We start from the raw sequence: 121,896 nt of genomic DNA, 5'->3' as shown, positions 1-121,896 counted from the left end.
GGCATGTACCGTACACGGGAATATGTTTCCTCATGAGACATATGGCCGCACCAGCTGGAGATCTTATATTGTCGCTGTGATAAGTGGCTTTATTCTCAGTTCACTTCCTTTTGTTTCTCACTTTTATTGGATTGCTCCCTCCCTTCCTCTTCAGCCCCGAACGTGTTTCTGCCATTTCTTTGTATTGACGCTGAATATTTATCTTGTCCCATCTCGTGTTTGTACTCGTGCCGACACACCCAATTATAAACTTAATCCCAAACAGGAGGAAATTTATCGCTCATCGGAATTATATTCATGTACACATACTTCTTTCTGTGTATTAAAGGTGACAACAGGGAGTTTAGAGCAATGCTGACATGTCATCCATTAGAGCATCCGTAGTGATCTTCATGTCTGAATATTTTAAGTCCTATTTTTGTTTTATAACATTAATGTCTTTTGTAAATGTGTGTTAAATGAGTGAGGAGGGGAAATAACAAAAATTAAAAAAAATTAAAAAAAATCGATTCAAACAACAAAAACCCAACTTCTTGAAGTAAGACCAACCCACATAATCTTGACCTAAACTAAAACTGTTGTAAAACTGATTTCATCCTCACTAAAGTGACAAGCAGACATTTGTATTTGTTTGAATGATACAGTAATGAAGTTTTATTTTAAACAGTAGTAAAGAGATGAGTTTTCTATCTAAAATATCCAAAATTGCTCCAACATTTCAAATAGTTTGGTGTCATAATGGTAATTGAAAACTACAGCAAACCAGCTTTATGAAGGTAACAGGAAATGTCATTGATACAGGTGACATTTACATCTACAAATGTGGTCAAACCATAAGGACCTGTGCCCACTAACGGCATTTTCTGCACTAGCAGCGCCTTATTTCTATACAAAACAATGCAGCGTTTTCAGTCGGCAACAGCTGTCATTGGTTGCTGCGCTCTCAACTGAAAATAGTTCAACTTTTGGAACACTGCCTCACCCACCAATCAAATTCAAGAAGGGGCGGGTATTCTGACATCGACTTTGTCAACAACAATGGCGGAGGAGAAGCGTATTGTTTCGTTTTTTCCAGGGTACAATTTCCTTGTGTAGAGCTGCTGCTAACGCCAGGACACGACTCCTTTCCATTGTTTTTATGTTTTCTTTGTAAAATGTATTTGAATTAAAGAAAATATTAATTGTACAGAGCGATTTAAAATGGCCTGAATGATCACTACCAAGAAGTGCTGCGATACAACTTTGTTACCTAGCAACAAGTGCCGGTGAGAAGCGCTCTGAAATTGAGGTTAGTGGCCCTAATGTAAATATTTAATATGCAGAGAGGAAGGCATGGTTGGTTCTTATCTCGGCATTGCCGAGTGCAGGAAACTTGACTTGAGACTTTATCTTCACATCATAATTAAAGTAATAAGATATATAAATCAAGCGGCATAACTTAATAAGCTACTGATTAGAACTTCAGAATTTGATGTATGAAACAAGGGGAATAAAAAACGTCAGAGAATCCACAGATCTTGCACTGATTTGAATTTCTTTAACAATAACTTTGGGCTGGTTTAAAGTAGTTGCAACCACAGAACATCCATGTAAAGCCTTTTATGTAAAAGGCCCTGACAGAGAGAGAGGAAATAAAAAGTCAACAAACACATCCACTGCAGATCCACAAAACCACTGTAAAAAGAAAAGCATGCTCCAAATGCAAATAAAAGTGGCTTTTGCGTGTCACTTTTTGTGACAACCTTGTTCTGTTCAGAAGAAATGTGTTTGTAAAAGTTCATTGATGAAATATTCAGAGTACAAATAGGGATACAAAGTTGCTGTCTTAGCCTTCTGAATGCACGACAGAAGTTTTCCACGAAACACGGTGTTCATCCTCCACAACAGCAGCGGCTGCATCGTTCATGTGTCAGAGATTCAGAGAAACACCGGCACACTCAGAACACCGCGTGAATGTGTAATAAGACAGAAAAGGAAAGCAGGAAATATGAAAAATAAAAGCTAATCCCGTGTTTGATTTTCACAGCCGTGTGTCTGAGTTTGTGTCAGGTTACTTCAGATTATGGTTTGTCGGCTGAAGAGGTCAAGGGTCACGGTGGAGAGGAACGCCGGGAGGCTCTTCTGGTGGTGCAGATGAAGGGCCACCATCTCTCCCAGAGTTTTGGAGAACTCAGTTTCCATGAGCTGCATGCTTCCATTAGAGCTCTGCAAACACACAAACACACACAACATAAACACCTACAGATGATACACAATATCAAACAATAAGAAATGGGTTTTCCCACTTCATCCATCTCCAGAGACAAACTTTCAAAGTGAAGCAAGATCACTTAAAGTTATTGTCCACAGGGGATTGAAGTGTGTACGGGAAAGTGTGTTTGTGTGTGTTTGTACGCATTCACAGCAGGGTGAAGGTGTCTAAATCTGTGTGGATTAATTAAAAGGAATGAGGAGCAGCTCGGGGCGATGGAGTGAAGGAGAAAGGGATGAGGAGAGAAACGAGGGATAAAGTAATTAAAGCGTCGCAGGGAGGGAGGAAGGTAGCGAGGAGCAGAGTCCCATGACACGCCGGGAAGATATGGAGACGTCTGAGAAACGTCCTGTGTCACCGTGTGGAGGAGAGGCAGATCTTCATTTGATAATTATCTCGAGGAGGCTTATGAAGCAGATGGCGGAGGGAAAATAGAGATTAGAAGACAAAGGAATGAATGGGAGAAGATTAACAGAGAGATTTAATGCTGAACTACATTGTTTCCTACATGGACATAATAATATTAATACTTCAACTCAGCATTTTTGTTTGAGAACTGGACAAACTTTAGCAGCACGACATCGGGAAGTCACGCAGCTGATGCAAGAAAAAAAAAAGTAAATCCTACTTGATAAACCAATTAGTGTGCTTCCTCACACACGGCCGGATGAGGTGAGCTCAGCTGTTCACTTTTGTGTGAACAGCCACAAATCTCTAATGGGTGACAGGAGAGGATAACTGAACTAATGACATTTGCTAGCTGAGTGCACAATGCTAAACCGAGGCTAAACGCAGTGCGGGGAGAGCTTGGCAGACACAGATAGAGTGACTTGCTGTTTCTATGTCGCTCTTGAGTAAAAAAAAAAACGCAGAGAAATGCAGCAAAATTACAGCTGAAAGTCGGAGCTGACGTCAAGCTAAGAAGCTGCTGGAAGTTTTGAGTCCATCTTCACTTCAAAAGAGGATTTTGATCTGGTTCATCTGGTAACATTTCTCTAAAATACAAGCTCAGATAATTCATGCTGCTTTAATGGAGTCTTTTTTTAGAGAAATTCAATACTAAATACATTTTTGAGTTAGAATATTAAATGAAGGGGCGCTGGTTTAGCTCAGCGGGTAGAGCTGGCGCCCCGTATACAGAGGCTACAGTCCTCAATGCAGGCTGGACTCCCGCCCTCGGCCCCTCTCTGCGTGTCATCCCCCACTCTCTTCCTCCAGTATTCCCTGTCTCGCTTCAGCCGTCCTACAAATGAAGGCAAAAATGGCCCAAATATAATAATAATAATAAAAAAAAACTTGAACATCAACTGATCATGTTTCCACTCAATAGTTTTAATCACAACAGCTGTTCTTAAAGTGCTCATCTTAAAGATCTCTGTTTCGTTGTCTTTGGCGGCACCTATGGTGATAAACAGTTATTGCGGGAGCACACTTCCCAGATATCCAGACAGTGCTGCATGTGTGACGTCCACGGTTGGCTCCGGTTGTAACTCTCGATTTTCCTGGCTGACGGTCACTTTCCTTTTAAGACTGTTTGCTTCATCTGAGCATCGAGTTTGTTTCTTTTTCTTTGGATTTTCACTTATTGTTGAAGTTGTATCTGTAGTCATCCATCTTTTCTTTGTTTGTTCAGCCATAGTAGATTACTGTTTACTCGTAGCACTTGCAGAGACCGGAAAAGCAGCCGCTTAGCTCCGCCTACCCTCTCTGGCAGACCAACCACTGCTGGGTGATGGCAAACGCATCACTAACTGGGCGGCGCTTGTGATTTTTCCTGCTAATGTCCCCACAGACACCCAGTCTGTAACACTGCAAATGCAAAGGCTTTCATCAGTGGGCCATCGGCTCAGTCACCATTGTGTTACCTCATTGGGCGATAGATAGTGACTTGTTCTAGGTTATCACTTTCACTGCTCTTTCTTTCTGCACCAAAAAACCTGATCTGAGACGCTGTCATTTCACACCCAGCCCCGACAGTACAAAGGACATCACATTCACTCTGATGTGGGCAATGCCACTGATATCCTGACATGTGCATCTAAAAAAAGACATCACAGAACTTTTAGAGACGTGGAGACTTTTTCTGGGGAGCTGTGGGAGTGAATGCCTGTCTGTACAAGTGGAGAGAGGGTGTTCAAGCTTACATGGGGACAATTTGCAGTTTGATAACATTCATTTTTTTTATACTTCCTAACAAAAATACATTCAAACTATCTTATGGCAATTGGGGTTTTTAATTTATTGTGTACAGTAAAGACTATGGAGGCAGGAAATGAGGGACAGAGGGAGGATGACACGCAGCAAAGGTCTTGAGCCGGATTGGTTGCGGTTACTTGGTGAGCGTCTGAGACTACCAGGCCACCAAACGCCCATGGTGATGTTTTTAAGATTAAAGGTGAATTCCTGACTTTAATTGGCTCACTATGAAAAGATATAAAACGAAAAGAAGAAGCTTCCTGTGTGTGATGTCAAAAAATCTTCTGGAAATTAACTGATTATTTGAAGTGAACTGACGCACATCCAAAGTCACATCATTAAAAGCATTTCCAATAACTTACTTCCTAAGTTTGAGTAGCACGTCTTAGTGGTGACCTTTTCAATACAGGCCGCAATGTAGCTCAATAACACAATCATATGACTTAAATGGAGCTGCTTTAAAGATATAATAAGTAGGATTTTCCTAGAAAAATACAAAACACACCCTCTGCATCTATTCTGTTGTTTTGCTTTGCACAGGATGTTGTGGTTCCCTGAGCCAATCACAGCGTACAGGTGAGTGTGGGAGTGCTTCAAATTAGCAACTCGGCCCCATTCAGACCGGCGAACATGGCGAAAGAGCGATGCAGAGCTGGCCTTCTTTCTGTTGGACAGGTAGGTGCCTCAAATCAGGTAGGACAAGCTAACCGGCAGTTAGCATGCTAGCGCAAAGGTAACCGTGATGCTGTCGGTGTTAGCATGTTCTTGCACGAGAGAGTGAGAGTGAGCTTCTGGAGAGCCCAGGAGGAGGGGCCCAGTTTGAATGTGTTGTTGACAAATCCTGCTTATTATACCTTTAACAATGCAAACAAAACAACCTCACAGACACATTCAGCTGATTTATACCACAGCCACAGAAAACTGACAGCTTTCTCTGAAACATTATATACAAGGACACCTCACAACAACACGTTTCCAGACACCTATTCAAGCAATACTCTGTACACGTGGTCCTGTATTCATCTTTATTACAGGCGTGGACGCAGTAGAGGCTCGTCTAATCACACCAGCTCTCTCTTGTCTCCTGTCCATCGCTCTGTCTAACTGCCTCACTCTGTGGCTCTATTTCCTGACGGTCCCTGGTGTCTTCTATCCCTGCGCGGCTGTCTGAAAGCCATGCCATATCCTCGGGCTGCTACGCTCATCACAGGCACACAGGCACAAACACGGGTGTGTGTGTGTGTGTGTGTGTGTGTGCACGCGGCTGTAGAAGTGGCTGAGGCTCTGGGAACATGGAACACATACATCAAAGAACAACACTGCGAGCGGTTACCATGGAGATCTCAGGGTCTGAAACACCTTCTGCCCAAGTTTGTCCAAGAACAGACTTTTTATATAAGTGTGTGTGTGTGTGTGTGTGTGTGTGTGTGTGTGTGTGTGTGTGTGTGAGACACAGCTGATGAAGGCCTGTCGGAGCCAAGGACAGCGAGACTCCCATGGTCAGCCGGAAAGGAAAACTAAGATAAGAGACACCAGTGCCCTCACGTAACATTTGGATTTCAAGTGGCCACATGAGGATAGACACACACACACACACACACACACACACACACACACACACACGCACACATACACACACACACACACACAGAAACATACACAAAAGTGGCTGAGCAAAGGTTACAGATTTACACAGATTATAAAAGGTTATAGACACATAACTGAAGCAGCAGTGCTCTGAGTGTCAGATAGAGAGCAGGTGAAGGCACAAGAGGGAGAATCTATTACTGCCAGCAGAGTCACCATTTTACCTGAACACTGTTCAAACAGCTGCGGCAACAAGACACTGCAGCTTTATATTTAATGCCACAGAAGGCTTTGAATCAGTGCTGCGAAAATGTATCTGAGCTTAATTAATAGTCGGTGCATCCATGTATGAAACTATAGCTGAAGGTGGCGAGCAAATGTGACCCTGACATTTGATTTTTCTTGTATAAATTAAAGTTTTAGTCTTGAATTCATATCGACTTTCAAATGTATAAATGTCTGTCCCTATCTTTTGCCAAATGAGTTAACATGATGGAGATTAAGCCGACGGCCCACTGATGATAGCTTTTATATTTGCTGTATTCTTTGGTATTACCAAACAGTGGTGTAATGTTATAATGTTATAGTACTTCGTTACAGTACTTCAGTATTTTCTGGGCGTATCTGTACTTTACCTGAGTTTTTATACTTCTGTCAACTTTCACTTTTACTCCGCTACATTTCCAAAATAAAATGTGTAATTTAACTTTGACACATTTCCCCTCAAAATGCTCAAAGTTTAATCTTCTAATGATTTTGGATTTACTGAGAATACGGCTTTAAATGAACGAGGGTGGCAGTAAAGCAACATAATGGATGCCAACTGCTCCGATGGAAGATGATGGTGGTGACGGTGGTAAATGGACTGTACTTATATCTTTTCTAGTCTTCTGACACTACATGTCACATTCACACACTGATGGCAAAGGCCAAAGTGCCAATCTCCAATCAGGACCTATGCACATTTATACCCGATGGATATTCGTTAGGGAGCAATTTGGGGTTCAGCAGGGATCGAACCACCAACACCTTCTGACTGAGAGACGACCACGGAGCTACAGCCAGTGGTGACAAAGACTATGGTTAAAAACATCACTTTCATCAAAAGGGATCTTTAGGTTGTAAAGACCTTGTTTGTCTTCAAGTGACTCCATTGTTTGAGGTGGTTTACAGTAAAGTTCATCATCATGTAGGCCTACTTGTACTTTTACTTTCAACACAGTACAATTAATATCAGAAAAATACTTTTGATAAGTAAGTACAGTAAATATCAGATACTTAAAGACTTTGACTTGAGTAATATTAGACTTTCACTTCTACCTCTGATATGTCATCTGCACTTTTACTTAAGTTTGGCTTTCAGGTACTTCATCCACCACTGATTACAGGTGGAACTAGTTGTCATGCCAACATCAACTGAAAAAATCTCAAGGGGCCGCCAGGGAGAGGGTGGAGGCATTGTACAATTTTCTATGGTCCAATCCAATCCACTTTATTTATATAGCACATTTTAAAAACAACAAGGTTACCAAAGTGCTGCACAACAGATAAAAACAGTAAGTAAGTAAAATTCAAATGTTAAAATAAATATAAAAAGTAAAAGATTAAAAACAAAGTAAAATAAAAGCATATAAAAGCACTAAGACAGTCACTGCTACTTTAAGAGAAAATGGGTACTATTGGCAAACAAACAAATTTCCAAAAAGAAAAAAACTTTCAGAAGAAGAAACTTAAAAACTGTTCAGATCACTTTTAGAGTGAAGTCGAAAAACAGACCTGCAATTACAGCTTATTGTCATCATAAGACCAACCATTTGGTAAGAGATCAAAAGTATGACCTATATGGTGCTAGAGGAAAAGTCAGGCTATCACCAAAATAAATTACAAACCATCCTCTGTGAACCAGAAGCATTTGTGCCACATTTCACGGCAATCAGTCAAACCGTTGTTAAGCCCTGTCAGTCTGAACGAAAACGCAGGGCCGAGCAAATAACACCTATTGAGTGTTAAACATAAAGTACAGGTAGCTGAGTGCACACACTCACAAGCTGGGTTACATTTTCCCCACGGCCAGTCGTCTTGTAAACATGAAGGGTAAACCAGAATGAACAAGTACAGCATAACAACTTAATCACTTGATGACACTTGATGTGCAAAGTCTTCACACAAACACCCCGCCCACACGGCGAACGTTTGACTCAGCCTTTTCAACCAGTGGCCTTCTTCACCCAAACCGGGCATCGAGTTCAAGACATTTTATTTCAGATGTGTTATTTTGTCTTGATTAAACTTTAATACATGAAGGTCTTTTTGAAATAGTACTACAGCGATGAATGCTACAGAGATTGTGTTTTTTATTTCTCTTAAAATGTTAAGATACATCAGTAAATAGTGTCAAGGTCAGCTTCTGAATGGCTTTCAAGTATTTGTAACTATGAAGAGACGGTCACAAACTTGTTGCTTTAAACAGAATCATTGGATATCGACACTTTGAAGGAACATTCCACCTCAACACTCAGAGTTAAAGTATGTAAATGATCTGATAAAGCATTCCAGGAGTTTCTCTCATGTATCTTTTCTCTCCCTCTTCGCTGATGACAGTTTTCTGTTCCAGGGTAACAGCCACAGCAGTGAATGCCACACTCGTGTAAGGTTGTTAAAAGAGTCTCCTGTCTAACTGTTACATATCAGCATAATCTAAGTATTATTCACAGATATCCATGGACAGGAAATGCAGTTAAAACAAGCTTCTCTTTTTTTAAACCAGTGCATCACAGGTTTATTAGCTGTGTTTGGTTAAAGGAGCAATCCACCCCTGGAAACAGCCGCTGTCAGTAAAAGCTGGTGTTCTCTGTAATCAATAGACGCAATTGTATTTAAAATTGGCAACATAGCTGTGGAGAAAGTTGTACAAACAGCTCGTGGTTTCACCCATTCTACATTCCTATAACACCCAGCATGCATTGCACCCCTCCCTCTGAAAGGAACGTCCAAAGCGAGAGACGCTGGAGTGAAATACCGTTTTCGCTGCAGTCTCCGCCCGTCTCCGTCAAGGCAGCGCTCGAACATCGTTCCCAATTTGTCCGCGCCGAGTTTGATACACAGACTGAATGAGAAATAGATACAATAAACACCTAACCGCTGTAACATCTTCACTGTTTACTAACCCTGTCTCCGGCTCGTTTGTGACGTCAGACGGTGACGCAGTGGAAAAGAGACCAACAGGAGTATACTTCACTGGCAATGGGAAAAGAGACAATCAGTATCATAAGCGGGTCTTCCCGGGTCTGAAAAACTGGCGTCAACGCGCTAATTTCGGTGGGAAAGTAATAAGGTAATAAGATCCCAAATAATAAAAAGTGCGATCAATAATAATATATGTATTAAAACACACTGCATTTATCTGGCATAATTTCCTGTATTTTTTATATCGCAAAAAATTATCACAATATAACTTTTTTCCACTATCGTGCAGCCCTAACGTGAAGCACAAGGTGGTTGTTTACACCCCGCGCACATTTTGCTTCCGCAGCGCCACAAAGCTGTAAAAACACACACTGGTGCGTTGGTCCAATATGTTACGGTCTCCCTAATTAAACAGAAATAAATGTAAAATGGCAAAGGCGGCTTTGGAGCTTCGTTGCGGCGCTGTGGCGGAACAACGATGTAAAAAGGGCTAATGACTCATTTCTGCTTGTTATCACCATTAAGTTCAGATTTACTGAGTCATTCACAGTTTTTGATTAAAATTAAAAATCTGATGAGGGTTTTTCTAAAGCCTGAGATCACAGAGAGTCTCTGATGGTGTACAGAGAATCAGATTTTAAACCAAAGCCACCTCGGGGGCGACACATTTGACAAGGCTTGTTAGACATTCTGTCACGTATCTCTTTGGTTATGCAGAAAATTCAAAAGAAGTTAATAAAAGGTCGAAGGAGGGCTTTTAAAATCAGCTTTATTCAAATTCTGACCTTATCAATGCTTATTTGCATATTCACACTTCTGTTAAAAGGTGTTTTAAACAATAGCTGACCTTTATGATAACAACACGGTTCTGTTAGTATTAGAAAACAACTGGATTTCTCTCATTCTGCGGAGGGAGAGAGATAAAGAAGAAAAACAAGGTGAGTTTAAGGTAAACAGCAGCAGGCTCCTCCGACAGGGAGCATAACAACAGACAGAAAAGTGCTGTTTGTTTCTCCAAAGATCAGGGGCAAGAATCTAACAAGACTAACTTTCACACAAAATCTAAGAAAGGACAGAGCTCAACAATGGAGAGGAGGAGTGCGATCCCATTCATCCCCTCTTTTCATTTGTCTATCCAATTAAAGGAAATCGATGCCTCCTGGCTTGAGATGCAGGGCGGGGCTTTATGGTGACCTCATCCAACCAAGGAGCTGCATGCTGCCTGAATGACAATCATGCTCCTCTCCCACAGCAGACAGGGTCAGAGGAAAGGTGCACACCCACGCCCTGAGACACTTCGACAGAAACACATGAAAGACAAGGAGGCTCAAAGCGAAGACAGAGGCCTGCTTCCCTGCCTACACAAAGATGAAACGCTACTTGTTGTGTTCCTGACCTTGAAATGAGCTTTGCTTCCACGTTATGTATTGTTATTTCTTGTTCTTTACTTTATGAAACTCCTTATTTCCCCCGCAGATCAGACGAGATCAGAGTACAACTATTATTTTCATCATCACTTAATCTGGTGATTTCCTCGACTATATTCACCATTAAATCTGTGAGATGTCAAAGAGAAACAGGAAAAATGGCCTTTTTATTTGCCTTAAACGCAACAAGACAAATGCCTTTTTTTCCAACCCAAAGTTAGAAATCTGAGCATTTTTTTATTATGTCCACATGGGACAAAGAAAGAGCAAATCCTCACATTACAGAAGATAGAACGAGCAAATATGAAACACCTTAAATTCTCAAACAACAGCCGGTAGTCAAAAAAGCCGGGGACGTGGTCGGCAAGAACAAATAAAGGCCGGCCCCAAACAAGGGGAAAAAGTCAAATCGTATCATTCTTTTTATTTACAATCATGTTACTTTTAACAGATCAACACTTGTTGTTGATTCCTCATCTAAGCGTTTGTGTTCTGTTTCAATCACTGCGGGCGCAATCTAACCGGAGCGCTCTTCCAGTCAAGACTTCCTGTTCCGTGTGCTGCATTGTTACAGAAAAGGAAACCGTTAATTTTTTCCTGTGATTGACTTTAATTAACGGGTTTTACCTTCGCCCAAATTTCAGCATCAAGATGCAGATTTGTAAAGAGTAAGGTCTGTCCTCAAGAGGAGAAGAACTACTTGCTCGTTTGTTGAACGGAGGTCGGATCGACCGGATGCATTCAAGGAAGTCGGGAAATCTGAACACTAAACTGCTTCCGTGACGCATCGTCAGGGAATTTGTCTCAAGCTGAATTTTAGATCTAGCTCAGAGCTTTAACACTGATCCCAAAAGAATCAGGTGGAAGAAACAGCGCAAACAGAGCGGATCATGGAACAAAATATGACCACATGTACAGACGGCCTGTCTCTAACATAAGCCTGCTTCTTATAAAAGCCTGGTACCCTCTGTTGCTAAGGTACATTCAGGCCCCGCCCACTATTTGAGAATTTAAAGTACTTTAGCTTAAAGAGACTGAAATGACTCCTTTATTATCATCGCAGCTGCTGATGGAATCGAATTTGACAAACTTTTGGATTAATGAAGCAGTCTTTCAGGTTCATTTGGTGTTTTGGAGTTTGTTTTTTGGAATGGCATTTAAAGTAAACATCAAACATGTGACCTTTTGATGATTCTGTTAACTAAAGACTCGGTGGAAATGTGCAGTAATTAAAGTTTGCTGAAGTTTGCACAGCTGTTTTGGATAATGATTAAGCCTTGCTTAACAAACTGAAGTATACATGTGAGACCCATTTTCTAAAGATTTATGTGTTAAGTAGAAACCAAAGGGGAGGGGGCTGATACACACTGAAAAGAAGGGAGGATGTGTTACACCTGTTGTGATTAATACAAAAAAGAGCTCCCGACTGTCACCGGGAACTCATCACATACTGAAACTCATCTGTTCAAACAATCCCCTGGCCCATGAAAAAGATTCAATAAGCACCTGAAGCACTTCAGAATGTTTAGTGAAGTTTATGTTCTTGGATAGTTCCTGCATTCTTTGGGTTGTAGCAGCTGGTTGAATACACTTTGTATAAATAGATGTAATGTGATGGAAATAAAGGTGCACTAAAGCACAGTTACATCCTGCACCTGGTCCAATAATCACACAGAAAACCTGCCTAAACACCGGGTAGCTGCTACACAACGCAAACAGACTGTCGCAGGGTAACCAGGTGCAACAGCCGTGTGTGTCAAGGCCTCTCTTGCTTATTTGTGCTGTTTAACTTTTAAACCTTAAAATACATTCTTAATTTAGATATGTTGTAATGCAGCTGAATCATTGAGGTAAATGTTGTTATATAATTCATGTGCAGTGAGTGCACAAACAGGTTTTCTTCTTATCTATGTCTTTAATCCACAACTCGCTCCGGATAGTCAAAGGTGAAATACTGCCATCATCTCTATGAGCTGTGGGTTTATTTACATTTACACAAATGTCTCCTATTTGATTACACTTATTACTATAATGACAATTTGTATCTAACATATTTTAGGTAATCTATAATGAAATCAAATGTTCCTATTTAGAATATTTTCAAGTTTCAAAATAAAATCATCTGATTTTGAGCTTTTTTTTAGACTCTTGTCAAACCACTCCGACATCCCCTCGGCAACAAGTGGGATCATTTTCCAAGCAGAAAAAAAAACCTATTTGATGAGCTGTTTCAATTATGTGCTACTGTGATTGCCAAGACACTTGAGGTTACTGAGAAGATAACAGCCCCTTTTACACTGCCACTTCACGCTGGGTTATTACGCCTCTGTTACGCCTCGTCTTCTAAAGCCTTTTTCACACTGCAGCTCCGCCTCAGCGCCGTAACGAAGCTCCATCGTCATGCCACCTTTGTCATTCTACATTGGTCCATGCAACGCCTACGTCAAGCAGCCCTAGTGTGTGTTTCTAAATAGCGTTCAATAGTTGCGGAAGCAAAACGTGCACGAGGTGTAAACAAATACACACACGCAAAACGCTGTTCCACCCTGCCGGCTCTGCTGTTTACACAGACACCGTTTCACCTCTGTAACGCCTGTTACGGAGGCGGAACGACTTCGCCCCACCTTTCGCCTCTGTGCGTTTTACATTGAAGAAGGAATGTAACAGAGGCGTAATAATCCCGCCCTGAACTGGCAGTGTAAAAAGCCCTCATGTAAAAGGCACGGAGGCAGAATGGTTGGACAGAGTTGTTCCGCCTCCGAGCCCGCATCAGAGGTAGTAACAGAGGCGTAATTGCGTCAGTGTAAGTGTGTATTTTAATCTCGCACTTTTTGTTCACATGGCGTGCTTCCTCAACGTAGGAATGCAATGTAAAAACACACACGGGCAGCTTTCCACCTGCGTAGCGTGGTTCAATCTTAAACGGCAATGGCGGTATGACGACGGAGCTTTGTTACGCCGCTGTGGTGGAAGCACAAAGTAAAAAGGGCTGATGATTAATCAGCACTCCCCTGCTATCTGTGTTACAGCTCCGCCCTTTCCACGCATATGGAATCCTTATAGACAGCTTCACTGACATGACATACTGCTTTCTGCTGCTTTATTGTTAAAACAGAGGCCTCAGACTGCGTGTGATGGATGGCTCCATATTGAGGTGGTGACACGCAGTTCACAGATCAGTTGACCTCTGTCTGCGCTCTCCGCCGCTAATGAGGGGACTTCTCCTCTCCGTGTCGTTCTCTCCTCCCACTGCTGCATGGACGTCTCTCTTTGACTCAATCGTATTCACTTCTCATTTACACTTCAGCCAGATTCATCCAGCTCCCCTGCACCGCTCCACGCACTTATAAAGTATTCATACACACACTCTCCACTGTCCCACCGACAGCAGCATCATCAACAATAAACAATCCCCCCGCATGGCGTGGCTGCTGATTGGTGGGGGTGAAAATAAAAAACAGGAGGCAAATTAATAGAATAATCAGAAATATGCAGATGAATAGCTTTCAATTTAAATGCAGATTTTGGCATTTTTCTGCAGTCAGGAGACGGATGTCAGAGGCAGACAGAGGAATAAGAGAGATAGCGTACAGCTCCCACAAAAATAATAATTAAATGAGCAGCAATTTGATCCATATTTATATTCTAATCATCTCTTTGTTTACTGTTTGTTTTTAAAGCCTTGTGCATGAGTCTGAGTAATGACTACATACATCTGACAGAACTATTCTGCGAGTGAACGATAAACAACTGAACGACTGATCAACCTGATTCTCACTAGCATAAATGCATAAAACATGGAAGCAGTTACAGTTGTCAATAAAACTAAACACGAGTCTGGATGTTCAAAGACTTTTGTTTATTTCTCTCATCTTTGCCGTCATTTTCTGAGCGTTTCAAAACTCGAGGAAACTTTTATAACGAAAGAGGCGATAAATGTTGTTGCATTAGCTCCCAGAAAACGCCATCAATAACCGCTTTTATGTTGGCTTTAAATGTGTAACTCTATTATATATTTGTTCTGGTTTAAATGATTGCTTTTGAAAAATTGTGAATCATTTTGTCAGGGGGAGAAAACAAACCCACAAATATGCTGCTCAGCCCTGGGAGCCACCTTTGATGTTTGATTGACAGGTCATTAATCAGCTAGTTAGCGCTGAGAGTGACACTGCGCTGACCTCTGTGTAGTATTAAACAAAGCTGAGGCTATTACAGAAGAAACTCGTCCATTACGCTGGATTTTCCACCATTTAAATTCCAAGCAACATACTGCAGCCGGAGAAGAAGAAAAGTGTATTTAGATGCAGTTTGACTTTCAGCCACAACTTATTGCTAAACATTAAATGCAGTGTGTGTTTAGATAAAAAAAACAAACCCAGGCTGGTAAACAAGATTTAGCTGCTGGAATTTTAAGAGGGCTCAGCAACGGGTCCGTTTTTCCGAACTAACTGTGAGGCAGCAGAATATTTTAACACATTAGCTGTTACAGTAAGGTCCGGGCAGACGTGTGATGCTTGATGGGACCTCTAAGCTAATGCGTCTCTCTCTTTGCATCACACACACGCACGGAAAAAAGTACCGTCCTTTTTCTCCCACTTATTCACTGATGTATGCGATACACGAATCTGCTTATATCTCAGGTGTACTGGTACTTTACTAACACTAAGTTAATTTGAACTTTTATATTTGAGGCAACTCTAGTGTTCTGGTTGATTATTCAAAGCTCCTCTGGCATAGGGAAACAGTGTTAACCAACCGCTTACATTTTTAAATGGTGAAAGAACTGTACTTACATAGCTTTTCTAGTCTTTGTGACCACTCAAAGCTGTTTTTACACCACATGTCACATTCACCCATTCACACACTGATGGCAGAGGCTGCTACGTAAAGTGCCCAACTGTCAATCAGTTAACAGTGCCCAAGGACACTTCGGGATCGAACCTCCGACCTTCTAATTGAAAGACGACCGACTCTACCACTGAGCCACAGACATTTTATTAATGTCTGAATGAGTAGTGGAAGCATGCTAACAAGACAACAGCCAATAGACTCGTTGTGTAGTAGGGCCATTCCCCTGAATTATGCGTGTTGATACGTTACAGCATTAACAGGGACAGTTTCATTGTCAGTAGCAAGGTGACACAGACAACTTTTGTCTTAAATGTTGCATAAACTATAATTGTTTTCCAGTAGAATTAAATATGGAAACTTTCTAAAGCTGACTAGCATGTATAAAAAAAAATGGAGGAGGCGTCGGTTTAGCTTAGTAGTTAAATCGCACGTCCCATATACAGAGGCTCAGTCCTTATTGAGGCGACCCCGGGTTCGACTCCCATCCTTGGCTCTCTGTCACATGTATTCCCCACTCTGTCGTCCCATGTTTCCAACACTATCCGCTCTCCTCTCACTTAATAAAAGGCATAAAATGCCAAACCCTAAAGAATATCAACAACCTGCAATTATAAAATGCATGACTTAATCTAATTTTATCCAGTAGAAATAAGTTTGAGATTACCCTTCATAAAATTAGATTTGCGATGTGCGTATGTGTAATATTTACATCGCAGGACGTCGATATTGAAGCAAGTGAAACACGTCAAGAAGCTACTTTTCTGTTGCTAGGTGCAAAACGAAAACTCGCCAGTTTCTGGTTTTACATCAATAATCCACAGGACAGGTCCGTCACATTGGTGCGGCTCTTCAACAGAGCACACAGAGAACTGATCGCTGTGCAGCAGAGACTGTTTGTCACCCGCCTGTAAACAAGCACGAAAACTCACGTCTCCTGCTTCCTGTGGGCACGTACACCCTCATGGCGCGTGTGCGCTGCGGGTGTAGCAGCTCATAGTAAACACATATTGTTATTGCGATATTGAACAACGTCATCGCATGTCACAGGATTTACTCATATCGTGCACGCCTAATGTGCACTAGCGCTTCTTAAAACCTGTAAACAGACTTTGACACGTAAAACTAAATAGGGTTCAAACTCTGAGGGCAGTAGGCCACAAACATTATAAGCTCATCTTGATTCATTAAAGGCGACTCATCAATATCGTATCGTCTATCTTCCGATCTCCAGGCTGCTCATAAACTCCTGCGGCTGACGAGTTAAGTGATTAAGTCACGGATGAAACATTAACGTGTGAGCTGCTGAGAGTCTGTGACAGAGCTGCAGAGGCTCAGGAGCGCTCGTGACCTCAGGTGGACCTGTGCGCGCTTCTGATGTATCACGTTACCATGGAGACAGCAGACATATGTTCCGCACATCGACCAGAGGAGAAAGTGACGCCAAGAAGCGCGCAAGCTACAAGCCTGCATGCACACACACACACACACACACACACACACACACACACACACCCTGAGGGCAAGCAGGACAGCAAACTGTCAGGAGAAATCAGAGTCAACATCCTCTTCTTTCTCCGGGATTTCAACTCCAAGATTCCTCTCTGAAGGTTTGAGTACATAAAGTCACATCCTCCCAAAAAAAAGCAGCTAATTTATTCACTCTTGTATTCCCATCAGCCTTTGTGTTTACTGTTTATTAGTGCTTTGCTCATGTTTATCTTCATAGCTATCAGCGATACATCACTGAGTGTTTTGTTTCAGTCAGTGAGCAAAGTGAGATTCGGTCCCAGCATGCCTTCTGTCTTTTCCCAAACACCCACACATCCATCTTTTTTCATTTCATATTCATTTCATCGCTCTCAACTCTTAGACCCATGAACAGGAGCTCACGCATGTGCACACGCGCAGAGATATTTTAGAAGACTAGAACCGATGCATGATACGAGTGCACGTTAATGGATCTTACTGTTATTTCAGCAGTAACACAGCTCGCACTGCAATATCATGACAGAATTCTCTTTATACCTTTGTTGGTCTCAAGTCTGCTCTGACCTTGTTTGATCACATTGAGCTAAAAATAGATCTACTACAGGGCTACAGCACGAGCTGAATTATCCTACCAGAATAAGTACAGTCAGCACAGCGTCCATGGATGAAGCCTGATAACCTAAATATGATAAATAAAGCCAGGGGGACATAAGTCATACGAGGTATCATGCAGAGTTTTAAACCTTTGAAATTAATTTCTGGTTCCTAATTTACTGTAATCCTATTTCTGTGAGGGTGTCTGAGTATAACTGGATAGGCATGGTGCAAATATAATGCATCATAAAACAGTGGCATCAGTTAAAAAGTCAGTTTTTAAATCAGTAAGTTGAAGCGATAAATCTCAAAGATTTTCATTCAAATAAATATCTGTTAAGTAACTATCTATCGCCAAATGAGGTAACACTGCTTTTCCGCTCTCTGCAAGTGTTGCGAGTAAACAGTAATCTACTATGGCTGAACAAACAAAGAAAAGATCGATGACTACAGATACAACTTCAAAAATAAGTGAAAATCCAAAGAAAAAGAAACAAACTCGACGCTCAGATGAAGCAAACAGTCTGAAAAGGAAAGCGACCGTCAGCGAGGAAAATCAAGAGTTACAACCGGAGCCAACCGTGGACGTCACACATGCGACACTGTCTGGATATCTGGGAAGTGTGCTCCTGCAATTACCGTTTATCACCATAGGTGGTGCCACAGAGAATAAAACTGAGATCTGCAAGATAACCGCTTTAAAACGTATCATGTCTATAGCATTATATGGATATCATCATGTTCATTGTGTAACCTTTTATTGTACCTGTTTTCTTCTTGTTTTAAACATTATTTTGGGGCCTTTTGCGCCTTTATTTATAGAGAGGACAGTGGATAGTGTCCGTGTCTGTACCCATCGTCTTCTGAATTAATAATTTGAGAGTTACATGATAACATCTAAGATCGTAGTTCGCACTACTGATAACAGTCTCACAACGCCAGAACGATCTTCAGGCTCAGTTTAAACGCTGCACCAGCGTTGGGAAAATGTCTGGCTGAAGCCATCATGAGTTTGCACATTGGGCAAAAAATAACGATAATCTTTGGAGGTGTTAAGTTCAGGAAGGAGCAAAGGTGCCTCTTAAGAAACGCCAGATCAAACAATAAAGGACGTACATGATGTATGAGGATAGAATTTGTAAAGCTTGTCTCATTACACAATCCAAATCTTCAGCATAACGTGCCATTATCAGCGAGTACGTTGCTTCCTCCGAGGTTGTTGCTGTTTCAAGCAGCCTGCAAAGATTGAAACCAGGAACATGCATGTAGCTGTAGGCAGGGAGAATTCGGTCTGAAATGTTCAGCCTTTAGAAAGCACAGTCTGCATCCCTTTAGTCTGACTGCTCTGATCATAAAAATGTGATTCTCTAAATATCCTCCCTTTTAAAATCAGCTGTATTGGTATATTTACACCCTACTGGCTGCTAATAGTGCTGTTGTTGGCAATGAATGTTCTGTAACTGCCAGTCGCTTTAAAAATGAATTTGCACACTCCACTTTACTCTCCAATCAATAAAAAAATGGTTAAAAAAGAAAATAAAACATCTTTATCGGCCCTTATCATTTTAAGCGGCTGCCACCCTGCCTGCTACAAATAACACCCGAACACTCCAGTGGCATTACATCTGATTGGTCCGAAGAGGAGAGAGGTAAAGATAACGGGCTTATCGCGGGGTGACAAAGAGTGACACCACAAACGTTTCTGGCCACTGACCCGGCCGTCCCACAATGGCTCCCGTGTGCTCCCGTGGCTCGGCTCTTATTGGCCCTGTAGCCGGCAGCGGCCCCCCGACAGTCGAGCTGTGCTTCAAAGTTATTTTAAAATTAAGCTATAACAGACAAATGACTAAAACCATTCATGCAGTGATGGCTTACACTCCGTCTTACACACACACATGCTCGCACAGGCAAACACACATTTGTGTGGCGTTAATCATCCCCAAGTGGCTGATAAAACAGAGACAGGTCATTAAGGCTCGACAGTGTTCATAAACTGTACTTTATTAACTGTCCTCTTTCTTCTGCCTCCCTCTCTCTCTCTCTCTGTCACACACACACACACACACACACACACACAGATACAAATGATGTTGCTTTTTCAAAAGGAGTTATTGCGTTGCTCCTGGAAACCATCGCCATTTTTTCTTACATTCTGCGCTGCCAATGCACACGCCACCTTGCACCATTCCTCCATACGTTCCATTCTCTCCCTCCGTCCCTCTCTCTCGTGAGAGGGTTGACAGTTAATTGGGAGTACGTTTTAATGAGCTGGCCCTGAGATTCTATCTTCTCCTTTCATTAGGAAGGGAAGACAGGGGAGAGAGTGTCAAGGAAGTGAAGGATGAGTGAGAGAGAGAGTAGGAAGAAGAGGGAAGGAACGAAAGAAAGAAAAAGAGAGGAAAGTCAGACGGTCGATAGAGTACATCTTAAAGTTTGTAGTCTCTGCCGCGGAGAGCTCGCCTCTGTGCGCGCGCGTTTGTTTATTTGTTAATGAGCTAATCAATAGCCGAGGTGTGTAGGCCCAGCAGTGGGTCTGCTTTGGGAGATTACTTACAGAGACGCACAACTTGTACGACTTGTTTGCCTACAATGTGCCTCTCTTGTTTTTTTAAACGGCTCTGACTCGACCAAAGTTCCTCCGCTAAAGTTTCTCAGGTACAAATTAGAACAACAAGAACATCACGGGACAATTTCAAGCCTTTATCTGACACATGCACAGCTTCATTTGAGCTCCTCTGGCCGGCATTATCACGCGCTGAAAAGTAATGTACTATTTTCTCGCAGCTTAGAGGAAATTAAACTAAACAAAACAAACAGCAATCTTGTTACTTCTTAGGACGGCGGCGACATAATCGCCGCTCGTCATAAACTCTTTCCTGTGCGTCAGGCTGACTTTTTGGACTTTGTGTTTATCTGAATCTTTAAATGGAAAAATGTTAATGCAGTGCGATGAGAGCAGTGCTGCCTGTGTGTGAAACTTCTGGAAGAAAAATGTTCAAATAACCCAGTCGCTCGCACAGCTAAGGTGTTTATCTCGCTGATTAGCAGGGCCTCATAAATACCTAATCACTGATGCTAATCAGCCCTCTCACCTAGGGGTGAGCTAAAAATACTAATTTCACACATGCTCAACTCGGGCTAATACACACAACAACATTTTCTGCTCAATTTCCCTATCAAAATACTTCTGGCAGCACAGCCCTTTTAACATAACACTGCTTTCATCCATTATTAAGTGACAAACAGCAGACTAAGTAGCTTCTGCACAACAATATAAAAGCACTGCACAGTCGACTTTGACACCCACAACTTTTGACTTCTCTCTTTAAAATTGATCAAACACAACAGCACGGGGGAGTCATCGTAATGAGGCTGCTTTTGACTTTAAAGCAGAGAAATGTGTGTTCAAAACATTGTTTTCATTCTGATCAACCAGAGGACGAAAAATAAGAACCTCTGATAAGGTCTAAACGTTTACCTTAACATTATGTGCAAAGAGTAACAAGCAAACTCAGTTAGCCGTGTTACAATGTTACAATTTCATTCAGCAGACGCTTTTGTCCAAAGCGACGAACATCTGAGAGTTAATAGAACAGACAGGAGGGAACGAAGTCAGGGAGAGCCAACAAACAGCTTCAAGCGCGACCGGACACTGGTGCTGATCATCAACATCAACATGGTCAATATCATCATCATAAATATCCTAGTCAACATCAACAACACGCTCAACATCCCATCATCAATAGCTTCAATATCATTAAGGTCAGAGGTGTTCATTAAAGAGCTGGGTCTCTGCAGACCGAATGGAGTTTGGTAGCTTGTTCCACCACCTGGGGAATACAGAGGAGGAGAGTCTAGTTAGAGACTTAGGGCCCTGTTGTGATGGGAGCACCAGGCGCCTTTCATTGGCAGAGTGTAGTGGGCGGGACGGAGAGTAGACCTGGATGAGGGCGTTCAGCGTCTTAAGATGAAAATGTGTATTGGTTTTAGTCACATTTGAGTCGTTTTTACCCTTTATAGTTTTAGCCGACGGAAAGTAATTTTAGTCAATATAAATTAATCACATTTTAGTCTTTACTTCAGTCAAAACATTTTTCTCCCTCTTCTCATTTTGACCTGTTTGCTATAATTGAAATTATCACTTTAATTTCAGCAGATCATCCACACAGTAATGAACGATGAAGACACAGCATCTAAAGACACGGGATAACCTTTTTATGCTTGGTCTGAACCTTTCATAACTTTTTTCTGTGAGCATGCACAGAGCCTGAAGCAGAGAGCCTGGGTTACCAGAGAAAGTTCACAACCACCTTGGATATACCTGTTACCTCTAACAGGTGCTTAAGGCTTTTAAATGCCATGGGACTTGAATGTCCAACAGCCCAACAATAACATTTTAGTCCCGTCTCGTCTCGTCTACGGAAAAAAAAACAACCGTCTTGTTTGAGTTTTTGTTCTCAAAGATATCTTTTCAGCTCGTCAAAGTCCCGTCTTCATCATGGAAAAATGGTCATTGACGAACATTAATCGCCATAATGTTCCTTAATGAAATGAACACTGGTCTGGTTTAAGAAAAAATGTTGGAGGTGATAGATGAAAAGTCAGTAGCTCATTAGGATTCATCCTCTTGGGATCATGAATGTTTCTGGTAATCCATCCAACAGTGTTTGAGACAAAGACTGACACATCAATCAACATTATTTCTCTGAGTCTAAAACAAAAGTTTTGATCACTAAAGTATTGTTTCAGTATCTTTTCTCCCCAAAAACCCTCCATTAGCGTTCCACTGTTCCGACACTTTTCACAGTGCAAAGTAGTTTCAATGACAACAACCGAGCAAAGTTTGTGGCAAAGAACGAACAAACAAAACACGTCCTGCGGTCATAATTATCACCATCTTTGTGTCTCTCTTCTTTTGTCCCCGCTGGGACTCGAGATTCAGAAAGACAGAAAGCATCTCATTTCACAATTTCACTTGAAACATTTCAATTATCTGATCACAGCGATGTCAAAGGGCGGAAGAAGAGTGATGAAGGAAGAGCGAGGAATTCATCTGAATAAGTGCCACATAATGAATGCATGAGGAAAGAGAGAGAGAGCGGGAGAGAGAGGGAACGTGACAGTTGCAGGTTAAACAGCTTACACTATAGGGGGGGATTTGGATGCCTCTGCTAGAGGGGGATATTAGCAGGATTATGTGGCAACCCTGTTGCTGAGGTGAATAACATTAGAATCCTATTTGTAAGGACTTCTATGCTTCCTGTCCAAAATCTCCTCATCCTACAATTAGTCCACTTTTTATTCTCATAATGCAGATTACACTCACACGGACTTGTAAAGAGCATGTTGTGCTTTTATATTCATGTGTGTGTGTGTGTGTGTGTGTGTGTGTTCAAAGTGTGCATGCGAGTGTTGTATTCCATTAGTAGTACAGGCCTCTGTGCTCCCATAGGCCACCAGGCGTGTGTGTCATACACACTCAGACAGCGGCAAACACCCTGAATACTAATACAGGAGGTGTTAGCATCTGTTTTGTGTGTACTTGTGTGTGTGTATGTGTGTGTGTGTGTGTATGTGTGTGTGCCTTTGTGCATCTGTATGCATGTGCACCAGACAGAGAGAGGTGAAGTGTGGTGTGACGGGGAGTGTGGAGATTGCAGCGAGTATGTGTGCATTTGAGTGTGACAGTGCGCGCTATGAGAGAATAACGACTCTGTGTGTGTGTGTTTGTGTGCGTGTGTGCATGTGTGTGTCTGTGTTCTATGGTAAGGTCTGAGGTTAATAAATATTGACAGCGAATTATCTCTTCTGGCAGGGTCGCAGGTGGGTTCGATGGAGCAGATTGGACACACCAGCGAGAAAAAAAACACACATGTACACGCACATGCACGATCACATCCTCCTTATTTCTTATTCTCATGTCACTCTCTCCTCAGCTAGCGCTCAAGTGAGTCCTTGAGCAAGGCAGGAATGACCAGCTGCAATCGTCTTGCACTCGACCACAATAATTACCCTGCCAGGATAATAAAGCTGCCTTCCACCTTGCCAGTATAGATTCTCCATGCTCTCTGTTCTAGCTCCGGGCCCCCCGTATCATAACAAAACACAGCAACAACACGGTGATTAGCTTCCGCTACACGCTCAGATCAGAGAGGGGGAGAGATAAACAACAAGAGAGATAAACAGAGAGAAAAAGTGCAGCGGGGCAGGATGGAGAGAGAGAAAGAGGAAGGAGGTGAGTGCGAGGGGAGCACAACAGGATGTTTTCACTGTAAAGATACTTAAGAATCGGATTTGCTCACCTGCTAAGGGACAGACACACGTACAGTTTTTTATTTAGCACACTCAATGAGCGTACGGGGAGTAGTGATCGATTAATGCAGCCCGTCCTGCGACATTGCCCAGTCATCACTCTCTACCTCTCACACACACACACACACAATCATTCCTCCACTCATGAGGTACACACACATTCATTACACACAGCAGAGGAGAGTGTGTGTCGGCACAGTGCTCCTCTCCCTGCATGGCCGCGTCGGGCACAAAGCTATAATGTGGCGTAATGGTGCATAAACGTGGATGTGGGGGAAACAGTAAAAAAAGAAAGGGAGGGGGGCGTTGCAAGGTCAAATTTGCACTTCCCGAAGCATCGTGAAAAAACTCACAGAGGCAGATATCAGCTCTCACGCAGATGCTACAGCCTGTAGGAATTCTGTTGTTGACAATGTTTCCTTTTAACTCTACACCTCTATGTTAATAACTGCAGTCAATATGCTGTATTTGAAATACACACTGCCAGTGACTGATAGATACCTGAAACTAGATCTGATCTAAGAAAGTGTTCAAGTATAAAAAAATGTGACTCTAAAAAACTAGATATTTTCCTCATGGTAATATTTTATTATAAAGTGTTAAAGTGTTTTTTTGTTCCTTAAGATATAATACAGTTTGAGACAAACTTTTTTTCATCACTTATATAAATACTTTAAATTTAAAGCCCCAAAAATATAAAGTTATATTGTATAGATATTAAAGCTGCTGTGAAGAACTTTCATTTTGTGGCCATTTTGTTGCCCTCTGTGGACAAAAGCGGAAGTGTTTCCCAGAATGAAGACCTGGGACCTGGCTGGGTTGGAAATGCCGTACTATACGCTACATGCTATATACTGCACACCGCGTTCGGCGGTAGTCTGTAGTGTGGAGGAGCTTTTCAAATTAATTTTGCAGTATGCTCGACAGGCGGAAGTAAACAATAGCTGCAGCTTGTTTTTAATCTAAAGCGCCCCCTTCTGCTGGAATGCTGCTGCTGTCCGTCATTTCAACCGCCGCTGTGATGTTCCAGCGCTTGCATTGCATTGTGGGATACAGTAGGCGAGGTAGACTGGTCTGATGCATACTGGAGATTTTTCCTGAATCAGTACGACATCCAGGTATTTTTGGCACACTGCACATTTTGCTTTTGTTTGCATACTGCAGACTACATTTTGGCCAATTCAGTACGTACTGCTAGTATAGTTTGGCATTTCGAACACAGCTCTAGTGTCATAAAGATCTTGATCCGATTGTGGCGCATCGAAGACTGTCCCAATTTGAAGGCTCAACAAATGCGTCCTCCGTTTCAAACAGGAAATCTCATCCTCTGTAGCCCACGTCCACCGAAGGATGTAGCCCCCGGATTGGGACGCAGCTCATGTTTCTGTCTGGGGCTTTGTAAGCTTAGAACTTTTCTATGACGACAGTGAAACTTGTTTTAATAAGCAACTTTTCACACACCGCTTTGAGCCTACAACTCACAGGTTCGGTGGCACAGTAATAGTGTTCTTTTGAAATCTTATGCCATTATCATATATAGCCACATCTCTGTATTTTCTTTTTGAAATGGACATATTTTATGGACCAGTCCAGAGGGAATAGGAACAATATCCTTTATCCCTAATCCCTTAGCTTGCTTCATGTTCATGCCCTGGATCTCTCGCTGTCCAATTTAGCTATTTTTCCTTCAGTCAATTCTCTACTTTATATCTCTTTGCTGATCCTGCCCTGAACATATGTGCACACTAGTTCCTAAAGGAAAGCTTTGAAGTCCATTTGGAGGAATCAGTATTAAATTAAAAGTGTTACCATTACTCTGTGTTCTGTTTAATTGTGTCGCTTAATGTGATGCATGTGTACCTTTTTGAAGAGCAGGGAGTCGTCCATGTGCTCTGCATAGACTGAGGTGAGCCTGTACTGGTTCTCAGTGGTGATGTCCATCTGATAGCCCGTGAGGAGGTAGCAGACTGTGCGGAACTCCTGAATCTTCCTCTGAAACACCTCCTTCAGCCTCTGGTTCCTTAGCTCCGAGCTCTCCATCTGCTTACGTAAATCTGAAACACACACACACACAAACGTGGGGAGAAAACATCAGTATGGTTGCTAGGTCTATTTTTATAACATCATTCTTTATGTACAACTGAGACACTCGGGTTCAAGACTCCTTCCCCATAGAGCTCTACAAGTACATGCTCATCTCACTTAGCTAACACAGCATAGATGGACGGCTCCATATCAAAAATACACTCCCCGAGGCTCTCCATCTGCTCACTTAGTGTCTACCAAACATGCACAGAGTGTAATGGTGACTAAAGCAGTCAGCTGCGTCTCCTCGCTGGGAGCAGAAAGGAGGAGCGGGGTGGGGGGTGACTTTAATTTGTTGAAAATCAATTTGAGATAATGACTTTAATTTGAAGACTTGATTTGAGAAGGACGAGAAATGAGTTTTCTCGAGCAGAAAAGGAGTTGTTATAGAGGGAATTATTTACAGCGTTATCATTGTGGAAAAAGCTCAAAGTCATCCGTGTGCATGTGGGCGTGAGTGTAACGTAACATCAGAAACAGTCAAAGGAATCAGGAGATAAGAGCAACAACAAAGAGGCTCCTATGTCTCCTAACGTTCCTACGTTTAGCCTCTTTAGCACTGGTCAAAAAACACGCTAACACCTGCTAACACCCGGCCTTTTTGGTGAGAAAGGTTACAATCGGCATTCAGACCCGGGTCAAATGACTCTGCAGTAGACCCGGGTAGTTATCGCCTCGGCTCCGATCAGCACTGATGGGAACACAAAACCCGGGTCGACGCGCTAATCTCCGCCCCCTTTCCGGCGCAAATTACGCCCGTCTCTGTCCATGCAGCGCTCGAACATCGTTCCAAATTTGTCGGCGCCAAGTTTGGTAAATAGACTGAATGAGTCATAGATACGATAATGACCTAACCACCGTAACATCTTCACTGGCCTCCATGCTGCTTACCAAAGAGTATAATAGGGCTGGGTTAAAATGGATTTTTTTTATTTGAATTGATTCTCATTTGAATGACCCAATATCTTCATTCTCGATCTTTTAAAATATGCCTTTCCCCATAACTCTTGTTATGCAGTAGTAGTATACAGTAGAATGTGTATTGTGTAATATAATATTGTGTTGTCTGCTGTGTGTTGGTCATGTTACATGATGTAACTACTTTGTTACATTAATTCTTAATGTAAACATTAAAAATGTTGATGATACACCAGGTTAGATGTGCATTGATACTGTAACTGAAATACGATTCAAATTGAGACCATGTGAATCAGATTTAAATCGAACTGAGAAATCCTTATTGAAACCCAGCCCTACAGTATAATGTAAGTTCTTTGTGCGTATTATTGTTTAGTAACCCGGCGCGTTTGTGACGTCAGACGCAGCAGAAAACAGGCCGAAAGGAGTATACTCCACTGGCAATGGGAAAAGAGACAATCAGCATTTATTAGCGTGTCTTCCCAGGTCTGAAAAACCTGCGTTAACGTGCTAATTCTGGTGAGAAAGGGGTATTCCTGTTCAAGCCTACTGAAAACAATGTCACAAGTTTTGTTGATGAACCTTCACACATCTGTGGCTTCATCAAAAAACTGAGCTTTGTTTGGAAGCTTTCATCCTATCGCAGACATCTTTAAAGGCCGTGCGTCCGCTACCCTTTTCAAAAAGGTCCAGACGTGACAAACAGGCAGAAAGAAAGCTCTCATTAAAGTGAGGTTGTTTTCTTCATTTAATCATAAACAATTATCCTCAATCTTGTTCCTGCTTTTCACCTCGCGCATTCCCATGTCGGCCGTTTCTCTTTATTGTCAAAGGAAAAATAAGAGAGAAAAGATAAGTGTTAAAAAACATGGGAAATAAACACAGAAAAGAGCACCGGAGAAAAAAGCATTAGAAACTTATTGACCATGGCAGATAAAATGTGCTTAAAAGTCTCGAAAAACTTCAAGGTCAAAAGCATTTCAGTCGCTCAAATGAAAATCTACTTCGATAAGAATTATACTGTACTTAACAACCAGAGCTTTTCACCTTCTGACAGTCATCTCTTGTGCTAACACACACACACACACACACTCATATATAAAGTATATTATATTCCTTCAAGAGCAGTTAATAGAAACAGAGGTGCATTTTCAAAGCGCGGGCCTCTAACCCTGCTATGACTAATAATTATTTCTTCCCATCATTCTCCTCTTCATACATCCTACCCTATTACATTTTTATCCATCAGAGTTACACAAGAAAAAGGCTGCAAAGTACAAACTTAAGAGTCTGGAAGTGTCTGTCTGTGTGCCTGTCTGTCTCCTGGGTGACTGGGCTCCTCTTGAGTGTCAGTCAGTGCTGATAAATACTGTTTCAAAACTTCAGCATTGTGACAAAACTGTCACTGTATGACAGCTATTCAAAGTGTCCCGAAAATGGCTGTTAATTCTCCAGTGACAGCGCGAAGGAGACGCTGCTTAAATGTTCTGCAACATGCAGACAAACGGGCACGCACGCGGGGACGTTTTACCGTCCGCGCACACACACAAATGTGCCGGCGTGTGTGTTTAGTTGATAAATTAAAGTGTTTGGGGTTAAAAGAGTTTTACAACAACTGTCAAGTTTGTGAGAAAGTTAGTGGCTTCTGACTCTTGGCCTTAATTGGTCTCCACGGCTCCGGGCAGGCTGTCTCTTAAAAGCTGTCAAGGAAATTCCACAGCTGAGGGAGCCTCTTATTTATATATTTCTGCCCACTCATGTTTCAACCTGAACTAAGACCCAAAATTATTAAAGAAAAAAAATGGGTAATGATGAAAAAAATGTTTCTTGTTTTGCTAAAGGAAAACATCAGAGGTTTAAAAATGTGACCGTAGAGCCAGGCAACCCAAAACAAGAAGACTTGACTTCTGGTGATTTCTAAAGACGGATCAGATTTAAAGAAAAAACGAAAGGACAAATATTCTACAGTTATAATGTATATAAAAAATAAATCTTAATGAATAATAAATTGTCACATTTAGAAAAAAAAGTAGCGAGGGGTCGTAGCTGTAAGAGAAGGTGGGAGGAGAGCAGCCTCAGCAGACTAATCTGTAAGTGGTACGGTCTATTTCCTGGCTACATCACGGATCACTGACAAACGTGTTATCTAAAAGGCCTTCAGCGGGAAGACTGTTGAATTGTGTTTCGAAACTCAATATGTTCAATATTTCCACTTTCCGCTACGTAGTAACCCTCAGGATGTTTCCGAGAAGGACTGAAAAGAAATCCTTCACTGGCAGAACGCAGCCATGTGTCGAGCTGTAAAATAAAGCTTAATGACAACAGCTCAATTCACGGCTTTCATTTCATTTTTTAGTAATGCTCCATGATTTTAATAGAAGGGTGTCCAAATTAAATTATAATTCTTGTCGCTTTAATCCTCGGCTTAATAACACATGTTTTTGTCATCATAATTGTTTAAAGTGTCATTAAAACGGAACTGTGAGAGCACTTAACTCAAAGGTCAGCGCTACCGAAGCACTGATCACCTTTACGAACACACGGCAGCAACAGAGGCTGAATATTGTTTATTTCCTTTTATTTAAAACATTGTTATGACCCACAGTTCAGCATTTCATAAAGTGCATTAAAGAGCAGCTCCGGTCGTGTTTTAAGACATAAGACTTAGCCAGCTTGAAATGTAGTAATTAGTGACGTAAGCGTTAGTAGTCGTAGTGAGATTGCAAAAATTACGATGACGGTTACAGCTGGCTCGCGCATTGCTGAAGTGGTTGCCATAGGTTACACGTAAAGATATGCATAGTGTCACCCCGTCCATTAACGGGATTGGCTCCTTAGGTTTGTGACGTCTCAAACCTGCCAATCTGAAAACGAGTTGTTCAGCCTGTCCTTGGTACACTGCAGTTTAAAAGCAGACAGGCCCAGCCATGGAGATGACTGCTGATGTTGTCCCTGATATGTCTTGTCCATGGAGATGTTTACAATGTTTATTTTCTACTTTAATATAGGTTTAATTGACTAAAATCATAAGACTATTGTCATAATAATGAAGGTTAAAAAAACCACATCACCTTGTGCACATGTAAGGACGTTTGCCGCACTATTAATTCCTGAATAAGGAACTTTTTTTAGCAAGAGATAACTTTCAAAAGATCAGTAAATCCTTATTTCAAGGTGAGATTCAACCCCATTTTAAAAGATCGATAACCTAAGTGAAGTCATATAGAGTATATGAAGGCGTAGTTTTCATATAAACCTGTGCCAACCTCAAAGACGTGGAAATTATTCCCCTCTTTGATCCTTTTTCAGACACCCCATTGCATTGACCCTGGTCTGAGGATAAGAACAGATACCACACATTAGGTCTGTATTATCTGCTGAGTTTAAAATGAGCACACCGGTAAGAGACTCAATTACCGCCTCACACGGAGAGGAAAAAAGGAACAGACAGGCAAAACTAAAGACGGAGAAAATGACAGTGAAAAGACAAAAGTGAAAGGAAGTGTGAAAAGGAAGGACAGAGGTTGAAAAAGAGATGAGAGAGGAGTTACAGAGGATGAGCGTGCACCGTGTGCTCCTCAGAAGACAAATTAGACTTCCGGCACTGAACTGCCCTGAACTCCAATTAAATATTTAACCCTGTCATAACTACACTTTCCTCCTCTAACTGTCTGTCATACACTCAGAGGAGGACAAAAGCCTCAGTGGCCTCGAATATAAATATCAATGAAGCAATTCCTGCCTTCCTTTGGTGTTCACTCGTTTCATTCTTTTCATTAGTCTCAAAGGAAACTCAACATCTGTCACAAATGAGCTGCGCACAAAGTAGGAAAAAATGCTGCTTACTGTTAACTATGACGGCCGTTGCGTGCAATTACCTTATTAGCCTTGGTAGCTAGAAGCTGAAGTAATCAGAGCTTAGGCTGAGCCCTTTATGTGCATGTACTAACTGTGTCCTACAGTAATGTACTCTGTGTTGGGGAAGATTTATTCTCCAATAACGTTTGCTCTGGCCCTAATCTCAGCTGAGGCACCTGTGTTCAGCTACATAAAAATTTATGGTGATGGAAATGTGATGGACATGAAAGAGTCAATGGAACGGCCCAACCTGGCTTCATTTATTACACGGCAAGCAGAAGCTAATGAGGCAATTTAGTACAAAGGGAGTCTGTAAAGAGAAGTCTGCGCTGTGAATCTTACCCAGCACCTCCTTGGAAGGCGGCAGACTGAGGCCGAGGCCGGAGATGTGCATGCTGGAGTCGTCCTGTGTATGCGCCCGAGCTCCTCCCTCCTGCAACGAGCGCACGAGTTCCCTGAGACATGTCACTTCCTCCCGGAGAGACTCCACTTCCTGATGGCGCTGCTGCTTTGCAACATTGGTGGGGTTCATTTTGAAGTGGAGAACTCGGGTTTTGACTGGATCATAGTCACCCTGTGACAAAAAGAGAGACAGAAGACAAAGATAAGGTGTGTTTAAAGTTTGATGTTTGGCTCTTGATGCACCTTTACCAGCGTTAATTTTGGCAGCTACTTTAGATTTAGTCTTTAGATGACAATACTTCTTACTTTTAGTCACATTTTTGTCATTTTTAGTCCAGTTATAGTCAATAAAAAGTCACATTTTGGTAAAAACTTTTTCTCAATTGAGAAAATATGACCTCCTCCAGTCTGCCCTCAGTCTCCCTCTTCTCGTTTTTACCTGTTCGCTTCAGGTAAAATTAACACTTCAAATTTCAGCAGATCAACCATACAGTAAAAGAACGATGAAGACACAGCATCTAAAGATTACTTTTCATCATCGCTTCTCATTGAAACAGTCTGACTGAAGCAGACAGCCGGTGGTCGCTCCTTTTTGTGAGGAAGAAGACGGAGCCTGAAGCAGACAGCCTGGGTTATCAGAAAAAGCACCTTCGTGGTACCCGTTATCTCCAACCAGGTTACGCAGTTACAGGAATGAATTGCTTGTATTTTGACAGATTAGACGCACAGTGAGCATTAAATATGGATTTTAAATGTCTGACAGCCGACCACCAACATTTAAGTCCCGTCTCGTCTCATTAACGTGTTGTCAGCGTTTTTATTATCAACGATCGATTTTTAGCTCGTCAACGTCTCGTCTTCATCATGAGAAAAAGCTCGTTGACATTTTCCGTCATTATTAGAACTAAATTAACACCGGTCTTAACATTTACATCTCATCCAGCTGTCTCCTTGCACATGTTGGTTTAAACTTGTTGCGTCTGTAAAATTTAGATTTTGTCATTTAGATTCTTAGATAATTTAGAATATTTGCTTTTTCCCCAAGAACTGCTTTGTAGACTCTCTCACTTTAAAGTTGACTTCAACAATTTCTGACTGAGGCTACTTACTAACAAGTGGATTAATTAGTGGTCCAAATTTTAAAAGATACTTGGGAACTTTTGCTCAGACTTATAATTAAACAAGTATGACATTTCTATCTGATTCATTTTCTTTTGTAAACAGTGTGAAAAATTCCTGCACTGGATTGAAAAATAACTTTTTTGTCAGTTTGCTTTGCAACAGCAGCAAACACAAGCAATACACATTATAAAAGACATACAAGAACAGGAGCCATAAATACATACATATAATGTAATACATACTCCACTGGATGTCATCATTATAGACACAAAGCCAACAGTCCTTTGTATATGTGTAATGGCAACAGTGCCTGCAGCTTGTTTAAGAGCCCAACTGCTGATGGAACAAATGACCTCAGATATCTGTTGGATTTGCCTCTCTGAGCGTAAGTGAGCCTCCTCCCTGTTGGCAGAAGTCGACACTCTGCATGAAGAGGGTGGTGAGGGTCTTCCAGGATGGCCTTTGCCTTCTGAGTGGCTGGTACTTGATAAACACGGCCAAGATCATTAACGTTAATGCCGACAATCTTTTGGCAAAGTTTAACGATGTTTCTCAGCCTGTTTTCGCGAACAATGCTGAGGTTGCCAAACCAACAGATCGTCGCAAAAGTTAAAATGGACCCAATAAAAGATTTTTCACTTAAGTTGTTGCAGGTGTGTGCACAGCTGGAAAAAATCTGTTGTTCCTCCGTCACCAGTGATGTCACTCCATATACTTGGCGTCCTGCAAGAATTACAGGTTTTTTCAGGTTGGATTTGTAGACTCCAGCTTTGCTTTCACTGCAACCTCGCTCTAAAACTACCAAATGACATCCCAAAATCTGAGTGCAGAGGACGTTAAGGGCCGAGATACTTTTATTGTTGACTTTGATATTCAGCCATATTTATTCTGAAACCCAGAGCGTACCGCTGAAGATATTCAGCAGAGTGAGCAATCTGCAAGCACTTGCGCACAAAGCATCCTGGTACATGTAGGAAACCAGAAGCAGGGCCTCGCTTCCACAGTCACTAATGCATGCACTTAGGAATTTATTGCTTCACTTGGTTACATTTAACCATATTAAAGCTGATTGGACCACATAAAGCATGGCTAAAACTCCCTTTAATGTGATTCAGGATGCATTTCAATCCCGCCCTCTGATCATGTCTTCAGATCAGGAAGTCGGTTTAAGTCTGTCTGCTCTTGGTTTAGATGGAAAAAAGACACAGGGCTAAAAGTATTGATATCCAGAAGAGAGTGTCTCTCTCTGTCCTTCCCCACGGACTTTTTCTCCCCATATTGATCAAGTAAACTACATTTGAAGTTTTCACACATAATACCTCACAAGCTTTTAAAAAATGTGCACTGCCCAAGGCTAAACCGCATGAAACACCAGATACATCTGTACAACAACTTGTGCTCAAGTATCTCTGTGATATGCTTTGTACGTGTTTTATACCGAACACATAAAAGCCTGAACAGACTTTGTTAATGACAAAGCCACGAACAGTTTGATGGGAACCATCAGAGAGTGCTGACTGTGATTCGGAAGAACAAATGAGGAGATGAAAGGTGAAGTGCATCACAAAAGTGCTTTCCAAGAAAACCCGTGCTTTCAGTCACAGTGACTCCAAGACAAACTGAACATTTAAATAATAACCATGCCTTCTGAACTGTTGTCTACAACTGTGCTGCACTACTTCAGACTATGGCTCTCTCCTTATTGGGCTGGCTGATGGAGGCAGTTGAAAAAGTCTGACCTTTTTTGGTTATGCAGCAAAGCAGCACTGAAAAGGTAAATGCACAAGAATATATACATCTCGCACAGTGAACAAAGGTCATCTTCTCATTCATTTTAGCTTCGAGTCACGCAACAGCGGTTCAGTTATTACTTGTGCAGAATTACAATGTAACTTTACTGCATTGTCGCACAGTAGGTTTGCAGAAATATATGTACATACATCAATTAAAAGTCTGTGGAGAAGGTGCACGGCACAAGTCAAGTGTCAAACCAAGTTTCTATATGATCAGCAGAAGAAGATGCAAATTAATGTGAATTTCCATCCCCGACTGTTCTGTGAATATTAGGAGTTGTGCTCATCGAATCTCATACACCCCTTTCCCACTGAAATTAGCGCGTTGACGCCGGTTTTTCAGACACGGGAAGACCCGCGTATAGTGCCAGTGGAGTATCCTCCTGTCGGTCTCTTTTCTGCTGCGTCACCGTCTGACGTCACAAACACGCCGGAGACAGGCTTAGTGAACAGTGAACATGTTACAGTGGTTAGGTCTTTATTGTATCTATTTCTCATTCAGTCTGTGTATCAAACTCGGCGCGACAAATTTGGAACGATGTTCGAGCGCTGCTTGGACGGAGATGGGCGGAATTTGTAGCTGAGATGACGAGGAGTCGTAGAAGTTACAGACGGAGCATAGCATCGCGCTGGAAAGGGGGCGGAGATTTGCGTGCTGACAGGTTTTGCCGATCGGAGCCGAGGCGATAAATACCCGGGTCTACTGCAGAGTCATTTGACCCGGGTCTGAATGCAGATTGTAGCCTTTCCCACTAAGCAAAATAGCCGGATGTTAGCAGGTGTTAGCTGTGTTTTGACCAGTGGGAAAACTGTTATAGAATCTCATGTAACACTTAAGTCAAGGCCCATAAAACAACTGCAGTGCTGCAACAAAATGCTGCAATTTAAGCAGCTCAAGTCAAATCTTCAACCATAAAGAAATATTGCATTCATGTTTGTATCAATATATGATATTTTGGCTCTTAAGCAAGGGTAGTGTGCTTTGTAAAATGTTTTGCTTGATCAATGTACAAACATTTACACCTCAGCCAAACCAATATTTCCCTTTTTTTTTAATTTCCACATTGCATCTGATTTGTCAGAAATTGAATATGTGCATAAAAACGGGTGGAGGAACCTGCACATGTATGAAATCATCCCGGCTCTCTCAGGATGTTGCAGGATCTAATGAGTCACTTAGTAGCTTGTGTTCACATTCATTCTGTTAAACAAACGGTGATGCCAGCATTGCATGGATCAAGCAACTCTGCTGCTAAACATTTGTGTGGGAAACAGGGAATTTTAAACCAGTAGCTTTGCTTCTAAAGATATTTATTTGTGTAACCTATGACTGCTCTGCTTCTTCCCGCCTGCCTGCCAAAATCTTCTCTACAGAGGCTGCAGGAGTGTTCAGTGAAGTTATGAGCATCAAACTGCCTACCTGCTTTATTTCCCAGTGTGCTAGTCTTTGCCCTCAGCACAGAGCAGCGCCGACCGCAGCAGCAGAAAACCTGCGCTGATACACAGTCTGCAGCGGATCAAGAACATCTGATATGTCTGTTAAAACAGCCTTCCTGCTCCAAAATGTGAACTGAACTGACGAGAAGGAAGCCAGTGAAGCCCAGAAGCCTTGAAATTTAAAGCTAGGCAACATTATGAACACATTTTGATCACTGCATTAGCATAACAATATTGTGAGTGACTGTGAGCGCCCGCCCCTTTGTATTTAGTTTGGTAAAAAGTGAATCCGGTCTGAATCAAACAACCAATCAGACTTAGCTTTCCACTTAACTAGCCAATCACAGCAACTCTGCACAAACTAGCATCATCCAGCTTTCACATGACTTGTGTCAGCAGCGCGCACGCAGAGGTCAGTCAGGAGCTGTGGCAACATGCGGTACATTTCCTGTACCTCCTTTGCTTACACTGGCATATACTGCTAAAGAAGCAAAAAGAAGGAAGAGCTTGGAGGAGAAAAAAGCTACAAAGAGAGCCCTAAAAAAAAAGAGGGATCAGACACGTGGGAGAGTAAGGGGCTGAAGAGGGAAGCGATGCAGAGGTCGCCCTGTTCCTTCTTGACAGCTAACGGTAGCTCTTACGGTAACAGCTAACGGTAGCACTAAGCTCCAAGAATCATAACTAGAATGATAACTTTAGTAGTGTTTAAACATGTTGCCAACAATAAAGTGTACTTTTGGGAATAAACAGCGTCTCCCCCGTCTCTCTCTTTTGGCCTCGGTGCTGCAGAGAGACGCACCGCACAACGGCTGTACCGCACAAAGGCTGCACGGCACAACGGCTGCACGGCACACACCAGTTGCAAAGTGGGCGTGCGTGTTTGGTGTAGCGGAGTGATACAGAGGGTCAGAAGGTTTCTTACATTGGAATGGTCGTGTCGCTTACTGCCACTTTAACTGTATTTGAAATTATTTCACATATTTAGATAAGAATCGTGTAGAATCAACCAATTCAATGTGTACCACAACATTAAATATGAAGCCGAACTGTTTTACTGAACGTATCAAACTCCAAAGATCCTGAATCTTAAACACAGACAAAGGAGAGTTTAAATAAATGTTTCATCATCTCTTTGTAGCCTTGTAATATTTTACTACATTTAACTGTAGCTATCAAGCTGTAAATACAGATGGATGTTAGCAGCATGAGCAAACACACAGAGTAAGAGGCTAATGCTAAAGCAAAAATGAGGAGAAAACATGATTTCCTTCTTTTCCTACGTTGGTTTTTTCGACTCTCGGAGGTCTGGGTAAACGGGAAGAGTCTATCTCAGCTTAATGCCAATATAAGGAAATACACACACACACAAGCACACACAAACACAACATACACACACACCAATCTCAGCTCTTGATTACTGGCTAAATTAGATTCCATCTGCCCCCTGGGCGACGGTTGCCGAATAAACCACAGGCGTGCAGGAGAGCAAGAGGCAGACGGGGAGAAAGGGGAGGTGGAAGATGGAAAACGGTGAAGGACATGGAAAAGAACATGGTGAAAACAAAGAGGGGTGGTGTATCATAGCCTTCAGCGGCGGGGAAAAGCAGAGTGGATGGAGGGGGGAAAGCCTCACACGCTTATAAATAGCGCTTTGTATAATTTAAAAGGAAGACGGGGATTGAGCTTTCCAAAATAAGGAACAGAGAATGTGCGTATTTATATCAAAGCCGGACTGCAAACACGTCACAGCCAAATAAAGTCCGGCCTTTTTTTGCTTCTTGCGTAGAGCTTTTAAAGTTCTACATCTGTATATGGAGGGTTTATTCAAGGATGCATCAGTGTGTGTGTGTGTGTTTGTGTTGTGATAAACAGTGAGGGAAGGGAGAGCCAGATAGTGTGAGACAGATATGTAGATTAGAGCTGTAAACTCAGCACAAAACACAGAGTAAAGTCCTCAAAATGCAGCCAAAAGCTAGATGCTGTCAAAAAAGTTCAAACTCTTCAAACATTCGTCCTTAAAATGAGGTCACGCTACAGAAACATTTGAATGATTTGGCCGCGGACGTCCTATTTTACGTTTGGAAGCCTGGACCCAGCTGAAGGGCAAAGTTTTAATTGACTCAGCAGCCAAAAAATAGGACATTTATTTTCCCTGAGAGTTGAGGAACATCACTTTCAGGGTAAGCCAAGACATAGCATAGTCATTATTTTAATTGGTTAAAGTTTCTCATCAAGCTTAAAGAAAATGGAAAAAGGCCATCTTCCTGTCTGTATACGTTTTACTTTGGTTGCAGAAAAACAGACACAAAAGTAAAGAAGTGATAAAGTCTGATCCACTGAAATGCAAACATGTAAATGAAGCATTTTAACAGGAAGGATCCATGTAAAATGGAGAATAGTGCAATAACCTTAAAGAGGTTATGACATTTTCACACCTTTAGAGACAACACTAGTCTTACCGATTACACAACACAAAGATATTTGTCCATGATGCCTACTATCTGTAGAGGAGTTACTTTCCCCCTCCATCCTTACTCTTCCTCTCATGAAGTGTAGCTCTATCTGTTTGAGTATTAAGTTACATTATCTCAGGATCTGCCCTCCTCTGGTTCATGTCCTACCTCTCAGGGAGATCTTTTACAGTATCTTGGAAAGGGGAAGTGTCCAAACCCCACAGCTTATCCACAGGGGTGCCTCAAGGGTCACTGCTCGGTCCCCTTCTCTTTTCACTATATGAGTGTTGAATATGAATGTCTGCATTTGACAAAAGAAAGGGAAAGTGATGCAAGTGACCTGTTTATAAATTATAATTTAGTTCACTCCTGCAACAACATAAAAAGCCAAATTGCCCGAGTTTCAAAGTGGATGTTCGCTAACTGTTTAATATTACAGTATTGCAGTTGGCCTATTTTGTGTGTGTCGGTGAGCGTGTGCGTGCGTGTTTACATGCATATATACAGCCTACTCTTCCACGCAGTATTTACAGTGCAGCAAGGTGGAGTGCCGTTCTAAGTGCCTGAGGCTACATATCTCTTATTCATAGAACAACAATAACAACACATCTAATACCAGAGCCTGTTCAGAGCAAGAGGCGGAGAGAGAGCAACCGAGCAGGAGATCAAGAGAGAGAGAGAGAGAGAGAGGGGGCACGGTGGGGAGGACAGTATAAGAGGGAGGGGGCACGGCAGTCGAGGGAACAGTGTCTGTTTTTAACACAGCTGAACAAATCGCTCTGGAACATCCACTTATGTACTAAGTACAGCAGCGACCACATGGGACACATGAGTCACTGATGGAACAGGTGACACACTGATGGCGATTGAGTGTGAGAGCAGAGGGGTGCTACCAAAAAAGTAATGACGAAGAAACGCACAAACACACGTCACACACGCTTCATCCCCATGAACTGATAAAGTTGGGTTGAATGCGGAGCCCGGAGAGACTTTTTCCCTCTGAGATGGATTTTCAAAAATAGGCTGGAGCATCTTTTTTTTTTTACCAACTCCTCTAGACAAGTTATTTATACCTGACCAGAGCAAACGAAACAACCTTAATCCTACTGGTACTGGAGGGTGCTTTCACACCTGAAGTCAGTTTGTTTGATCCCAATCAAAGAGCAAATTGTTACAATGTTGCATTTTGCCTCGAGGTTGGTTTGCGTTCACACGGCAGCTTTTACCGGCGGACCAAAGGTTTGGATGCGTGAGGAAACTGCTCTCTTATTGCTCAGAATTCCCACGTGGGAAAACTCCCTGAAGTAAACAAAGAGAGAGAGCACACTCCTCAATCACACTCAAGACTATCACAGACTTTAATGTATTGTTGTATTGTACCTGCATTGTTCCACAGTTTAGTTTTTCAATGAACAGTTTGAACACCTCCATGTTCTTGTGTGTTTCGACAAGCATTCGTCAAAGCCGGAATTTTAATTAGAGCCCTCACCTCGTCACTCCCCCACGTTTGTCCTTTACTCATCCTGCTGCCTGGCCGTGTGGCTGTCTCTGCAAGTGTCAACCTCCATTAACCCACAATGCACAGTGTTTTGGTTTGCTTCCTGTATTAGGTCCTACTTAAAGTCGGATTATGTTCTCACCTGAATCGAACCGGACTGTGGTTCATTTAGAACCGAGTCCTGTCTTTTCTGGCGGACCATGGCTCGGTGGTTTGGTCCACACCAGAGTTCAAATGCATGTTTTCACCTGTCCAAAAAGAGCCGGACTCTCGGACCAAAGCGGTCAGGTGTGAAAGCACCCTTAGATTTCCATTGCTGATATTTATAGTACCACCCCATTACAGTGGTAGTTGTGTCGTACCCCACCACCAGGACTGAGTGTCTATTCTGGATCATTTACAGTCCTCTCTGGCAACAGTTTATTGAAATTGCTTTAGGTCTGTTGATTACCGCTTGTGAAAGAAATGTAGCTTTTGGAAAAAAAAATCTTTCGCTATTATTTTTCTGTCGTTCTAAAGAAGAAATCAAAAAATAAACACAAACTAGTGTTAGATTCAAGCGTTGAGACCTGTGGGCTTACATCTCATATAAGTGCATTAAGCAGTGTACCCTACAGTATCAACAAGTGCGTGTTGTGTGTGAACTGTTTGCTGTCAATTAGGTAAAAAAAACTCAACATGCAAACATCGTCTGTGCCTTTTTTGGGCGATGGGCTGACAATGATCTTTGGCTGATGACCTTAAGGCTATAAAGGAACAATGGAAATATCTCGGTAGATATCAATGTTTTTTCCTGCATGGGTAAGACTTGTGGATGACCATGTAGCTGCAGCACAGCTGTCCTGATAAAGCGTCTCTTAAACGAGGCCTAGGGAGGTCACCAGGTCCCTGGTGGAAGATAGACATCAGCCAAATGGTGCTTGAAAGCTGAAGATGGAGTTAGGAGGAGGAGTAGTACAGGCGCAACGGACTGCACTCTGCACTGACAATGTTTGGTTTGGTAATGGGCTTATCCTTGAAAGGCTTAGTCCAGGACACAAGTATCTGGTATGCTTTGATAAAATCCTTCGTTAAAAAAGAAGCACTGTTGAGTTTTCCCTTAGATAAACAATAGGGCTGTTTGCATTCACTGTCAGCAAAACGCAACATTTCCTTGAGGCCCAACAAACATGTCGAGTGTTTCTCCTTTCCCATAAAACATTTGGAAAGCTATTTTTTTAAGGATTCAAAGCTTGCATTGTTTACAGCCATTGTTAAATAGCTTGCCAACTTCTTCTTCAGGGTCTTTGTTGGTAAACTGCAGCCTATCTTGGCCCGTCACTGCCACCTGTTGATCACTAAAAAGGGGTGTAACCAGTGACTTTGTATTGCTATGCGAGATAAGAACAGCGTTATAGAGCTACTAAAAGTCTAAAGGGAACATCTCTTCCAAAATACACAATGAAATACGTTGCTCTGAAAAACAGTAGGATTGCAGATAAAGAGCTCTGAGATCCAACGGTCCATCAGTATGCCGATTACGGTGGCAGGGTCACCTCTATGTTCCCTGGTGAAAACTGCATACAGGCATGGAGGGCACAGCAAACTTGCTTTTGCATTGCTCGAGGCAAAAGCAAAGACACCGGGTTGGTTTGGTGAGGGCCCAGAGAGGAATAGCTGAATCACAAAAAGATGATGATCAGGAGGCAGCTCAAAGTCTTTATCTTCTGTATAAAATGGCAGACATGTGACTGTTGCTTCACTAGAAAACCAAGATGAGTCAAAGGAATAGCAGCCGAGACATCATTTGTTTGAACTGCTTTGACAACGTGCATCTCTTTGCAAGCCAACTGAGGTAAAGGACCAGCTGCGTAGCCTTGGGTGGAGCTGTAGTTGAAGAGCATTTTACACCACGCAGTATTAGCATCAGATTCTGTGGAAGACTCTGCCACAGGGACCCGAGCCTTCGGGATTTCATATATAAGCATGCGTAGGTCGATGCGTTGCTTAGAAAGCATGAAGGCAAAGGTCTGCAGAGCTGCAGCATCTTGAACACAGACTGAGCTGCATTGGCTCTTCTTTTCCTTCTTGGTTAAACCTTATCAACACTGAGGCGAGTAAAGTGCAGGAGATTCCCTCAGGAAAAGCGGGAATGTGCAATATTTCTTCCTCATCAGACAGCTTGGTCACGTTGAACCCTCTCACCTGTGAGATCCAGGTGTTGGAGTGACCTTTCTTGTGTCTTCGGGCTGGTAATTGGACTCCCAGTTGTTTGTTGTAGTGTGCCAGAAGCTGGACAGATGGTTTTTCTCTGAAATGTGTCCGTTTAACAAGATTCAGCCGCAACTCATAAAAGGAAATTACTGATAATGACTGTAAAGGCTGTAAAGGGAGAGTTTCTTTAAGCACTTGGAAGCTCTTTCAGCTGTTTTTTCTCCCTTTTTAAAGTCGTGAAAAAGAAGCAGGAAAAATACTTACATGTTCAATCAAATGTGTTTCAGCATAGCTGTCATTACTGACATTTCTCTCTCAAATTGCATCTTACATTGAGTAGGCTGAAGGGGCATGAGGCAGTCTTTTCTGACGTCTTAAATCATTTCACTTATTTCCTGAATAAGAACGGAGCCGTACTGCCGTCATCCCTTCTCCTCAAAAGTCAAAAAAGCTGCCATCAATTTTACTCAGAAACTTCAGGATTTATTCCTCCCACCAATGCACACAACTCCCCACATGTCAGGCCGAGAGTGTGATCCAAAGATACAGCCTGGTGGGAACGAAGCTCAGTCAATGACATGCAGGAACAGTACTGGGACCCGTGCGTCACAGTAATAAAGGGAAATGATGACAAATTCAAAAGTAGGGTTGGCATGAGGGAAGCTGGTGCTCTGTTCCTTCTTTCCTTCATTTGTAGCGGCAATCCTGCAGCCACCGATATCCTCATTAATCTGTGTTAAACTGTTTAGTTTAAAACACCCAACTGTTTAGGGAAAACAGCCGTCCACAATAAGCAACAGCTTCATTAATTTTAGAGTTTGGGGGTGTTCCACATCAGATTCACACCATTTAAACCAATTAAATACATTTCAAAATGATGATGTGACTAGAAAGAGGTACTTTATAACACTTACTTAATAAAGTGTTTTTTAGTCGAATAAATACTGAAAAAATGTTTTCATTTAAAAAGATTTGTAATTGCTTTTGTGAGAAAAGCATTGTCTTTGACGCTGAGATAAAAATATGTCTTTTTTTCATTTGTCACAGTGAAGCAGAAGTGAGACGTAGCACTTTGTGGCTGCCAAAAGTGAAAAAGAAGATTTTGTGAAGCTTTAACACAGACCGACCGGTGCTTCAAAATGATACAATCACCATTGGCGCTACGTTTTCGTTCAGTCCCGACCTGACGACTGTTGGCTGAGCTCCATAGCAACACTGCCAAATGTTCCAAACACAGCAAAATTATAGAACTACAGATGAAGATCCTCTGCAGATACAGACACCACCTCATGCTTCTACTGGATTATGTGCGATGATCAGGAGGGAATATTGTAATATGGGTCTACACAATATTTGTGGGGAAAATCCTGCTCATTTAGCTTTACTATTAACAGTATGTCAAATGAGCTGGTATGAATTTGGTGACTTTTCTGAAGGTGCAAAAATAAGAACATTTTTTGTTTCCCAGGACTTCTGTTGTTGTTGCCGTGGTATCAAAACAGGTATCGAGTATGGTGTTTTTTACTAGTGCCATATCAAAGTTTGCAATTCTGGTATCGTGACAACCCTAACACGTAATAGAATAGATAAGACTTAAGAAGTTGATTAAATATTTAAAGCTGTAAAACTTCCATGAACACCTAAAGTGAAATGTTGTATGTTGTGTGTTGTACCAAGTGAATTGACTGAAAGGGAACAAAATGTTATGAATATAACTTCTGTTCCGTGAAGGAGCAGAACGAGGTACAGCACATATAGGATATCACCTTTAATTTATGTGTTGTACCGAGTGAATTGACTGAAAAGGAACCATAAACAACATCACAACAAGACGTCTCAATTTAAGACCTACATTAAGAGTGGAAAAAAAAACTCACCAGGCTACTACAATGCCAGAATAAAAACAAAATGTCAAGTCTTTTTCTATCTATAAATAATGTCTAAATATAATGTTACTGTGGCTGAGAATTATTGAATTGGGCATGTCCGCGTAAGCGTATGTACAACCGAGCGACTATGTTGATGCAACCTCTTGCAACGACAACAATTATCTCTGTCTAGACGCTGCCATGACAGCAAGAGCAAGAAGATGAAGTACAGCAGTGTTAGGTCGGCCATTATTGCCGCTCCGCTCTCGAGTGCGAGAAAAGAAAACTGAACAGAAACATAAATAAAAACAGAGAAATTGTAAAGGATTGGTTTATATTAGAGGTCATACATTCTCTTGTTGTTGTTATCAGCTGAATTCAAAACTGCTTTTATTCAGCTTCACTTCCCGAGGCCATGACGGGGATGTCAATCGCCTCTATGTGCTAATGAAGATGACGGGTTCCAAACCACAGAGCGGTTACTAAAGATAAAACAGAACAAACATGGAGGAGGAAAAAAACAGCCCATGACAGGTTCTGAAAACCTGCAGAAAACATTGTTTTTATCAATTAGACTCAATTTAATACTGAAGGTTCTTTGATGTAACCTGTCTAGATAAACTTAGCACAATATCTTTAACATTCAATCCATAAACCATTCAGCACACTCACTTCAAATCTACCCCGTAATGGGTTTAGCTAACGAAAGAATAAGTTGTGAAGTTAATGCTTTGCTCCTCTCCGTTGCTAAACGATAACTTGTAACACCAATAACCACTTTATAAAAAGCCTCTGCATTGAGTATTCTGAACAACGGAGGAGGTGATGGGGAAGAATCTGGTTCACAGGACGTAATGTGTTTACCTTTCTGTCATCATCAATAATGAATGTTTAGAATGAATAGAGAATCCATCAGTTGAGAAAATAAAAAGATAAAAGCTTTGCAGTTCTGCTCATTCCCATGGATGATCTGAGAGCTGACATTTTAGCCTGCTCTCTTCTCAGTGAGAGAACTCATTAGTAAGCATGGCCACAGCAGAATCCATGCATTAGAAGTAAACTTTAAAGAATCATTTAAACAAAGCTTAAGTCAAAAGCCTGACGTGCAGCAAATAAAAATATGATTACTTTCAAAGATTTAAGCGCAAATACACGACTCACATTAACCTGAAGAAATCAATCAGTTTTTTTCACAGAATGCAATGCAGCTTATCCAGGGCCGGGTCGCGGCAGCAGCAGGCTAAGCAAGGTGACCCAGGCGTCCCTCTCCCCAGTAACGTATCACACTATGTTAAAATGTAAATGCCCACTCTGATATCTTTTATATAAAACAGTGTGTTAAACAGGAAAACCAGTGTATTACAAGTGGCAGTTTTGCACATTATATAGTTGTTTTGAGGACAGAGACGATGCTTTGATTGCAAGAACATGTTGTAAGCTTCCATAATGAGAATGTAGCCCAAAATATTTACTCAAGTCAGAGAGGGAAATTGAAAAAAGTCAGAGGGATGAATGAAGGAAATTGGCATGAAACTGGCAAAAAAAAAAACATTATATAAAAATTAAGTTTCTGGCATCAAAATAATAATAATAGATTTGTTAATATTCTGGATGCAACCACCCTGCATCTCACCACCCGCGGGATTTAAAAGCGAGACTTCTGTTTCTGGTGACACAAATAGGATCTTACTCTTTAAAAAAAGGTTGATCCTTGTAGGGATCATTTCCGTAATGTTGTCGGACACCTGGAGCAACAATCTGAGCCTGTCAGCAGCAAAAACAAGCACTTTTAGTGGACGTGCTTTGATCGGGCGCAGTTGCCCCAGGGGATTATGTTGCAGCCATTGCGGCCGTATCACGGCAACGGCGGAGGACATCTACTGGAGTCCAAAAGTTTTTGTTCCTATGAGTCACTTCAACACACACATTTGTAAAAATAGGGCCCAGGTTTAAAAATAACGAACTTCTCCTTTAACACTACATGTCACGTTCACCCTTTTACACACACACATTCATACGCTATGCAAAGAGCTAATCTCCAATCAGGATGTAGCTAGCCATTCACACAGACACACGCCGAAAGCGATGCCATTTGGGGTTCAGTGTGTAGCCCCACTGACACAATGACAAGAAATGGTGGAAACTACAATATTTGATACCTGATTTGAGTCCAAAATATTCATAACAGTAAAACTAATTTCTTTTCAAATTGAACACTTAAGGTTTATGAGAGCAAACATTTTCTAAAACCAGCGTCTAATGCGATGGAGTCTGAACATCCAGCATATTCGGGGGAAGGACAGCGCCCTTTTAAGGTCGTAAGTGCTCATGCAAACTGTAATTTTTTCATTTAATTTTTGCTAATTAAAAAGTCGTCTCAGAGCAACCTTCTTATGGGAAGAGGTGTTACGTACAAAGCTGATTATGTGTTCTTTCTGTGAGGCTGCCCTTGACTTCCATACTCCTGATTACTGGCACCTGTGTGCTGGCTTATAAGGGACATTGCCAAGCTCCTCCCTCTCTCTCACACTGCAGCCGAGATCAGCCACCATTGTCTATTGTTTCATCTATTGTATGTATCATTGTCAATAAACCATGTTTTTGGTGATTGATGGTGTTTGACTCCTCTAGGTTCGTAACAGTCTTACAGGTTTAAAGGTCAACAGTCGGGGTGCCTGCTCCTGCTCTGTGTTTACAAGTACACTCTTTTCCTGCAGGTATTCTCAAATCACCTTAACTTGGTAGGCAGCATTTTATACCATCACAATCCCAGTAGGCACTTTTTAATTGCAGATTTAATCTGTAGCATTTGATGTATTAACCCAACAAAGTTAAATACTGATAATATAGCTGTATTACAGAAGACAGATTACTGGCGTGGACAATTGAGTTTATTGAAAGCAGTGGCTTCACACTGGTAATCTGAGTGGCTGCCTGTCACACTGGGCTAAATGGTCTAAATATAAAGGCAGGGCTGAAATGATAGGTTAGGCCACACGTATCTGACATGCGAGTTGATATAATGAAAAGTCCCATTGTCCGTTTATCCAAGCATTCAATTCTGCAAGTCATTCATGCCCGCTCATTCAGACGCCCATTTCTCCTTTCAAACACTTCTCCGTTCAGTCACTCATCTCTTCACTCGGCCTGATGTAGCGGTCTCTCAGTGTGCATTAGACCATGGAGGAGTCATAAGAATTAACTCTTAAGAACTGATCCATTGACCGTGCAACCTTGAAACCTGCGCGCGCACACACATACACACACACTCCCACGCATACTCTGCTGTCAATTGCCTTAAAAGTGGTGGTCATGCTTGAGAACACATGGATTTCATTCACCCCTCAGCTAAATGGAACCAACACGCTTGCCCACACACGTTTCATTAAAGTGCCCTGGTAGGCTTAGTTTGGCACAGTATGAGTCAGGCGAGTGAGAGGACCTGGCTGAGATGAAACACACACACACACACAGATAGGGCCAATTTAAAAAAGGAGAAAGGCTGAGGTATCAGGGAGGGAGTTAGTTAAGTAACTTTGCGAGATGAAAGTAGCCGGATTAGATGCACACAGTCATGCATGTGTGCGTTTGTGTGTGATCCGAGATTCGTTTCATTTCAGCCAGGTTCCCTCCCAGCAGACACTGGGGAGGGTCTAAATATATTTTGACGATATCGCTCCACCACCCCAGCGCTCTGTTCATCCTAATCCCTTCAACCAATAAAGGAGGAATTTAAAACCAGCCACAGGTTCTGCGACTTTTCCATTGGACGGCGCTGGAATCACACCTGGGTCCAATTGTGGTTGAAAAGCTGTCAGATGTGGGAAGCGTTTGTGTGAATCAATCTGCGATGTCATATGGACTCGGCTGCTGCCATTGGGGTTATTAAATTGGTTCCTTTGTGCCAGACGGGTAAATCCATCACGGAGAACAGTTGGAGGGAAGTGTGGGTGCCTTACCTGTAGGTTGTGTCTCTCCAGTCTCATCTCCAGAATGTTGTTCTGCTCCTCCAGACGCTGTCGCTCGGCCTCTAAATCCTCAATTTTCTGTCTGAAAAATGCACGCACACACACTCACTTACTTGATTATTAATATCTAGCCTGTAGAATAACAACTATGCTCATTGTTGATTCAATAGGTTAATCCTAGAGGAAGAGCTCTGCTCGCAGGCGAGGCATGCAGGGTCTAGCGGAGTTAATCCACCCTCGGTTTATGCATGAATCTTTAATGTCCCAGGTTTTGAATTGGTTGTACTTGCAACAGGTTGTGTGTATGTGTGTGTGTGTGCTAACTACCTGAGTATGCTGACCTCCTCTTTGGCCACTGAAGAGTTGCCGTCAGCAGCAGAGGCTTGCTGCTTCTTTACAGACTCCAGCTCCAGCTCCACCTGGGACACACACAGGAGAAAAATGGGCCTTGTGCACAAACATCCGACCACCTTTGGCCGTGTGCCTGGCACAAACCTTTTGGCTGCAGATAAATCTTGAGCTCTCTATTTTAGTGTGTTGCTATCTATTCAAGCAGACATAGAGACAAACAGATATATCCCTTATACAACATTAGGCCACACTTATTTCCTTGTACTTCGTCTATACTTGTTTAGTTGGTTTCTCTCTCCTCTTCCCTCCTCTCTCGGCAATCATCCCTCATTTACATTTGCACACCCGTTTCCCTCTCTTCCTGACAGCATCTGTCTGTCTCTCAGCTCATCCTAGCTCCCAGTCTTCCCAAGACGGATAAGTAATTACGGCTGAACCAGACAGGTGGATTTCACGCGTCAATACTCATTGCCATGGCTATGTTGATGTCTCCTCGGCAACAAGGAGCCATGAAAAGAAGGGAGATCAGAGAACAAGTGAAGACACAAAGACACAGTCATGGCGCGTGTAGGAGAGTTTAGGTCACACCTGCCAACTCTCTGCTTTATCCAAGTCGTGTACCATATTTTAAAGAAGTCTACCTTTTTGGAACTTTTCTGTAATTTCCAGATTCCTGTAATGTAACAGATGAACTAGGCCCAATTAATCTGTGAAAACTCACAGATTAGACTACTTAACGTCATTCACAGACCACGCTATCTGTTCAGTGCACCTGGCAAACACTCACTTAAGAAAACTGCTTTAAAAAGGATGTTCCATTATTACTACTTTTCTTCTTGTAGCCTGTCAATTAGTGCCACCTCAGTCAGGACGTAACAAGACAAGAGAGCGTCTGTTCTTGTACAAGAAATACCAATCCAGACTCTAAATAGGACTGTCCTTTGGAGGAAAAAAAAAAGGTATCCAGCTCAAGCTTCATTGTTCAGAAGAGCAGAAAAAAAGATGTTTCGTCAGCATGTTAGTCACAGGAGCATCGCAGCGTCTTTGAGTCACAGAAGGCGCTGTGCACCTGCAAGGATAACAGTCGTGACTAAACAGCTACCTGAGATAGCAGAGGCAACATCAGTCTGTGAACATCTGACTAATCAGTAGGCAGTAGTCAGGATTTCTACGGCTTTAATACATTATTTTGCATGTAACCTTTTTGTGTTAAGTAGTGGTAGGGTGCAAATGGAAGTTATTCTGGGGCCAATAAAGTCAACAATAAGCAGTAAGAAGAAATTTAAGTTTTATCTGTATATCAAAGAAAAGCAGAGTGTGTGTACATGTATACATACCGCTTGCAACTGCAGCTTCAGAGTGCCAGTCTCTTCCTGTGCTTTGGTCAGCTGAGCCTGAATCAGGAACAGAGAAAAGGAGGACGCGGACAATTTTAACGGAGAAAAGGAAAGAGCAGCCAATAATTATACAAAGCGTAATCTCTATTTACAGATTCAACATAGAGATGTAGAATCTGTAGGCAGGGACGTGGATTTTAGGGACGGCAAGTGTTCTGGTTTCCGTTTGTAGCACGCTTGTAGTCCGAGTAATGTTGACCAATCACATATCAGCAGGTTGCGGTGTATGCAGGAAACAGATTTCCCGACTTCTTCAAATGCATCAGAAATGATCGATACGACCTCTGTTCAACAAACAGCATTTTTGCATCTTTACTTTTTACAAATCTGCAGCATGATGTTCAAATTTTGGCAAAGGTAAGACGCGTTCATTAAAAGTAAATCACAAGAAAAATGGGTTCAGGAAGTTATTTTTTAATCGCTAACCGCTGGCTAAAAACAGACACGCCCGACATTTTCACCATTGTCCCCCAGAGGCTCCGTCGTCATCAGACTATAGCCGATGGGATCTGAGCTGTCAAAAGTGTGAAGTTGATTGCTGCATTTTGTTCCATGTGTTGCACAAAGTTTGTGCACCATACCAAAACTGTGTGTGTACAAAACAAAGTGCACTGGCCCAATAAGGATGAGTGTTTAGCATGTAGACAAGATGCAGCATGTGCTTGCAGCCATTTCAGCTGTTAGCCAAAACACTCAACAACATGCATACTATGGTAAACTGGCCTGCAGCTAAGAGGACTCTTCCTTATATTAACATTTTTGCAAACTGTAAGACGAGGATATGTGGAAGATTAACTAGGATGTAATGTATGTATGTATTTGTGTGTGTGCACAGGCACCTCCATCTCTGCACTGTGGTTCTGTGTCTTCTGCAGAACGTCTTCTGCCTCTCTGAGCCGCTTGCTGAGTTGAGGCGAGTACTCAGTCGGCGCCAGCTCGCTGTCGTAGGACTCCAGTATCGCACGCATTCCATCACGCTCCTGCAAGATAAAAAAAAACAGACACAAAATGTGAAAATCCCCCTGAACACTTTTCCAACAAATTTCCACGTTGCCAAGTAAGAAGTCATGACATAACCGGATTTGATCAGATATGTTGGGTTTGTGTGCATGAGTGACTAAACCGAGAGAATCAAAGCATCTTTATGTTTTTTCTGATCCGTCTGCGTTGCTTTTGTTTGACGGCATGTTGTGTTAATATGACAGGCAAATGCCTTTGTAAATGAGGAACAAAGCATGAGGCAGCTGTGCCTTTCTCCTCCAAGCTGTGACAAGAGAAGCTCAGGGTTATGGTCTTGCTCAAGCGCGTTTCTCCTCATGTAATAATCAAATCAGAGACAAATGTCTTTGTAGACAAAGGATAAAGAATAAATCAAGAAATTAAATCAGAGTGTCATGACAGAGAAAGGTCTTTGCGAATGAGGCATATAATATTATGCTGCCTCATCTCTCTTATCTGAAATGTGATGAGATAATTTAAAAATTTAAATGAATTGGCTCTCCTCTAGAATACTGGAATAAGAGACGTGTCCTCCACGCCGCAGTCTGTCCAGCAAATAGACGCACCGAGAAGAGAGGATAAAAACCTCCTCAAGTCTACGTCTCCTCAAGTGTCACTCAGACTGTCACGCTGTCTCAGAATAGCTCAAGAGTTTCTGTCAGTTTGTGTCTGTATGAGGTCTGAGTGTGTATGTTCATTAGCACACACAGCAACGTGATGTCTGAGTACGGTTCCCAAAAAACGCGAAGACAAATGTAAAGAAGGAAAAGTCAGCCCTCTACAGGATGTGTTAGAAAGTCAGACACAGATAAACGATAGTTGACAGACACACCAAAAAACAGCTGGGGCCTTGTTACTGCCTCTAAATCCTTACATTTTCCCAGCTAATGGTCCATTTTAGCCACTAAACTCTGAATAAGGAGTCTGCATTGACTCACCATGTGTGAAAAATGAACTCATGTCAGACAAAGTTATGTTCTGCTCTTAAATATATTCCCTGCTTTGTTTTCAGAGAAAAGAAAAGTGCTGTAGTCAGCGTAACTGCTACAAGTGGACAAAAAAAACTTGAATACATTGTTTATGTTTACTAGTTGACCTCTGGAACACTGCAATCATCTACTTCTGGGTTTTAAAATGTTACCAGTAACAGTAACAGAGTTAAATTTGGGGTTTAGCCTTTGTCAGTTTGACCCAAAAGCCTTAAAACATACAACCAAAAGATGTCAGGGGATGAAGACCATTAAAGACTTATTTAAAGCCGCCATTCAGTGAAAAAGTGTTTCACCTTGTAAACATCCCCATGTGGTGTTTTTCATGTGCTACAAGACATATCAGGGACAACATCAGCAGTCATCTCCATGGCTGGGCCTGTCTGCTTTTAAACTGCAGTGTACCAAGGACAGGCTGAACAACACGTTTTCAGATTGGCAGGTTTGAGACGTCACAAACCTAAGGAGCCAATCCCGTTAATGGACGAGGTGACGCAATGCATATCATTATGTGTAACCTATGGCAACCACTTTGGTGATGCGCGAGCCAGCTGTAACCGTCATTGTGATGTTTGCAAACTCACTACTGACTACTAACATTAACGTTACTATGACGAACTACTACATTTCAAGCTAGCTGAGTTCCAACAAGTTGACACTAAACAACGGCAGAGACGTGTTTTGTTTTCTGTTGTAATTTAACTAAAGGAGAAACGTAGCACAGAGTGGGCGGGGACTCTGCAGATTCAGGAATTTTCAATGAGGGAGAAGGACACAATTTATTATTTCAAGCAGAGCATTTTATACGTCTTAAACACGACTGGAGCTGCTCTTTAAAAGAAGTTAAAAATCTATCCCTCCACTTTAGCCTTGAACCAGCCATTGCTTTTTTTTTAAACAGGCCTTTTTGAACAGTTCATCACTGCTCAGATGAAAATCTATGAAAAATGCTGTATCAGCTGATTTTACAAATTCTTTATTTATTTATTATTATTATTTAGTGGGTTTTAATACTTTATGTTTGGCATTCTATGTAATCTATCGTCCTCACTTATCTTTATCAAGTTGGCTTTATTTTTAAATTTGATTTCTATCTTTGTATTTCTTCTCATTTTTACTATCACAGTGTAAATGGACTGTAACGCTTTTCTAGTCTTCTAACCACTCAAAGCTACTTGTACTACATGCCACATTCACACACTGATGGCAAAGGCTGCTATGTAAAGTGCACAACTGTCAACCTGTCATCACATTCACACACCGATGGCTCTGCCAGCGGGAGCAATCTGAGGTTCAGTGTCCTGCACAAGGACACTTTGACATGTAGACAGAGGGAGCTGGGGATCGAACCTCCGACCTTCTGTTTGAAAGACGGTGAGTCTTATTTCCACCTCATGATCAAGTGAAGCACTGGAGGCACATATTCCCTGACTGCACTTTGAGTTGCATCTCATGTACGGAAGGTGCCATTAACGTATTTTGATAAATCAGCATTGAAACAGCACAATATAAAGACATCTGAAAATGTTACCTGATACATCAATCTAGCTTGTTTCAGTAATAAATGATTACTACATTTAATCCCTGTGTTACATAGCTAATCTGTGCTAGTTGCCAAGCAACATGATGAGTGAGATCAATCTAATCTGTTTAAAAACTGGCAAACAGCCCGTTTATTAATGCAAATTCACCGTCAGTCAAGCCTGTTAAAATGATGCATCTCCTCCCCTCCGTCGCTGCGCTGGTCTGCTCTGCATTATGAAGCAAAGCAGGCCGCATTCTGTGGCAATCAGGCTTTTAATAACCAGCTCACAAACAGGCTGCTTACGACCATCCTTGAGTTTTTGAGGGTCATTGAAAGCTCAATAGACGATTATTAACGGGGCTGATTCAGGAAAGTGACTGCAATTTAGGTTGAAGTCGGGTAATGAATACCAGCAGCCTACACCAGCTCAGATAACAGCTTGCACTGTATGTTAAATGCTAAGTAGTGCTCTCTATGAAGACTTGCTCAAAAGCACCGTGTAATTCCTGCATGTAAAATTCTATGAATAATGTGCTGCAATTGTCCTGTCAGATTAGCTTGTAGGCTAGTATCTAAAAACAAACCATGATTAGCCTAATCAGATTCAGCCTGTGATCAGCCATTTCAAAAGCTACATAATCCATTTAAAGAAGACTGAGCCTGGTTCATTTCAAAACAGTACATGTGAAATCATCCTTAAATTCACTTTATTGGTTCTTGCACTGTCATTTGTCACGTAACGTTACGCAATTGCCTAAAACATCTTTGGAGAAACTTAGAGAGGAGGACCGACTGAGCAGAAGTAAATAGAAAAAGGTACGCACACATTTGGAGGTCAGTGTGTAAGTGTTTGCTGCCAGTCCTAACCAGCAGGCCCTGTGGCTATTTACTGTCTATTAACGGCCGATGAAATTCACTCAATCTTAATCAAAAATCTGTCGCTTCTTTTGCGATAAAAAAACTCTCATTTTGAAGCATAAACAAACAAACAGGCGGCGCGAGGACAGAGTGATAAAACTGTCATTACTGTTTTTTATCATCTATTCTTTAAAATTGCTTTTATGTCAACTGTTTTATCTGCTGCGTGGAGACGCCACTGCGCTCCTGATGGGTCAGCGGCTGTACGAGGAAGCAAACATCTGAGCAACAGAAGCATAAAGGAGAGGCAGAGAGGGAAAGGATGAAATTTGATATCCTCTCCACTTCTTTAACGCCTGCTGTCAGGGCACTTCATCATCATTGATTTATGAGCCGGTCTGCGGCTACAGTCGGTCCCACAGGTGGAAGACGGAACGGGAGATCTGCTGGAGCTCAAATGGTTGATCAATTTATTGAAAAGGCGATCAATACAAAATGAATTGAGGACAACTTTGATAACTGATTCCATATTTATGTCCTTTCTCAATCGAAGATGTCCCACACTTCCCTGCTTCCACTTTCTTTAATAAAAAGTTTTTCTGCTTTCTTCTCTTTTATTCCCTCAAAGGACTTGGCTTTATTGAATTTAGGGATGCACGATATTAACGGCACGTTATCGGTATCTGCAGATGATGGCTTAAAAATGACATATCGGTATCGACAGATATGTCATTTTTCTGCCAATATTTTCTGCCAATATTTTCCGCCAATAAAACAACACTTTAATTCTGCCTAAATGCTCGATGATTCCCTAAAAAAGCTTGACTTAATGCTACAACATTAGCTTGGCGCGAGTGTGCGCGCACTGCCTGCACCACCCCTCTTCCGTCAAGTGTGAAGAAGGATGCAAGATGTCTGCGGGATTTCAAAATTTCTGAAACAGACAGCAAGGTTGATTTCATTTTATGTATTCCCAACTGAATTTTTTTTGTGTTCTAAGAACGTTCTGAGAATGTTGCGTGCGATGTTCTGTTAATGTTTTGAACAGAACGTTTTTATTTGGTTCCCAGAATGTTCCTTTTAATAGCAGGAGAACGTTCTCTAAAAAAATCTACAGAAAGTTGCAGTGAGAATGTTCAAATCACATTTCAGGAACGTTTTATAAATCACGTTCTGATAGTTCAAACTAACATCCTTAAAAGATTCTCAGAATGTTGCAGTGAGCATGTTCCACCTTTGTTTTTATGTAACACTGAGCAAATGTTTTATAAAAGGCGTTCTGACATCCCAGGCATCAATAACATCCTGAAAATATCTCCAGAATGTTGCAGTTAAAACATTTTGTCTTAATTTAAGTTTTAATGTTAAGTGAACTTTATTTGAAATGATAAACATCCTTAAAACAATCTTTGAATATTAGATTAAAATGAAGAATAAAAATAAGAATAGATAGATAAATAAAAATATAATACGAGGTATATACAACTGTTGTACAAGCAGGAGTAAGTGACAAGAGAAAGTGACAGTTATGGCATAAAGTGACATGGTATGCAGGATGAGATAATACAGTACGGTATGAGGTCTAAGGTTTATGATATGGTACAATATAAGGCGCAGTATAAAAGTGCAAGTAATATAACAGTAAAAATGATATAGTATAATATACAAATAATACTAATAAATTAGGCATTTTGTACATAACCTAAGTTTAAGTACTTTCCTTATATTACCCAGTGAATGAGTACATTTTAAAAAGCACTGTATTATGTTATTTCTGCATCTGCCAGTGGGCCACTACAATAAGAGTATGATATCAACTACAGGGGAGACTTGATGTTCTCTGCAATCAGGTGAAAAAAACATTCGCCTAATGTATCGGTTTAAAAATCGTCAAAAAGGGTTGGAAAATATCACTGGCAAACAATCCAATAACAACAATATAATATGCCTCCATCTTGACTTTTATATAACAAGTACCAAAAGTAGATTATTTTCAAAGTATTGATAACATAAGTCGGCTACATCAGAAGTCTTCAATTATAATAATTAAGGAAAGCATACATTGGCTGCAGTTTGGTTGTCAGAAGCATCAGTAACTTGATACTTTAAATCGACACAAGCTGTTTGAGTAGATATCGGTTAACTTTTTTAGCCTAGGATTGCAGGTACCAAGCTATTAGAAAAAAACCGACAATAAGATGAAACACGAGAGAAAAGAAGAGCAGCGATAGCCGAACCATCTAGACAGTGAAGAAGAAAGAGAGCGGCGATGTGTAGAACAAAACTGGGAATGAGAATAAAACGTTCTGTTCTGATTGGCTCATGGTAGGTAAGTTCTAAAGCACAGATAAACACCTCCCCACAGTCCTGTGGGAGGATGCTGGACTGTCTTTGAATGCTTCTCGGCTGTATGTTGCCCCTTTGCTCCACAGTCGTGTTTTTAGCTCATCCCAGCCATCGGTCACAGACAGACAGACGCCTGCAGCTCTTTGTACATCCACCACGAAAAGAGCAGAGGAGAGATGTAACCTGGTCGCTAAGGTTTTTTTTTTTTACTCTTGCCCTCACACCTTGCAAGCTGTTTGCTCGGCGCTGCACACCCACTGCCCACTGCACCAGTATATAGGACGCAGCCCACTTTTTAGATGAAAACAAATGCATTAAAAGTGCGTCTTTTAGAAATTTCACGGTGTCCTATTTTGTGTCTGGGACTTCTTTTCTTTTTGCCGTTTTATCTAAAGAGAAATCAAGTATCCTTTTTTCTTTACAGTATCATATCGAAGTAAAACATGTTGGTAGCGTGATAGCTCGAGGTTACAGTCATATCGATAACATCAGTGTGTTCTAGTTTTCTTCAATATATAAAGAATAAGAGAAAAATGATGGATAAAGGACTAAATAAACTCGGGCAGTTGTGGATATGGTTAAGTGAGCTGCATTTATATAATCGGTTACAGTTGTTAACACAACTTTATGAATATTTGGCTGGTTGGAAACTAAATGTTCAGCAGACCATCCCTGAATAAATAACGTTGAATGGGCCGGTATCACACAATAACAGGAACAGATCGTTTTTAGAATACATTGTGACTGAATGAAAAACAACAATTAATCACAGCCTGAAAGCGTGTGTGCTTGAATGTGGTCTCTGCCAAACGAATCTTGGGCCAAGCCATATTTTCAGAGTGCCTGTAGCCCGGCTTAGTTATGATGCTGAGTGTGTGTGTGCGCGTGTGAGTGTGAGAGAGTGTGTGTGATTTGTGTACTAAGAGACTGAGCATGTTGACCTAGGGAATTACACACAGTGAAAAATCAATATCACAGGGAGGTCTAGTCAGGAACTGCAGAGCAGGGAGAAGCCAAGCGGACAGACTGGAGAGTCACATGACATTGATTGGCCAATCAGAGGGAGAGAGGGGTAAAGGAGGGATTAGGAATTCTGTGCTGGCCTTGAGATTTCAAGTGCTTCCTGTAAACCCTGAGCGTTTAGATTCTGGCGTTGGTTGATGGTGGAAAGGTTGTAATGAAAGGTATTTATGGGTTTGTTTGTGTGTGTGTGTGTGAGAGTGTCGGGCACCTTTGTTAATAACAGCACTCTCTTCTGAAGTCGACGGACAAGAGAGTCCTGCGTCTCCCTCTTCTTCTGCTCCTCCAGACTCTTGGTGCGCTGCTGGGACAGCTCTGCCCGGAGCTCAGACTGCGAACGCTCCACACTCCTCACTCTGACAGAGTGGGATAAATGAACAAAGCAGGAGCGTGTGGGTAGGTTAATAACAGGGGAGAGGAGAGGGCAGGGAAAGAGGGAAACGGGTTGATTAGTGCTGGTCAGACAGCAGTTCACAGTCAATTTAGAAGAATGCAGGCGACTCACCTGACTGACACTTAATAACTCGCGGACAACCATCCAGAAGCTGTTAGTAGGACTGATTTCAAGCCGGTTTTATCAATAGAATAATAATGAAACCTCAGGACAATAATTACACCGCAAGCTCCTTTCACGAGTCACCTCACCCAGCACTCTCCTACTCTGCAGTTTCAAATATTTCATAATGAGCCCAATACACCGAGGACAAGAGGGATGCTTGTTAGCTAATAAAAGCATTCTTAGCTGGACTGAGCTGCAGCGGGAGCATAGCAGAGCATGCGCGCAGCCCTCCCTACAGACATCACCTCTGCCTAAACAGGATAAGTTTAATTAGCGAATTCCCCCTCTCTCTCAATCACAATCTCTCCCTCTCTCTCTCACACACACACACACATACACACCAGTGGTTACTGTCAGGAGTGCTATCAGAATCAGGACCAGTTTAATTAACTTTGTGACAATTAAGGACTTCTCAGAGATACGCTCTAATAGATACATGAGGGGAGAGAGGCAGGAAGGCAGAATGGGAGAAAAGGTCTGAAGGCAGGGAGAGGGATTTGGTGCATGTGTGAAGAAGTGTGTGTGTGTGTGTTACCGGCTGTTGAGTGTGTAGTTCTGCTCTTTCAGAGCAATTTCTCTCTGCTGGATCTGAATCACCTCCCTGGACAGATCCTCTGGTTTCCTACAGGCAGACACAAACACAGAACAGTTAGCATGCACACATGTGTACACACATGCACACACAACCGCACAGACATACTCACAGACACACACAATGAAAAATCAATACGACTGAGAGAGCAGAGAGGACAGAGAATAGATGAAAACGACGGCTTTTCCATATTCTTTTGTTAGCCGGCCGGTGGGGAGCTGGGAAATAAAATGACATGAGCAGCAGAGGGAGAGATGAGAGGAGGATAGTGGGCTAAATACTGGTCACAGTTCTGCAAAACAAACTCGCTCCGTGGGAGAGATTGACAGATTACACACACACACACACACACACACACACACACACACACACACACACACACACACACACACAAGGGTAAGGCAACAATAGAGAAGGTCACATACTCAGACAGAGATGCACCACGTGACCTCCAGACTGTAAATCCTGTGTGTAACTAACTATGGATCTGTGCATAGAGAAATGAATTCCATTATCTCCTTAGCTCATGAGAGGGGCTAACATTAGAGGAGTTAAGCTATAAAACATTTGGTGCAACCAAGCAAGGAAAAAGGACACCTGAGAAGTGCTGCAGCTCTCTGCACAGTGCATCTCTCAGGTTTGGTCATAAGAGCAAAATACCTTTAATTTGTAGGAAGTAAATGTAACAACAACTTGATGTTTCATAAGCGATAGCCTGTGCATGAGACATCCACTGAGTCATATGACAAATTTAACACATGGGAGGAAAAGGCCGACAGGTCCGGGTGAGCATCGTGGGCTAGAAGGCCAGAGTTCACCATGTGAGAGTTGGATGGATTTATCATCACTTCCACATCCGCTAGGTGGAGCCTCTGTATGGAAATAATCTCATGACTAAAATATGAGTTCATGAATCATGATGGAATAACTGCGGTACCCAAAGAAGGTAATTCCACATCGCCCTGAGCACAGAGGGATAAGCCTGCGCCTCAGCTTATCGGAGAGGCTCTCTCTCTGTGTTCTGCTGTTCATCTGGGGGGTTTCGCAGGTCATGAACCAGCCACCTCTGTTGACGTTATAAATAACAGGTTGGTAGCAAATTATCGGCCGAGATGTTGTGAACTTCTACGTGTGAATGCACTGGCAGGGCAGTGAAAGTCAACTGTGAGTCTAGTTTTGAGCACACTGTGATATGAGTGAAAGGGAAGTGCTGCTAACACACAGATGTGGATGCGGCCACAGTGACGTCACCCTTCGGTTTGTGGACGGCTGTTTGAGTGCTTTGAGGCATTTTGGCTGTCAACTTCACGGCTTTAGGAGCCAGGAGTGACCATACTGGACAAGAAGCCGGAGCTGGAGAGAAGCAAGGATTTAGAAAACGCTAAGTTGTCAGCTAACACTAGCGCTATCGTGGTTAGCAAGGTATATTCGTTGTTCATTCAAGTTACAATCTCAAAGATCTCAGTTTCGTTCTCTTTGGCAGCACCTATGGCAATAAATGGTAGGGAGCACACTTCCCAGATATCCAGACAGTGCTGCATGTGTGACGTCCACGGTTGGCTCCGGTTGTAACTCTTGATTCTCCTCGCTGACGGTCGCTTTCCTTTTAAGACTGTTTGCTTCATCTGAGCGTCGAGTTTGTTTCTTTTTCTTTGGATTTTCACTTATTGTTGAAGTTGTATCTGTAGTCATCCATCTTTTCTTTGTTTGTTCAGCCATAGTAGATTACTGTTTACTCGCAACACTTGCAGAGACCGGAAAAGCAGCCACTTAGCTCCGCCTACCCTCTCTGGCAGACCAACCACTGCTGGCTGATGGAAAACGCGTCACTAACTGGGCGCCGCTTGGGATTTTTCCTGCTAATGTCACCACCGACACCCAGTCTGTAATACTGCAAATGCAAAGACTTTCATCAGTGGGCCATAGGCTCAATCACCATTGTGTTACCTCATTCAGCGACAGAGAGTGACTTAACAGACATTTATTTAAATGAAGATCTTCGAGATTATTACTTTAATTGGGATGCTAATTTTGGCTAGTGATAACAGGCTTCAGAGTGTCTTTAATTACGGCCAAACCCTGAACAAGGAATTTTTAAGGTTGCAGAGGTTACAACTTTTCAATCCAAAGTAGCCACGCCCCTAAAGCATACCCTGCCCCATAATTTACTAAATGAACATCGTGCGGAAGTAAAGAAGATTTTAAAAGGGACCATAAACTCATAAGTAGAGTCATGTTTTTAAAGACTACTATTCAATTACACCTTTTTCTGCAACCAGCAGAGGAGCATCCTGCTGGCCTTTAGGAGGAATGCAGGTTTAAGAGACCTTTGTTAATCTTCACCTTTCTGACCCGGAGGCTGCATCCAACATTTTGCTCAATAAATTACTTTTAATAGGTAATTAACCATCAATTTCATTCAGAACTGATGTTATTGCAGCATTACTCTGTGAGGAGCTCAGGCTAAACAAGCATTTTGTGATCATTTAGAAGCTCTTCAGGAGGTGCAGAACCTAAGACTGGGAAAATGTAAAGCTAAACTTTTTAAATAGGGAGAAAAGACAGAAACCGTTGATGTTGGAAAGAGAAGGAACACACACACACACACTCAAAGACACCTCAAACGGTCTCTAACTTCTTCCTTCCTCCTTTAAACACACATGCACCAAATGGTCTCCATTCTCCCTCTGGCTGCTTTAAACGTTTCTGAAAAGCAAACCAATCTCAGGAAAAAAAAAATACCTCCCTGAAGGTTTCCATCATCTGTCCCTTCAACGCTGTTCCACCAAACAGCCTGATTTGAAGAAAATATTTTCAGACAGTTTCTGTCAATCTCATGTTTAATTGTGAACCACATGGGTACACACATACGCAGGCACAATGTTCTCAGACTGGGTAACAGAAGGAAAGAAAATAAACAGCAGCAAGCAGCCAACTGCTGGCAGAGTGGAGCTGCGGCTGTGACGCTCGTCTCCACCAGGCAGCCTCATTGATTGTTGCTGGGGAGGGTTAACTTCTGTCCAAAAAAGTTATTTTGGTCTGGCAAAATAAGACAAAAGGCTGGGAAGAAACCAAATCCTGGGGTTGTAAGACATAGACCCCTCAACTACTGTGCCAATGTGTTTACTCCTCATTAACAACTGCTGCACAACATGTTCTTTTCACAGCACTAATGACCACCCTGAAATGGCTAGTGACAGAGAGAGAACAATATCTAAACTAAAGCTCAACGATGTAAAATGTATCAGTAGCTTGCAGTCATGAGAAATGACTAACAGGCCAGCAAAATGACCAAATCAATAATACAAATACACACTGGCACGCCAAAGCACTGCAGCCATTATGAGATATTTCACATTTAATGACAGAAGAAGCCGACAATACACAAGACACTAAGAGAGCTTTGTTTTGATGTCAACATTCATTCAGACGCTGTGGTGTTATCTTTCTGTCACTGCGGTTTCATCAAACCGGCTCATCATCTAATCTCAAACAGGGTAATGACACAAATCAAGATCAGTTTCTAATTCTTTGAAGTGATAATCTAGACGATTTTCATGTAAATAAATGTCTGTTAGTCACTTAAGTCTATCGCCGAATGAGGTAACACAATGGTGATTGAGCCTATGGCCCACTGATGAAAGCCTCAGTATTACAGACTGGGTGTCTGTGGTGACTTTCATGGAAAATAATCACAAGCGGCGCCCAGTTAGTGACGCGTTTTCCATCAGCCAGCAGTGGTTGGTCTGTCAGAGAGGGTAGGCGGAGCTAAGCGGCTGCTTTTCCACTCTCTGCAAGTGTTGCGAATAAACAGTAATCTACTATGGCTGAACAAACAAAGAAAAGATGGATGACTACAGATACAACTTCAACAATAAGTGAAAATCCAAAGAAAAAGAAACAAACTCGACGCTCAGATGAAGCAAACAGTCTGAAAAGGAAAGCGACCGTCAGCCAGGAAAATCAAGAGTTACAACCACTCGCAATTACCATATATATATAACCATAAGGGGGCGCTCAAGAGAACGAGACAGAAATCTTCGAGATTGTCAGTTTAACTTTCTTATGAAATATAAAAACAACACCTAAAGGCATTCATCATAATTCAAATTATGAAATAATGACTGCCTAACAGCATATAAGGCAATTTAAGTGTTCTGCCAAAGCACAAAGTCAATACTCATTTTCAAGTGAGGGGAATGAAGGTGAACAGATTGCTGAATGAAACGCTCCTGCTCTGCACTCGACTCTACATCACAGCTCTGCGTCAGGAAAACAACATCCTGACAATTAAGTCGGCCCATTTAGTAAACAGTAAAAACAGCTGGAAGGAGTTTCTAACTGTTGATTTGCAAGCTGCATTAACCTTTACTTTTGATCAGTATGAGCCTCACACATATGGCTGCCCTTTAGAAGCCGTATGTGCGGCGGAGTTTTTTTTTTTCCCAGCAACAGCGCTCAGGCAGCCAATCACATGGTAGTCTGAACACCTGAATTTTGAGGAGGGTTTTAAATTTTCAACTCAATTTAGGCAGGGTGGCAGCCTAGCCTGACGTAAATCTTCAGAAAAATGATGGACAGCCCAACCCAGTCATTGTATATATTAAACTGAGGCTGGTATTACATTCCAGCCATCCTCCCCGGGCTTTTAATAACTGTAAATTTAACAAATGCTATCAGGTGCCATAATGCATTACATAAGACCTGAAACCTCTCATGAGTCAAAATTTCATTTTATAATTTTGACAGCATGTCTACCTATTTCTTGTTGCCCTGCAGGAAGGTTTAACACACACACACACAAGCTCAAACACACACACACACACACACACACACAGTGGGAGACAAACTGGATATTCTGCGTGGATGTGTCCCATTTAACATTCAGTTAACATCACAGCCCAAGTTAATCAAAACGATGTGCGTGTGTGCGTGTCGCGTGTGTGCATGCATGTTTGCATTGGACGGACCAGGCTACAGTGTTTATAGGCTGTCAGATGTGCTCCACCGCTCACAAGGAAACATGCAATCATTCTCTCATTACCAGTTTAGACTGGATGCATTGAGACGCACTCAATGCACACACAAGCAGGTGTAAGACAAACACACACACACGCACGCACCTATACATGCTGGTGGAATCAATCCACAGTGATGAGGCACATTTATTTGGAATGACCACAGCTCCACCTAGTGGTACTTACTTATATTGCATAAATAAAACATAATAAAACAACCCTCTGTTTTTGTGTCTCACAATCACACACTCTGACACAGTGTCTGACCTGATGTTGAGTCCAGTAGATTGCCCCAGGTTTTCCCAGGCTTGGAGCTTCTCTGCCAGCCTCTACGGGATCAAGAAACAATAGGTCACATATCTGAGCATATATGGGGAGTACATGATGTTGTTATGAAAGCAGTCAAATGCATAGAAAATGTGTGTTTTTAAAAGGTATCTAAGGTCAAAAATACATAAACATGAATTATAAAACATAATCTGCTATAAGGACTCTGATAAGATTTACACTTCATGGTCAATCCTGCTCCTGTCCTCCAGAACCTCCACTGGCTCCCCGCTCCACAACACATCCAGTTCTAAGTCCTTCTTCTCACCCACAAAGCCCTCCATAAGCAGGCCCCTTCATGCCTCACAGACCTGCTCCACCGCCACACGCTCCTCTGATGCAAACGTCCTCTCTCTGCCACTCAGAACCGAAGCGCCGGACCTGGGGCGACAGAGCTTTCTCCATAGCTGCCCCCTCCCTCTGGAACTCTCTACCCAAACACATCCGAGACTGTACCGACCTGACCGCCTTCAAATCACGGATCAAGACCCAGCTTTTTAGAACTGCTTTTAACCTCTGATGCTGATTTTGTTTTAATTGTTTGTTTATTTGCTTCAGGTGCTTCCCCCACAAGCTTTTTGAACAGGTGCACACACCCGTGCAATCTCCATAGACAAACATTTAACTGCATATAAATCTCCCATCATCTGTTGCATCTCTCACTACAGTTCCTTGCAGCCTCTGGACGCAGCACATCAGCATACAGAATGTGTGTCTGGAGCTTCATGAAATGGGTTTTTCATGGCCAAGCAGCTGCACTAAAGACTCATAACAACATGTGCAGTGCCAAGTGTCAGCTGGAGCTGTGTAAGGCAGGCTGCAACTGGACTCTGGAGCAGTGGACGTGTTCTTTTGAGTGTTGAATTAAGCTTCACTATCTGGCAGACTGATGGACAAATCTGGGTTCAGGGGACGCCAGGAGAAAGCTATCTACCAGAATGCATTGTTCAACGCTTCGTACCTTTTTGGCACGAGTTTGGGAAAGACCGTTGTTTCAACATGACTGTGCCCCTGTGCACAAAGCAAGCTCCAAAAAGACATGGTCAGACCAGTTTTTTGTTGAGGAACTTGGTTGATCAGTGCAGAGCACTAACCTTGAACCCATTGATCACCTTAGACGGGCAGGTATTAAAGGGCCAGTTCGCCGATTTTCTACCTCAGTCCTATCATGCTATTATTGAGAGCTAATGCCATTATTGTAGGAAAAAAATGCAATTTGGCTCTGTGCCTTTGGAGGACGCCATCTGCTTCTCCAATGGGCCCTGTAAAACTTCAGCCAGACTACATGGAACGTGTCATCAGGCGGAGGCCAGGGAGCTCGCTAAACTACACTTCCTCAATCTAGGACGCCCGCCTCTGATGTCATGTCTCGTTCAAAATCGTCAAAGGTTTGAAATGTAGACTGCAGACCTGAAGATTTTTTAGACGATCCACCGGTATATTCTTGCCGAATTTCGGATTCTGTACCGCTTTGAGCCATTGCCTGCAGCGGTCAACAACCTTGACTGTAAAACGGAAGTATTTCACTCCAGCCTCTCTCGCCTTTCAGAGGGAGGGGCGCAATGCACGCTGGGTGTTGTAAGAATGTAGAATGGGCGAAACCACAAGCTGTTTGTACAACTTTCTCCACAGCTATGGCGGCGATTTCAAATTTTATTGCTTCTATCGATTACAGAGAACACCAGCTGTGAATGACAGCGGCTTTTTCCAGGGGAGAACTGCTCCTTTAAACACTCCAACACGCCAGGCCTTTTCTTCCAACATCACTGCTTGATCTCATAAATTCTCTTTTGGCTAAAATGGGCACAAATTCCCACAAACACCCTCCGACATCTTCAGGAGAGCCTTCCCAGAAGAGTGCCTGCTGTTATAGCAGCAAACTGGGGTCTTTATCTATTGTATTGCAGTGCTCTGGTATGTCGGTTTACATCCCTTCAGTTCATGTTCATGATAGGAGGATATGATAATAAAGTGAATATCTATGTGTAACATGTAAGGGATCCAGCTTACCTCCTTCTCCAGCTCCATATTGACCAGCTCTTCCTTCGTTTTCTCCGTCCTCTCCAGCTTCCTCCTCAGCCCCTCCACCTCCTCTTTCAACAGGCTGCAATTCTCTCTGCTCTCCCTGGACGGAGCAGAGCCAAGACATAAAACAAAAACAAAATACACAGAACATTAACTTCAAAGATTAGAAATGAGTGTCTGCTGTGGAAATGTACCAAACTCCATCTATGCACACAGAAACTGGATTACAGGGAATGAGCAAGATAACTCAGAAAACTGTGCGACACATTAACCTGTATTGCATTAATCTGATTATTCTAAAACCCCTGCTTACATGTGGTTATCTCTAAAAAGGGATCAAAGGGGCTACACTAACAAGAAATGTATCTAATCCCACCACTTATAACATTTCAGAGAACAGCCGGCGGATGATAAATGTCATCAGAGACATGACACTTGATGTGACGTAACAGGAAATCACTTTCCCAATCCCAATCTTTTCTGTGCACATTTGCCTCGTTAAAAAAAACATAAGCAAGCAGTGAGTTAAAGTTATTTCAGAAGAATTCTAGCTGTGTTAGAAATAAGAAAATTAGGTTTCAGGCTTTAATCGGTGACAATATACAGAGGCCACCCCCACTCTCTCTTCCCCATTTCCGCCACTGTCCACTGTCCTCTAAAATAAAGTAATAAAAAGCACAAAAAAAAAAGTGATATATCGTTGTGACTTGGTGAAACGTTAATAGTTTGAACTGTAATGATGTGATCGAATTCAAAACTGAAGCACAGCAGAAAACGCTTGCCATCGAACAAATTAGTAATCTGCTTTCCAGAGTCCCAGAGTGTTCTCACATTTAAAGTAGTGTGCCTTGTATTCCAACAGACGCCAAAAATACGCCACCTGCTACAAACCAATGGAGGAAACTAACGAGCCAAGCCGTTGTTAATCTTTCCTGCTTCAGCGTCCCGACCTCAGTCAGAAAGCACAGGAGAGACTTATTATTGTTGGGTCCCAGGACCTCAAGGCTGTAGCTAGCTACGGGGCTAACTCCCATCACTTAAATACGCCAGCAGAATACTTAAACTGTACATTAGTTCTGTTGTTTATACAGCTACCGATCACTCTTTTCTCTGGTCTTCTGCTGCTCTGGTCCCCGACGCTTCACCTGACTCGTGCACAAACACTTATGTTCTCTCTCACTTACTCTACCACCACACGCTCACGCACCAAGCTCTTCCCGAAACAAATTCAATTAAACGTTGAATTCCAACATTTGGGAAAAGTGACAGCCCTAATCTGCTCACATGAATTAATGCACAATAGGGCTTGATGGCCTTCAAACTATGTAAAGTACAAAATCCTGAACACGAAGTATCTGGTTTGGAGGATCTAAAACAATATAAACAAAATCACCTGTCCCCTAATTCTTCCTAGTGTGGTATGATAACCCACAGGCACAGTGAACTGTCAGTTTGAAGCAGTGTGGGGTCTCACCAGGCTATAGTCTGGCTGTTCCATAGAAAGGTGGAACCTTTTGGAAAGCAATAAAAACTTAAAAACTAGTATTTGACCTGAGGAAAGCATTATCGTCTCTGAGGCGCTTCAACTCCTTCTCCAGGTCCGGCACTTTGGCCACCTCGGACTTTACAGTCTTCACAATGGCGATGTCTTGTTCCTGGAGGGCCAGACGCCTCTCCAACTCCTGACAACACAGGAAGGAAGAAATCAGTCGAAAGAAACGGCAACAGTGTGTTTTTTATTCAGTGCACTGCAAAAGCATTCAGTGCCTTTGTAGCACACAGACATACGTTTAGAATTTAATTATTGAAATAGCTTATAAACATGAATATTTATTATATTCAGAAACTATTTCATGACCTGTAAACACATAATAAACAAACACAACGTATAAGAAAGTGATGTGAAAGAGATTTCAACCTACTTTGTGCCATTTTTGTAAAAACGATACATACATTCACGAGGATGGGGCGCCTGCTCCACCAACTGAGCTAAACCAGCGCCCCCTAAAGCTAGTTTTAATAATTACTAATTAGGGCTGGGTTAAAAAAAAACAAAAAAACAGACTTTTAATTAAAAATATGTGTAAAAAAATCGAATCCAATTGGGACCTTGTGAATCAGAATCGAATTGAATTGAGAAATCCTTATCGATACCCAGTCCTATTAATAACGCTGGGGATATATTTATTATCTTTAACACCTCATGGAGCCAATCACTGTTGCTTTTGTACAATCTCATTTAGCAGCTTTGCCTGGTCTCTTCTGCATGTATTTCTCTGCTGATAAAGTAATGGAGAAATAACAAAAAAAAGTCGGTCAATCATGCATAAGGCTGTCTCTATATTTGCAATGCAACAGTAGTGACAAGTCACAACCACATTCACTATGTTTGGTCTTTTATTTCTAGTGGTTAGGTCCTTTCTGTTTTACACTTTAATGTGTGTGTGGTGAATGTTAATCCATTTATAATTAAAACAGGAGTTAGAGTGTACTTGTCTCAGCCAACTGTTTGTTCTCTTCCAGAACTGACAATTTTTAGTCTTTGTTTTCTAAGAGGAATCAATGGCGGGCACTCCGGGCACAAAACCAAATGTAACTAGTAACTCGATTCGGGAACTTTGCACCTTTCAACCGGCAAATTAAGTTAGTCAATATGCAAAGTCTGCATCAGAAAGGTTCCTCTGAAAAAGAAAAACACCAAATTTGTGGGCGTATACAGCTCCCTATACTCCAGCTTTCAAGCACATTTGCCCCTCCCACCACCAAGTTGCAGTGCTGCAGGTACATAATGTTGCTGCAGAGAAAATTCTCTTACAGATTCTACATAGAAAAGTAGAAATTAGTAGTAAAAATTGCAGCACGCGGAAGGAAGATAGGAAGTCTTGGCAAGAAGTAGTTTATCGCTAACTGCCAGCTACACGCCCGGCATGTTCACTGTTGTCCCCAGAGGCCATATCGTCGTCAGACTATAGCCGATGGGATTCAAAATTGCAAACTCTGATTAAAAACGGACATAACAAAGTGGCCAAAAGTAATTTCAACTGTGTTTCACATACCTTAATCTTGACGATGTGGTCTGAGCAGGTGGACTGGGTAGCTTGGAGACTTTGGCAGAGCTGAGAGACTTCCTGATACTTTCTGAATATAATGCCAAGCAGACAGAAGAGTGTGGTCAGCATCAGCCAGTACTGCTTACTCTTCATTAGCATGAAACAGAGCTGGGTAAGCAGTGATATCAATGTGTGTGTGTGTGTGTGTGTGTGTGTGTGTACCTGCGTTGCAGATCTAACTGTTCCTGCAGCTCCTGGTTTTCCAGACTTTGAGAAGAAATGGTTAAGTCTTGGTTTTGAATCTTCTGCTTCAGCTCTCTGATTTCGTCCTTAAAAGAACTGCTTGTCTGGAAACAGATTACAGACAAGAGCCAACATTAGATAAAAGACACAACCAGTGTACAAACACACAGGTGTGTGTGGCTCACTGTGTACCTGGTTAGCAGTGGTCAGGCTAGCATCCCGCTCCTCCAGTTTCTTGTTCAGTCCCTCCAGGTTCTTGCGGAGAAAACGATTTGCATCCAGCTGATCTGACAGGTTTTTAGCTGCCTCAGTTTCTCTTTGCTCCAACTTTTTTATTCTCCCCAAGAGATCCTGGTTTCTGTCGACCTCATGCTGTAAAATAAAAATGGAGAAATATGCTTTACACAATGTTATAAGGTAATGTAAGATTTTCTAGGTAGGAATTATTATACGTTGGTGATAAATACCTGCTGATACCACAACAATCTTTAGCTGCGCATCTTACGGTATCTTACAGAATCAAGTATTCACCCAGACCATGGTATATGGTATGGTATGGGATGTGTAAGGACTTGTAACCTGTACCTCCAAGTCTCGCGCGCTGTCAGAAGCAGCCTTCTCCAGTTCAAATCGAGCTCGCTTGTGACTCAGCTCCATCTGCTTCTTCTCTTGGTCCAACTGAAGGTAGCGATTCTTAGAGTGGACCCTGTCTGCTGCTTCCAACAACTAAAAGCAAAGTCAAGTCAGTCAGAGCAGAGGTCGAATGTTAATATTGTCCTAACGCTGCTTTCTGTTAATGCTGTAGGTTTCTGTTTACCTCCATGCTGCGTTTGTACTGACTCGGCAGGTTTCCAGTCCCCGCTGAGTGCTCTGACAGCCGCCGTGGAGGTTCAGTTTGGCTGATGAAGGAGTTGAAGGACTTTAAGGTTGTTAACACAGTGGTGTCATCTTCTAAATCCATGTTGAGAGTCTCTGGTGTTGCAGAGCACTAATAAAGGGTTCAAAGTAAGAGCAAGTGTCAGGGAAGTATTAAAAACACACACACAAAAAGCTATTACAGGGGTAATATTTAATAAGAGGGGAGAACTAAAACATATAGATACCTGATAGCAGATAGATAAATAAAAGGAGATTATTTTTAAATGTTGCACACTACATTATGTTTACGCACGATATGGAAAAGGTTGAAAGGGTTCACAAGTTAAACGTCATAATATTCCAGAGGCTAACTGTTCACATTTAACTAAAGATAGCTATTTAACGGTTCGTAACACTGACGTTAGCTTCCTTGCTCGCGGACACAAACAATACGAAATAAGTTATCAAAGCTAACCTAGCAGCTAAAAACAAAAGCTTGTATTCAGTCGCAACATTATTTTAAGTTGTTCTGGTACTTTTTTCGTTCCTGTTTCTGTGTTTAACAGTTGTTCCTGTGTCACCACAAACTAGGCAGCTATTCAGAAGGTGCTAGCAAGCTAAAAATCCTGAATTAACTATGTACCATTCACGTTATTAGAGTCTCATTGGAAGTATAGGTCCTTACCTCGGACTTGACTTGATTATCAAGAGGAGCAAGTAAGTTGTAGATTAGTTATCTTGGCTCTGCTAGCTTGTTAACTGCATACACTGCATGTATTAGAAATCCCTCCAGTTTAGCTCGAATGAGATGCCCGTAGTATCGCGAGACTCTTTTGAGTCTCGCGAGAGTGTCTGTTGTAGATAGCAATACATCCAACTACAATTCTATTCTTAAATACTACAGCTTTTCAGACATAAAATCTCATGGGAGCGATTATCTTGGCACTTGTTATGACTTTTCTTGAGGAGGCACGTGATTTGTCTGTATATTAATCCACTTTCCGGCACAAGAAGTTGAAAAAAAACTACAGTTAGGCGTCACAACATCGTCATACCCGCGTCGGTGAGCTTTTCACTTCTAACATATTACCCTTTTTCACAGGGTTTGTCATCCGTCTGGCACCTGCATTGTAATTGCATAGTTTGTCCAACAGAGAGCAGTAGTGCTTTGGTCACAGCATGGTGAGGGAACTTGTCAAGAGTGAGCTTGTATTTTATTTCATTCTCTGAATGCACATATTATTCTTTAACATGAATAAGCTTATATGAATATTTTACCTACATAGCAGACTGACATGACATGAGGGCATTCATATGATACTCACATATGCAAGTAAAAAAAAAAAAGGTATGGGCTAGTTGTTGCTGGCATAAGTGTCATAGGTGACAGGAAAAAAGACCAATTTGGCCACAAATGTATCGCCTTTATTATTAAAAAACCCATGTTTATTCTAATCACAACTAATGACCTCGAATGGTGCTTCTCATCACACCTTGATTTAGCTACAAAAAGCAAATGTTACCAAACCTTGCAACCAATAGTGCTTTTTTTATTCTTATGCATCCCTGTGCACCTACATGAATACTTCACTGATTGACAAAACTTGTCCTCTGCATTTGAAAACCTCATTGTAGCACCCAAGGATCAACTACAATTCACTTAAGTCTGAGGCAGTGGCCAGAGTGTTCTTTATTCCTAACATGTATGTCCTTTGATGTTGGGAGAAAATTGAAGACTAAAAGCATTTATGTGAACACAGGGAGGGGGAGAGCTCATAAAGGCCCAAAGCCTCACCTGTAAGATGAGAGCCGCTGTGACGTCCATGTAAACAGCGGAAACATAGAGTACTTTGAAGTACATTTACTGTATATAGTATGGTAAATGCACTGAACTTATATAGGTCCTCTGTAGTCTTTGAAACATCCTACATTCACCCTTTCACACACACATTCAGACTTCCATGTAAGTTGCTTACCAATCCATCCAATCTAATTCATTCACACACCCATGGTTATACATTCAGGAGCTTTTCAGGTTCATATTGACTGCAGGAACTTACCTGCCGATCTTCTGATAGGTGGACCACACCTCTGAGCTGTTTAGTTGACAAAGACATCCAGGGATTTTGTTCACAGTGTTTAATTGTCTTGTTGTTAACAGGAAGTGGTCATGCCACCTAATTAGCTTCCCGCTGAGTGGTTGTGACGGTTTGGAGAAGAGTAGACGCAGACAGAAAGCAACACATTAGGCTGACTGACGAAATCCGGGAACATTTTACACTAGCAGTAGCTTTAATTACAAAATTGCCACCCCAGGTTCCCGCTGGAGAGCAGCTGCGGAAGAGGTCAGAGCGGTTGCACTCGCTTTACAATATTTATGCAAGAAAAGAGCTGGAAAACATCGCACAAAAGCTAGGGGGAGCAACAGCGGGAGGCTTTTAAAAACTTGGGTGAGATCCAAGAGGGAGAGGGCGGAGGGGTGTGAATTTGTCTGAAAAGGTCAGACAGAAGACATGTCCTCCTCAAGGTGACGTAAGGGCTCCCATTTGCTCTGTCACTGTCTCTTTCTCTCTCATCCTTTCCCCCCCAAGAGGACTCTGTCTGTTTCAGTCTGCGGCCCTCAGCCCCCTTGCTCCTCCCACCTCTTGTCTATTTTTTTTGGACCCCTCTGACTCCCTCGCTTACTGGCTAATAACACTTTTATCCTCACTGTCTTTCTATATCTGTCGCATCTGACTCAGTCTTTCCCCGTCTCTCTCGGGTGTTCTGTCTCCCTCCTCTGCCCTCGCTCTTCTGAGCTCAGCCTGAAAGCAGCAGCAAGTAAACAGACACAGAAATGCACATTCTGTCGCACATCCACATAAACACACACCGCGAGATGTAAATCAGCAGAAGTGCCTGCAGATGTGCCCTTCATTGCCATCTGTAATGTAAAGGCAGCATCATACACTCAGTGGCTTATCAGCACCAACATAAATACTCTTTTATGTACATTGTAAAGGCTTAGGCAGATGGCATCTATAAAGCTGTGGATATTATATGTTGTAACCTTGTGTTGTTGGTCGCAATGTCGACTTCTCCGCCTCATTTATTAGCTGCTGAATGGTGAGAACAAATGATCATGTCAGTCGAGCAGCCATGTAAAAGCCTTTTAGCACCCACAGTCATCTGAAGCTGTGAAGTAATTTAACTTTCTGCAGACTGGTGAGCTTCAGACATTTCTTCTTTGCCTCACTGCATTTAAATAGTCCTTTTATACCAAGCTCATATTCATGTGCCGTACTTGAAACCACGAGGCTTCACATTTATTAAAATGACTCTCTTCTTTGTCAAGACGTCTTTTGGATATGCGAACAATACGCCCTATTTAAAGTAATACCATTATGACTGTGCTTCATTCTTCTCCACCATATGTTCGTGCTTCCTAACAAAATTACTTTAATGTGCTTAGTTATTTCTCCACACACACCTATACCTGCTGTACCTGCACACAGTGGCTCTTTCTGCTTCTCTCTCCCTATTTGTTAACTACTTATTTGTAAACTAGGAATGCACGATTTTGGATTTTTTGCAGATACCGGTTATGCCAATATTTTCCAACTCTTTTTTTCTGATTTCAATACCAATATATTATGCACATGTTTTTTATCATCAAAACATCAAGTCTCCCCTGTAGTGGAATTGATATCATGCCTACTCTTATTGTAGTGGCCCACCAGTAGATTCTTGAGATGGGCAATTACATTTGTAGCGTTGAATGAATGAGATGTGGCCCCTCCTCGCATGACTGATGCTGAGCACAACCTCGCTGCCTGTTTTGGAAACTTTGAAAAACTGCCATACTGCAGACATCTGGCACCCTTCTTCACGCTTGACGGAAGGGCCAGGTGCACAGAGTGTGCACGCGCACTCGCGCAGAGTTAATGTCCTAGCATTATGTCAAGCTTGTTTAGGGAATCATCAAGCATTTAGGCAGAATTAAAGAGGAAAGAGGAAAAAATGGGCAGAAAAATGTCATATCGGCATCGGCACATGTACGTGGCGATAATATTGTGCATCCCTGCTCCAAACGATCAAAACCGACTTACAAGACCGACACTACACAGCTGCACTTAAACTTTTTAAAAACAGAATAAGAAGGTCGATATTTAACGTAAAGACATCGCATCTCAATCAACGCATTTAAAGGAAGGACGTTCAAGCGAACGTTGCGTGTGTGTGTTCTTTTTTGACAAGCATGTGTGGAGACACTGCTCCAGGTATGGGGGAGACAGAGCACGAGGGGAGAGTGCTCATTCATCCATTATCTATACCACTCATCTTGTTCAGGTCTTTGGACTGTGGGAGGAAGCTGGAGTACCCGGACGGAAGTAACGCAGGCACGAGGATTCGAACCAGGAACCTTCTAGCTGTGAGGCAACAGCGCTAACCACTGCACCAACAGGATAGTGTCCATTAAGTGAATCTTTTTGGCAGTTAAAGATATTATCTCGAAGTTCTCAGTTTTGTTCTATTGGCGATAAAAAGGAATTGCAGGCGTCCCAATGTAACCAGACGTCCACGGTTGGCTCCGGTTGTAACTCTTGATTTTCCTCGCTGACGGTCGCTTTCCTTTTTAGACTGTTTGCTTCATCTGAGCGTCGAGTTTGTTTCTTTTTCTTTGGATTTTCACTTATTGTTGAAGTTGTATCTGTAGTCATCGATCTGTTCTTTGTTTGTTCAGCCATAGTAGATTATTGTTTCCTCGCAACACTTGCAGAGACCGGAAAAGCAGCCGCTTAGCTCCGCCTACCCTCTCTGGCAGACCAACCACTGCTGGCTGATGGAAAACGTGTCGCTAACTTTTGTTGTTAGTGAAGTAGTATAATCACAAAGAAAGTCAGCTTAGGGTGAAGGTAGGCGGTGATGTACGGGGCAAACAACACAGGACCTTCGCCCAGGAGACCGAGGATCGAGCTCCATCTTAAAATGTTTAATTTAAACCTACCCAATAATGTTTTCCTCAACATTAACCATGTAGTGTTTTTTGCCTAAACCTAAACAAACAAAGACGTCAACCACGTGACAGGAAGAATAAGACACTACCGTGTGTCTCTGTTTGAGCCCCACTGTGACAAAGCGTCAGTATTTGATGATCTGGGATGAGAGCGCGTTGGAATATTCTCGGATGCAGGATGGGGCCCATGAAGGATGCCTACAGGGCCGAGCATTATTTTGCTACACCCCTGTTTCTACAGGTACTCTGGCTTCAAACCACTGCACAGAAACATGAAGGTTAGGTTGATGGAAACTCTAAAATGCACATAGGTGTGGGTTAGGAGGTGCAGCATGAATGGTTGTCTGTCAAATGTGCACCCTGCCTCGCTGTAAGGATGAGCGGTAAAGGTAATGGAACGTCTTCACGATGCAGAGAAATTCTCCAAATGAAAACGGCTGTTTGAGGCGCTGAAATACAATGAAGTCATTTAAATGTTCCTCTCACAGTGGACAAAAAGCGAGGTCAGCTCAAGGTCACCCAGACACAATGTGTTGCCTCAGTAACTATTGTAACTGTAAATCTAAAAGGGAAAGAAAATGGATAATAGGAGAAAAAAAGGATATAAAAACGATCAAGAGGAGCAGAAGGTGAGGACAGATGGGTCCATAAAGTGGAAGGAGGAGAGGGTAGGAGAAAGGAAGGTAGAAATGGGAGATGAAAAGAAGACAATTGGAGGAAAGAGAGAAGAAACAATGTTAGAGATCAGATGAGGCAAAGGGTAAAGAGAGGAATCAATAAAGTAGTGATTTTATACTCTTCTAATGAAGGAGGACAGAGTCAATAGCTGATCCAGGCTTCCTGTGTTCTCAAAGCCCCAGGGAATACTTTAACAATGTTAGTGTATGGCTGACGTGCATGCTCATACGCACACACACACACACACACACACACACACACACACAGAAAGAGGAAAGCTCAGTTACCCGATGATGCATAAAGAAACTATAATCAGGGGAGAAATTAAAAATAAATCTTACTTACTAATTAATAAAATGAGCAAAGTCAGTGAAGCAGTGAAGATGGAGAGGGGACGTGGGTGTCATGTGATCCTCTGAATGCTGCACCCTGGGGTTTCACAACATTAAAAATATCATCAGCACAGAACACATTACAAAACTGTGAGGCACCAAGCTGAGAGGCTCCGGGAAACAGGAGCTCCAGGAGGAAAAAGTTTATGACCAAAACTGACAAAACAAGATTTCAATAAGTAAGCCTTCAACAAAAGTTAACTTTACGCAATGACAAAAAAGGTATTAACTAAATAAGCTGACCTAACACATGAGGTAAAAGGGTAGATATATCAAGGTTTGGCAAAACCAAATAATAGGGGTAAGGGCCCGATCAGACAGAACGCGTTTTGCAGGTGTAAAACGCGAGGCGCACCGCACTGCCTTTTTGTGAAAGTAAACACCCGATAGGACAGAGCGCATTTTAGCCGCTGGGGGCGGCTTTTTTTCCCTACTGTTGTTAAGGCAACCACGGAATCATTAGCTGTCATTAACCTAACCGTTACATTGTAAACTGACAGAAGGCTCGCCTCTCCTTTCATCCGATTGGACGATGAGAAAAAACGCCCATATCGTCGGACGCTTTTCTGCTTTGAGTTGAAGTTTTTTCAACTCGAGGCGCTCGGAGCGTTTCCTCAAAAACACGAGGCGCACAAAACGGAAAAAAGGGAGGCGCTCTGCAAAGCAAAGCAGCGCGCAAAAAGCGTCCCTCTCATTGAAAACAATGACAAAAAAGCCGCCCCCAGCTGCTAAAACACGTCCTGTCTGATCGGGCCCTAAGAGGGTAAAGGACACACACTACAAGTAAGAAGCATGTCACATTCCCTGACTAGTTAAGCTTTTGTTTGTTTGTACTTGGCCTATGGCCCACCGATGAAAGCCTTTGCATTTGCAGTGTATTGTAATTTAAAGGACTGGGTGTCTGTGATGACGTTCGCGAAAAAAAACAGCGGCGCCCAGTTAGTGACGCGTTTTCCATCAGCCAGCAGTGGTTGGTCTGCCAGAGAGGGTAGGCGGAGCTAAGCGGCTCTTTTCTACTATGGCTGAACAAACAAAGAAAAGATCGATGACTACAGATACAACTTCAAAAATAAGTGAAAATCCAAAGAAAAAGAAACAAATTGGACGCTCAGATGAAGGCAAAAAGGAAAGCGACCGTCAGCGAGGAAAATCAAGAGTTACAGCCGGAGCCAACCGTGGACGTCACACATGCAGCACTGTCTGAATATCTGGGAAGTGTGCTCCTGCAATTACCGTTTTGTTGCCATAGGTGACGCCAAAGAGCACGTAACTTAGATTAGCACTTTAACAGAAAGAATGATGTCACCACTCTACATCTGTGCCTCTAAACATAAGTGAGGAAAATCCAGAAACATGACAAAGGGAGCCTTCCGTCGACATCTGGTTAAAATGAGACGTGCTCCTGTAATTACTAATTATTGTGCGGCGCTCAAGAGCGCAAAAACTGGAATATTCAAGGTTGTATCTTTGACTACATGTTTGCCTGCGTGCCCTGCATGCCCTGTGTCTGTTTGGAGCTGGATGTGCACATCCTCAAATTAATGCTACGTGGTCACAAGATGCAGTAAGCGCATTAACAGTAGTGGCAGTGTAGAGGCAGAAAGGATGTGACAGGGTCAACACAGCAGCAGGGACAACAATGGCAGACAGCTCTGAAGACAGGCTGATTTTCCACAAAATTCTTCTCTGATCTCAGAATTAACATAATAGTCTGTTAATTACATCCCGCACATCTGGTAGTTGCATACGGCCTGAGCTCTCTAGTGTGCCCTCCTGAGGTATCCTCCAGTAACATGGGCAGTGCAGAGCCAAGTAGATGAACAATTACATCCAGGACGCAGCTGGTTGTGTTAAAAAGCAAGTATATCTATGTATATGTTTCACGTCTTGTGTTTCCTTTATATTTTTATGCTCACCTTGTGTCTCGTTTCAGATCCTCTACTTCCTGCACTCCTGTGTTTCCCGCTGTGTGATTAACTGCCCCGCCCTAATATGTTTCACTAAGTTCTAATTGTCTGCACTCCCCTAGAGTATTTGGTCTCTGTGTTCCCCTCTTTCTGTGCCAGTTTGTCTTGTTCTTTTGTGACAGCGTTCCAGCATTCCCTCCTGCCCATTTGGATACCTCTGCCTCCCTGTGTACTGACTGTACTGACTTTTTCCTGCCAGCCCCTGAGTAAAAAGCCTCTGCAAAGTCGGGGTGAGCTGAAGTGTGAACGCAGCAGGCTATAGTCTGGAACATTCACCACAAACGAGTGAGGGCGGGTTGAGCAGAGTTGTGCTGCTTTATACTCCTTGCCAGCCGCCTTAGTTGCCTGTATTATGTTTTCTACTATTGTGTTTGTTTTGAGGAAACTTCCCGATACATGTTGTAGTGATATGAACAGAAACTCACCATAGTCATTGGAAGCTCAAATGCTGCTCTAATGTTTGACTGCTGTATCTCAGGTTGCACCTCATTTTAATATAGAGAATCTGACGAATCATTGTTGTTTCATTGCTCCCCGATAAATTAGCAACTGAATACTGACATTCTGGGGATAAATCAGTCCATATTTCAAAGGAAAACAACATCGTATAATTCTTATCGATAGATAATTATTATCTTTCAGCCACTTCCTAGCTAACGGTAATATTGTCTAGCAAGTGGCTGAAAAGTTAACTCTAGTCAGACCTTAGCTAATGGGTTATCAAGTATGGTCAGATTTCCCTCCAGATTTTTCCTGGCCATTGTCTTGTCAGTCACTGATCAATCTGAATTTAATGAAATTATTATTATTTGTCAGATACCCTAAATTCATTCGATTTACAACCTGGAACACATCACATTATAAAAGCATTTGAGCTTCCCACCCTGAGCATGACACCAGAGGCAAATGGCAGCTGTGTAAATATGGTCAATTACGAAAGACTCCCCTTTCTGCACCCTCCTCACATAAACCTAAAGCCGCTTTCCCACTGGTCAAAAAACCCACTAAGACCCGCTAACACCCGGCTTTTTTGCTTAATGGGAAAGGCTACAATTGGCATTCAGACCCAGGACAAATGACTCTGCAGCAGACCCGGGTAATTATCGCCTCTGCTCCGATCGGCATCGATTGGAACACAAAACCTGTGTCGACACGCTAATCTCCACCCCCTTTCTGGCGCGATGCTATGCTCCGTCGGTAACTTCTGCGACTCCTTGTCATCTCAGCTACAAACTCCGCCCGTCTCCGTCCGAGCAGCGCTCGAACATCGTTCCAAATTTGTCGGCGCCGAGTTTGATACACAGACTATAAAGACCTAACCTCCGTAACATCCTCACTGTTTACTAACCCTGTTCCGGCGCGTTTGTGACGTCAGACGGTGACGCAGCAGAAAAGAGACCGACAGGAGGATACTTCACTGGCAATGGGAAAAGAGACAACCTGCACCTATAAGCGGGAACTGAATATGTAGTGTGAAAGATAGTTCTGGAAAATTTCAGGACCTGAATGCCTGTGGAGTGTGTTAATCATTTGTGTGTGGTTTTCTGCAAATTATAATGAAAATGAACATGTGCAGTAAAGTGAGAAGTGAGTGTAGGTGCAGTTTTTGTTACCCTATGTGGCTGTGGAGTATTTCTTTTCCTGCACCAACCTTAAAGCGTTGACAGCATATGTAACAGCCATGTAATATAAGTGTGATTCGTATTCTGCACGATTGTGTTTGGACCGCATTATATTTCCATGAACTGCTGTCAGTCACCTGTGTTGCGATTAATAGTCTACCCCACAGCATCCCATTGGGAGCCCCATATTTTGATATGAAAGATTGGCCCATGTGGTTGTGTTGGCGTCGGAGCTGTGTGTGTGTTTATCTGCACATGTGAGCGAGCTTCTGGAATACCCCCAACGGCACAGATAAGTTTTTATCTGCAGGGTGTCTTGATTGACACATGAAAATAAGCATCAAGGCGTTGCTGCAGGTGCGCAGGATGAAAGGGAGGATGACAATAAAAAAACAAGCACAGTGGGAGGAAAAGGAGGAGGCGTGATGACCGTACCAAGAACGTGTGATAGAGGGAGAGGGGGGAACAAGCAGAAGGGGATTAGAAGAGCAGAGGAAGTAGCGTAGACGAAGTGCTAGATGTTAAAAAAGAGCTGCATCCAACAGTCAGATAAGCAGCCAACAGAAAGTCATTTCATACCCCGTGATGTGTGTTGTGGATGTTCTGTGCTGATACTGCAGGTCCGCTTATATTGGATTTTAAAGGCTGATAGGAATGCCAATATCTACAGAGTCAATAATAGATGATATCATCATCAATAACCCAGGGCTGACGAAGGTCCTTAAGGTGAGCTGCAGCTGCTTATGTATAAACCCACCTGACTACTCCGCCTCTAAAGTAACAACCCTGTTTTTTTAAGCAGAAAAAGTCATTAAATTTACTAGATTGGAGAAAAATGTGTTTATACAGGATGACAATTAGTTCTGCCTGAGTAATCTGATTGGATAAGAGGCATTCAATGAGTTTTGATACAGAGAACAACATCACTGGGACTTTTCCCTCTGTGTATCGCTCCGCCTCAGCCAGCTGTTCTGAAGACTGTTAATTAACACTACAGCAGACCGTGCGTGTCTACATTAATGAAGCTGGTGCCTCTGAATCACACAGCAGAGTCTTATTTCACTGGTTGATGATCAATTAAAACAAATGTACATGATAAAAAACACCTGATCTGTGATAACCCGTAGACACAGAGTGCAGGAGAATGTTTGGGTTGCTTGGCAACAAAAGCTCCGTTTCAATTAAGTTGTGGAACTAGTTAGCTGTGACCCAATCCAGGGGCTGCAGCCTTCAAAGGCCATATATGAACGGCATCGAAGGCTGTCCTAATTGGAAGGCTCCTTCAGATGTGGCCAACAAATGTATCCTCCGTTTCCCGGGCTGCGAGGGATCCGTCGGGTGCATCCTTCACGGCCAATTCAAACGAAGTGGCGGACTTTTACGCGGCCGAGGAATAAACGTTTAAATATAAATGTTTGTGGTTTCAACTCAATCGAATAGCTAGCGTTACACATGTTTAATAAAACGAAAGGGTCCTCGAAACAAGTAATCTTTAAAATAATAGGTTAACTTACGTTAGATGTCAGTTATGCCAGCTAGTTAGCCCTCTAGCTACCTGTTGCTAGGCGACAAGAGCGGCGTTTGTTGACGCAAGGGTCAGGGCGGGAACAGCTGTCGAGGCAAACAGGAAATGCTCCGTAGACCAGACCGTCTCGTTTCAGTTCGGCTTTAATGGTCTATGCAGGCTATGAATGGAGCATCCTCTGTAGACTGCCTCCTTCGAAGGCTGCAGCCCGTGGACTGGGACACAGTTGCTGAGTTGGTGGAGCAAAAAATCTGTTGTTGATTGTTCGTACGTTTTACGACTAATATCCCCTTTATTGATCCTACACTGGAAAAAACTCACGTGACAGAACATTTCATGAGTCAAATATATGTAAATCAAAGAAAAAATAACAATGATGAAATAATAATGAAGTTATGCTTTCATGAAGCATGAGGAGGTCAAATATTAACAGTTTTGCACATTAGGTTCAGTCATGTTTATTCATACAGTATTATACCTTCCCAGTGAGATAGTTGCAAGTAACCTCATAGCTAACATTAACAGTTATGTTAGCGAATGTTGTGTTTACTTTTAAGACTGATTTCTCAGGGTTTGAGCTTGTTGGACATATATGGGATAATGTCAGAATATTACCCAACAAAGTATATCACATACAGTAGTTATAGTTGTGTTTAGACATTCTAATGTGGAAATGTTACACAGGGTATAAAACCTGTAAGAGGCTATAACAGTCATCACAGACTGTCACAGGAGGAAACTTTGCAAACACAAGAGTTGAGGGAAATAGATTAAGAGATCATTCAGAATGAATAAAACATAACTAAACAGGATATTGTTCGAAAAGTCGGCAGGCATCCACGACTCATTGATTTTAATCAAACTGAGGAATTCTGCTTTCAAACACCACACATCTCCACGGCTTGAGGCTTTGTTCGGTGTAAAGTTATTTCCCATATGTCAAGCCTCATACATGCATAAACATACTGTGTGTGTCAGGAAAATCAATTCCTGGCCACGTTTCAAACACCCACAGGTGGCTCGCTGTGTGCTCTTTGGCTCAATGTACAGTCGTGACCTTTACTTTTTCAACATACTGCTTTGATTCTTTTCCCGGTGTCACAGGTGTGCCCATTTCACAACACGACAACAACCTAGTTAGCTAAAACGTTGGGCAACTTGAGTTTTGGTTAATTCAAGGGTTATCAAGCACCAGTGAATGTTTTGAGAAATGTGCCGTCCCTTCCCAACACACAACCTTGCCAGAATTTTTTACTGTATGTGTGCCTGGAAAATATGGGACTAATTTGATAATGAGTAACGTCCGCCATTTTTTTATACAGTTAGTGTGTGTAGAGAAAGTGCAACATGATGTGCATGTTTCCATGTACTGATTTACATTCTGCTCCTGTGTCTTGCAGCACGTAGCTTCACACTGAATACTGATGTTACTGAACTTAAAAGGTGGCATCAACTATCCTCGGATGATCGGTGAAGCCTATAAAATTGCTTCTGCTTTGCTCTGTGATCTCTTGTGGCACCACAATGACTGTTTCCTCCGCGACCTTTGCAGATCTGATAGTGTCGGGCTGGAAGAGGCGCTAGTCAGATAGAGGGTGACACGTCTCAGGGTCTCACAAGAGGGAAGAGGAGTGCTTCAGTGTGGGAGGGACCAACTCCAAACAGAAGCCCTTTGCTCCAGTCACTTCATCAATCATCACTTTTGCCCTATTGATTTTCCTATTCCTCCTCCTCCTCCATCTGTGATGAAGACCTTCAGCAGTTCAGTTGTCTTTGTAGTGGAACTTCTCATGTGGGTGAGCAGCGCTTCCCTTGCATGCAAAAGAGGCAGCAGCTGTGGTCAGAGGCCTTACTAAGGCGATGAAACAGCCTTAATGAAAGAATAATGACGAGAGGCCGGTTCACAAAACACCTGGAAGTGGATTCATATTCACGTGGATCCGGCAGCTGTTTGAGCAAATGATTTCAAATGAATCAATCAATGTGGATGGATGACTGTGTCTGTAACAGCACATTAAACAAAGAGGAATTCATCAAAAGGAGAAATTACCATCCTCACATCCGTTTAACCTTACATCAATAGTGTTGCCTTTATTATCTTATCCAGTAATTTATTCTGTGCTGACAGCAGGGCACAAGACGTATTAATCAATCAGTGAGCCATGGAACAAGTGAAAAAATTTAACAAGCGAAAGAAGTCCAATAGCAGGTTGTATCTCCCAGGAAGGTAATTAAACGCAATTTGGAGCAAAGCCTGGAGGAAGAAGGCTTCATGGTTTTATGGGGATTAACAGGAGCGAGGTGAAGCTTCATCACAAATTCATTATTCCATATGTCCTGTTAAAAACGTCAATCAGTTAAATCCTTTTAGCTCTTATGGCCAAATTATACACCTGTCAAAATAACACTTGAGCCATTAAATCTTCTGAGAGCAACTCGTAGCTTTATCTTCCCCAATGTTTGAATACTAAACAAGGATGAAGATGTCACCAATAAATTAACACTTTAATGTCATTAGAGAGGGCTTGGACTTTTTGGCAGCGAAAGAAGCTATAAACGAACGAGTACAACGTTATGACCTTCAATCCATCCATTATCTACGCTGCTCATCCTGTTCAGGGTTGTGGGAGAGCTGGAGCCAATCCCAGCTGTCATTAGGCGAGAGGCGGAGTCCATCTTGGACTAATCGCCACACAGAGACAGGCAACAATTTACCCTGTGATCCCACAGGATCCGTCTCCGGCGCGTTCCGTCTGCGCCACGTTTCTGGTCTGTCAACGGCGCGAGCACGTCTTGTACGCAGCGTAGCGGAGTGTTGGCCCAAGCAGCTGGATTCGCGAGATCACAAGATCGCGGGAGAACTACATAATCGCACGAGAATTGAGAAATTACGCGATAACATCAATGTTAGCAGAGCAACACACAAACTACAGTTCAGTTGATTATCTGCTCATTCATTTCGTGATCTTTGTGCTTCTACCATGGAGGAGTACTACTTAATTAAAAGTGTTCTTTTTTTTCTATTTCAGTGTGTTGATCTTAAAATAAACAGAAAAAAACGGGAGTCTGTACCGGTCTAAACATGGTGTTTTATTTTGAAATGACCGGATGCTGTATGCTGCTTTCGTGTGTGACTTCCTGTTTGGAATGATCTGCTCTGTTCAGCTTGACACGTATTTGATGCGGCCTCCGTCAAAAATAGACCTGGCGTGTATCTTTAGCGGAGCAAAGACTAACACGCTTCTGGGACTGGAGGAAGCGGACCCTTAGCTGTGAGGCGACAGCGCTAGGCGCTGCACCACTGTGCAGCTCTCCTACGAACTTGATATCACAAAACATTGCCCTTTATATATCCATCCTGCACAGAGCAACATTTGCACACATATAAAGCTGATTGTCCAACCACCAGAAAAGGAAATTGCGTTTGAGCTTTGTTTTTGGTCTCCACCACCTCCTGAGAAAAGCATGCTCCACTATCTTCACCAGCTAGTAGCTAACTGTGTCAGTCTGTTGTTCAGTAGCATAAAGTTGATCATTATACAGCAGTTTGCTGTTAAAAACATTGCGGCTTTTCAAAGATTTTTGTGAGCATTTTTGCCTTTATTTACAGGACAGCTGAAGAGAGACGGGAAATATTAGGAGAAGAGACCGAGGAATGACAGCAACCAGCAACCCAGTTAAAAACATGATGATACTTAGTAAATGAAGAAAGATTTATTACAACAAATGCCTTGACAGAAGGTCTTTGGCGCTTGGACTCTATGGGGAGATATTGTGATCGTTGAATGATTGATCTGAGCGGCAGCGGGGTAAACCCCCATGGAGTCCTGACACTGATGACGGTGGCGGCTGTTGATTTTGTTAAAGTCGGATGGAGGACGAATTGATGGCTGATGATTCTGCAAAGACGGGGCGGGTGATGGGGAGGTGGAGGGGCGCACGTATCATCATCAGCTTGAAAGAACTAGAGGCAGAGAAAGATGATATTTAAAAGGAGAGCAGATGATAGATGATAGACTAACGACAAGGGTGCGACGCCGTGCTATTGGATAGATGAGATCAGCTGAAGAGACAGCTGATTTCCTAGTGACAGCACCAAACAGTGACAACAGGAAATGTGAGCGAGCGAGGGATGTATGAGAAATAGACTATGACCAAGAAAGAATGATCGTCTTCCTGTCTGAACGTACGCTAGAGCGTCATTGAAAAAAACAATAAGCGTGCAATAAGAGTGCTGAGAGGGACTGCAGAGCTGGATTTATATGTCTCAGTTCATCGCAATGTATGTCCCCCTTTTAAATTACATATTCATGTGACCCATTGTTAATATGTAATACTGATTGGTGCTGCTTTAAGTCTCTGGAGTTTTAAGAAGAACTCTGTCCTTATTACGCTGTTTTGTTTACAGTGTTTCGAGTCGATGGTGTGCAATTAACAGTCAGTAAAACATTTTGAATTATTTAGTGTTATGTTTTTTACTCTAGTGTGTGTGTGTTGCTTTCATTCTTTGTAAAGTACCACTTACTGGCCAGCAGTAGCTTCATATATCATCGGCCCACACTGGCACAGAGGAGTGTTGAGAGCGTCAGTGTACAATAGTTTCTCTTCAGGCTCATTCTCACATCAAGGTGGAGGTATTAGCAGAGACTATCTGAAGCCGCCACATGTGAAATATGGCCTCTTTGTGTCTTAAGAGTCTCTGCCCCTCCTCCTGATGATTATTTTCAGCTTTTCTCATTTCCTTCTTTGACAGAGAAGAGCAGTGATAAGTGGTGCTAGTTCTCCATCATCTGACAGCTGGAAATCGTTTCAGAAAAACAAATGGGTCAGGCTTTCACGCACAATATCAGATGGTGCCCTTTGATAAATCTTGTTTGAGACGTCAAATATAGGTCAGATCAAGAACTGTGGGTCTCTGTGTGCCATTGTGTAAAGGCGTGGCCTAGTTAAGTAATGCTATTCCAGCTGGAAATGTTTTGTTCTAAGAACGTTCTGAGAATGTTGCGTGCAATGCTCTATTAATGTTTTCAGCAAGAAGTTTTTATTTGGTTCACAGAATGATCCTTTTAATAGTAGGAGAACGTTCTCTGAAAATATCTCCAGAAAGTTGCAGTGAGAATGTTCACATCACATTTCAAGAACGTTTTATAAATCACGTTCTGATAGTTCAGGCCGTACGAACATCCTGAAAAGATCCTCAGAATGTTGCAGTAAGCATGTTCTACCTTTGTTTTTATGCAACACTGAGCAAATGTTTTATGAAAGGCGTTCTGACATCCCAGGCCTCAATAACATCCTGAAAATATCTTCACAATGTAGCAGTTAAAACATTTGGTCATAGTTTAAGTTTTAACGTTACGAGAACTTTATTAGAAATGATAAACATCCTTAAAACGTTATTTGAGTATTGTATTAAAACGTTTTCTTTCAAACGTAATTAGAACTTGTAATGGTAATGTTAGCCAATGTTATGGGAACGTTCCCTGCTCGCTGGGATACTGGCATGTCTCTTTGGATGTGGTCCAGACCAAAAAGTCAAAAAGTATTGGACAAGTTGCTGTGAAGTTTTGTACAGACATTTAAAGTCGTCAGGGGATTAATCTGATTTTTGTGATTACCCACCACCATTGATAAAGTTTTTGTTTATCCTGTAAAATATTTAAACATCTAATTGATTGATAGTCATAAAATGTAATTCAAACATTCATGGCTACCAGACCATACTTTGGTTTACCGACTAGCACCCCCATGAGGTTGACATTTGTGGCTCTGAGTTTAATGTCTTAAAAACAGAGTAAGATGAACTGAAATTTGGAAAATACCTTCTTGGTCTTGTTTTCCCTAACTTTTAATTTGATGTTAACCAAAGACCCCTAAGACTATTAACATTCTGATTCCCCTCAACTGTCCTACGTAGCAGGAATTAGCTAATATTAGCATGCTTACTCACTTATCTAAGATAGTGAACATGGTGAACATGGTATACAACACCTGCTAAATATTAACATGCTAGCATTGTTACTGTGAGCATGAAAGCATGCTTTGGTCAGCGTTCAGCTCGAAGCGTAGCTGTGCCTATTATAGCCTCACAAAGCTGCTACCATGGCTACAGACTCTTAGCCTTGTTGTTATGAAGCATACTGTAGTCATATGTAAAAATCCAGCTCAGACTTTCCATTTGAAACCTAAAAGAATGTAGCATCCATTATATTTCCTTTAAGATCATAGCCTTTAGTACAGCTACACATATGCCAGCCATATGTGGCATTTCATGCTATATGTCCCTGTACAAATATACAATAAAGACATTAAAGTCAAGGTGAAATGAAAAATGTCATTTTAATCCTTTTAGATCACATCCCCGGTAATGTTGTGCATCTATTTGACAATATATAGAAAATAAATTTCTTCGTATTCTTGTATCAAAATCCGATCATTTTTTCTTCCGGTAAAACTAAACTTCATGCGTGCTTACGTAAGTTAGCGCCAAACAATTTCAACCAATCAATCTGCAACATTTAGCCACAGAGCACCAAGAACGCTCGGTCAGTTAGCTAGCTACTGCGCTGTGGAGAACGTCTGTCTACGCCCACTTCTCAACGATCAAATCAAATCCCTCTAATGATATGTCCCGCCTGCACGTCCTGTTTCACTCGGAAATACATCACGATACGAAAGCTAGATACTCTCGAAATGCCGTTTCAGCTTGACTTTAAGTATTCAGCCTCAACATGACACAATCAACTCGTTTTCATTCATCAGGTGTAGTTCATTTTCACCTTCTCACTCCACCTCCAGCACCATCGACTCACACGGAGCAATCACGCCTGTTCAGAATTAATTATAAGTTATCGAGACATTACAATGTGACTGCATTTTAATGAAGTCAATGGCCTGTGGCTACACTTCAAGGGGCAAGGTAGGATGCTTTGTGCTTCACTGTTTTCCAATTAGGTGATATACTGGAAAATAATAATGTGGGCAATTATGGATGACAACAGATATATAAGCATATGTATTTATTGCTACTGTATATTTCCGGTCTATATTTATGAGAAAAAGCTTCAGTATCAGTCCAGCTTCAAACATGTTTCCTTGATTTGTAGCTTTAATACGCCACGAAGTCTTTTGTTGTGAAAGAAGCAAAGAAAAGAGGAAAATAATTCAGACAAATATTAAAAGCCTTGTCTGATATATCGACCTATCTCATATGAAAGGCCTCTAACATTATCAAAGCGGTGTGAGTGTTATTCCAAGTCTAAATGAAGATTTTATCACTTGCAAATGTCTCCCATAAAATATGACACTTTTTTTTTCATATTTGTGTTGATTATTGTCTGTCAATATTAAAACACAGATTCAGATGTGAACTTACATCCAGCTTCTGTTCTCGTTGAGCTCATGGTCTCCTCAGTAATGTTTTCTAGCAGCAGGCTTTTGAAATATGTCCGCTACGGTCCTGTCAACATTCGCCCTCCGTACTTCAAACAATAAAGACTCCGGGGGTGCTGGTGTAAACAACATTGACAGCTGGTGAATGATGAAGGGAATGTTTATAGCAGTTTTTTTTTTTAATTGGCAACAAACATGACTCTATACCGAGTTCATGATTCCAAACCTCTTCATATAGTTGTCTTTACTGACGTGCAACTCAAAACAACAGTTAATCCCACATACAGAATGCACTAATGCTACCAAAAACACTAAATTTACCATATTCACACGGCAGCCATTTGCCTCTGAAAGTTCTAATGTCATACTGCTGTGATAAATCATATACATTTAGTGCCAGATATATCGTTATCATTTCAGCGCTACTCGACTGATCAGTAGCTGAAACGACCATGAGCAGTGTAAATCCAGCAGGAAAATGGTATATTAGCTAATTGAACTGTTAGCTAACATTACTATTAGCTAGTTTTATTGTGAGATAATATTACCCTACTGTAAGCTATGTTACTGTTAGCTAGTTTTATTGTGAGATAATATTACCCTACTGTAAGCTATGTTACTGTTAGCTAGTTTTACTGTGAGCTAACTTTATTGTGAGATAACATTACCCTACTGTAAGCTATGTTACTGTTAGCTAATATTACTGTTAGCTAGTTTTACTGTGAGATAATATTACCCTACTGTAAGCTATGTTACTGTTAGCTAGTTTTACTGTGAGCTAGTATTAGCCTACTGTATGCATATTACTGTTAGCTAATTGAACTGTTAGCTAATATTACTGTTAGCTAGTTTTACTGTGAGATAATATTACCCTACTGTAAGCAATGTTACTGTAAACTAATATAACTGTTAGCTAGTTTTATTGTTTGCTAGTATTAGCCTACTGTTAGCCATATTAAAGTTAGCTAAATTAACTGTTAGCTAATATTACTGTTAGCTGGTTTTAAAATTAGCTTATATTCCATTTAGCTATATAACTGTTAGCTTAGTGGCTGAAAGATAATATTAACCTTTGGTAGTGTTGAAAGATACAGTGGAAAGGCTTTAATTCCCAGATGCCGTAAAGTTAGGAAGGAATTTACTTCCTACCAGACCTATTGTTAGCTACTGGAAGTAGCTGAATGCTAATATGGATTGTTGTATAGGAAGCTAATGAGTCATCAAATATTGTTTTCCTTTTAAATATGGCCTGATGTCTCACCAGATTTTCCACTGTCAATTGTCTTTTAATTGTGGATCAATCAAGACGCATTGAAAAGTGAAAGACTGTGAGATTCCCTACATCTGTACAACTTACAACCTTGAAGTGAGTAGAACAATATTATGATAGCATTTAAGCTTCTAGCCCTGAGTGTGACATCTAGAAAAATAGCTGCTGTCTTTGTGAAAATACTTTATTTAATTATCTATTAGCATAAACCAGGATTCCATTACAAAACAAATATGGTGTCTTCTTTAATGCATGAATGTTGCCTTATAAAATGTTATTATATACACACTGGGGTAATTCCCACTGTACAAATATATTTTCCATATACAATAGGTTTAGAAATTCAACAGTAGTTAGTTAGTTAGCTAGTCAACCTGTCTTAAGCATTTGGCCCATAGACTGTACATAATAAGTGGATGATGTCAATGTGAAAGAGTCACTTCAAAACAGTAGTCCACTAATCAATGGTCTCCCAAGTTTGGCAACAAGTTCTCATCCACATCCCATCTCATGTCCTCCCTGGCAATAAACCTGTGAAAGAATCTTTTAGCATGCGTTATCCTTCCATGAATCCAGCATTCATTGGGTCCAAGACGGACGTCTGATCATGCAGGTCATGGTTATAAATGTTCCACCTCCACAAGAAAAGAACTCTGTTGTGCAGTTGAAGGATGGAGAGCAAGGTGGGGAAAAAAGTGACACCATCTTGGGATTGGCTATAAACCACTCAGTGACAGGGAGAGAATGGTAAAACAGCACATCGTCCTGGATTCTAAATCACTTGCATCATTTCCTCACCTTGCTCAAGTCTCTAAAAGTGGTCATCAAGGAATAAAAATGAAGTCACATTTAGGAGTTTATGTTTTTAATATCCATTATCTATACCGCTTATCCTGTTCAGGGTCGCGGGGGCTGGAGCCTATCCCAGCTGTCATTGGGCGAAGGGCAGGGTACACCCTGGACTGGTCGCCAGTCAATCACAGGTCTGACACATAGAGACAGACGACCTTTCACACTCACACCCACGGGCAATTTAGAGTCACCAATTAACCTTACAAGCATGTCTTTGGACTGTGGGAGGAAGCCAGAGACCCCGGAGGGAACCCACGCATGCACGAGGAGAACATGCAAACTCCGCACAGAAAGGCCCACCTTGCCCAAACCGGGGTTTGAACCGGTGACCTTCTAGCGGTGAGGCAACAGCGCTAACCACTGCACCACCGTGTTTTTAATATATTATTTCAAATTGAAAATCAATGAATTATGTATTTTTACAGTCTGGTATAGACCTAATCCCTGTCACGCTGCGCTAACAACAACTGTTAAATCCAAGTAGACACTTAGCACAGAAAAATAACAGTCTATGGAGATACAGTAATGTAAAATAACTTACTTGTTTAATTCTGTTGTCGTTTTCTGACTACCTGTAACATTTAAGGATATTAAGGATATTCATACAAGTAATACCAACATAAACTAAACTAACCTACTCACACAGAAACTGGTTTTTAAAGGATTATTCCTACATTAAAGTACATTTAAAACAGAGCATTTGCTTGCTAATTAGCAGTTTGTTAGCTGACGTTATATTCAGACGCTGAGTCCAGAGATTCTTGAGCATGGTTGTTCAACAAAAATGGAAATCTACTGAAAACCCTGAATCCTTCTATACTCATTATTATTATGTGGTTCACATTCCCAAGGCTTCAAATACCAAGGATGTGTCACGGCCCTTAGCGTCTCCATATGGCAGGCTTTCAACGAGATGTAAAAGCTTCTGTGGCATTTTTAGAGGAAATGCTCCTAGAGACAAATGTAAAGAACGAAAAAGTCAAGGGGCAGAACAACACAGGACCTTCAAACGGGAGACGGGGTTTCGATCCTGTACGTTGTGTGGTACTTTAAACCTACTGCATGATGTTTTCCCTAACTTGAACCATCTGAGCCTAGATTTTGTTACTAAACCTAACCAAAAAATCAGATTGATGTTAATCATGTGCAGGGAAACGGAGCTACCTTGTACATCTATAAGAGACGCCAAAGGATGCTATTTCACGACCTAGAATGAGCACGTTACACATACAAAACAAGACTTAATTTTCTCTTTCTTTTTGCTCTGCATCATTAAATTGCGAAGCCTTTTTGGCTCATAGAGAGTAGGGATGTGGCAGCAACATGAAGCTACTTCCAAAAATTGCATTCATACAAGATCATAACAATCTGTTGTGAGGCAGGTGGGGGGTAAAGCGCATGGATCTCCTAATTGTTCCCAGCTTCATGTTGTCCCATTCACCAGCATTTAAAAGACATTTCCAAGAAAGACTCTGTGGTCACATAACCGTCATCTTTTATGTCCTTTTTTTCTAGTGTTGTTTTCCATCCAGTTGCCGTCTCTACTCAGTTTAATTGCAGATTCATCTTTGTCAGTCGGTGACAAAAATAACAACAGCTTTCTGTCTCAGTATGGATGAAGTGTCAGCGCTGTGGACGTATTGGCACTAAATGGTGTCACTCAATCTGCTGTTTTGGCGTATACCTGTGTTTCTGTAGCCTCCATTCTAGCTCTGCTAGACTGGTGCTGCACATTAGCAAGTCAGTGCATGCAGAGCAAAGTAATGATGCGTTTGAGTTACACTTGACAGACTTTAAGCGTAAATTAAGACTTCATTTTTGCTTGTTTGTTTAATTTGTCAAATTCATTAAAGGGTTTAAAACATGGAGAAATTCAGCTTCTTGTTTCGGAGTGAAATCAGCAGGAAAAAGTAAAGTCGGCAAACTTTTTCACTTTCTTTCCTCTACTGCCTTTTCTTTCTTCCTCTCTGCCAGAGAAATGGACATCGACGCCTCCACCACTAATAATGTTGACCTCATTTATGCTCCAGTGTCACCGCTTTAGAGACTTAAACGGTAAAGATATTTCACGGCTGACCCAGCCTGCAGTTATGTATGTATGACCTGTTGGCCTTTTGGCTCAATCAAGTATGGATCACTTTCAGGGACCTCCATTGACCTCTCACTGCCGCCTCCAAAGGCTTCTGCAATTCTTCCCGGTCTCCCCGAAGTTCCCATTAGTGCAGACAACAGCATGGCAGCTTTAACATTCCATGGGCCACAGTTTTCTTGTGTTTCTGTTTTTGATATTTTTTTTGTAGGAAGTTACTGTTTTGATTCGCCTGCTTTTCTCACGTGTAAATCTGCCCAGCTCCAAAACAAAAGCCAGAAAAGGTAGCTGGTGAACAAAGAGTCTCAGAAGTTGTTGGAGAACGAAACAGAGCTGAAAGGGGGGTTAAGATTGGACATCCATTCGTCATATTTACAGAAACATTATGCCAAATCAATTTGGTTTCCAGGTGTTTGCTGGATGAGTATCTAAAACTACCGGTTGCTAATGTATACTCACCAGCCACTTTATTAGGTACACCTTGCTAGTACCGGGGTTGGACCCCCTTTCGAATGGTAGGGTCAGAATTTGGCGTAAACAACATGAAAGCATGGATCATATCCTGCTTTGTATCAACGGTTCAGACTACTGGTGGTGGTGGTGCAACGGTGTGGGGGATCATTTCTTGGCACACTGGGCCCCTTGGTACCAATTGAGCATCGTTTCAATGCCACAGCAGTATTGTTGCTTACCATGTCCATCCCTTTATGACCACAGTGTACCCATCTTCTGATGGCTACTTCCAGCAGGATAACGTGCAATGTCACAAAGCTCAAATCATCTCCAATCGGTTTCTTGAACATAACAATGAGTTCACTGTACTCAAATGGCCTCCAACGTCACCAGATCTCGATCCAATAGAGCATCAAATGGACTCAAATGCAAACACACAGACGGGTGATCAAAACTCAGAAACGGTTTAATGCCAGACAGGGTTCGGTAAACGGCTGAGCAGTCAGATCAGGCAGAGGTAACAAAAACATGAGGCAGAAAAAGGCAAGGTACGTAGGCAAAACAGGGTCAGATCAGTAGTGAAAAACGAGAGCCAGGAAACAGAATGCTGGAACTCGACACAGAGGTACAAACAAGCTGGCAACGAGACAGGGGAAGACGGGGTAAAATACATGAGGCAATTGGGCTGATGAGACACAGCTGGGGAGAGCACAATCAGGAACAGCTGAGCACACGACGGTGGAGAGGCAGGACACAGACCTGGAACAGAGACAGGGGTGAGTGATTTCAAAATAAAACAGGATATACCAGACATGAAACAGGAGGAAAAATAAAAGAAAACTTAACCTAACAGGCGGACATGAAAGTGGTGGAACGGGAGATTAGCATCATGGATGTGCAGCCGACAAATCTGCAGCAACTGCATCAATATGGACCAACATCTCTGAGGAATGTTTCCAGCACGATGTTGAATCTATGCCATGAAGAATTAAGGCAGTTCTGAAGGCCTGACACAGTATTAGCAAGGTGTACTTAATAAAGTGGCCGGCTAGTGTATTTACTCTATCATCTTAGTCGGAGACAAGTCCATGTTGTGTTTAAACTTGTTTCTGCTGCCAGAAATAGCCAAAATAATCACCTAATGCAGTTGTAATGTCTTAAAACTTGATTTTGGCGCAGGGCCCTGCAGGACAGGCCTTTAAGATTAAGTATTAATGCAGGACTTACTCAGCTAATGCCATATAAAGTGGTGCAATTTGCCAAACAAATTAGCATTTAATCATATTACCAGAAAGTCAAATGACACACAGTGAACTTCGGGGTCTTTGTGGCTGGTCTGGCAGAGCCCACAGATATGAAAGACAATAACTGCTCCAGAGGTCACCAGCTTTCTGTGTCTGGAGTTTTAGCGCCTCCGAAGTTTGTGTAGGAGATGTCACTGAGGGCGATCTTTTGGAGCTTTGGGAGTTTTTGAGGAGCATAATCAGGCTTCCTCACATTCCATGAAGTACCCATCATAGAAGAGTTCAGAGTCCTTTTCAAAAAAGGTTAACAGCTCCATCAGCCCTTCAGTCTCATCTCCTGCTGCCCTTCAGTTATCTCCAGAGGGCTCATGGCCTCCAGAGCGGACCGGCACACTTTAAAGCCTATATTCTTTCTCTGTATTTTATAATTCTGTCTGCACATGTACTGCAGCCCCTGAATTTGTAAGAATGCAAGTGTCCAAATGTCCAAAGTTAGACTTACATGAACTTTAACCCACCATTTCACTGCTATAAAGTCTGTGAGCCGACGTGTGAAGTTATTAGTTATTCATTTATTATTTTAAGCAGAGCATTTTATATGTCTTAAAACATGAATGGAGCTGGTCTTTAAGTCTAAGTATGAGTATTGGGAAGGAAACACCTCTACCGCCCAAACCAAACGTAGGATTATCAGCCGGTACTACATAAAGTGAGGTGTTTGTAAGTCCAGACATGTCCACACAAATCTGATTTCCTGGGTACAGCCGTGGAGAGAGACTGCATGATGCTGACACTGTTCAGTGGTAAATTTGTGGATTTATGAATTCACGCAGTAGATCAGGCCTGCAGCGGGGAACATAGTTTTATTTACCAGACAGTAAGTGGTCACAGCAGGCCCAGGCCTCGGGCAGATGTGTCTCTGCTGCTGAAATGTTGGAGCAGAGCCGGTGTGCTTCATTAACATGGAAGCAGACAGGAAAGACGTATCAGCGGGCAGCCGAAAAACACTGATCATCAGAGTCTTCAGAATATTCATGATTACTTAAACAATACCTTTGAAAATATTTTATTGGACAATAATTAGGCTCTTTTTTTTTAGGACCCTACACATGGGTCTGTATGTGACTGACTGAGTGACTGAGTAACTGACTGAGTGAGTATGTAAGTGATGGTACTTTCAGAGCCATAGAGAGAAAGAGTTGCGACATCGCAATGGCGGATCATGGAGCATATTGGACCACCGCCGACACGACTCTCTGTCTATACGGCTCTGGATACTTTGTTCGGGGAGTAGGCGGGGCTGCTCGTCCGCTGTCCTCACCTACGTCCGCAGGGCACACCTGCTTTCAAACACGTTGTCATCGGCCTCATAAGGACAGTCCTTGTAACACGTTGCCCATAAAAGCGCACACTGACCTGGAGCGGTCAGCCACATACATGGTTTTGACCTAGCCTTGTTTCTCAGCACAGTGGACCAGCCTAAAAAGACGATCAGTGATGAATGCGGGACTCCACTTTGAATTAATGTGTTGGTTTAAAAGCCAAGGTTTTGTTTTTTAACTTAACTGTAAAAGCTGTAAAATCAACGTGACCATTGCATAACGGGTCATTAACTTTACTCAGGCTCTGCTGCTGCCTCGACTCCGTGGGATGATTAAGCGTCTTTTAGCTCATTGATTTGTTCTTATGGCCTCAAACTTGCCACATTTAAAGCTGCATTAAGTATAGATTTATTAAACAAAAAAAAAATCTAATAAACCAACTTTGTGCTGCTTACCTAACTCCAAACAGCAGACACAGTTATTGACTAACATGGTGGAGCATTTAGCAGATAAATAGCCACATATTTCCCTCAAGAGGTGGTGGAGCAGGGAGAAGGTGGCGAATATAGCGATTACATTTATCTCTTGGCCAGAAACATGACATTAAATAAATGTTAATGTTGCTCCATGCCTGCTGGATGTGTTAATGGGGAAAGTCTCACAAAATAGAAGTATGAACTTTATCTGAGCTCCACCATGCAGTCCGAGAGACTAATGAAAATGTTGTTTTCGTAATGAAACTAAATTGAAGTACTACTAGAGGCTTATATTATGTACAAAATACCCTATTTGACATAGCAGGAACTCTGCTGTGGATTGTAGTTATCAGTGGCTTTAATAGACCAGCATTTAACCCCAATTTTCCTCACATAAGGCTTTTGATTCTAAATTAAGCATTGAGGGGAAACAAAGCTTCAGGCATGTTGCCAGCTGCAAAGTGCTTTAGAAAATTACCTTGAATGAAAGCCAATTCCCTCCACGCCAACCTCTCCCTGTTCAAGATGGTCATTGTCTTTATTAGTTAATTTCACCATATGATTTGTTCTGCTTCTGCTAACTGTCTTACTGTCCTTCCTCCTCATACTAACAGTGTCGTTCTCACTTCAAAGGCTGCTACATGTTCTCATATAGGATTACGAGCAATCGCAGTTTCTCTTATAGCAACAGGAAACTCTTGAGGTGATTCATGCAGAATCCCACTGAAGTGTGAAATTAGCTCAGAGTTATCGAATATATAAGAGGTTTGATTGTTTTTACTATGAAATATACAATTTCATTATTTTACGTGAGTCTTCCATTAAATCCCACTGTGAGAGCGCCATTATTATTCACTCTGTGGATGTGGATGACACCACAGTCCTACACACATTTAGTATCAACAGTTTTGTGGCTTTAAAGGTAAGTTCACAACCTTTTCTCATTATGTTAATTCAAAACAGTTTAGTCCTCATTATAATACGCACAAAGCTAATCGCTGTTGTAAATTAGTTTGATATAAATGTTATTTCTGTAAGACAGAGCCGGTGCTTCTGATTTCCAGGTTTATAATCTTGCCCGCAAATCTAATTGCTTCTCTTTCTAATCTAATCTCAGACACCAAATATACAGAATATTGCAGCCTGAGGCGTAAAGCTCTGTGTATAACGGCAAACTGGCACAAGGCTCCTTGGTTTAAACAAATTAAGGCATCAGAAAATTCAGGGGGAAAAAAGTTAAATTTTTCTTTTTTAAGTTTAATCTTACAAAAAACACTCTCGCTAACAGTTGCCACTTCAATCCATCAATTTTCTTCTGGGTCAGGACGCAGTGGCAGCAGGCTAAGCAAGGCGGCCCAGACGTCTCTCTCTCCCCAGCAACGTTTCCAGTTCCAGCGAGCTCTGGGTCTGCCCCGGGGTCTCCCACTAGTTGGATGTGCCTGGAAAACCTCCAAAGGGAGACTCCCAGGAGGCATCCTAATCAAATGTCTGAATCACCTCAACTGGCTCCTTTTGATCCAAAGGAATAGCGCCTCTACTCCGAGCTTGCTCCGGATTTCTGAGCTCCTTACCCTATCTCTAAGGCTGAGCCCAGCCACCCTTCAGAGGTGCCACTTTACTGTAAGCATAGAGAATTAGTTTAAGGGTAAAAGCAGCTAGCATGATATCATATAAAAATATATGCCCCCTCTAAACCATAGTAATGTAGTCACAGTAGTTAGTTAGTTTAACCTGTGCTCAAACAGACATGTAAAGACAACACTATGCGCTGAAATTCTTGACCAACAAAACTCTCAGCTGACGTGCGTCTTCGTCAAAATGTGCAAGGTAAAAATAAGCTAACAAAAAAGCTACAGTGAAACACTGTTAGCGGCATCATGAAACTTTTGATGAACAGAAGCCACTGTGGCTAGAAGTGAAAGTTACGAGCTAATGCTAAATGCTAAGCTTCTATTTATCTTAACTTTTGTTTAGCTATTAGCTTTATCTAATAACTTCACTTGTAGCCACATTAGCTGCTGTTCTGTAACTTTTGCTAAACAGCTGCCACTGTTGCAAAAAGCAATGTTGCATTTAGCTAAAATGCTTAACTATTTCGAGAGTCCCACAAGTGGAGAAGAGGCATAAAGCTAACTGACACAGGAATGCTTGATACTGGTGCTATCATTAGCAACCATAAGTTATGAGTCATACCAACTGCGGATGAAAAACATCTGTTTGCATTGATTGTCTTTTGATTTGTAGAGCTATGTTGTGGAGTAACGGAATACAAGTAACGATGTTACCCACTTAGGATACAAAAAAGGCTGTATTCTGTTACAGTTATAGAAAACAATACAATTAGATTACAGATACATTTATTGAAAATGGGGATTACTAGGATTACACTTTTAGAATACATTTTAAAATGAAGACAATATAACGCCACAGATGCTCTATAACATCTGCCGTCTCATTTCTAAATGTCTGTCTGACCGTCTCTTATCTACATGCACCTGCGCGCACACGGTAAGACGCTTCACGACACAGAAGTCCCACAACACCACTCCTCAAAGTTTCCATCAACATAAAACATGCTTTCACTGGGTGATCATTTTGTCATCATTTGGAGTAAATGGGAGCTCGGCATCTGATTTAAAGAAACATTTACAGGTAAGACCAACCGCTAACGTTAGCTGCACAGAATTCCAGATAAAAATGTTAGTTAACCTGTCGTCTTCTTTCACTACTACTTAAAAATAGACTGGAATAAGTTTATGGCAGTTTACTAAAAGTTTGAGTGTGAGGTAGTGTGAATAGCATACTTAAAGTACATCTAAATGCGCATAATTAATTGCGCATTACAAAATAATTTATTTATTTGCAGATTAAGTATTTACATAATCCAAAAGAGGCTGACAGTAATCAGTTACTTTACTTTAAAAATTGTGATACATTTTTTAACAGGTATACTAACTGTATCGGAATACATTTTTAAAGTCACCCCAACCCTGCAAATGTCCGCTCTCAACACTTCCAACAAAACTCTTGCTAAAAAGTCAAAACTCGCATCTTCCCCCGTGTTTGAGGTCGAGAGTCAAGGTTCTTATGGAAAAACCCGTGTTTGTGATTCAGAGCCCGTGTCTACTTTAATACACTCTGTTATTCATGTGGAGTGCCCAGACACAACCTCATATCATCACATCACCTTTTAGAACATGCATCAAGAGTTTGGGCGTTAAAGGAAAAATCACTGATTGTGTTGTTTTGTCAAGGGCATTTTAATGTTGAGATATGGTTCAACGCACCAAGGGTGTTTACACCTTCAGATAAGCACACGAATACCTCACATGCCCAGAGGAAGGAACAAAGAGCACAGTAAATGGGAGGATAATTGAGCAGTTTTGAAAGAGCATATAATAGGATTTTTTTTTTGTTATGAAAGAATTTAATAATAAAAGGGAAGTAAATTGCAATAAGGGAAGAGACAGACGAGGGCAAAGAAAAAGTGAGGGGCGCAGAATTTATAATAAGGTGAATGAACATTTGGAATTGAGCGTCTCGTCTGGAACGTTGAGCTCAGCATAGACGACACAGTCTGTATCTGCCTTAGGTGGGAGTTTAGTCCTTTGAATACACAATGACTCAGTTATGCCACCAAAAAGTGCTGATTTACCGGCAACCCAAACAACCTGTCTACCTCCATCAGGAGAGTTCTGTTGGCCAATCACGCTGCATTACCAGCTCTCCGCTCAAGGTCTGTGCAAGGCCAGCGTTGATAAGAAACAAGAAGAAGAAAGGGAGGACTTAAGGCTGCAACATTAGCACTCAGGCTGACTGCCTGGCACAGCAGGAGTGCCCACGTTGAGGGTCCAGATTAAACAGCACAAGTTTGTACCTACTTCGTTACGTGTAGCCCAACATTTAGAATTGTTTTACTTTCTTGGGCTGTCCGACAAAAGTTGTATAATGCATTTTAATCTCTGCACTTTTATATTTCAGTGCATCATTGAATACAAATCAAGCCAGTGGCAACAGCATAAAGGCTATAAACGTTACAGTCTCAAAATGACCCACCAGTGGTCATCGTACTTGAGATTTCGCCTGGAGCCGAATTATCTGCCTCCTCCTCCATGAAACAAACAGACCCTGTAAATAAAAGAGGTTTAAAAAAAACACTGAATACAGCATTTATTGTTAAACTTCAGCGTTTCTCCAGCAAACTTCGGCAGACAAAAGACATCAGGGGAGGCTGGTAGCTGAGCTGCGGCTAGCTTATTTCTAGGCGTCTCTGAATTATCCACAGAGGTCTACTTCTCTCAACAAATAAACAGACACAATTATTGAAAACAGTAAAACATTGAATAAAGCAGTTTCATATAAAAAAAATATCAGTTCTCTTCAACTCTTCGTCAGAGCTTTGGAGTTGCCATTAACTTTAGCTTATGCTGTTTCTTTGATAAACTAGCATCCAGACGTCTAATGATTCAAATCCTTCATCTGGTTTAAGGATGGTTCAAAAGACATTGAACATTAAAGAGGGGGTATTATGCTGTTTCACATTTTAAGATATAATGTGACAATGTTGGATGTCCAGACTAAACGTGGGTGAAGTTTCACATCTGTAGGTAAAAGTATGTTGGAGTAATCCCCAGGCTTCTCAGCTCAGTCTGCAGGCTGCTGTGAACGCCAGGTTTCACACTGTTTTTTCTACACGCTGCACTTTGTGATATCAGAAAGTGCAGGCTTCGGAGAGCAGGCCAATCAGAAGAAAGTGGACCTGTAGGGGCGGGGTTTCTTAAAGGGACAGAGCCGACTGAGTCGTTTCAGGCAGAGGCTGTATGAGGGCCTGCACAGAGTTTTTTTTCCACTGTAAATTATGCTAAGCTACTCCACAGGTATCAGCGCTTATAGAACCTGACAACATGCTGCATCTTAAGGTGGCTGCACACTGCCCAGACAAGCGCCGACCAACTCCAACCAACCCTAACTGTTGCGTCAGTTTGCGCTGACAGTCTGTGTTTGTCGGATGGAGTTGTTCTAGTTTGACATGTCCAGTCAGGTTTGGTGGAGCCGTTGAAAGTCGCACCTTTCTCCAACAAACCGCAACATTCTGAGAGTGTGTTCCCTTGACAACTAGCCTATACTCGCATGCGGAACATCAGTACGCACAGCTTTCTTTTTCTAATGTCGGTTAACTATCTGTCCATTAAGCACTCACTTTAGGTTTTCTATTTAACCGCTTTCTGGACCCAGGAACGTGACGAACGCCTGATTGAGCTGTGGAAGGAGAAACACCAACTTTATGACATAAGGGCGATAGCAAGATGAATGCAGTGAAATACATCGCAGAGAAACTGGAGACCTCTGCTGAGTAACCTTCCACTTCTTCCATCTAAAGTCTGGGCCGTGTGGAGCCGGCAGTTGGTTTTCAGAACAAAAACTGCAACTTCAGAATGTCGCGGTGAGTTGAGCATTGTCGGGGCAGTGTGCAGTCACCTTTATAGGTAAACACTGAGGCTGTTAAAGGAGCTGGTTTGTTGCTGAGCTCAAATCATTGTGTTAAACAGCCAAACCCGATTCAACTGCCACATTCTAACCTGCTCAGAGCTTCACTGTTTTCCTCAAACACGTCAGGCTGAAGGTTCAAATTGTTGCAGCAATTATTTCCCTCCATAGTTGTCAAATTCTGACACAAGAGAGCAAAATTCTTCATGCACTGTCTCTGCCTCTGAAAGCCTTCACACTGGACTTCCTTGTGTGTGTCTCATTTTCTCACCCGTACCAGAACAGCCAGACCTGCACAGACTGTTATGATTTCTAATGGGGCTATTTTTGGTCTGAAGGCAGCCTCTGGGAGACGGAGTGGATGACTAAAGGGGAGAGACGGAAACAAGAAGCTGTCATCGGTTTTCAGAGTGTTGTTGGGGATGAATAACTCTCTGTTAGGGTCACTGCTGCAACGGCTGGTAGCTTTGAACCCGGGCCAGGATTAGTCTTTTTTTAATATCTCCGTTGTGTGTCACTACACCTGCTGCGGTCACGGTCGAAAGGAAATAAGAAGCTGCTTTTAGATGGCAACGTTAGCTTCTTTATACTGCTGGTCTCAGGGCCTCAGGTCAAACTGTTCAGGCTCACCTTCTCTGTTAAAAGATTGAAAATGATAGCAGCAAGTATGAAGGATGATTGTAAGCTGGGCCTTGACACGACCATTACGACCACCGTTTTCCAACATTTCCTGAAACGGTAGGGTAGACAAAAGGCTGTACTTTATTGCTCTTCAGGAGAGACTCATCCTGACGCTGCATTTCCAGAGTTTGTAATGTGTATGTGCCTGTGCAGGGCTTCTTTTTACACTCACAGGCATGTTTTTGCAAGCGCTATACATTAAAAACAGGTATGACACTACAGGTGCCATAATCTGTCCATCTTGCAGTCGATGTCAACAACAATTTCAGGAACCTCCCCTCCCAGGGCCTCCCTTTTTATATCCATTCATCCATCATTTAAACTGCTTGCGTTGGTCAGACTCACAGGGGGCCCGAGCCAAGTCAAGAATACACCGGGCAAGAGGCGAGACATGTCACTGCTGCGTCACAGAGCAAGCGTGCACGAGGACAAACACGTTCAGACTCGCACTCTGGCTTTCAGAGCTGCTGTTCCCCGAGCAGAAGTGGTACAAAGATGACGTCCCATACAGATGTTTATCCTTGCTAGTGGTATAAATTCAATACAGAGAATAATACCTAGTGTGCCTTTAGAGGTTTCCTGTCAACACTTGCATCTTTTATTAGAAAGAAATGTGTTCATAGCAGAACTGCAGACGCACAAATTAAGTTCTATTATTATTTATTTCGTCCCTGCAATGTGTGAACAGGTTTTTGTCCCAGCAGTGGGATTAATACAAACACACACAGACACACAGAGACATCGTTGAACCAGTCTCCTCGTTTTGTGTCACACTCTGTGAGTCAGTGGTGAGTTCATACAGCAACACTGTGCAGGACACTGACTGAAGACACAAGCAGACAGAGAAACAAACTAAATGGACAATGAGAGACCCGTATTTGACCTAGTGTGCAATTAAGCTTTCAAATTGCCAGTCATGCAGTGTTTGTGGGCAAATCTCCACAGTATCAAATCAATAGCCTTTTATACACTGCCAGTTCAAGGCGGGAATAATTACGACTCTGTGAGGTTTCATCTTCTATGTTAAACGCACGGAGGCGGAAGGGTGGGGTGAAGTTGTTCCTCTCTATCGCCCCCTGCTGACTGGCTGCAGTATAGGTCATAAAGCCCGCCTCCTACACACACATTTGTACCATTATTATTGGCTTTGTAACCGTAAGTAATTATCTGTTGTTGTTGTTGCTCTGTTTACGTGTCTCTATTCTGCATCTCCTTCGATGCCACTTTACGGCCCATCCAGTGAAGGCAGATGTCTGTTCAGCATGAGTCTGGTTCTGCTCGAGGTTTCTGCCTGTTAAAAGGAAGTTTTTCTGCCACTGTGCCAAATGTTGCTAAGTGCTGCTCATGGTGGATTCATATTGGGTCTCTCTAAATAATATCACAAAGAGTCGGTCTAGACCTGCTCTTTTTAAGTGTCTTCAGATAATTTTGGTTATGATTTGACGCTACACTAATAAAATTTGATTGATTGATTAAACAGATGAGTCAAATTATAAAAGTAAAATACACGTCAAATAAAGTTTTCTCAAACATTGTTTCTCTCATTATAGTTAGTTCTTATCACGCTGATTTATGTCCAAGTGTTCAAGTGTTCATTTTCCTGACAAGTTTAGTTTTAATTAGTTATTTGATGCTGTAAAAAGGATGATTGACAGCTCTGTTGATGAATACGGCTCCTGCAGCCAATCAGTTCCGGATTAGCAGAGTGGAGGAGGATCGTCGAGAGGAGACTTAACTAAAACAATCACTACAGTCATTGAAGTTTACATACCTGTGAACTTTAACCTCAGACCAACACAAAGAAGCTGTTCTGCTGTTAAACACGCTGACGTGCGGGATCTCTGCCGTGTTTTTCTGTAAGTTAAGTGTGTGGTTTGGTTAGTGGAAGTGGCTACGGCGGCTCCACCCGCCGATCTCTTCTGCGCAGCTCTGGCTCCAAATTATGTCACCATCACATGATGGCAGCGCCCCTCACGGGGTGATTTTGGCATCAATTTTGTACAATAAGAGCGGATGGAGATGCGTCCTCCATCTATACAGTCATTGGTAAAAACACACTCTGGGGCAACTTTACGCCGGCGTTGGTGGGTTAAATGTAAAAGGGCAAAGGTGACATGATGGTTACAGTGTTGTGGCTAAACCCAAACAGTCTGGGGAAGTAGAGTCTGATATGTTTGCATATACATAAAACCACTTACTGTCCCCTGCATAAGTATATATCTTTATGCCCCCTGGACTTTAACAACCAGGAAGTGAAACAAACTTATTACAGCAGTCCAAAAGGCAGTGTTCACCTGAAGGCTATAGGTTGCACCTGATCTAAGCCAGGGCTTACACAGCAAAGCACTCAGAGATTTAACCCTTGAATATAATACACAGTTTGCAGTTTAATTTGCGTTTGAAAACGTATGCAAGTAACTGTGTAAAGTGCACCAGTGTTGGCAGACAGGAACCCAAACGCAACATGTTCAAGTTGTGAAGCATGTTTGTTTCAACATCTGAAGAAGCAACGCTTTATATATTTCGGATACCTGCATTTGGATTTCTCAAAATCTCTGGCAGTGAATCAGAAAATATACCACTTTCAACCATCATTACAGTCCTTGAATTCCAATTTTGGAGGGTTTAAGATGAAACCAAAGGTAGTGAGTCCCTGCTGCTTCTGGTAATCTTCATCCTTGTTTTTACCTGAAAACAGGAAGCAGCTATTCCTGGAGCTCATTTGTCTCTATTACCATATTACGAGGCTTTATTGCAGCTCTGTCACAGAGCCAATCTCACCAGGTTGTCTCTTTCTTTTGGCGTCATAAAATCTTGTTGTTTCTGCTTCACTTCGTTTGTATACTGAGTATTGGAAATCGTTGATGAAGGCGACACACACCAGCGTCCTGACAGAGCCGGCTATCAGGGGAACAGTGCCCTTTGCGTCAGGCTACGCTGAGTCCATCAAGCAGGAGAAAAAGGAAACGTTTGAAAAAAGGAAAAGTCTGATTTTTATCATTCATAGTCGCCGCTGAATGCTTAGATACACAAACACACACGCGCACACACACACTGAAAGAAGCACGGTTTCTGTTCAGGTGTTGCATTTGGGAAAATAAGAAAACGTTATCGTCTACCCTCAGAATATTACTCTGCTGCCCTCCAAAAAATAAAGGTTCATCTCAGACTGAATGTGCAGTGTGTGTGTGTGTGTGTGTGTTTGTGTGTGTCTGTGCTGATGCATGCATTGGCAGTGTTTACTTTGCTGACCACATATATCCTCCTTGGAAAAGCTTATTCAGTGGGCTTTATGGCCATGTCTACTCAAGGTTTCTGTGTGTTTGTCCTGACTGTAAATGAGAGAGAGCAACAAACAGGAAGCCTGAAGATGGACTGTTTGCTTTGTTGTCTGCAAATGCACAGATCAGCTTCGGATGACGTGAATAAAGGCCTCTAAGCATGTGAAAGAAAAAGGCAAAATGAGGTCACTGAAGAAATTATGTTTTCATTGACCTTGAGGTACAAATAGTATGTATGTAAGTATGTATGGTTTGCTTCATGGAGCAGTTTGTTTACCTGCAGAACCACACAAGGTTGTGTTCTTCTTGAGCAGAAATCATAAAGATCACGAGTGTCACTCTCCTCCATCTTCTTTAAATGCTGCTGTCTTTTAATAATTTAACACCGCTCATTTATAATTCATGTATCGCTGGGGTATACTATGAAGTGAAGTTAAGCTGATGTGACTAATAAATATGGCCAGACTAATCATGATGGTGTTTGTATGCAGGACAATGTGGAGGATAGTGGAACTGCGGGGGCAGAGGGTGGGGACTCCCCGCGGCTCACGCTCAGCTGGCTAGACGGCAAAATGGGAAAATATATATATATAAAGGAGTGCATTAAAAGACAAGGAGCAAGAGAACAAGAGGAGTTTAATTGAATCCTGTACTCCTTTCACTTTTAACATCTCCTTTCAGCACAAAAACGGTGGTGATGGTATTGATAGGTCTAACGTTAAAGCCCCCCTCCAGTGAAAAAAGTGTTTAACCTTGTCAACATCTCCATGTGGTGTTCTTCATGTGCTACAAGACATATCAGGGACAACATCAGCAGTCATCTCCATGGCTGGGCCTGTCTGCTTTTAAACTGCAGTGTACCAAGGACAGGCTGAACAACACGTTTTCAGATTGGCAGGTTTGAGACATCACAAACCTAAGGAGCCAATCCCGTTAATGGACGGGGCGACGCTATGCATATCATTATGTGTAACCTATGGCAACCACTTCGGCGATGCGCAAGCCAGCTGTAACCGTCATCGTAATTTTTGCAAACTCACTACTGACTAATGTTAACGTTACTACTACTAATTACTACATTTCAAGCTGGCTGAGTTTTCACAAGTTGCCGCTGAACGACGGCAGAGACGTGTTTTAATTTCAGCTGTAATTGTCTGTATTTGCAGACAAATCTTGTGAGACACAATTTATTATTTCAAGCAGAGAATTTTATATGTCTTAAAACACGACTGGGGCTGCTCTATAACAATCAATGTGCCACAGCACCATGGTCTCTTTTCTTTTCTGTCTACACTCTCCGGGTCGCTGCGTGAGTTTCCAACGTGCGCTCCAGCAGTAACTCTGCAGAGCACGCCTATGTAATTGCCGCTGATCTACGGTCCTTGGCACAGTAGGAGAGGATATATCAGCTCTTTCACAGTTGTGAATTTTAAAGGCTATCAGAAGGGCCAACCGAGAAAGCTCCGCACCCTCTGGGCTGAGACTGTCTGCCTGTCTCTGCGAGTAATGTCAAAATGAGGGAGCTCAGAAACACCTCTGTTTTGGATGTATGGCACTATTGAATTAATTTTTTGTATCGTATTTATTTCATCATTTTTATGCCGTATTTTCCCTTAGACCTGCTGTGTGATAAAATGTTAGAATTTGAGACTTCTTTTTATTGATTTGAAAAACCAACAAAATCGGACTGCGGGATCAGCCAGAGAGATTGTTATAATAATAAAAATAAATAAATAAACAGTGCATACTTTCGCAACAGCTCCAAAAACTCAGACAAAACAAAGAATTTAAAGACCAACTGTTTAGCGTGCTCGTAAAGCTCAAAGTAATGTTTTATGCATTGCTCTGCAGAGGTCCTGTCTCCATTCAATCAATGGAACCATAGAAAACAAAACACAACAGCCCTATCAATTAAAATTAATACATTCACCCCAAGAGTTTGACCCAAACTATTGTAGATGTGTTTGATGTAAGATGATGCACAAAATGCGACAAAAAAATGATGATTTAAGTCTCTTGGTCAGATTTAGCACCTCACCAAACAGTCATTTGTAAAGTCTGACAAGATAATCACGAAACACTGAGCAGAGAAGTGCTGTGGGTAAAAGACTGCAAGTGTACAAAACAGAGTGACTGAAGCTGAAATCAATAACTCCTCCATTCTCAATCCAAACACATCAACACAACATTGTTTCTAATGAGAAGACATGTGGTTAACAGGTGAACTTTGACCTTCACATTAGCCGCAGCCAGACGGAGCTCCAAGTGAATCTGTCTGATTAGCAAGAGGAGGAGAAACGCTGCCTCCTTAAATTATATTAAAAGGCCAGTTCACCAGTTTTCAACCTCAGTCCTATCATGCTATTATGAGGAGCTAATGCCATTATGGTAGGGAAAAAAACACAGTATCGCTCTGTGTCTTTGGAGGACGCCTGGCCGGGAAAACCTTCCTAAACCAGGCAGCTTGCTAAACTACACTTCCTCAATCTAGGACGGCAACCACCGATGTCATGTCTTGTTCAAAATCGTCAGGTTTGAAATGTAGACTGCATTAGTATTTCAATCCAGCGTCTCTCGCTAGGATGTCCTTTCAGAGGGAGGGGCGCAATGCATGCTGGGTGTTGTAGGAATGTAGAATGGGCGAAACCACGAGCTGTTTGTACAACTTTCTCCACAGCTATGACGCCAATTTCAAATATTACTGCTTGTATCGATTACAGAGAAAACCAGCTTTGACTGACAGAAGCTTTTTCCAGAGTGAATTTCTCCTTTAATATGCTGCTGGGATTTTTTTAACTCACGAGGTAAGTATTGGTTAATGAATTAATGAGTCAGCAGAACGCTCTCTAAGAACATATTTCATTAGTTGTGTTGTTGCAGGGAAATATTTTCATCAGTGTGAAATATTAAAAATTCTCCATTCTTAGAAATGACAAGATGCATTTAGCTTTTCATCACATAAGCCACCTCAAAATGATTCAGCAGTGTAAACACAAGTATATATGGGACTCCTCCAGGCTATAACCACCCCCTGTGGCCTTTGTGTATTATACGGCTATCTAGCACAATCTTTAATGTTAAACCGTTGCCCTGTATGTACGCCTTTAAACTGGAGCAGAAAAGTGCAGTGTCATGCATACTTAGAGCAGCTTGCAAATCACTTTCTTCACATGGAAAGCAATGTGAGGCTACATTTTCAGCCCTAGAGCCAGACAATCACATAAAATGTGTAGATGGGAGACTAAACTCCATTTAGTTGCAAACACATCATTCCAGGACATCTGGTAGTGCCTCTCTAATGGTTTTCCTGTCACATTATTTCCTCAGGGAGTCAGAGTAAAACACCTCAACTAGACACACACACACACACACAGGCTTGGATACAAAACCATCGAAGGAGGACTGTGATTGGCTCTTGTGACCCCCTGACATTTCCTTTAGCCCCAGCATGAGGCTGACATTTGGATTTTAGTGAAGATCACAACCACAGGAGGCATGTCAGGAAGTTCTTTTACCATTTTAGCCAAATACCTGTAAATGTTACCACAATCCAATCATCCTGTACTTTCTGTCAAGTGCTAATAAGATGATAAATATGATAAACATTCTTTGCTAAACAGTAGCATGCTAACACTTGAATTTAGCTGACTGCTGTGCCTTAGCATGGCTGTAGGGTTGGCTAATAGTGTTTTGTGCTAGAAACATCGTCACTGGTCAGCAGTGTTGGGGGTAAGGCACTACAGAGTAATCCGTTAGAGTACTCAGATTACTTTTTTGTTGCCTTTTCCGTTTGTCACCACAAACACAGAAGCACTGTTTCTGTTTCTCTCCTACTTCTTGGCAGGTAGCTACGTACCAGCAGAAGGTGAACACAGCTGTGTCAGTCGGCATGAGTAGCTAGCTAATTCAGCTAGCGAGATTGACAGCATTTACTTTGTGGAAATATTCACATTATTTTGAATGTTTGTGCTAAAGGGACAAGAACAACATGACGGTGAAATGTAAGTTGTGCCTGGAGGATAATTGCTTGTCAGCTGCGAGCTAAACAAGCTAAACACAGCTGCGCAACACTGGTGGCGACTAAAAGCCCGTGTTTTATTGTTGTCATGGAAACAGCGGCTACGCAAACAAGGCTATGCACTAGGCTACACGCCGTCCTGACAACATTACTGACATGTGTAACAAGTCGCAAAGGGGGTTTTAATTTTTGGTAACAGAAAAGTGAACTAATGCTTTACTTGTTTCAGTAGCTAACGCAGTAATGTAACAAATTACTTTTAAAAGTAATGTCACCCAAAACTGCTGGTCATGTTTACAATTCTGTTACACAAATAGATTCACTTACCTTTGTCATGTGATTAGAGCTGGCTTCTGCTGACCTCTCCACCTCAGACTTTCAAGTTGAGTGTATTCAGTTTAATTCAATCACAGCTCATGAATTTGTTGTGTTTGAATCTTATTTTGGAGGCACTGAGGGAAACATACACGGTTGTTGTTGTTCTCCATCTTTTGCTGACTCCAGCTGTGTTGCCAGCTGGAGTCAGCAAAAGACTAACTAGCAAGCTAACGTCAATCATACATCAACAGCACCCACGAGTTTATAACCAAATATAATTATATGGAAAATGAAAGGAGCAGCTGGAAAGTAAAGCTGATGGCCGATGGGCCACAGCACACTAACAGGTATATTTTCATAATTCAATATCCTGATATTATTATCGCTTTAAATAGAACAATGAATCTGGGATGACAGACTTTATTCAAATGTGCAAACAGGCTGAAGCCGTCAGCACAGGCCACAACAGAGCCCAGTGTTATAACAGCTGACTGCACAAAGCCAGAGCTGGCACAATCATTTCCATATTTTAATTGTTTGTAATTACAGTTATTATCGTCCTGTTTAATCACACCCTATTTAACTGTAATAAAAGAGGGATCTCAAAATGAATTCATATTTCAGTATTTTTTTGCTTTCCTCACTTTGCAAACACACAGTTGGCTCAGATTCACAAAAATATTTCAGCAGTTCAGCTGTGACTTCATCCGTAGCTTTTTAGGTTAACAGAAAAATGATATCTGTTTCTTTGGCTTTATTACATTTGGTAGAATAATGACCTCTTACTCAGGTCAAATCTCTAGTGTGCAAGTTATGGTTGAATAAATCTGACTTTTGAAGACCACGTGATTGAGGAAAGACAAAATCAGCTTATTTATTTCTCAGTAGGAGTTAAAAGTTGTTCCAGCCTCTGCTGTGTTCAGACATCCTGAGACTTTTCACCTCACTGCCAAGTTTAAGAGCTCGCTGAGCCTCTCCAGATTTTGTAGAGTGCACTTCAAATTAAGAGCCTCGGCTGTTTCCCTCTCACTTTCTGTATCAGGACTGCTGCTTTCGTTTTACTCATCCAATGAAGTAAATCAATATCACAGCTGCATTTGTCTGCACAGTGTAAGACTGACTTAACCTACAGGGAAAACAGAACCAGGAGGATGACTGACAGCAGCTATATAAAGCTGAGTAGCATCACTGCTTTGAAAACAAAGCTCAGTCCTGAAAGGTGTATTAGTGGACAGAAGATGTCAGGATTTGGGCGTGCTACAGCAAAATCCTACAGTACCTTGAAAGTCTGCATGGGGCACTACAAACTGTGAAGAGTTTTTTCAAATCACTGCAGGTGCAAGACTTTGAAATGTAAAATCACTATATGGGCTTGACAGCCGTGTTGTTTGCATGCTGTGACAAACCTAATTGTTATTGAATTTTGGATTACGCTGAAAGACTTCAAATACGGCGGACCTTCATCCTCACATGTCTGCATCCTGAGAGCCTGGCAAACCTCCAAACTGTTACACACTTTAAAAAACACATCAGAAAAGTCATTGTCCTTTTCTGTATCCTCACAGGTGTCATGTCGGTGGCTTTGTCACACTCTCGTGTGCTGACCATCCAGCAGGCCATTTTGACTTGTCAGGGTCGGATAAAAGGGTAAATAATAAAACAATCAATGGCTTAACTCCATGTACTTGCTTCAGTCTCATTGGCCTGGTTTTGTGCGTGCTAGGGCTCACTGTCACACTGCCATGGCCTTCTGGGACACTTGAATCATTTTATTAGTAACACGATTGCTTTTCCTACAACTCAAAAACTCTCTGCTGTGAGAATGACATCTCTCTCGCTCAGAGATTTGGGCCAATTTTTATCCAATTCATGTCCCAGGTGTTCCTGCAACAGCTTGCAGACTCATTGGAGCCGCCAGAGAACATCAAATACATTTGATATTTAGGATTCAAAATCTGGACTATTACCTCAGTACACTACGAGCCGGACCACAAAAGCCAAAAAGAGAAATTTCTACAAGGAGACTAAGCCACTGATGGTAGAGGTCTTCGCGAGTCTACCGGAACCTGAGGACTCGGGACTCGTTCTATAATCCTCGGTTCCGGGTCTGTTCAACATTATGTGTAATACCCAATTGGATCCGGGAAGACCCGGCCGTGATTAGAAAGTGTTCATGATTAAAGTGCGGTAACAGCACAGGGGGATAATCCAGGTATAGTAAAATGGGCAACATAGCATATGTATAGCACATGTGCAGATAGTCCTTTTGGTATCAACATTTACTTTGAGAGCAGACAGGTGTAGCTTAAAAAACAGGCAGAATTTAAGCATCCTCTACTCTTAAGGCAACACTAAAAGAACTGATGTGAGATTCATCACTTCACAGTCTGCAGTGAATATTTAAATATTTTAAGTAAAATCAATTTAATGTCATTTATCTCAACAGCAGAACAAAGTTAATGAGCAAAAAATCACTTCCCTTCTTCTGTAATCAACCTCGTCCCTAAATTGGAGCTTTTAGCTTTGTAAAAATGGCCTCATCATCATGCATATTATTTCACAGCATTTTGAGTTCACAGTTTCAGCGCCTTTATTGTGCGTTGCACCCCTCCGGCTATGCTCTCCAGTGTTAAATGGCCCTTGTCTCGCTGCCAAAAAGGGAAATATGATGATGGTAATGAAGGGAGAGAAAGAGAAACAGGCTATTGTAAGAACAAGTTTCTGACACTGGTACATCTAAGACGTAAGGGGCAAGGAGAAATTGATAGGAAGAAGGAAAGGAGAGGAAGAGAGGTGGGAAGAGAAGGAAAAGGTTGAGAGATATAAAAGAAAACAGAGAGCTGAAAGGATGTGGAGAAAAGGTCTCAGGGCTGGATGTCTGAAGAAATGAAAGCAATCATGAGTTGAAGTGCCTCATCATGTCCAGGGGATATCTGAAATTGTGGGATGAAATTGTGTGTTTGTTTCAGTGTGTGTGTGTTTTTGAGCGCTCATCATATTCCTGTGATTGCTTCAAGAGCCAGATGACACTTCACGAACACAATGTCTGCAGAGAACTCTGGTCCCTACGAGTTAACATTGTGTGCAGGTGGAGACAGACATCCTGACATTTCATCAAACAAGCACTTCATCTCAGTAAAATAACTACATTTTGTTCGACAATGTGCAATCAAGTTTGGCACAGCAGGAGACAAAAGCAGAACAGGGTACTTTGTTACTGAAATACTGAGCTGGAGTGAAGGACTTTGAGAAAATGAGTGTGTCAATGCTATTTAGTGATTTTACAAAAAGAAGTAACAATATTTTTGATGCATTACCTCTTTATCAATAATACAATCTAATGCCCCTTGTTAAAGATGCTTCAAGTATCTGAAATTAAACAAGTGGTTTGAACACTAACTAATTTCCTCATTTGGTGTTTTGTTGACAGTGAAAGTGGAGAATATAGTTTAACCAAGAAATTCATCTATAAACTCAGTGTGTTCACTTGGATGTAATCAAGTGAATGTGAATGCCATCACAAATGATTTACATTATTTTCGTTCTTGTTAAAGTGTTCTGTGACCCATAACGTACAGTTGAAAAAATATGTATCATCCTTTAAGAGAAGACTATTATCTGCATATAAACATCTATCATTAACGTAGCAAAATCGATCAGCATAGAAACGTCTATCATCTGCATAGAAGCATCTATCATCTTCATCAAAATGTCTAACATCTGCATAGAAGCATCTATCATCTTCATAGACATGTCGAACATCTGCACAGAAGCATGTATCATCAGAATATAAATGTCTATCATCTGCATAGAAACATCTATCATCTGTATAGAGGGATCTATCATCTGCATAGAAACACAGACCGAAGCGAGAACACATTACCCCCATCCTGGCCTCCCTCCAGTGGCTCCCTGTTCATTTTAGGATTCATTGTAAGATTTTATTGTTCGTTTTTAAATCCTTTAATGGGCTAGCACCTAAGTACATCTTTGACCTCTCGAGGTCTCTGAGGTCCGCTAATTAGCTGCTTCTTGTTGTTCCTAAGACGAGGTTGAAAACCAGGGGTGACCGTGCATTTTCAGTGGTGGCCCCCATCTGCATAGAAACATTTATCATCTGTACAGAGGGGTCTATCATCTGCATAGAAACATCTTTCATCTGTATAGAGGGGTCTATCATCTGCACAGAAACATCTCTCAACTGTATAGAGAGGTCTATCATCTGCATAGAAACTTCTAACATCTGTATAAAGAGGTCTATCATCTGCATAAATATGTGTAACATCTGTATAGAGGGGTCTATCATCTGCACAGAAAAAACTATCAACTGTATAGACACATCTATCATCAGCATAGAAATCAAAAGAACAACATACCTAACATGTTGAAAAAGGGATAACAATCCACTTTACAGCATCAATCAGTGTTTTTGTATTCACTTTGGGGGCAGTCCCACTTCTTCCTGTTCACATTTAGCCAAAGTACAGTGGCCTCATATGACACATCTATCCCTTACCTCAGCATTAGCCCCTGCCACTATGACCAAGTTCTCCTAAATCTATCAAAGTATTAACTTAAACCCAAACAATGATCTTCCCCAGCCCTCACCAAAGAAGTTCTGTGCCTGCATTTAACCTGACAAAAGCAGCCTCAGAGTTATTTTTGCAGCTGTAATTTGTCACAGGTTTTAAATCAATAAACTGTCATCCTGCTGAGAGGGATGAAGGATGACTCATCTGACGATCTGACTTTTTCTTTGTGACTGAAGCTCTGCCATCTGCCCAAATTCTGAAAACACTTTCTACTCTGCAATCTTGATCCAATATGATATAAACCTGGTCTGCTCAGCACTTTTACACGTCTAGAGGATAATAACTGTATTGTGCAACAGAGCTGAATGGAAGTGTCAACACTTGTGATTTTGCTTATCTCGTGTACCGTAAAATCAGGAACACAAGTCACACTGAAATATAAGACGCAAATTGTTTTTGGTGGTCTCCCAGAGGGAAAAGGGTTTTCTATAGCTATTTGAACGTGTATACGAGTTATGTAAACTCTATTTCAATTTGTTTTCACTTAAAATACATTCAAAACACACACAAATTACAGCCTACCATCTGTTTTCACCATGTCAAGTTTGCAATCCTGCAAGCTGCTAGTTGAGCTACGGAGACGTTGATTGTTGTGAGGATGGCGGCTGCACTGGGAAGAAAATGCCGCATGTCCGTGACAAAACTTTTGCTAGATCATACCATCATCGTCTGGATAAAATACTGTAACACGATCGGCGACCAAATACAGAGGCTATAGTCCTCAATGCGGCGGCTCTGGGTTCAACTCCCGCCCTCGGCCCTTTACCACGCGTCATCCCCGCTCTCTCTTCCCCTGTTTCTGGCTCTATCCACTGTCCTCTCTTCAAATAAAGGCATAGAAAGCCAAAAAATAAATAAATACTGTAACACAATAAAATACCTCTCTCTGCATTTTACGTTGGTCGCACCGGTATATGAGATGCAGCCCACTTTTAAGATGGAAAAATGCATTAAAAGTGTGACTTATACACCAAATTTTACGGTAATCAGGTTTACTGATTAGATACTCTGTGCTTTGATAACGACATTTAAGGTGTGTTTATGATGGCCTAATTAACTGAAGAAGAATTCACCAGGTATTTCACAATATTTTATCATTTCTGAAAATCAGATGTGCAAATTTTGAAGAAATGAACCTAACCTTTCAAAGTAAATACGGAACCTTTGGCCTGTGACTAAACCCAGCCTGAAACTTCGTAGAATAGTCGCAGAACATTGACAACAATTGCCTGAAAAAAAATCCTGACCCTGACCAGAGTGGTGTCACGTTCTGTTCGCTAACTCTTCCAAATGACGAACGAGTAAAATCAGCAAGACCGACTTGCGCTACAACCACTAATCAAATTCGTGATCGAGCAACGCCTAATTTACTTTGATGAGACAGTCTACTTCAACTTCTTTATGACTCATTTGATAAAAGAACGAGAGCTACTCATAACTGAATTCAGATCCCATTAAGATTTAATCAAGCCTCGGGGAACAAGAGACGATAAGATAAAGGATCTAAGAACTGTGCGGAAACCTTTTATCTGTCTATTTCAGGCCACACACCATTTATCAAGTCCTTATTAGCTAAAGACAACTTTTAAAATCCTCAATCTTAAAGGTTCTTTGAAAACAGCTGCAGGCTCTCTGTGCAAATCCTTTGACGTTTCAGTCGCAGTTACAGGTGACCACAGACGTCTCTTTGCTGTTTTTAACGAAACACAAATGCTCATTATTTAGCACACATGTCCTCAATGACACAGAGAACAATGAAACAACAGAAAGAGGAAGAAGAAAAAACCAAAACTTCTCTCAGGTACAAAGCAGCCCTAACGAATGACATAAATAGGACAGTTTCCACACAGTCTGGTGCCTTGAGTGTTGCACCACTTCTATTTTTCTGCAAGGACAGGAGTGTGATTAGCAGCTCCATGTCACGGCGGTTAATGCTATTCACCACCTCTGTCTTGCTCACCAGCCTGAGGCTAGATTAGATTTTGTTACCCATGTGCATCTGTGTATGTGTGTGTGTGTGTTTTATTTCTTTAACCTTTAAAGCTATTTCTGCGCCCTGTTTAGACCTTTACACAGCAGGACATGTGCTGCTTTTACAGGCAGAGTCTCGGTTTGGACTAAATCTCTCCTGTTATCAAATATTAAAACGGTCCGTCTGATATTGGCAATTATCATGTTTAAAAGGTCAGCTCAGCACAAATCACAAACATTTTCTCTGACCTTTATTGACGTCAGCACATGCAGCTTGGGTTTAATTATCTTGTTTCCCTGATTGGAGACAAAGCTTAGCCAATCAGAGCTTTGTAGGGGGTGCAGGGTGGGGACGACAACTTCCTGTGTTGAAGATAAAACTGGAGCAATCAACCTGCCTGCAGAACTCGTAATTTAACGCTTTGAAGGCACCCTGTGAAGTTTTTCACCACTCGCAGTTGATGAGTGGGTCCCTGTTTTGTTTCCGTTTCATTCATGCCTAAGTGCACGGGGAAAAGCTTGTAGGAAAAGTTCTACTTATTCCTGCTATTGCTTTTACAGGACTCCTCTGATCTGGTGACACCGTGTCTCCTGGAAATGATGCTTCTAAATGACTACTCTGCTTTCCCAATCACATTGTACAGACAACAAAATCACTGCCTGGATTATGTTCACAAATGTAAAAAAAAAAACTGCATTTATGTGACAGAGTGGAGTTGGTTTGGTTGAATGGTGTACTTTTTCTGTATTAAAGTAATAATCTCTTAGATTATATTGGTAACAATCAATCGTTTAATCATTTTGATCGCTACGTCACTAATAACGTCCCTCGTGCACACGCAGCTCACGTGCTGTGAGAGCTGAACCGCGAGAGAAAATATTTTGTGACTTAACGAAACAGACGTCGGATGAAGACGGTCAACACAGCAGACAGAGAGACGGACAGAAAGAGGGGGGCGGGGCCAGCAGCTGTGAAGAGAGCAGAGGTGCAGGTGTGTTGGGAGGCTGAAGCAAAGCAAAGAGGTCAGATTAAAGTAGATTGTGAATTAAAACTTAATAAGGTGAAGAAGAGAGGTGAGAGAAGAAGTGTGGAAGTGAGATAACCATCTAGAAAGAGTAAGTCCACATGTGATGTGCTTCTCACAGAAATCATTGATATATGCGATTAATTAATTACAAATCCTGCAATTAATGCTTTTTTTTAATCACCTGACAGCAATAGTTTTGATATGATACCTGGGGGCTACAACAAAATCCTCCACCCCCGCTGCTGATAAAAAAAGTCCTAGAGGAACAGATGCATTCAAGCTTTATGACCAAAAAGTGTTGTTTACCCTTTAAACTGATGAATGAAAATGAACCTGAACACGTCATACCCCAAAGCAACACAACATCGAGTTATCACGAGCAAAACAAAACCATTCACTTTTTATTTTCTGCTTCATCCACATTTTATCTCACATTCCTTTATTACTTTTATGACTGCACGCATGAACGAGCGCTGCTTCTGTTTGTACCTTTCACAGACTGCTGAACAGGATGGCGACATTATCCCGTAAAGACCTGTCAGAGAGGCTTTGCACGTCCTGCGTCCGTGTGTGATACAGCGTGCTCCGACACTGCGCTGCGAAAAGATTCTGCCGTTCATGAGCAATGAATAAAAACTCGAACCATCAGCAAAGCAATAAGAAAGAAGGAGAAGAATGTAAACAGAATTATCACACCGTTTCGTCATGCTGCTTTATTGTTTTAAGCAGATGTGAGACACAACTGTGGCGAGCAACTGAATCACTTATGATGTGCTTTGCGTGTGATGGCACACTGCTGCTGCAACCCGTCCTTTTTACTGATAAACGGCTTTCTAGCCCGCAGCTAAATAACACTCCAGCTCTTCCGCTGCAGGGTTCACTCCATCAGCGCTCCCTCCACCTGCCTTCATTAACGTGATCTCATTGGTGCAAACCTCGGCCCTGGGTGCCCCGTGCTTTCCAGGACACGAAGAGAAAACAACACGGCGACAGAAAGAGTAGTGTAGACCGGGTCAGTTTAGCCTCAAGTCAAACAGTGGCTTTTCTGAGGGATTAGCTCACACTGTCAACTGTGGCAAACTGTGATCAGGAGGAGTGTGTGTGACAAAACAGGGTGAAAAAAGTCATCCCTGCTGATATATCAGATAATCTGCAGCTTTCACAGGCTGGTCATATCGGTTGTTTCATCCTGCCTGTCTCCTACCAGAGTCTCAGTTTGTGATGTTTTGCTTCTGTGCTGTCCGCTGTAACAGAGAGCGTCTCTGCCCATGGTAATGATGCGTCTTTTATCCCCTGACGGACCATAAATTCTGTCCCCTGAATGCCTCCTTAAAGGCAGAACGTCTATTTCCACAGACTCGATTCTTAAAGGTAATGGTCCGGGGTTCTCGATGACGGAGTGTCTTCTCGTGGGCAGGAAGTCTGCTCCTTGCATGGAGTTCTGAAGCGTGTGCAGCTGGCAGGGGAACAAAGAGCTGTCACACACGTTGGGACTGGACCGACACCAGTCTGAGATGCTGTGGTCCGATCCCGCTTGGCTGTCAGAGCTATCTCCGACCTTCTGCCCCAGTACACTGCCTCTGGCCAAGCTCAACAGCCTGGGGAGCGTCACAATGGATGCAGACGCCGCCACAGCTGCAGCGGCGGCAATGTGGGGTTGTTCAGCAGAAGTCACTTTTGTGTCTGTAATCACCGCGTCAGGAGACATCACTGCAGCCGAGCTGGAGAACGAGGAGGAGCCGAAGAGAGAAGCGACCTTCTGGTAGTATCTCGTCCGTATCACCTTTGCTGAGCGGTACAGGTCCCCAATGAAACAGTAACAGATGGGGTTAAGGCTGGAGTTTGTAAGGCCGAGCCACTGGGCGAACGGCCGCGTCTGCAGCAGCCAAGATGGTGGCCTTTGATCGCAGTCGATCCAAAGGTCAGCCAAGTAGAGCGGCAGCCAGGACACTGCGAACAGCATCACCAGACACACCACCATCTTAGCGATCTTCTGGCGAGTCTTGAGGCGCGAGACGTGCAGAGCCTGGCTGCGAGGGTCCAGATCAGCAAAAGTATTTTTCTTTCCTCCCCAAAGCCGCCGTCCGGTTAGGAAGCCGATGGAGAGGTTAAAGGTCACCGGCAAGCAGTAGAGCATCACAAACAGCAGGACGTTGTATCTGTTGAAAGACAGAAACATCAAAAATTAGATACTGGATTGAATTCCTTCTCAAACTTTGATCTTTGACTTTGAGTATTTATGATATCAAAGTTAAAAGTCACGTTAAGCATCATATGAGAGGAAATAAACTTCAGAAAATGTAGTTCAGAAAAGAGCTAGTGTTACGGTTTAGACCATTCCTCATGACTGTGGAGGAGCACACACATCTTGCATGACATCTTCCAGGCTTAGCACAGCCACTGATGTGCAGCCATTTACATTATGTTTGAGACGTCTGAGACATAATGAGAAGCGCAAACAGGAGCCCGACATCTGAGAATATTAATTACAATTTGTCACTGAATGATGAGTTAGAAAATGCTATGCTATCATAGTTATTGATTACTACGCACAAGCAAAGCTGAGATGCTCCCATTTGTTCTCAAAGCTGTGAATGCAATTCTGAATGATAGCTCTTTATTTTAAGGACTATATTACTGAGCTTATTATTATAAACAGCAGTCGACAGTAGACACCCTCGGACATCAGTGGTCACTGCCTGTGGACGACGCTAATGCTTGGTGTAAACCATAGACTGTATAAAAAGATGGACGACATGACAGCTCCCTAAAAGTGAAGCCAAGACCTCTCTAGCGCCCCCTGCTGACTGGCTGCAGTATAGGTCATAAAGCCCGCCTCCTCCATGTTAACAGATGGGACATGAGTCGATACGATACACTTTATTGTCCCCTTGAGGAGATTTGTCTTGGACTCCTACGCTGCACACACCTCGCTCCCAGGATCAATAAATTAAAAATGAAAAAACAATAGACACAGTCCACATGTAAACAAGAGTACATGCGCGTGAAAAGACCACAAATGTATTGCACATAACCCACATTGCACAGATCCACATAAAAGAAAGTCTGAAATAAGAGAAAAAGATAAAAATATAAGAATATAGGAGCACCATGATGCTATTGCACAATCCACAATCCATATAACGTGAGCACTTTGCATTTGGGGACTCTGTATCGTCGGCCAATCTATAAAATCAAAACTAACGTCAAACACGTTTCTCAAACATGGTTTCTGTCATTATAGTTAGTTCTTATCATGCTGATTTACGGTCAAGTGTTCATTTTTCTGACAAGTTTATTTTCAATTAGTTATTTGATGCTGTAAAAAAGATGATTGACAGCTCTGTTGACAAATACGGCTCCTGCAGCCGATCTGTTCTTGATCAGCAGAGTAGAGGAGGAACGTAGAGAGGAGACGTAACTAAAACAATCACTACAATCATTGAAGTTTACATATCTGTGAACGTCTGCTTCAGACCAACACAAAGAAGCTGTTCTGCTGTTAAATACGCCGACGTGCGGGATCTTAGCTGTTTTTTCGGTAAGTTAAATGTGTGTTTTGGTTAGCGGAAAGGGCGGGACATCGTTACTGCGTATCCACCCGCCGATCTCTACTGCTCCAAAAAATGTCACCAGCGCAAGATGGCAGCGCCCGCCTCGGGGGTTATTTTGACTTCACTTTTGTACAGTAAGAGCAGAAGGAGACATGTCGTCCATCTTTATATACAGTCATTGGTGAAAACACTTTTTCTATGACTGCATCACAGAGTTAGTTATAGTTATGAATATCCAAGCATAACCCCACCCTGTTCAATCAAGATATCAGTAAAGTTCACAGAAACTTAAACAATAATACATAACATTTACATCCATTAGAATATGTAGTGAAACACTAGTGTGATATTGCAGCTGGAGACTCTATAGACTCTTTTTTGAAGTGTTGTGTCAAGGATACTTTCATTAGAACAACATAATTGTCAGTGTTGTGTTATGGATTGCAGCCGATGTATTGTTATCCAGAGCACAATGGGCTCCTTCACATCTCTTTAATTTGCTCCTGTTTTCATCAGCGAGATACAGGGCTCCGTACGACAACATCATCACCGGCAGCACTGTATTAGAACTCCCACAGAGAATTAGCTTTGACAGTATCTCTCCATAACCCACACCATTTCCAACACTGTTGAAGCACACAGTTGCACGGTGATAGAACGAACAATGAAACCTTAACGTCACACCAGCCAGGGAGATAAAAGTACAGGGTGTACACAATGGAACTTGCTTTGGAGCCATTTCACACCTTGTGATTAAGTTACACAAACCCGCGAGGCATTAAAAAAAGAGCAAAAGTCTGGCTGGAAACCTGTTTGAAGTAAAAAAAATGTTGCAGAATTTGAAAGTCTAAGTGTCTTGAGCGTGGCATTTAACAATCTCACTGGTTTGAATAGTAAGTGGGAGCCTTTTTGAACATCTTAAGGCCCTTGGCAAAAACTAAACTTTAAGCACCAGCTATCAGAATGCATGCTTCTCCTCACATTGCTTCATGTTGCCTCATGACGCGCATTGACAAACTGCAAAGACAACAGCCACAGCCTGCA

General features: G+C 42.0%; 2 protein-coding genes across 2 annotated transcripts in view; both read right to left on the bottom strand.

The window, feature by feature from the left end:
- Positions 1 to 507: 507 nt before the first annotated feature.
- Positions 508 to 70,409, bottom strand: mad1l1 (mitotic arrest deficient 1 like 1). The gene is made up of 18 exons (XM_069666026.1): positions 70,330 to 70,409; positions 69,604 to 69,774; positions 69,372 to 69,512; positions 68,979 to 69,158; positions 68,766 to 68,890; positions 68,550 to 68,631; positions 67,045 to 67,175; positions 65,479 to 65,593; positions 63,409 to 63,470; positions 58,067 to 58,153; positions 57,184 to 57,328; positions 50,075 to 50,215; positions 49,176 to 49,232; positions 47,815 to 47,906; positions 47,479 to 47,569; positions 31,096 to 31,327; positions 25,753 to 25,946; positions 508 to 2,205 (listed from the first exon to the last, which is right to left on the bottom strand). Exons 2-18 carry the CDS (start codon positions 69,745 to 69,747, stop codon positions 2,056 to 2,058), a joined length of 2,169 nt encoding a protein of 722 aa, XP_069522127.1. The 5' UTR covers positions 69,748 to 69,774; positions 70,330 to 70,409; the 3' UTR covers positions 508 to 2,055.
- A 47,294-nt stretch (positions 70,410 to 117,703) lies between these two features.
- Positions 117,704 to 121,896, bottom strand: part of LOC138595029 (neuropeptide SIFamide receptor-like) — a 7,863-nt gene continuing 3,670 nt past the window's right edge. Inside the window, exon 2 of the mRNA XM_069666347.1 lies at positions 117,704 to 119,457. Coding sequence (XP_069522448.1) covers positions 118,458 to 119,457 — 1,000 coding nt within the window. The 3' untranslated portion in view covers positions 117,704 to 118,457. The remainder of the gene's footprint in view (positions 119,458 to 121,896) is intronic.

The sequence above is a fragment of the Semicossyphus pulcher genome, unplaced genomic scaffold, assembly GCF_022749685.1.
Source record: "Semicossyphus pulcher isolate SPU_LCO1_2020_fin unplaced genomic scaffold, fSemPul1.0.p SCAF_17, whole genome shotgun sequence".
NCBI classification, from domain to species: Eukaryota; Metazoa; Chordata; class Actinopteri; order Labriformes; family Labridae; genus Semicossyphus; species Semicossyphus pulcher.
The sequence above is the reverse complement of the archived record's forward strand: the minus strand, read 5'-3'. Positions and strand labels throughout refer to the sequence as shown.

Coding starts and splice junctions, on each gene's coding strand:
- mad1l1 (XM_069666026.1), bottom strand. CDS start 69,747: ATGGATTTAGAAGATGACACCACTGTGTTAACAACCTTAAAGTCCTTC. Junction 47,907..49,175: donor TGAAGCTGCAGTTGCAAGCG/GTATGTATACAT, acceptor TGTGTGTCCCAG/GTGGAGCTGGAGCTGGAGTC. Junction 2,206..25,752: donor ACTCCCTGCTCTTCAAAAAG/GTACACATGCAT, acceptor GTGTGTTTGCAG/AGCTCTAATGGAAGCATGCA.